Source organism: Sycon ciliatum, chromosome 4 (genome assembly GCF_964019385.1).
Source record: "Sycon ciliatum chromosome 4, ocSycCili1.1, whole genome shotgun sequence".
In the NCBI taxonomy this organism is placed as follows: Eukaryota; Metazoa; Porifera; class Calcarea; order Leucosolenida; family Sycettidae; genus Sycon; species Sycon ciliatum.
Genome location: NC_088646.1, coordinates 19,601,480 through 19,741,802, shown reverse-complemented (window position 1 = coordinate 19,741,802; position 140,323 = coordinate 19,601,480). Strand labels below are relative to the sequence as shown.

Sequence of the window (140,323 nt, the reverse complement as noted above, 5' to 3'; positions counted from 1 at the left end):
GGTGAGAACAGCCAAGCAGCCCAAGGTGTGAATTCTTCTTGAGGCATTGGCGTGCTGGCAGACGTCAACCTTGAACCTTCGTCATTGGTCCTTCATGCACCACCCGTCCGGGCGATGAAATCTTAGTGGATACCCAGCCTACAAAATAGCACAACAGTCTACAACACTAACAGTGAGGCTAGCAGTGGCAGACCTTGAGTGACACAGCACGGACAGCGCTATAACTAACTACTTACAAGTACGAAAAGCGCAATGCAGATGCACATCATGGTGGAGTGTTCCACGTCTAGGCTTGCGCAAATTCTCCGCTACTAAACTAACTACTAGTACTTCTAAAGGTTCTACATCCTACACTCTGATCAACCGTGTTCGGTTAGGATGAGCCAGGGACTGAAGGTTGTCATGACTCCCTCGGATGAACATCATGGAATAGCGACCGATTTACATTGCCTATCTCTGACTCCCTGTGCCTTTTCTATTCGGCACGTTTGAGCGAAGAGTATTTCCACCCGCAGGACTAGCTGGCATCTCGGGATTGCTACCAATATTTTCTGTGTTACGTCGAGAAAGTCACATCACATGAATACAACAAGTCATGTACATGTATGTACGCAAAAGCGATGGAGAAGAGGAAAATGAACTCGTCCTCGCTATGTGGAGCTTTTTGAGGCAAGGTCAAGAGGTCTCGCACACCCTGCCCCTCACAGTGGTCAGATCAATTGATGGTGGAGGAGCCCCCCTCCCCCGGGGGTCACACGTGTAGGCTCCAGTTCCAGACCAAGGACAAAATCCCGGAGATTCAACCTGGCCGCTCTCTTTCGAGTACAACCAGGCCGCAGGAAGTGTTATTTTACGATTCCCTGAGCACAACCAGGGAGTAGTACAATACCGGTATTGTACTACTCCCTGAGCACAACGACGTTACGTAGAGACAACATGCAGTCACTGTTAGTTTGTCATGTACTGTAGTAGCATCTCTTGCATGTCAGACATCCTCAGGTTTCAGCAAGAGTACAATAACGACCATTAGCCCCGGCATACTGTATTCTTGGTTGCAGCCTTTATCTCCGGCATGCATGGTCACAGAACGAAAGGGCTCGATACTCCGACCTCATACTCATAACAACACATGTCCAGGATAGTTGACAATAATCATCAGTGACCAGTAATGTAGACCATCCTACACAGTACTAGTAGCGGTAACATGTACATGTAATTCAATTCACAAACAGCAACAGTGCAACCAAGTCCTTCCTTGCCGTTACTCAGAGTTTCGTGTCTGGTGAAACACTCATGAGACAGGAGGGGAGGGGGGTCGCTACCACTTATTATCTCGATTCATAATCACTATCACCATTTCTCCGGATAATCATGGATTTTTCAAACGTTCTCTCTTGGAAATACTGATGGGTTCGAAGCAGGGATCGGGAGTTGCATACTGTATAGACCCGACAACTCCCTGCTTTGATGATCGACGCATTCCAACTATTTCAAGGGAGGACAGACATGTGGACAGAAGCTGTACTGTAGCCACCTCGATAGGGGTCACGTGGCCGTGGGCCCTGTACTCCCGATGAGTAGACAGAACATTTCTTCTATCTACTCGCCGTATCCGCAGGTCACCAGGGAGTCAGTATCCCTGGTTGGCACCGCTGCAGTATGTCCAGAATGACTGAGCACTTCCCTTGGAAGAATGTTGGTGATTTCGGAGACAATGGTTGAGGAGGCAGGCGGAGACTGGCTGGTGTGACAGTGTAGCGGTACCCACACCACACCCACATACTCTAGTCTCTAGTAGAAATAGCCTTACATGTACTTCGAAGTACACTGTACATGTACATGATTGCATTCGTGATGATAGGGACAGTGCAATCTGATCATATCACAAGGTCACATGTAGGACATTCTGAGATACTGTAGATCTACACGTATTTAAAAAATCATTTGCTCCTGCAGGCTGGCACCACAGACCGGTACGCGGTCGGCACTTGACCGCAAGACCAATGTCACGCCCATCGACCGGTTTCAGGTACCAGTACAGAGTACTTGTTGAATGTATACCCTCTGATTGTAACGATACTAGTAGTCAGGAGAACTGTTATTTTTCTTATTGGCCACTGCAGTACTGGCTATCGTGAGAATAAGAGTCCATAAAATTAATGTTCATGGACTCTTGATTACACTAATTGTGTTGATATCCGCGACCAACAGACATACAGTACCGTATTTTCCGGAGTATAAGCGGCACTTCAAACACCAATAATTCATCCATGGTGATAACATTGGGCAGAGGTCAGTATTCCGTGACAAAAAAATCCGGGTACGGCTTATACTCCGGAAAATACGGTAGTACCTACAGCAATGCTAATCTTGTCAAGTGGTATCATCAAGAGTACAAAACCATTGCCGTGGCATTGGTTTGGTTTGGTTTTTATCGTTTCAGTTCGTGGCCTCAACAGTACAAAGTACAAATATAAAGAGGGACGAACGAAAAGAGATTGTTTACGAATTCTTGGCATGGTGCACTGTACAAATCATGGTGGACATTTGGTCCACTAACTCGATACGTACATGAAATATGGACAATGAGACATGTAGTTCATGAAGCTAACGACTTACATGACTTTGTGTAATTGTAGACACATGCTGTACAGGCAATGGAAAAAAGTATTTAAAAATTCCAATATTTTATGTTTTTACACGATTGCTAATGCGACACGAGCAAAAAAGAGGATGGTTTCAACGTGACACACGAGCTATGTACAGCCGTGCTCACGCCAGGCACAGACTAAACATTGAAAAGAACATTATTACCGGTATAAGCAAAGCACTGTACAGTATTAAGTCCCCGTGGCGTAACAAGCAAGCGACTCGCAGCAGCTCGCTGTTTACGTTGCACTGCACGCAGACAGCTGAGCAAAGCGAGAGAGCACGGAACAACAAGTGCACTCGATGGTACCCACAACAGCACAGTCTAGCTGGCAATAAGCTAATGTCAGAGGCGTCCGTAGCACACGGTCGGTAGCAGCTACCCAGGGAGGCCAGTATAGGGTAATACAGCACAGTGTACAGCGGCTGGCATGGCTTCCAGCACGGACAAGCAGAAAGACCTGCGGTGGAAGTTGCTGGTCGGTCGGCTGGCTATGCCCTACGGTACTACACCGCATCAACATGATCACGGCTTGCAGAGCACGCGCGTGGTTGCACAGGCACGAGCGTGCGGCTACAGCACCGCGTCCAAATATCACCAGAAGATCTCCAATCAGCGCTCATAGTGCAGACTTGAGCACGCTGCCGCTGCTGCTTGACCAGACCATGAATGTAGCGCCTGGCAAGCACGGCGACAGTGGGTAATTCCAAGCCAGCAGACATTGTATGTAACAAGATTGTGTAAACCGCGCAACAGCAGTACACACACCGTACATGTACTGAGCTGGAAGGCTGTAGTTTTCCCAAGCATCACAGTAAACGTGTATCTTCTCAACAGGACACCGAAAAGGCAACATCACTAGTATAGCGGGATGTGATCACCCAAAACTGGACGGCCGGTGAGAAAGTAGAGGTACAGACCAGAGCATCAGCCAAGGGGCGGTCAGAAACCCTAACGTTACTGCACCGCGCTTGGGTATGACATTCCCTGTAGAACAAGACAAACAGAGAGGACGATCATCACGCGTTGCCATGTGTTGCCAGTACACATGCACACACGCATTGACACACACACACACACACACACACACACACACACACACACACACACACACACACACACACACACACACACGCATGCACATTCACACCATCCAATATGAACCATGTAGTGTAATCATCATCTGCCGATGAAAGGTTGACACTAAACCGTTGGTATTGGCTCAGTACACCTACATTCACATAATGTTGTACTCGCACGTGTATAACGCTGTACCACCAACGACCAGTAATGTCCACAGTACCAACCTTGGAATGCTTAGATTTATGACTCTTCCCGTTCTTCGACTCCGTTCTGAACATAGAGAAAAACAGGAGACAGGGTCACTTTCGGATACACCATAGCTTTTTCGTAGCGGTAGAGCATCGCTGGACATAGCAAAGGTCCCTGATTCACGTCCTTATGGGTAAGAAGTTTCTACACATATTCAAATTAGGCTTATATGAGACAGTACAGGATGCACAGTCCACTGTCCATACTAGACACACAGTCCACTGTCCATACTAGACACACAGTCCACTGGCAATACTAGACACACAGTCCACTGTCCACACTAGACACACAGTCCACTGGCAATACTAGACACACAGTCCACTGTCCATACTAGACACACAGTCCACTGGCAATACTAGACACACAGTCCACTGTCCATACTAGACACACAGTCCACTGGCAATACTAGACACACAGTCCACTGGCAATACTGTTGGGATAAAGGTGTTCAGTACATTAAGATACAGAGTTGGTCTACTGTAGCAACAGCACACTGTTGATCTGCCTAGATAGCAAGTCTGCGGTTACGTGTGTGTGTGTGTGTGTGTGTGTGTGTGTGTGTGTGTGTGTGTGTGTGTGTGTGTGTGTTGTGCGTGCGGGTGTTTGGCTGCTTGCGGGAATCTGCCTTCGGAAACCACTCCTTGCCCCTCCGATGCCGACGTCGTGTCTACATGGCTCTCATTCTTACGACCCTGCTGTATGGAGCAGAGACCTGGACGACCAAGGCTCCTGATCTGCGCCGTCTTAATGCATTCCACCATCCGTGCGTGTGGGCTATTGTCGGCATCTTGAGACACCAGCAATGGGACGATCGGGTCACTTCTACTTTGTAGAAGTACAACATTAGCGAACACCCTTGGAATCGACTCGGACATCGACGATATAATCCGCGAGCGTCGGCTACGATGGCTCGGTTATATTGGCCGCATGGACGATGACCGTCTGCCCAAGTGTACCCTGTTTATGGAGCTCTCCGCAACTTGACCTCAGCACGGACCACGCAAGTGTTGGCGGGATGTGGTTGTGGACAATTTCAACCGCATCCATCCAACTGTCCCGGAGAAGGAATGGCTCGACACTGTCCAGAACCGCTCGGAGTGGAGGGAGGTTAGCCACCGTCGCCCTCAGCCTCGTGATGTCTCCGCCAAGCCAGAATATCGTTATGCATGCGGGAAGACGTGTCGCTGCCCCGGCGATCTCAAGCGCCACGAACCTTTCTGCCGGTTGCCGCCGAATTAGTTCTTTTCGCTATCATTGCCTTTGCCAATGGGCAAGTTCAAGGTGGTTGCCAGCTTCTCCGGCCACGAAACCATCCAAATAGGAAGATCGCAGCTGACAGGCTCTGAACTACCACGGTCACAAGCTCTAGTTAACGGCCTTCAACCTGAACGGGATCATACTCCGGCTAACAACAAGCCGGACTACTGAACACATTGACATGTGAACACAATAATAGAAAAGCTGACAGGATCGCTTTTCTAAATACCATGGGAGCGGGAAGATTCGGAGTTTCATATCTGACTGTGAACGCATGCCCCTAGCTAGAAATTCACTCAGCATGGTCAATAACATAGCAAACGTAACGGAAGAAACACCTACTTGTGCTTCTTGCTCTTCTTCTTCTTGTGAGAACCTGGAGCACAATGCAATGAAGCCGGGGGGGGGGGGGACATGTCAAACACAGGATGCAAATTCGCACAGACGGAATGCACACATACAAACACCTGGTCCTGGTAAACACTGCCATTACGGTCACGTGTCCCCTTGCGGGGGGGGGGGGGGGGGACAATATGGAACGACGAGCAACGGCAGTCCACACACACACACACACACACACACACACACACACACACAAATGCACACACAGACAGACATACAGACAGACATACAGACAGACGACAGCCAGACACCCACCCCACCCACACATCAACTCACTGGATGGGTCGTCATCATGAAAGCATCATGAATATCGTTCTGGTTTGGTTTGACGATAGTACAATAGGCTGCCATTGGGATTGGGTGAAGACCGTCTTACTGGTGACATTTCTGATACCGTATTATCCCCAAAAAATGTACAGTACTTTTATTTGTTCAAAGGTAGCCAGCCTTGTACTACTAAAGGAGGCTGTACTAGTATTGGAAACTGTTCTTTTATTGTTTCTGGCAAGGTTGAAGCCGTGTAGAAAGGCACAAAGATAAGTGGGCAAGAAAAACGAAGTTAGGCGAATCCACGTACTGTAAAAGCAGAAATTTTCGGTTGTGTAATATTTTCGGTGTTCTCCAAAATCAGCGGTTCGGTGGAGGGAAATTTTCGGTAAAACCTGTTTTCCAGGTAAGTGTACTTGTACTACATGTATACAGCACCGGTAGAACCGAAATTTTCAGTGCGTTTTATTTTCGGTAAAAATTGTCGGCACCGAAGTTACCGAAAATAAAGCACCATCGGGAATTACTGCTTTTACAGTACATGTACCCCGATAATGCCCAGCACAACATTCTGGCGTGTACTACTATTGGAGGCATACTAGTATTGAAGACGTGTACGTTTATTAGGGGAAATACGGTAACTTAGCAATGTAGGACACAACGTATCAAACACAACATACATGCTACCACAGAGGGAACAGCAGATGCGATCCACTTCGCTTACCTTTGTGCGAATGTGCCATCATTTGTGCCGAAAGCTCACCGGAGGCCGCCGCTAGAGCGTCGCCGGACAGTGACATTGCCCCGGGTGGCAGGCCCTCGCCAGCCGCCGTAGAGGCGGCCAGCAGTGGGTCTGCCCCGGAGGCCATCATGACCAGCGTGTCGTCGCGTAGCTCAGACATCGGCGTGCTGCTCGACGTGGCCGACGTAGCGGTGCCCTCCGAGGTGGCCGCCATGGGCGGTGGCATGTCACTGGTGCTGCTGCCGCTGGCGCTGACGGCGTAACCGTGTCGTTGTGCCGCGCTGGAGTCCTGCTGATTCACCGCCTGCAAACACACATGAATGTGCACGACGTAGACAAGCAACTCTGGACGCACATCCTCACCTCCGGAGATCAGCTGCAGGCTGCAAGCAAATGCTCCTACTGCAGTCGATTTCATCTGCTTTAGCCATGTCCTAGACCGTGACCACTGGGCTTTAAAAAATTCTCTGTATCACAGCATACTATACAGCTGTACACTTGGAGGTCGGTCAGCATAATATGCATGATGAAAGCCCTGAAACCCCATGTCATGCTGCACGCTATTCAGTCACCACTTGTCATGACCAAACTTCCATGTGATCTACCGCATAAGGGCTTCCACACACTGTCACTGGCATACACAGACTTTCACACGGTGTAGATGTGCATGGATCGGTGCTGTATGGTGTGAACATTTCGTAAGCAAATAATTGTGGGCACTGGGCTTGGTGTGGTGTACGAATAGAATTCCGTATGAAAATTAACAACCATCCAGTACCATGAGAAATGGTTGCAGTGCTTCAGTGCCAGCTTGACCTACAGCGGAGTTCTCTTTCCATTTACTAAACTCTTTGAATGTTCAACTTGGTTGTGGTTCGACTTTTACGACCAGTTGAATGCCACCACACTCATCACCTTCATTGGTCAAAAAGTGGCGCACCTGTGCGCAGCTCCTAAAGGGCTAAAACCTGCGCATCTTTGCATTGAGTATGTGTGTCAATTGATAGCATGACCTTTTCGGAATACCTGGTGACTAGATAATAGCTCATGTGCGACTAACTCACAGTCCAAACCTACCAAAAACAATGGGGGGGGGGGGATTGTTTTTGTTGCACGACACGATATACCGGTACTGTATTTTACCTGGTTATGAGTCGATCTTTTATGACCTAAAAACTGAACTACAGAAGGATTAGTCACTTACAACCGGTGTTTAATCGCCACTGAACCGAAAATCGAGGCCCCAAGTACAAGGGGGGTCGACTTATTACTGGTAAAACACGGAACACAATACGCATCCTCCTTACAGCATGAGATGTGATAGAAGATTTGGAGAAGAGCCGCTCCGCATCCTTGAACTTCCGATTGCGCCGCTCGCCTTTCTGATTGCTTCTGCAAGCACGGTTTGTACACAGGACGACACGGGAATGGGCTTCACAACACTCCAACAGCCACTACTGCACTAGCTGGACATGACATACCATGCACATTATTTTAAGTAAGTGATGGGACACACACTCCTGCACTGCTACACCATGCATAATTATCTGAACGTTCTGGATCAAAAATAGACAATGTACATATTAATAATTATAACACAGCATATGAACACGTACTTGGAAGATAAGTAGCCATCCCAACCACGTATGATGTTACCATACGCTAGCGTATCCTCCAGGTAACTACCCTCGAAAGCGTAGATTTGACGTTCTAGATTCGCCAAGCTGTCCTGAGAACCAGCAAAGAAGAAGCCATGCGGTGCTTTAGGCAAGAATGGCATGCATGATGAACAAAGAACGGCCAGTGTGCTTACAGCAATTTCTGTCTTTTGCTTGATCAGCTCGGCAAGCTCAGCTCTTGTATCTGGCTGGCTTGCTCCGCTTGCCGACGATGTCATTTCGGCTGGGTCCAAAAAGTACTCTCAGAGACGTGTGTGAATCCGTGTCTCGATATGAAGGAAGACCAAACTGATTGAAAAGCGATATACCAATAGGTAATAATTGGGAAACTTTGTGTTTGAAACTGAATATTTTCCAACGACCTTTCTACCTTTTTTTTTACCATAATAATTATTTATGTCACTGCATGACGTCGTCGCGTCACCCTTTCTCTTTGATCGACGTCACATCGCGCTTTGACGTCATTCGTATTTCGAATCCCGGCTTGTATCCCGGACTCGTGGCACCGGGGTAGATCAGGGGTCCAAACCTGACTTTCAGGGGAACCAGGGCAGGGGTTAGTAAAATCAAGGGTACATAACCTAAAAAGGGGGGTTATGTACTCTTGGAAAAATGCAGCTGGTAAGTACTAAGGGTGCGTTTGGTTGGCACGATCTAGAACAGGATCGAACAGCTGGTGCACATGGAGCAGCCTCATGCCAACCAAACGGTACTCCAGAAACAGAGCACATTTTCGTGGAAAAATGTAGCAAGAAGGACCCATGAGTGTGTGTGATCCCCGGTAGCCTAATCGGTAGGGCACTGTCCCGGAAAGACAGGGGTGCTGGGTTCGAATCCCGCTCGTGGATCCTTCTTTTGCAACAAAAATGTGTGAAACTTGAAAATGTGTATGGGTCACCATGGTCACTTTGTACGGTACAACGAGTCCAACCCAAAAGCGTATGCACGTGATCATTTGGGACCAAAATCGATGTTCTCGCCAGGTTTCACTGTGAAAAAGTGAAACTGCTCGGTCTGCTCCGGCCTCGAGGGCGGAGCAAGCAGAACATGTTCTGGCCGACCCAGAACAGGTGCAGTCCCAACCAAACGCGCTGTTCTGGTGAATCCTGTTCTAGTTCGTACCAACCAAACGCGCCCTAATTATTAAGTGTGCATGGTGTAGGGTTCTCTGTTGCAAAATTGTTTGTGAAATTGTTTGTAGGCTATACATGTACCAGTCTTATCTCTGGTTTGCACGCCTCGACTTTCAATCCAAGACCGAGAGGATCGTTGCTGTAGCAACTTAGTGCAAAATTGACCCGTCTACGGGTCTCTCGATTCCCGCAAGGATGATATCGTTGTTTTCTATAGCAGCCAATCTACGAACACAACTACAGAAGTTGAGAACACAACTATAGAGATGTGGCCGATGCGAACGAGCACAATGGTCAGTCTCACTGGCACACACGTGACAACCAATATCTGACACAGATGACGCCAAGCATGCATCCCTGAACCAGGAAACCAGAAGACAAGGCAGTATTCAGTGCACTGTTGTAGTCAAGGAGTAGTACAATACGTATTGTACTACTCCCTGGTTGTAGTCGTCAAACACACAGCACAGCGCAATAGAGTACAATCATGATGTACTCTTGCTATCGCCTGTATTGCATGTAAGCTAACCACTGGCCCTCTGCCTTCTAGGCATGTGATGGAAAGAGGCAGCGGTGAGGTATGACTAGGTTACATCAAGAGTACATAACCCCCCCCCCCCCCCCCCGGGTTAATAATAACTTATGTACTCTTGGTTACATTGAATATAAACACTATGTAAGTGAACACATGATCTACAGTAGAATAGCATTGAAACCACCAGCAGCAGCAGCAGCAGTCATTGGGTCTTGCGAACAAAACCAACAAACAAACAAAAAAGAGGAAAACACGACAGTACAATCAGTCGAACTGAAACTCAGAATGGGCGAGAGATTACAACGTATTACATCTAGCACAAAACACAAACAATGAAGAGAACATAAGATTGGCGTGCATGTGTGCTTCTGAGTACTTCTTTCGAAGTACACAATAACAATAATTAGTATCTGAACGCAGATTTTTCCAATGCTGTACAGTGAAGTATTTACAAAGCAAGCAGACAGGGGTAAGAGTAAATACACCCGACATGCAGCAAAAGGGAACCGGGAAACACAAGAGAAAAAGGGAAAAAAACACAAGAACGACAGAGAGTTCTAGATACGAGACACATTTCGTGCGCGTCACAGTGCCACACTAGATCAAAACGCGGTGCAACGGAGGAGAGAACGACGTCAGAAGATAAGCAAGATGCGCACAAAAAAAGTCCCGGCATTGACGTCGACAGCAGTGCGTATGAATAAAATTCTCAAACTCCACGTGAATCTTTGCCACAACTTTCCACCCAGAAGCCAGCCCTGAACGAGCAGTGTGTCTTACTTTGCAGTCGAAAGCTGTTCCCGTAGTAACATAATGCTCTGTCGCTGATCAGCGGATAGCAATGCAATTTGCTCGTCGGTCAAGTTCAAGACTTGCATTATCAACTGTGCCTGTAAATGGAGACAAAAACCAAATGAACAAAGACCAAAAACAATTACAGACTAGAGGACAATATGAGTTGAAGGTAGCTGGAAACTAAATCAGATTTTCAAGTTGGCCCGAAATTGTTTGGATGTGAAGTATGGCAAAGTCTTGCATAAAACCCGCGGCGTATTCGACCTTTTTTGGGAACTTTCACAGGCTTCTATACAAGACAGGCTTATTTGTGAGTTGTAATATTAGTATCCTGGCTTGTCGAATACTGGCATCACCACTATCACCGGCATAACAGCCATTTCAGCACAATCAGGTTTGTTACACATCTATTTCTACACAGTTCCTCTGTTGGTATCTGATCTACAGAGTTCACATGCACGTGCGGCTTATACATGCGGCAGTGGCTGCAGTGTAGCCTATATGATCTACTCATCTAGGTCTAGGACAAGGTGTGTGCGTAGTGTCGCATTTGAATCCGCGGCTACTATACAAGGGCGGTTTATGTTCGATTTGATGTTCCCAAAAGTGCGGTTTCTATTCGAGGGCGGTTTGTATACTATAATACACAGCTGTACGGTATGCATTGTCTTCATTGTACCAGGTAGAGATGAAATGGCCAAAAACGTAGCTGGTCACCATCAATAATATTGCAGAGTAACGACTCATTAAATTGCCCGTTACTTTGCTCAACATGAGCCATTAAAAAGATAAATATAGACGACCATGCTCAAATAGAAGACTGGATAGGCACTGGCTGGATGAATAGTAGACCGGTCTTATTATTTTCGCGGAAATGCAAAAATTGTCGAAGGTTTCGTGGACTTCTCGTGTGCTCTGGACGGCAGTCATGAGTCAGTCAAGTGCCAAGTCAAGTAGGCGGAAAAGCGCGAGTTAAAGTGTGGGGAGCAAGCCCTTTCGAATACAATATTTGCTTTAAAAAAAAACAGTTCCTTATCAAGCAAGCTGCTTAAATCGGAATTTAGGAGGATAGCTTTACCTTCTCTTGGTCATCTCCTACCCCTGCCGTTAAACCTAGCCAGCACAAGAGAGGTAAACAGAAAGAAGCAAACAGCCAGTTCAAGCGTGACACTCCCGAAACTACATTCACAACAAACAACGAATGCCTGTACATCACGAGTGTCAGGCTGCAATAACATAAGCCGAAACTGTCACCCGCCAACAGGTACAAAAGCGACGAACAGTTATGATCCGTAAATGTTTCATTTCATTGGTGGTTGAGAATTGCACGTGCGTGTGAACAGTTTGGCTTTGTGGCGCAGTGGCAGTGCACGGCGATTGCAAATAGAAAGTTTACCATACCCGTAGGCTGAAATTTCGGCTCAACAGTTTGATTTCAAGGAGGCTGGGTTGGAGGATAGTGGCTTGTAAATTGCTCAAAGGCAGCGGAAACACCTCGTGAAACGCTATAGAACTGAACACCTGCAATTGACGGCAGGGACACACACACACACACGTACCTGCCGCCACCGCCGCAGAGGCACCGGACAGGGCCACAGGCGGACGAGAGTTATCGCCACCTCGACGAGGCCCGCGTGGTCCTTCCTGACCACCTGGCGCTGCAGCAGGGGGAGCACTGGACGTAACAGGAGGTGGACCTTGGAGTCCGGGAGGGCCACGTACAGAACCAGGCGCAGAACTAGATGGCGGTGGACCGCGACTTTCGCCCCGAGGGCCAAGCTGAGGTGGTGCCTGATGAAACAAGTCAATTGGAAGGAGAGCCACAAAGGAAACACAGAGAGGAGAGAGGAGAGAGAGAGCGAGAGAGAGAGAGAGAGAGAGAGAGAGAGAGAGAGAGAGAGAGAGAGAGAGAGAGAGAGAGAGAGAGAGAGAGGGAGCAAGCGAGCGAGCGAGAAAGAGAGAGAAGAGAGAGAGAGAGAGAGAGAGAGAGAGAGAGAGAGAGAGAGAGAGAGAGAGAGAGATGGCGGGTAAATGGTTAGGGACGGCCATATGACTAGTATCAGTGTATATCAAAATGCCATGAACGAGTTCCAACTGTGCCAGACGGGTGCACAAGAAAGAGAATGGATGTATTGTCAAAGGCAGCATCCTGGCCTCAGAGAGGGAATATAATCTCAATATATGCACTCAGCATCTCCACAGGGAACATGACTCAAAGGAAAAGTGACAGTCTAAAGTCCAAACCCCAGTCCTATCGGACAGCTGTTTTTAGGTTCCGCATCCCAGACTGATTGAAATTAGCTTACTCCTAGAACCCTTGGCACTGTCTGTTCTACTAGGCTGCCTACATGCACAAAATCATGTGTCCCAAACCGGGTGTTTTCATTGCATTTATCGGATTCAACGGGGAATTCTATTACTCTAGGAAAAGTCACAAAATACTTTGAAGTACCAGAATTGTATCTCAAAAGGAGAAGGAAGAAGAAGAGAAGAAGGAGGAAAAAAGTAGAGAAGAAGGAGGAGAAAAAGGAGGAGGAGAGAGAAGAGAGGGTGAGTAAGAGAGAAAGGGAAATTACTGCAAAGTTGTACCTGCTGTGCGTGGCCGTCGCCCTTTCGGTAGTCAGGTGGAGCGCCGGGCCGCATATTGGAGCGAGGATCTTGATTACGTGGATCACCACCGCCACCAGCACCAGGAGCACCAGGACCCGCACCAGGAGCACCAGGACCAGCACGTGGGGCTCTGTGATCACCACCACGGTCCATACCGGGCGGTGGACCAGTGTTAGCACTACTACTACTACTCACTGGGTTGCTGACGGTGCTAACCGGCAGCGGGGGGCCGTCCTGCAGACGCTGGGGGCCACGCGACGGTCCACGGTACTCGGGCCCTGACGGATACTGACCTGGACGGGGCATGGCTGCTGCTCGATCGGCACTCTCCGCTGCCGCTGCGGGGCCAGCCCGGCCGTCCCGGGACTGGCTGCGAGGTGCCATGGACGACGGGTTGTCCATGGGCGGCGGGCGTTGTTGTTGCTGCTGCCGATTGTCGTACGCCGGACCCCGGCTTTCCATTGGCGGATGCGTGGTGCCATATGACGGAGGACGGCTGTCCATGGGTGGTGGTACTCTCATGTCCATCGCGGGAGGGCCACGCTTGTCATGCGGCACACCAGGGCCGGTGTTTGGACGATTGTCCATGGGTACACTGCTGCGACTGTCTCGGTCTCGTGGACCATGCGAGTCGCTGCCAGGACCTCGCATTTCCATACGGGGTCCATGCATTTCGCTTGATGGGCGACGATTATCCATTGGAGGACCACGGCTATCCATCGGTGGACCGCGATTATCCATCGGAGGACCACGATTATCCATCGGGGGACCACGATTATCCATTGGGGGACCACGGTTATCCATCGGAGGACCACGGTTGTCCATCGGAGGACCACGATTATCCATTGGAGGACCACGGCTATCCATCGGTGGACCGCGATTATCCATTGGAGGACCACGGTTATCCATTGGGGGACCACGGTTGTCCATTGGAGGACCACGGTTGTCCATCGGGGGACCGCGATTATCCATTGGGGGACCACGGTTGTCCATTGGAGGCGGACCACGGCTGTCCATTGGAGGAGGGCCACGGTTGTCCATTGGAGGAGGAGCACGGTTGTCCATTGGTGGAGGGCCACGGTTGTCCATTGGAGGGGGTCCACGGTTGTCCATTGGAGGAGGTCCACGGTTGTCCATGGGAGGGGGTCCACCCATAGGCGGACCACGATTATCCTTCTGGGTCCCACGGTTATCCATGGGATGGGGACCCCGGCTATCCATGGGATGGGGTCCACGGTTATCCATGGAGGGACCTCGGCTGTCCATTGGGGGACCTCGGCTGTCCATTGGAGGACCTCGAGTGTCCATGGGTGTGGGTCCTCTGAAATCCCTAGTGTTACCCGATGGCGGTGGTCCAGATCTGGACTCCGCTGCTCGATGATCAGATGATGGCCCTACACCGGAGCTGGGTAAACCATGGGAGGGTGGTAACTGAGCGGGTGGTGGCCCATGATCCATTGCCATCGGGTCCTGCTTCGCCACGCGACCACCACCAGTGCCGGACGGAAAATTCCCAGCCGCAGATGACGGCGGGGCTCGTTTCGGAGACTGGTGCCAGAGAACGGAGCGCATCACACGGAAACAAACAGAGAAAGAAAACACCATCAGAGAGAGAGTGTGTAGGAACAGTACACCAGCAACATGCCATATCATCTCATTGTACATAGACCGCTGTTGACACACAACACCGCTGCTCTCCATGGGATTGCGATAGGCAACAGCTTAGACAACTAGGGACGACCTGCACAGAGCAACTGCCTGGCAAACAATATGCACTGCCTGGCAAACAATATGCACTGCCTGGCAAACAATATGCACTGCCTGGCAAACAACATGCACTGCCTGGCAAACAATATGCACTGCCTGGCAAACAATATGCACTGCCTGGCAAACAATATACACTGCCTGGCAAACAATATGCACTGCCTGGCAAACAATATGCACTGCCTGGTGATTCAGCAGAAAAGCCTCAAGAACGTGTTGGGCAGTAGAGAGAAACAGTGCATACTCACGGCAAATACAGGTACATGTAGTTATAAGGGGGTTAAAAGGCTTCCCGAACAAACAGTACTTATCACTCTCAACCAATATAACAAGGATAACAGTTACTGAAGGAGGCAAAAGAAAAGAATGCAGCAATACACCAGCACACGGCAAAAGGTGCACACATACCATTGGATCCCCGCGGCCGGTATGCACCTGAGCCATATCGTCAACTAGGATAGACTGCAGACAAGAAACACATGCGACATGGACAAACCCGTCAAGTCATATGGAATAGTGGTAGCGACATTCAAATAAATCTACCCACTCCACTACACTGCGCTCCTTGAAGGTCAGTATCATAAAAAAAGAATCGTCATCTCTATGGTGATAAGGTGGTGGGGGTTGGAGGTCACATTGGTCATCCAACAGAGCAGCACAGCATAGTGCAATGCAACACTCACAGTACACATTCAAAATCAACATGAAATCACACGCCATGTGAGAGACACCAAGAAAGTAAGCTGCCTGTCAAGCACATTCAAGTCACTGTACCCAAACACACAATACACAGTCAGTGCTAACACTATAAGAACCATCCATGCACAACTATGGAGGACATTGTCATTGACAAAGCAAAGCTCCAGATCCTCGTCAAAAGCAATCACTGACAAGCACAATCGCCACCAAGGTTACTACAAGGCGACTACACGTAATATCTGAGTCCGTACCTGGGCAACTTGCGGGTCGACCAAGTGCATGACGACCTGCGCCTGCAGTAGTGCGTACGCCAGCTGTGGGTTCTGAATCAGCATCTGCCTAGCCTGATCGGGACTGTTCTTTATGCACACCTACAAAACGGGCAACGACGAGATGAGGAACAGCGAAGAGTGTAAGGCCAGGCATGCCCCCACTCCCAGTGTCACATAACACAAAGCTAACCGTGCAATGTTCATAGATATGAGAACGGCCCCGAGCAGCTAAACGTGGCTACTACTAGTCTCAGCTCATGAATCCAACGCGTGAACATGCGTACAGGTGGGGAAAGCAGAATTAGTTTTCGAAAGTGCTGGAAAGTACATGTAGGATTCTTGACAGCCCTGCATTGTACAACACCAGTCATGTGTCCTCGGGTACAGTACCATCGCTATACAGCACAGATATCTAAGGCCCTTGGGAGTACGTTATGCTGGAGTTTCAGTGTATAACGTTATATGGATTAGTATGGTGTGTACCATTACTTTATACCATAATGTGAGCCAACCAAACTTCGACCAGCATGGATCGTTGGCAACATGCCTCGACTTACCTTCATCTGCTTCATCAGCTCAAACATCTGCTCCGGAGGGAGACTGGCCACCGCTTTCGTGATTGCACCAGGTGCATCTTCGGGCGAGACAGCATCACCGTGCATGGGTGGTGCCTGTCAGAGCAATACAACATCAAGTAGGCAAAGATAGCATGTAGGAATGCGCAGCAAGCAAGTGGGCAGAGTTTTGCAATAATAGGCAAAACAAGAGTAAAGCACTAATAACATGTATTGTGAAGCTTGGCAAAAGAAGACTACCTACATGTATGTAAGTGGACAATAGACCCGGCTGTGCTGCTTACCTGCGGTACAAACGGAGGCTGCTGAACTGGCTGTGGAGCAGAGGCCACTATCAGACACAAACACAAACACACACACACACACCATACATTCAATAAGCCACATACTGAAAACAAACCTGGAATTCACATCACATAACATCGCGCACACACACACACACACACACACACACACACACGCGCGCACACACATACACACACACGCGCGCGCGCACACACACACATACACACACATACACACTTTCTCTCTCTCTCTCTCTCTCTCTCTCTCACACACACACACAGTCACACAAACACACATACACACAGTATTCTTGTGGTGGCAACCTACCACTAGTACCAGGGGGTGGCTGGTTACGAGTGAATGTATGTTCCTCCCGGTCGCGGTCTCGCTCGCTGGCTGCACTGTCCAGTCTCAGTTGGCGGCCATGTATTTCCCGGCCATTCAGCAGGCGAATCGCAGACAGCGCAATGTCGGGACTCTCAAATTCACAGAATCCAAATCCCTTCGGCTTGCCACTCTCACGATCGTTCACCATCCTAGGAGGGACACATAATACACCAACACAGCTACCCTGTTAGGTAAATGCAATATAGATTTGTAGAAAAGACACAGCTTGTATGTATTTTTCATACACAAGTTTGCAATAGAGGAAGGCTATATAATTCTTGTTACTCCGAGTTCCATGGCAATTCTGCCAACCTTCAGACAACAATGATGATGGTATTGGTCCGTGCCTAGGGTAATAGGGTTGGAGAGGAGCGAGAAAAGCACGTGTGGCAATTTAGCACAGCAGGTGACGGTGAAGGTGAAGGCCTGGCTGCACCGTGTGAAGGTGCATCGCAGGAACAGCAGGAAGTTCGATGGCCTGGCGTATGAAATTATGCCGGAGGCAAGTGCACGGGAATTGCCGCGTACGGTGTTACTGAAAACATGAAAGCAAGGGCAACGGCAATAGTCACACACGTACACAGCATATTATAGGTGCCAGAATTATGCGCCAGAGTGTGTGCAAACACTCAACGAAGTGCATGGATGAAGGTGCGTACCTGGACTATCACAGTTGGTGCATAGCGCTTGCTTACCGTAAGTTAACGACATGGCCTGCTTCGCTGAACAAGGTGATCAGGTCCTCGTCAGTTGCATCATAGGGAACGTTACCAACTGCAGCACAGACGGGAAAAGAAAGGAAAACAGTTCGCATATATGCATGTGTTTTTGGAGCCCTGAACAACTGGCCCGAAAATAAGAGAAAATACGCAACTTGATCTGACCATTCACTTTTTCTCGACAGTTAGTTTGATCCGCGCATTGTTCATTCAAAAATGTGTGAGTGGGTGCATGCATGTGATTGTGTGCTTGCAGATGAGTTTCGTCGGCACCTCTGTCAGTGAGTTGGCCCCACTCAGACATCATGCACGGCCCATGCACTAGACTTGCAATCAAACACTCCCGTTACCCGATGGCATACGTAGCATCAAGCCCAGTACAGAATTACATTACACAGGAACTATTCGTAACTCAGAACTGCAATTGGCCACCCCAGACATTCATGATGTACATTGTGTTATGTTCTGCATCTAGCATGTGCCATTTCCCGCTCGCGTATGTAACGGACTTGGCGGTTTTTAGTTGCTGTGCATCAGTTGAGTCAAGGTTCTTGTTGTTTTGGATTGGAGGAGTGAGAATACTACAATCTTCCACTGCGTTATTCCCTTAGTGTGGTGACACTGTGTGGTGGCGGACTGAGTCGTGAATTGGCTTTCATGTTACGCAGCTCAAATCCCTTGAAACTGAGACAGGTAACATTTAATACGTGCAAATGTACATGTACATGCAAACTCAATGACTAATATGCTTGCATGCATATTCACCTACACTTTGGTCAAGTTTCACGAGCTATCCTGACCCTTCGAATGAATACAAATAATGAGAATACAATTTACTCACCAAAAATCGAGCGCAAAGACCTTTCTCTGTCGTCAAAGCGATCATTCCCACCGCCTCTTCTACGGCCATGACGTTCACCACGATCCCGGGGACCTCCATCTCCCCAACGACCATCCATGGCTAAGTATGCAGTGCGGAGATTCGAATTACATGTACTTTTACATTTACAGCAAACAATTCACTGGAACTGAACCAGAAAATTCACTTGCAAGAAGATCACTCTGCAGAAGTTGAAATCAATCATTCATGTGCCGTTTTTGTTGCAAAAAGAATTTTCGTACCTGCGAACGCGCGAAGGGAAGTGCGCGTGGAATAATCAACTCAAAGCTGCAAAATAATAATTACTACAGTACCCTCGAAAACACATGGAGCTCCGGATCGCGGAGCTAGCTGAGCTGAGCTACAAACAATAGCTGCATAGATTTCTTTCAAATAATCACTTCTTCTATCATTGAAAGTGAATATCCATGTTGATCCAGTGTATCGAATAATCTGCCGAAGTGCTGTTCGGAGCTGATTATCACACTAGTACCCTGAGCAAATCCGCTTGACTTGTGTGCTTTTCACATTGAATATGAGCAAGTCAAAGAGTGGTAGTGATGGTAGCTCAGCACCTCTTGCTAAAAAGAAACGCAGAGCCGGTCGTGCCGTGGAAATGAACGATGCTTTCCTCGAAGAAACGCTGTTATCTTCAATGAAGAAATCAATTAGGTAGGTGAACAGTTAAAAAAAAATTTTGTTGCACTGTAGGCACGATGCATGTTATGAGAACAGTAATAATATTTCCCGAATTTGACACATGGTCCCCACCCCGACTACTCAGTCTTCATACATCAAGCTTATGATTTTAGATACGACATGTACAACGGTTGCAAACACTCTAGTACTCAGGATGGTGAAGTGAGTTCGCCCTGGTGCCCTCAATAACACGCTATAGTCTATAATCATAGTATTACTCAATCTGCGGACAGAACTGTTTCGTCCTTTGTGGACTCATCAGCGCAGCACCGAGAAAATGAGGCTGAACCTGATAGCAATGAAAAATAAAATTTCCAAAGCCAGATTTAAACCAGACCCGACTGTACTACTACTAGGCCAGAGTGCTCAGACGGACAAGTCAGTGAGCTCTGCATACCGCAAACTGCAAAGGCACTACCCCACATGAGAGTGCTCAACTACTACAAGAGCAGGAGCGAAATACTCAATCTGCGGACAGAACTAGTATTACTATAACGTTAGACTCAGAAGATAACTCGGAGAGTACTTGAGTCAAATTGTGTTTGTCATACGACCATAAGATGCACCATTCTTGAACTACATGTGTGGCACTGTCGGACGCCAAAGAACAGTGCACAGAAGAACGAAAATGCTAGGATTTCACCAAGTACAGTGTCCCAGTATACACGGTGACCCAACTACAAATCTGTTGATCCCCGAGCTGCAGAGAGTGCTCAATGTCAGAGACAGAGCTTAGTACATAGCAGACTCAGCGGAGGACGTTCAGGTTGGTTGTAACTCTGAGTTTCATGTTGCTAGGCAATCATCAGACAACTGGCACTGGATGTCCAGGGGATCAGAGCTATGCCCTGGGCCGATCTTGTTTTTCATGGACTACACAGCCAGTTGTCTGATGATTGCCTAGCGGCATGAAACTCAGAGTTACAACCAACCTGAACGTCCTCCGCTGAGTCTGCTATGTGACCCAAATACACAGAGACTGTGTAGTCCATGAAAAACAAGATCGGCCCAGGGCATAGCTCTGATCCCCTGGACATTCAGTGGTGGTATGCTCTTTATCGCATAGTGTTAGTGCACCTGGAGTATAGATATGTGGATGGCCTACTGCTCTCAACGCTTAGGATGGAACAAGGGTGTCTCACTGACACTAGCATACTGGCAGACAGTGGTGCTGGCTGTCCGGTGAATGTCCCAGTATCTGAATTTTGCTGACATTGTCTTCTCATTCTGTCTGTGCACGTGTGTGTATGTGTGTGAGTGCGTGGTCGTACGTGTGTGCATGTGTGTGTGTGTGTGTGTGTGTGTGTGTGTGTGTGTGTGTGTGTGTGTGTGTGTGTGTGTGTGTGTGTACAGGAAACGTAAATCACTGAGCAATGATAGTAAGTACTGTGGACTGTAGTTTAGAACACTGTCAGCGAGTAGGCTATGGTCATGAGTATGGCAATGGTTTGGTGTACACCTGTGATGCGGTGGAAGATTGCCACAACTTTAAATATGCATACCAGATTACATCATGTACAGTGACTGTATTATTATGGTCTTGTGAGCAGCTTGTGACGTAGTGACTGTGATCTGGACACTGCCGTGGCATTACCAACATGGTTGATCAGTCCTACCGGTTTCGTAGCATTCAATTGAATTAGTACTTCATGTCATGTACTAGTATTGCCCTATGTTCCCATGCCATGACTCATATCTCCACTGTTGCTGGGTTAAACTTATAGTGAAGTTGGTTGCATGTTCTGTGCTCACACTGGTACAGAGTACTGTATGAAGTTAGTTGCATGTTCTGTGCTCACACTGGTACAGAGTACTGTATGAAGTTGGTTGCATGTTCTGTTCTCACACTGGTACAGAGTACTGTATGAAGTTAGTTGCATGTTCTGTGCTCACACTGGTACAGAGTACTGTATGAAGTTGGTTGCATGTTCTGTGCTCACACTGGTACAGAGTCCTGTATGAAGTTGGTTGCATGTTCTGTGCTCACACTGGTACAGAGTACTGTATGAAGTTGGTTACATGTTCTGTGCTCACACTGGTACGGAGTACTGTATAATGAAATCAGGAAAGTTGTGTGTACGGTGGTCGTCAAGAGCAGTGTGCCTTCTTTTCTTTGTGTGCAGATGCCAAGGTGTTCTCATCACCTTTCATCTGCTGCTCATTGCGGGATTTTGTCACCGACAAGGGCACGTTCATCAAGGACCTGCGCAAAGAAGTGGAAGACCTGCCGTTCGTTGCCAAGATTAATGATCTCTACAGCTTTCAACAGGTCAGTTTGTATTGTCGTTCGTCTAAGTATTGTAAATCACCCTCATTCTCCTTGAATTTGTGGACTACTGCTGTTGCAAGCGGGTTTTGGATTAAGCACTGGCAGATAAGGCTGTGTGAGTCGTGTGTGAAAACAGGGCCGACCAGTCGCTGGAGCATCGTACTACAAGTAGTACTACACCCACTAGCAGAGTGATGTGTTGTGCCGGTGTTTTCTACACCCAAACTAATACTACCAGTACGTATAGCTACAATGCGATTGCTAGAAGAACTTGCTACACGCTATGGCAGCGATAGCAGTGCCTATTGATCTTAATCTACGGTATTTAACGTACTTCCATCACTGGTCTTGTGTGTGTTATTGTTGTATTTTTGGCGTGCAGACTGATGATATTCGCAACTGCCCAGGACCGTGTCTGGAAGCGTTTAGGTAGGTTGTGCCTAAGTTCCTATGCTGGCGTGCAGACGGGAAGAAAATGACGAACAAACTCCATCCAAAGCACTAGGGAGGGGTGGGGTGAGCAATGTTTTGGAAAACTCTTAGCCGTTCCATGATTTCACACAGGTCTGATATGACATGACACATGGATACATGAGAGTCAATTTCGCCACTGGGAAAGGAACCCGTCACCAAACTTCCATGGGTGTCTCCGGTTTGCACAGTGCTATCTTGTCCTCCTAAAGATGCTCAACTGTTTTCCAGGCTGAGAGGTTTGCTTGTTTTCTATCATTTCTGGATGTACTGTACAGGAAGTTACTTGGTACAAAAGTGCTCAACTTCCTTCGTCAAGTGACCGGTATTGAACTGTCAGATCGGGTTGATGCCACCTGCTCCAAATATGAAGACGGAGGTTAGTATGCGACGTGTTATCTTAACATGTCATCTTTTATCTTTTAATGTTCGAAGTAGTATTAGCATAGGAGAGCGGCTTTTTTCCGATTATTGTACTCAGTAAATCATAAGTCCATGGCGCTTGCCCTCGGGTGCCCAGCTGGCTGTTCCCTTTTCAGAGGCGTGGTCCAGCGTACATAGAGCCTCTGCTGCATACCAGCAGGACACCATTGGCTTTCCTCTCTTTGACTCCAGGTGACATGTACCAGGAGTCGACCGTAAAATTGTAGGCAAGTAACCTTCCTGATGTGCATGAGCGACTACACAAGGATTTTCTCTGTATAAGGAGGCTCCAACCTATAGGGAAAGGGGAATTTTTTCCAAACATAACCTTGATTTGTGGATAAGTGTGCTCGCAAGTGTCCCTGGAAAGTAGAAACTCCTAATATAATTTCTAAGTGGGGTCACCGGCTTCGAATACGATAAATAGGAGTTTGGATGATTGCAGTGTGATTGGGAAAGTGCAGGTCTCCTCTGCACCACTTTATACAACCTAGAAAAGCTGGAGTTATTCAACTTATTGTCGGAGAAGTACATACGAGATTGGCTAAAAAGGGTTAAATAGCAAGTTGGTTTGAGGGAAACATGTACACGTGCAGCAACCAAACTACTAGTACTGGTGATTCCTATAGGGACTCGTTCAGTTGCTCCGATATAGCCCCGGGACCAGGGTGTTCAAAAAGAAAATATTGCCGGTGTTAATAAGTGACATTTATTTTATTTTTCACCTGATCATGTGGACTTAGTACGTAGGGTGGTAATTCTTTGCTCACCCTGCTTTGGTATGCATGTATTGTGTTCTGTGTTCTATTCATGTGTAACTGATGCTGCAGATACTCTGCTGTGTCATGATGACGAACTGGAGGGACGGCGAATTGCGTTCATCTACTATCTGGTGCCAGAGTGGACAGACACAGACGGCGGATGCCTGGACTTATTCTCAGTAGACGGTGTGTGAGAGCTTTTATTCATTTTTTTTACTGACAATCCTTCAGAAATACCATGTCATTATCCTAGCTTCCATTCACTTGAGTGAAAGTGGTTCTACATCTTCTTCTTCTTCTCTCTCTCTCTCTCTCTCTCTCTCTCTCTCTCTCTCTCTCTCTCTCTCTCTCTCTCTCTCTCTCTCTCTCTCTCTCTCTCTCTCTCTCTCTCTCTGTTTCTCTCTCTCTCTCCCTCCCTCTTCCTCACATTCTCTGTGTGTAGAGATTTGACCCAGTGTCATGCTGATGTAACGTCGTGGAAGCAATTTGTTCTGCTGCTTTTTTGTCCTGTGCTTTTGCAGAGCATGGGCAGCCTGATCAGATTGTGGAGTCGATCGTTCCACAGCCCAATATGTTCAACTTCTTCCCTGTGACACTGGACTCATTTCACCAGGTAAGAACATTAGCATTGGTTAGCAGGGCTAGTGCTTCGGACATCTGTGGAGCTACCTACGTTGTACATTGTGGCACACTGAGCCGATCGCTGTACCTTGCTTGCTGTTGGCCGCCGAAGAACAAACAGGGTAGTATTTCACCGAGCACAGCATACAGACGTGCGCCGTAATTGAACTGTGCGTGGAATGTAAGAATGGCCTAGACTATGACACCCCCCCCCCCCCTCGCTTTTCAGCACCTACCAGAACTGTATTTACTGCAGGACAACACACTCTTTGCTATGCATTTGCTTTTAGGCTCGATATCTCTAAAACCCCGAGTGTGCATTATACTCAGGATATGGAAGTATCAGAGTATGACATGTCATGCTGTCATGTATTGCAAATACAGCATGTCATGATGTCATGTCCTACAAATATGTTCTTCTTTCTGTCCAGGTAGCAGAGGTGCGCTCCGCAAGTAGAACACGTTTGTCTATAAGTGGCTGGTTCTACGGTGAACCTTTCCACCGACCCAGTCCGTACATGGAGCCGGAACCGCCATTGTCAGGCCCGCTGACTGTAAGTATGCATTCTAGTTTTAAATGTAGGGTTTGTTTGTGAGTCATTTTTTCCTTCAGACTTTTTCCCTTTTCCAATCCCTCAACTAGTCAATGTTCGTTTTGACCTATCGTATTCTCACTTTGCTTGGTCAGCCAGGACAGGAAGCAGACAGACAGCGCATGGGACAAACTAGTGTGTTCTGCGTTTTATTGCCAGTCCACGTTGCATTTACCCTCATGACGTGGGTGCATTACATCATACATGTGCGTACATGTATATGTCAACTCTGCATCAACTAACAGTCTAACACCTTAGCTGGGTGTGTGTGTACCTGAGTTTGGTTTGAATTCTGATTGACTTTGTTCTTCGTATACATAGATTAGAAAAAAAACTTTTCACTGTGTCTTGAGTTCAAGGCTGCCTGTCTTCTCCGATTGCAGGGTGTCACTATTCAAGATTGGGTAAACAAGGTCTACTTCAAACCAGCTGTCCAGAGAAAGATCAGGAAGAGATTTGAGAAGCACTCTGAAGCCCAGCTGCATGCTTTCCTGAAGGTCAGAGGCATACAATGCATAGTATTTCCCCAACTTTCCAGGGCACTGCTGTGCCTTGCCACATCCGACTTTGGTGTCGCTCCCCGCCGTCCTATTGACTGCTAGGTACCCGACTGTCACTCCCTATTGAATGAATGATTTGTTCTGCTCTCATCTGCAGTGCTATGGTATTATGTATATCTGAATTGAAGTCAACTCCCATACCAGTGTGTGTGGATAGAGCATGTCTGTTGTGGTCCACATTCTCTATGTAGTATGTACCAAGCCTAAGTGGTTCAACTTACTCACAGGAAGAAGTGCCAGTAATCTTGTCTTTTTTGCCCTCTCTCCTTTCACTGTAGCCGGAGAAATATGATGAAGTTAGCCGTGCACTTGAAGCAGCGGGCACTCCCTGGAAATGGCAAGGGCCAGCTAACAAGAGGTATGTTTTTATGGCAATAGTCGTCCGTCCCGGGTGTTGGCTCTGGCCTTGTTCTACAACTATGCTGCTGGTCAATGAAATCCGATCTCATGAACAGGTCAGTGCCCTCCATGAGAGCACAGCCCGGTGTTCACAGGCCTGGGGCCCGCACAGCACCCGGCGCTAGTTGGCTCATGCAATCGGATTTCGTTGAGCAAGTCTGTAGTAGATACTGGTAGGTTTCAGAAATGCTCCCCCCCCCCCCCCCCCCACCCACACACACACACAATGACCATGACCTTCTGGTATGTGAACCCACAATCAGCCAATAGTGTACCACCAGGTTAAAAGTCGTCACCGCCGAACAAGCAAAGCATGCATGGAGCATTGTAACTGTAACTACCGTAAAGTACTGTTGATCCGCCCCCCCCCCCCCCCCCCCGCCCCCACGCCATGTCGCTTCCCAGCTGGGTTTTCGGCAGGGGGGGGGGGGGGGGGAATTAGATCAAGGCTGTCGAGTGCAGTACGATGTACAACAACGTAGAGGATCAGACTCAATGTGCTGGATTGTGCACATTTTGATCCTGGATTGGCAAGTATTGTGTACAGCAGTGCATGCGTCGGTTCAACATCGTATTTCGTTGTATACGCCGAAGTCGCTTCACAAGGAAAAAATCGACAGGGGGCGGGAATTAGAGAGGGGGCGGATCAACGGTACTTTACGGTACCGGTATTTCAACTACAGTCAGACCTCGCTTATCCGGTCCTCTTTTATCCGGATCCCTCGCCATCCGGAGGAAAATCGCTGGTTACCGATTTACAACACATGCCATGCATACATACAGTGTGTTTGTTCGATTATCCGGTTCCCTCGCCTATCCGGATATTTTTGTGGAAAACGGATGTGTGCGGTTATGCGAGGTCTGACTGTATTTGCCCGCCTACCCACGTGTAAGAGAACAAGAAAGCCATTGCCCTGTGCTTCACATGTCTTGTCTCCGTGGCGCAATCGGTTAGCGCGTTCGGCTGTTAACCGAAAGGTTGGTGGTTCAAGCCCACCCGGGGACGGGTTTCTTTTTTTCCTTTTTTCCTTTTTTCTTGATTTTCAGCAATCCTTTCCCCCGTTTTGCTTTGTACAGGCACTTTCAGTCGCTAGCAACATCTTCTATTCCTTTAGTGAAGGAATGTGCAGAGATACTTGCCTCTGAAGAGATGTTTTCTCTTTTGGCCAAGCTGACAGGGATGAATCTTGCTGAGGACAAGAGCATCGAAGACGCACCTCTGCCTGATGCTGCCAATGGTGCAGGGAACGTGGCAGCAAGCTCATCGGCGTGCGCGAATGGTGATGACAGTGAGGACGAGATGTTGATGTGTGCGGACGATGGTGATGAAGAAGACGAGGATGATGACAATTCCGATGAAGAAGACGACGATGACATCAGTGATGACGACGAGGACAACGCTAGCGAGGATGCACCACTGGGCAAGCCGACGAGTCAGGTATCCGTACGTCACTGGTCACCCGGCTGCTACACTCTCATGCATGACCTAGAGAATCAGCCGAGGAGCATGGCTCTGGATGCACAGCTCTTCTTCAAAGCTGAAGGTCAGTGCGAGTATCTTACAGTCAACCTGTGCTCTGATTAACTTCATGCTATTCTCATCTGCATTGGATATGGTGCATTGTGGATACTGGCAGCTGGACGGGATAAGATCTTTCCTGCGCCGAATGGTGTTTTGAACTGGGGGGTTTTCTGTAGGCCAAGCCCCCGATTAATGATCCTCCACTAGTCACATGCCTTGTTCTTGTGCGGATGGGGGGGGGGGGGGGGAATTTACCGCCGGATAGCTGTGTAAACTCATGTGTGAGGCGTGCACTTCAATCCTATTCCATTTTCTACAAGAGCCCTGAAGGCATTTCTCCAACGTTTGAGTGTGATCTCTAGAAGTCACTGTGGAACCCTGTGGGTACATGCACATGCAGGCTTCCAAGGTAAAGAGTTGATCATGTTCATTTACCTTCTGTTCTTTGTTCTGCAGAATGGGAACCTAACTGTGGTGGCTTCACGTGCTATGTGGCAAAGGGAGAAGATGAAGAGGTGAGAGTTTGTCTAGGGCTAGCGTGTATAGTGCAAGTATAATTATGGTCTCTATTGTTCTCTCTCTCTCTCTCTCTCGCTCTCTCTCTCTCTCTCTCTCTCTCTCTCTCTCTCTCTCTTTCTCTCTCTCTCTCTCTTTCTCTCTCTCTCTCTTTCTCAGCCTGCTTCACATGGTTTCTCCTTTGAGCCTTGCGTTACGACTGTGAAGTAGTTGTGAGACATTGGCGAATTATGGTGTGCTCCTGTGTACAGCTTTTGAGCATCCAACCAATGACGAACAGCTTGGCACTGGTGTGCCGAGATAATGAGACAATGCGCTTCATCAAGTACCTCAACCATCTCACACCCACGCCGGAGGACCAACAGGAAGAAGATGATGCAGACGAGGATGCGCCAGACAATACGACTGGTAGCAGTCAGACGCCGAAGAAGGGGTGTAGCTTCTTCGACATTGCCGTGACATACCTGGAGTGAGTTTGCATCATCCAGACTAGAGCAAGACAAGGAATGCAGAATCTGACAACTGTAATCAGTGCTCGGGGTGTAGGCTTGGAAGCAGATGACTGAGGCCACTCGTAGAGGCGACTACAATGGCACACACATGGGAGGTCTATCTTGTGACTGCTATGGTACGTATGGTGCTATATCAGGGCGCTGGTTGTCCGCATAGTGTGCCCCCTGACCTGGAATACACCGGAACGTTAAGCCTGGATGCCACCGTCCTCTGGCACTCCGAGACTGGCCGCAACATGGGACTGAGCTCAGTGCTCCTGATCCTCTTCCTGTTGCCAGCCAATCGTTCAACCATTGGATTGAGCGCATGCTAGCAACCTACAGATACAACGCCCAGCGGTCGGGTTTGCTCTTGATCCCCGATCACCAGCTGATCATGGATTGTAGGCAGTCAAGCCAGTGTGAAGGATGCATTGAGTAAGTAACATCCTCTGCATTAGCAGCTGGTACTACATACCGCACTGTTAAAGGTTATATACAGAGGACTGTGCTGGCCATCACCTGTTTGTGGGTCTGTGAAACAGCTGCAGTTGTTTCAGGCACCGGTGCGTTCACTCTCAGACCAAGCGTGTGACTGTCACCGTGTTTGTCAACAGACCAGCCACTCCACTGGACTGACATTGCTCAGGATTTGCATTCCTTGAGTTTTATTATGACAGTGTTGACTCTATAGCCTGCTTCTGCTAACAATGCCATAGCTGTATGCTCATACCGTGATTTCTGATGTTACTCAGAAGTGAATCCCTCGCTTGACCCGTGAGTGACCCATCCGGGTAGTTTCCTACCTATCCGCCAACTGGCTTGCAGCCACTGCCACTCTTCATAACCATTGCTATTAGCAGCTGGAAAGTGCTGCTTCAAATGAAATAATCAAAAGTTGAGATATTTTCAAAATTCTTTACATCTGGCCTGCCAGACAATAATTATATGCTAATTATTGAATAAATGGCATAAAGTACTCTGAACTTGTTCCGTGCATTTGATGCCATCGTAAATGAGAGAATACAAGGACGAAACATAGCGATGTCAATGCGGCTGTATCTTTGGCAGGGGTGACAGTGGAGCATTGATCCCCAATGATGGGGTTCCCACTTCCCATGCAGAAACTCTCTATCTTTTTGGCAATAACTGAAGAAAAGGTTCCACAGAGTACCACTCCTGTCCTGTGTGGATGCTGTTGCGTAAAGTCCATCATTCTGGAAAGAAAAAAATATATATATATTGTAATGGTAAAGTGCATCGCAATCCATGCGGCACACGTTCTTATCACACTGGCGGTGATGTAGCGGAGGAGATCTCGCACTTCCCCAGCACATGACTCGCTATGCTCCATGTTGCTGGTGGCGTGGTCCGTACAAGTATTTCAAACTGTGCATTGTGACTACTGCAGGGCAGCCATGGCTTCTGGCGCCTTGGCATCCTTCACCAGCAGTTTCTTCCACTCCTTGCTCAGGGTGGGCATGCGTGCTGTGTTGGGCCACACCTCGGGCTGCAGTGAACACAAGAGAGGGAATGTGATACACAAGTCTTAACTTAGAACGAAAACTCCAGAAACCTGAATGAAGTATGAAGAAGCTACAGTCACGGCCATTTCGTGAATGGTTTATGGCCTCACGAATGTGGTGATGTGCAGATAAGGTGCGGTGGAGGTGCTTCAGAAGAAGCTAAAATCAGAAACCTGAAATCACAGTACAATCCGAGTATCCGTGCATTTTGGTGTACCTGCTCACACCTCCACTGTCCACCTACGCACGGTAAACTGGTACGGATTTCCTGGAGATGATTGCGATTGTTTTGAGAGGTAGGTATGTGTCACTAGTGTGTTAGGGGAGTCATAATGTTTGTGATGTCAGTATGTGACTATGTATGTGTGTGTAACTTTATTATGGGTGTTTGAATAGCATTCCAGTATCAATCGTGTGTGTCGCGTATAGTTGCTGGATAGCGGCCCAGCTGCAACTGCGACAAGTACGACAAGGAGATCTATCCCCTAATGGCAAGACGACATAGTTGATACTATTGCAAATTTACTTTACTAGCACAATTGTTTGCTAATCCAATAATTCAATGCCTGACTATGAGAAGAACTTCGCAAGGCTAGAGGTGGTACTACCAACTCACGAGGATGATGTCTGCCTCTTCACCGGCTCTCCACACCGCCACGGGCAGGATCCGCTTCGTGACGTGCCGCAACTGTGCCTGGCTGTCCTCGAGGTGCGTGCTGCAGTCGTCCAGGCGCAGCACGGTGACGTCGGCCTCCGCACCCGGCCTCAGCTGGTGCTTGTCTGCTCGTCCACAGCACTCGGCCGGCGTGGCAGTCACGGCCGTGATGATGTCCAGCAACGGCATGCCAACATGCAACATCTGCCGGGGTGGCAGTACAAGGGGAGGGCAGAAAGACAGTCACAGCAACACAGGAATCTAGTCCAACGTTGTTGTGGCAACAAATATCATGCAGCCTCAAGTCTTCGCCAATTTGCATTTCGACCACACGTGCTAAAGGAAGACCAAAACACCAGTATGGTACGCAAGAGTAAGAGCGGTTACAGAGAAGTTTATTTTCTCAAGCATGATCTCCCTAGTGCATGCGTACGTGGCAGTTGATTGTCTCACCTTCGTCATGACTGTTGGCAAGTCGTATGCAGGACCATCCATGGAACCTGTGTGGAGGTCCGTGCTGATTACATCGGGCCATTGACCTTCTTTTGCACCGAGCTGCACCAACAGAAGTGACATAACAGAATACTATTGTAGCAAAGCTCTACGAATACTGTCTACGTGTCTCCATCATTGCCATTGCTGTACACGTACGAGAACCCGTATGGATACATGTGCATGCACGTTGGCATCGAAAGAAGGATTTTAAAGGTGTCTGCCTGGTATGTTTTGCCCGGAACTCAGCTTCGTCGGCTGGAATGGCCGCTACTCACTGTACACCTAGAAAGCTCTGATACCTTGGGATGGGCCAGCTCTCTAAGAATCCGTGGAATCCGAATTGCTACTGGGGTGTGGGCGCCTTGCATCCCAACTAACTTTAGAGCCAACTGTTGTTGTTCTTCACCCATACACTATTACGATGCCCCCCCCCCCCCCCCCCCCCCGCCTCGAACCAGCTCCACAGTAACACTACAGCTGAAGTAGTCATGTACGAGTCAAGTGACTTGCCCAAGGTCATACAAGTCATGTATTATACCTAGCTACAAGGAGTAGAGGATGAAACGGTTCGTTGTAACCCTGATTTTCAGCTAGTTACACAACCTCAGGCTATCGCATACACATGTTCAGGGCACGCGGGTTATATGACCATCATGAAATCAGCCTACCTCGGCAATGGTCCAGCTGAACGATCCCTGGCCATGGCCAATGTCCATTAGAACACCGTGCTTGCGAGCCTCCAGCACGGCTGGATCAAACTTGCTGTATCCACCCACTGGATGTGGCTCTGATACATCTACTACCGTTGATTCATAGGCATGATAGAAGTGAGTGTAGACATCTCCGGGTCGTAAGCTGTGACATATGAAGAACAGCCAAATAAAATTAATATTATCCAACCTTTTCTTCAAATCCAAACTTGTGCTGGAGTGGAAACAGTCAGAACACCCAAAACCTACCGTTGAATTCCCTCAGGAACAGCAATTAGTCCCTCACTTGCAATAAGTGAGTGGCTTGGGAGTTGCTGAGGAAGGATCTTATGTTAGGCATGTGCCCGCTTCACTCGCTCATACTAATCCACTGTGCTAGTCTTAGCACACAACACAAGTCCTGTAATTACCCAAAGCGGTCAACACAGACACACACACACACACACACACCTGTCCTGTAGAGTCACTGCCGCAAAAGGGTCACGTGGTCCCATCACTGGGAAACTTGAGAAGAGAGAGAGAGAGAGGGCACGACGCCCGATGACGCTCCAGATGCACGGGTAGTCGCATCCACTTGCCGCATATGCACACGTGCTGGAAGGTTGAGCGCTCCTCTGCTGTTGGTCTATGGGCCACCCTTGAACAGCGATGCCTGCCCCGTCCCCGGACACCGCGAAAGCAGCAACCACACGTCACAATGCGCGGCACAACACCCTTCCGCCGGTGCCGACGTTCCGGTAGCTCCAGGTGGCACTGTGGCATCCACCGTCGAGGCACACACATGCCGGACCAAGCCACCGCGGCTTCTCAGCCACCACCCACACCGCCCGCACTGACTGGCGCCCCGCTGCTCAGACACAGGCCGCGCACGCTCCTCCAGACACTTATGCCGAGCCATGTCTCCTTTCCGTGCAAAATCCCGTCCGCATACCGTACATACCACTCGGGGCGGAGGCTCAGGTGCATTGTCAGGCTCTTGGTAGGTGCTGCGCCACTCCGCGTGAGACTCACATGCAACATCATACCATGATGCCTCCACACCACGGGCACGTAGATCCCGGACAGCACAGTCCTTCCACCTGCGGCGTGGGCCATGTGCGGGGCGACGCTGCAAGAAGGAGCCAAACAGCACCTGTTTCGGGATGCGGTTGTCCGGCGTGCGCGCCACACACACACACACACACACACACACACACACACCATGTACCTCTGAAATCAGCGTACCTCGGCACATGTATACGCCCGTCGCAAGAGAAGCACGCAAATCTGCAAATGCACTGGATGTGCACCCTCAGATTTTCTCTTATCTCTTAGCCTGTCAAACCCTATATATAGGGTTTTCAGCCGCGGGTTCTATCTTGAGCTCTCTTGAGAGCCCACTTGGCTGCTATGGCAACTAGACGCCTGGGCCTGCATACGTAGAATGTACGTACGGTTCTCTTGCTGAAGACCGTGATGCTGTTTTCTTCGAGTACGGTTAGTTTTAGTGCAGCGCTGTCGTAACATTTTCTAGACCCTATATCTAGGGTTTGATTTTTCACGATGGAGGAAGAGCAACTTGAGTTAGTGGAGACGAACTCGGGCGATGAGAATGTTCCTGGCGACCTGGTGTCGACTCAGGATGATGATGTCGATGTTCCAGCAGCGTCGGATGCTCCTGAAGAAGAAGGCGAAGCATCAACAGCGGCTGTCGCAGCTGCCGCTCCCGCCATTGCCGTTTCTGCATCAGCTGATCCACACGTGGGTCGGAAGCAGCAAATGCGGCGACACTCACGCACGTCGTAGGAGCGCTCCTGCTAACATCAATGGCAATGCAGTGAAAATATCAAAAAAAAACAAGTGAAACTGTGTGTATTGTGTGCCCAGTTGTGAGGACTGATCAAACCCTTTCTTTAGGGGTCCTAACCCTATATATAGGGTCTTTATGTGTAGCGTTATGTCAAACCCTATATATAGGGTTTCCTGGTGACAGGCTAAGAGATAGCAACGATAGCGGACAAGATCTGAATGAGACAGATCAAGACTAGCGCCAGATAACTGTCCAATCCACACAACCTGTGAAGCCATGTGAATCGACCACCAATGCACACCTGGTCTACACCACACGGAGTACATCGGCATAAAACGGCCAAGACAGTTACCTATGCACACCCTACACTTGCTGGGGTAACCAGTATAGACAGCACGCTGCTTTGATAGAAGCAGACACTAGATACACTGGTATCTTGAAGAGAAATTGGAGTTACTTTACCAACCAGCCTCAGCTACTGAGTACTGGGAACCCGGAGCCAACAGACATACCAACCACCTCAGCCATGAAAGCTATAATAGTAACGACACACTGGATTGCGGAGCCGAAACTAGTCCAACTTCCAATTGCTTTGGCAAGAAGGTAGCCTTCCGACAGGTTGGCAACACACACACACACACACACACACACACACACACACACACACACACACACACACACTCACTCACTCACTCACACACACTCACTCACTCACTCACACACACACACTCACACACGCACACACATGCACACGCGTGCACACACACACACACGCGCACACATACCTTCCAGGACAGGACAAGACCTCCTCCTCGCCGCCGAGTTTCACTGTGGACATGCTGTGGTGCGCCATCACAGGCAGCTGGACCCTCTTAGCACACTCCAGCGCAGTCCTGTGTGAAGGTGTAGTACAGTCACGACAGGTACAGCACATGTGAATGAACACACAGCATTCTCGCTAGCAACTGTTATTGGCTTGGCACGAGTTACTAAACAATAAACAGACACTGGCTGCAGGTCTCTATAATCATGTGCTGTTTATCATGTTCTCAGGGCCGTCAATGATTGTGAAGTCATACCAAAAACCTCTTTTACGGGCAAGCAAAACACAATTTGCAATTCATGGAGGAGTACAACGCAATTCAAGAGCTGAAAACAAATGCATGAAAGGAAGAACGTGGTAAATAAATTGGAACATTGCGAAGCCATCGTATTTTGGTCGAACACTGGTGCCAATGGCATAGGCAGTCACAATGAAAGTGCAAACACTCTAATACTAATAATCATGTCGGAAATAAAGCCACACCATAAAACTAATGTTATCTTGTACCAAAGGCAGTCCTATTTCTGGCATTGATGTTCTGATAATCATTGATGGCAGGTATGTAGACTTGTCTCCAACAAGTACCCATCCATGATGCACTCAGTTCACCAAGCTTTATCTACCAACGCTGAGTTATCCCGCTGCATGGCCTACCTCATTGCTAGCTGCTCGTTTTTCCCGTCGTTCGCACCATCCGCAGAGAGTCGTATCTTTATACCCACGATCATGTCGCGGTTTTCTTCGATGCACTTTGCAGCGCTGTCGGCATTGATTTGCTTGGCCGAGTCCAGCTCACCACCTAGACCATACCTGAACAACATTTCGTGCAGAATAAGGAGTCAGTTGAGTGGAGGAGATTTTTCTGGTGTTGGCTGATCCTAACATAAAGGGAGGCGAGGAGGGGGGGGGGGGGGGGCATGATTCTTCTAAATATTCACGACCAGTGTTCATCTTTTGTACCATTAGTATTGGGACTGCACAAAAGCGAAGGTTTGTGCTTACTGCATTGCAACTTGCAACATACCAGTAGCGTTTAGCAGGTGTTGGGGGGGGGGGGGGGCTTTGGAGTAAACACATTCCTTTGCGGAGAGAGGAGCAAGAATTGGGTTTTGCGAAGAGCTAAAGAACTAGCAAGCTGGTCTGGATCAATATCATAATACTGGGCCTGACACGCAACCACTCCGCATGCCAGGTGGCGGCACTTACCCCGAGCATCCAGCCGAGGCCAGGCCATGCATGGAGATGTTCAGATAGGCCAATAGACGAGTGCGTGATTTCTCGGCAATGAACTTGCGCAGGCCAGGAAAGGTAGTTGCTCCAGCGCTGCGCGAACACATCCAGAAAGAACGATTAGCAAGCTGTCGGTAACAGATTATCAAAAGTAGTTACACGTACTCCACAAGGCACAGCTGCTGCGCAGGACAACGACTACTGTGGTAGCAGGTACGGTACTGCCTCCAAGACATTTAAAAAATGAAGGGAGAGGGGGAAGATTCAATTTGTAGTAGCTACCTGTCTATCACCTCCTCTCTGTACAGATGCAGGTGTTCTTGTATACACCGATGACACCATTCTGGCAATGGATGGCGGTTACAGTGAGTTACGTGGGAGTCGTAAAATACCGGTATTTTACGACTCCCAGAGTGTAACTGGTACACTAGCATTGGCAGTGTGGACTATGGAGGCATGCAGTACATCATGCACATGCAGCATACTAGTACCTGCCAGCATCCACAGCCGTGGTGACTCCGCGATGCAAGCAGTACTTGTCGACGTCGATGCCCAGCGGAGTGGCATGCTCATAGCCGTGGATGTGCAGGTCAATCAGACCCGGTACAACCAGGCAACCTGCATGGAGCAGCACACATGCCAGCGCATCACTCAAGTCAGTACATAGCCGTGCAAGAAGTATACACAAGCCTTGCTTGATAGGTAACACGTGTTGGTTTTCAAAACGGTGCGTGTCCTCCACCTTGCTTCCTGCTGTTATCCTCAAACGTAATAGCCATGCAAGCATTGTATACAGCATACCGTGTACACGGGGGCACACGGCCATGTGCAAACCTCCGGCAATCGCTCTTCATCGTACAATGTATGTATGTTTGCATCAGAGTACCACATCTGGCTTCAGAGCATTCACATCCGAAAGGCATGGCAGCTATCACTTAGCATGCACAACAGCAACTGAATGAAAGCAGCAATGGCTCGGACCTCGGAAGTGGATCATTTTTCCTGTAGTGGCCTGGCACTCCAGCTGAGATAGCTCACGCTCCTACCTGACACATCCCTGACGTCATCATTGCCATCATACTGTCCCCCGCAGTCCACTAGAGCCTCGATGACATCGCCGACAATGATTACGTCGCACACGTGATCTATGTTTAGCGAGCGGTCGATTACACGGCCCCCGCTGCAGAAAATACCCGTGAGCACAAGAAGTCAGCAGAGTGAAACTAAGTTTGCACTACACCCAAATAACGTGGTAACGGGACGAGATAATTGAAAGCTGAGGTGTGCGTCATATTTTCGTGACTGTGACTTCATCATCACCTACGAGAGAAAGTTGCGAGAACTTGCGACAGACTTTGTCATTACGTAAATTTAGGCCACTCCACCCTGTACAACACATGCACACCAAGCTGCACAAGCTGCACTTTGGGCAGACCCATGCAAGTCGCATGGGTTGCGTGGAGTGCATGGAGTGCATGCAAGTGCACACAATGCATGATCAAGGCCTTGTGTATAAAGTACCTAGCCAGCATGTCAGGGTAAGAGTACCGTACCGTACGGAACCGTTGATCCGCCCTCCCTTTAATTACTGCCCCCTGTCGAATGTCTGTCTGTGAAGCGACGTCGGCGTATGCAACGAAATACGATTTTGAACCGACGCATGTATTGCTGTACACAATACGAGCGAGGGCAGGATGAAAATCTGCACAATCCAGCATTCCAGGTCTGATCTTCTGCTTTGCTGTACATCGTACTGCACTTGAACGACGATCTAATTTCCGCCCGCTGCCGAAAAACCAGCTGGGAAGCGACACAGCGTGGGGGGGGGGGGGGGATCAACGGTACTTTACGGTATGTACATGTATATCGCACAATGAAGCTTATAGAGGTTATTCACCGATGTCATGATGGCGAACTAACGGATTTGCTTATGGCGCTAAGTATACAGCGCGAGTCGGCGGACTCACTCAAGTATAGCGCGAGTCGGCGGTTTTGCTTGGGCTAGTGCATCGCTGTGCCGCAACTTAAAGCCTTTGCCAAAGCATCTCAACTGATGATGTAATCGCATAACTTCTGTAGACAACGTTCCTGGTTACAACCATACTTGTCACAATAGGGTGGCATGGTCTTGGTTTCTACCGCCATGTGCGGCGGCGCAAGTGGGTGGCCCACAAATCTGTACCCAATCAGTTCATACAGTCGTGCAAGGTTCATGCTGCAGTAACCGGATATGATCATGCATATACATGTGGTCAGGTAACTCAGTGCCGTCCACCTCAAGTTCCACAGAATTAAAACACATTGAGCCTTGCCGGTGCGTTTTCAGGCCATTTCCTGATGTCTGATTTGCTGCATTGGTCAGCAGAGTACTACAATAGTATATTGTAGTAATCAGCAACTCAATTTACCGGTACAAAATTGAAAATGCAACTTGAAGTCAACTCACAAAACATGACATTGGACTAAAAAATTGACAAAAATAATGCTGAGTACTGGCTGTGGACTCATACACCAGCATGCTACTCACTAGCTATTCAAAACTGAACAGTAATTTAAAATACCATCACAGACTCAGTAGATGCCATTTCGTCCATTTTCTGAAATGCTCAGAGTGATCGGTCTGGTCCACCGGAAAATAGGGCCACATTTTCATGTCCTTTTCCCTGATCATAAACCCATTCACAATCACAGTACAATAATTTTTTTTAAAGCAATCTTACCGCAGAACAATGCGCCCGGCGCTAGCCATGTTCGTCCGCTGCAGGTACTAGCGATGATTCACACTAGGCACTAGTCTACAGTAGATCTACGCCCGCTACGAGCAGAATCACCGATCACCAACTAGGGAATAGTTCGAGTGCGTGCCGTGAACACTACGTACCTGGGAATTTTACCACCGAGTCCCTGGATCATGGAGCTGGCCCTGACCTTTTCTTGAACACCTCAGACTCACTCAGTCCTCCCTAAAACAAACCTAAAATTAACCAAGTGACAAGCTCAAAGTCAAAGACACAGACTCAGCTCAGTCGATAACGAGCAGGGAGTCGTATAGACCCGGGAGGCGACACGCGCATCACTTGTGCACAACCATGATCGACTCAACGATTCAAAATATTACGACCTGCTCGGTGTGGGACAAGTCCGTACATAGGTCATAGCGCCCGGGAAATCCGTACATAGCGTCGTCTTCGTCCTTTCGCTGAACAATTGTGGTCAGACTTTCGATCTCCATTGCCGAAATACAGCCATCTGTGGCCATCGCTGAGGAGTTCACTAATAAAGGGTCTTGTTCACTGGCTTACTCACTGGCTTTGCACTGCCACTCGAACTCTGAGGCACTTTGACCACCTAACATGAGGTAATCCTTTCTTTACAAATTGCCTCAATATTTTCTCACCTTTAGGGCAATGAAGTAATTTTTTTCCTCGTGACTAACTTCGACCGACCAAGTTGCCCTGTCCCAGTGATCTACAATACTTATATTGCACATTTGTGAAATATTGGACCTATCCAGATAAACGAAATGACTTATATTCGAAATTACATTTTCCAAAGTTTTCCTTCACAAATAGTCCCAATTTGTTCTCACCTTTAGGGCAATGAAGTAATTTTTTTCCTCGTGACTAACTTCGACAGACCAAGTTGCCCTGTCCCAGTGATCTACAATACTTATATTGCATATTTGTGAAATATTGGACCTATCCAGATAAACGAAATGACTTTTATTCGAAATTACATTTTCCAAAGTTTTCCTTCACAAATAGTCCCAATTTCTTCTCACCTTTAGGGCAATGGAGTGAATTTTTCTCAGGACTAACATCGGCTAACAAAGTGGCGCTGTCCCAGTGATCTACAATACTTATAATCATTGCACATGTGAAATATTGGGAGTCACAGAGTGAGGAAATGGCCTAAATTGAAACTTGAACTGTTCTGCCAAGTTTTATGCAGTGAACGCAGGGCTGAGAGCCCGCAAGAGCCATCCCGGATGATCTTGTGCGCCACCAACCGAACCTTCGGTGAATGTTCACAAGGTTAGAAGCTCGCACAGATAACACACATTGGATGCTAATAGTAATACAATGCACTCAGGAATGTGTGCAAATACGACAGAATTAATTCCAAATAAAGTCAACAATAGCTGCCTCAACACAGTGCTATCAACCTTCCGTATTTTCCATATTTGTACGGAAAATCACTACTTCGTCCACGCTATGGATTTTGAGAAAAATGTACGGAAAATTGAACGGGATTGATCAGTATGTATAAGCATTGCAAGTGCAAGCTGAGCGATGAAAAGAAGAGAACCGAGTGGAAAGAAAACGCTGCAGTGGAGAGTCCTTAGAAAAGACTTAAAAAATATCAATAATATCGCTGCACGAGATCATCCTTATAAGTTATAACGTCAGCTGATCGTACTGTGGTTGATTCATACGGCGGTAAATACACACCTGCCTACACACGCTCTCTAAACTGAAAAGTTATTCTGGCACAGAGCTCTCCTTCCCGCCACCACCACCATCATCAGTTCGCGTCTGGCGCCTAGTCGATGCAGGGTGAGTGGTGTCCGACATAGCAGGCTGGTACATCAGGTAGCGTATGGCGCATAGCAGATGACACAGCAACAACATAGCTTGATTGCGACGTACCTTTCGTCCCGGCTGGACTCATCAGGCAATCTTCTTCTTAGATGTCTTCACAAGGAGCTTGACTCAGGAGAATGAAGTTGAAGACTCCACTGCAACTGCACTTATGGTTGGTTCATATGGTGGTAAATATACACCTGGCAATATGGGGGTAAATACACGCCTGCCCAGACACGCTCTCTAAACTGCAAAGTTATCCTGGCACAGAGCTCTCCTTCTCACCACCACCACCACCACCATCAGTTCGCGCCTGGCGCCTAGTCGATGCATGGTTAGCGGTATCCGACATAGCAGGCTGGCACATCAGGTAACGCATGGCACATAGAAGATGGCAACGACATAGCTTGATTGCGACGTACATTTCGTTCTCTCGGTTGTGCTGTAGCCTGAAAAAGGAAATAAGACAATGCATCCACATGACACAGACAAGTAATTACTGTTACAAATAATGCATACTGCTTGATATCAGAGAAAGAAAGTCAGTGGTCACACAAGTTTTTGGTCGTCCCTGAAACGAAGATCGTTCCAGGGGGGGGGGAGCGAGCTAAAATCTCAGTCGACTGACGCTATGCATACACATGTACATGCATGCGATTTTCGTCGTCCATTCATTTCGGAGGGTGGAGAGGAGGTCCGAGTACGAAATGAATGTTTTTTTCAGGGATGACTAATCACTTTTGCGATGACCCCTTATTGCATCAATTTATCGTCTGAACTGCGCAATTGAGTCCCACTTTATTATGTTGGGTCCAGATTTCAAGACTCGTGAAGTTCGAGGCGAAAAGCAGGCCGATGAAGGGACGCCAGTAATTCAGTCTAGTCCGGTGTCATGGAGAGGGGCCGATGAACCGGCAACAAGAGAATTCAATACGCATGCTACTCTTCAGTTCATTGCTGGGGAAGACTACTCAAGGCCACGTCACTCCGGCAATTTAATGTACAAATCAGCAGCAACACTTGCAAACGTATTCCTACCAGCTGACCAGCAAGTTACCAGCCATCAGCTCTTCAAATAATTTCAACTTAACAAAGAGAGGAGATGGACAGATCGGAAAGTATCGTGGCAAGCTCAGGGCAACACACGTCCGGCCCTATGTAACAACAGTGGAAAGTGCGTGCCATGGTATATTTTCGAAGGCATAACAAGAACCAGCTAATGTGGACTGGGCGTCCATTTGCATCGTCCGATCAGCTGCTACAAGTGCCGTGAGCCAATGGCAAACACGTTTGACAGAGACTACTACCTCTACTGAATGCAACTTTGGCATGGCAGAGATCTACAAGCACGTTATCTTATCTATCAATAGAGTTGTATCCTCGTATGACTATGTGAAGTGTGAGGTCGTACTGTACTGCAGACGCGTCTACGACCTGGTTGGAAATGTACGCAACAGTTCCCACCCTCTTGACCAGAGATCGCACACACCCTAGGGTTTTGATGGGTTTTTACGACTCCCAGCTCTTGACTTTTGTTGGGTGTACGAGACGCACGCACAGTTTTCTTAGGGTGAGTACTTTTCATGTAGTACTGAATGCGGCAAGCAGGACTCGCCCATCCGCCCCTCCCCAAATGGATCTACTCGAATGGTTCCGGAGGTAGGGATGCTCTGGCGGGATTTTACGACATACACAAGCGCGCACACACGCACACAATATACACATGCACGCACACACATACACACGAACGCACGCTATGTCGCACGTCTTGGGCATGGCTTCGTGAATACAAATAATAATTTAATGTTATAATTTATAGGATCCAAATGTTAGAGCAGTTTTACAAAACCTACCGTTCAATACCGGATCATCTTGTGACAGCTTCCTTGCAACACCCATGACTTGACCCCACTTCGTCTTGACGTCGGGAAATCGTTCACACCGGAGTTGGGACACGACTCATTGAAATCCAGGCCTATCTGCAGCTGGGAGCAGGACAGAGCTGATGGACGTCAGCAGCGGCTGTAGAACAACCATAAACGAGTCTTCTTTCTCCGCAGTCAGGCGGGACAGCAGCTTTGCAACGCAAGCTTCTTGCCTTCTGTGGGTCTTTAGCGGCTGGGATTCGGAACGCTCTGTAGAAACCATTGAACAAGTACTGCACTCTATCAACCCACAAGTATTTCTTCCAATTCATGATTATTCGCAACTTTTTATGCAGTACGTGCACCAGATCAGAAGCCGCTAAGTAGCAAGGTTGAAAGTTTCAAGACAAATTGAAAAATATAATAACATAGAAAATTAGAATTCAAACCATACCTGTGGCCCAAGCCAATCATGACAGACTGAGCGTTCACGCGAAGAGAACGTAGATCTACGTCAGCTGAGGTTTCCTTAGGATCAGGAGGTGATTCTTGACCCGGATCTGGATCGCGATCAGCAGCACTCTCTGCCTCAATCACGATCATCAAATGCAACTAATTACTTGGAAAAGTAGTTCATTCTTCTTCTTCTTTTCGAGCTACGATTTCCCACGATCCTATCGATCCTGCACGAGTCCGTTCCTCAGGCCAAGGAGTGCACTCCCAAAGTCCCATGGCATAAGTACGCGGAGTAGTTGGTTTATAACTCAGGGCACGCACCGGGGATATCTGAGGGAAAAGTGGGAGAAAGTGCCGCGAGTCAATCATAGTCGGCCCGGAAGGCCTCGTGTCGCCTCCCGGGTCTATACGACTCCCTGATAACGAGTGTAGTATGCGCGTCCTCGCTTAGTCGATCGCTCCATCCACGTGCGTGCGTCACGTGATGGGGCAGATGAGTGCGTACGTTCATAATCATTGACTCGTGTGCTGACTCTGCTGAGGCTGTGCTCCCTGGCCTGGCCTATGACCATGATGACCATTGCTACTTGTTGTATGCTCCTGCCGTCCTGGTTCCTGTTGGAGCCACAACTCACTGGCACAAGTAGGCCTGGGCTAGGGAGTGTGTATGTGTGTTGGGGGGCTGATGCAATGTAAGTAAGTAGTACAATCGGTCGACGTTTTTTTTACGAGAAGCCACAAATGTCAAGAACAGACGGAATCGATCACCTCTCAGCTGACCTGCTGCGTGACCTTCCCAAGAAAATGCGCATGCGAACATTCATGGCGGTTCAAACCTCAGGAGTAGTGGCATGACCTGCCAAGAGAATCATGAAAAGGCATAGAACATGCACACACACACACACACACACACACACACACACACACACACACACACACACACACACACACACACACACACACACAAGCATGCACACGACTGGCATTGCCTCTACCGATTAGCTCCACACAGACTAATCAGTCCCGTGACCGACTCCCTGTGCCACATTCACAAAATCACTGCCGAGCAGGAGTTATTGACACAAACAAGATGGATCAAGCTACAAGACCATGATAGTACTAACTAGAAGTCTAGAGCATCTGGAAAGGTGTTTTCTGGGGAGTAGGATAATAATAATCATGTACTGGTAAAGTACATACCAGAGGCAACTAAAAAAGCCTTTTAAAATCAAGGGGAAGAGATTAATGTGAGTAAAAACGGGACATGTCCAAAAGAACACCTGCAAAGCAAACAAGCAGCAGCTTCGGAGAGTTGAGTCTGCGATGTACGCTGTACAAAGGTGGCAACATCTTCAAGATAGCTTAGGTGCTCTGCCAGGTGCTGACAAATCAAGAGCTACACATCCTTCTTTGCTCAATGCTCTTCAAGGAAATTGGACGTGACGAAGACGTAATGATGAATGGCCTCATGTTGTGTCCAAGTAAATAAGGCAGTAACCTACTACAACAGTGTAGTACGGGAATAAATAACAGGGAGCGGGGAGGGGGTGGTAAACAGTGATGTCGGATATCAAGATGCTGATGAGCCACCTGCACATTAAAAAAAATCGATACATGACACGTCTGTGTTGTCAAGTGCACAGGACGTGCACGAGTGATCATGATCTGAAGACAGTCAAGTACAGTACAGCGCAACAGCGAGCTACACTATGGAGCTAAAACGGATGCTGCTAAGAGCGTCTGGAGAGTGCCAACAGCTGCAGTAGTAGAAGGCACAATCGGGTGAGCAGGACTGCAAACGTCGACAACTGCACACCTCACAATCACCCGTCTCCGAACAACACGTCGCCTCAAAAGATTGGGGAACGAAAGGGAAACAGGAAGATGAAGGGTAGCAGCACTTTACTAAAACTGAGCAGCACAATCAGTCGTTTCGCTTGCCAACCGTGAACACATAAATTCCCATGTGCTGAGCAATTTCCCGGCACATAATCGCGGCAGTTCCAAACAAGTTGGCAGCAGCGACCAAGGCAGCTACAATGACAACAGGTCGCTCGGGAAGAGGTGCACCCAGAAGAGTGTTCACAAGGGCACAGAACATGGGGACAAGACAAGTGTCGAATAGCTCCATTGGCGTCTTGCTCATGTGCGCCACGACGAGTCGAGATGCAAGCTGCGCCGAGATGCAGCCGTAGAAGACGCCAACAAGAGCAGGCTCAACCACACCAATGTCAGCGGGTGACGTGAGCAGCATGCAAGTAGTGCTCGTGATGAACACTGCAAACGGAATGGCTGGTGTAAACCAGCTATTGGAACGGCAGTGGCCAGTGTTACGCGATCTGAATGACTGGATGACGTTATTGACTAACACCAATCCGCCACTGACGTTGATCACCGCGACCACAATGAGCGACACACTGACTCCGAATACCGGCATCGTCAGCACGTCTGGGCCGGCGAATGCGGCGACGAGCTGTGCAATGATCATGACCAGCTGTGCCTCGGTGACATCGATGAGGCCAAACTGCAGGGTTCCCGACGTGTATGCACGCCAGTGTGCCGAATAAAACACACTCAGTGCCAGCATCAGGGATGAGTGCATCACTAAAGGCATGTCACCAACGCGCAGCACACTCAACGTGCATAGAGTTAGGAAAGCGCCGGACAACGCATCACAACCATGGTCAAACAGCTCGCCGAGTGGCGATGAATTATTCGTTCTCCTAGCCTGCTTCCCATCGATGGCGTCCAGAGATTGGTAAATAAACAGACTCACTGCTACAGTGACGTAGGCCCACCACGGCGCGGCCTCCGTCAAATGGGGAGTGTGCCAGAGTAACACACCACTTCCAAACAAATTGCACAGCAGCCCAATAAACGTGATGAGGTTTGGTGCCAGCCATCGTGGCATCAGCAACACCAGCCAGTTCCAGTAGATTTGAAATGCCGGCTCAGTAAGGGAGCGGCCACTACAGCTATATTTATGGGCATCCAAGCCCCTCAGCAGCTCGGGGGACAGCATTGCGTAGAGAATTGAGCTGACTATCACTAGGGAGGGCAGTGCAGCAAGATACTACAAAACGTAGTAGTTGGCTGGATAAAAAACACTGGGTCACTTTTACTGCAGGTTGGATCAAGCCTCCACATCTATTCTAAAGCCAACCACTATAGCTTTGGTAACGCAATACACAGAGAACGCGAGCACAGGTGCGACGGAACGATCGATCGGACGTGGTGAAGACAAAGAATGCAAAAAAATCCGTGTCCCCAATGCCAATGGCCAAACAAAGAAGGACGAGTAGAACTTACTACACATGTAGAAGAACAATTTTTTTTAGCTCGAATGACGTAGCGCTTACATGCACGTGCATCCCCCAAACTGGGATTTGGGGGAGATCCCGATCCAGCTGGTTGCATGCAGACTGCGCCGTAATATTACTACCTTCTAGGTTTGAAATGCACTACTAGTAGTCAGGTAGTGTTGCCTGTTGGGGTAGTGTTGCCTGTTTAGTGTTGGTGCACACTCTGCCGCTAGCTCTGCGTAGCTCTCGTACAAGTCAAGGCTGAACCCGGACCCCCGTATCTACCGCGTAGACAGGTGTTCACGACACTCGACTCACCAGAAAAGCGAAAGGAGCAGCGCTGGCTTGTTCACTCTACTGGCTGCGAAAAGGGAAAGTGGGAACAGTGTGGGACTTCGAGTTACTTGTACTTAGTTGTAGCTTGTAGCTTTCCAGCGGCAGGTGGAATTGTATATCCTGTTGCATTTTTACTCCTAGATCCTCTCGCCTTGTAAAATTGTGCTCCCACTTCTGGTTCTCGTTGCGACAAGAGTTTGTTACATGGAAATTGTTTTCAGATCAGCCTCTGATTGTGTAAAACAATTGAGTATTTCGATTGTATACTGCCCGGTCATGAGTTTCCCGTTGTTTCGGTGAGAGTCTGACCGATACCTCTTAGCCCTGAGTGAGTCACCTATTTTTTTCGATTGTCCTTGAAATGGTTGCCGGACGGCCCCTGAGTCTGGAGGAGTGTGCCGACGATAGTCCGTATTTTCGAAGTCAAGTCAGCTTCTACGAGGAGGCTACTGATGACCTGGAGAAGCGGCTGAGGCGGGTGGGTGCCATCTGCAGGGAGAGAAAGGAGTTATGGAAGCGAGACTGTGCCCTATCCCGTGAGCTGCAGACGCTGGCTGAGGGATTCATGAATCGGCACATTGATCCCAGCACAGCTCCCAGTGTTAATATTGCATCTCCCCCACCAGGAACACCTACTTCTGATTGGAAAGGCCTAAATGTGGATAGACGTAGCAGCGATGCTGACCGTAACCAGTGTTTGTTGGAATGTATGGAGCAGACTGTATCGTGTCTCAAACAACTTGATGAGCACAGGGAACGTTTTCACGAGCAAGTTTCCATGGCTGTTGTTGAGCCATTGCGGAAATTTGTCTCGTCACGCGTCCAAGAGGTACGCACTCTTGGCCAGCAGTATCGAGATGCCAACGTGGAAGCATCGACTGCTGTGGATCGGCTCTGTGCGTGCAAGCGGCACGAATTATCGGCAATGGCAGAGGCATCATCGTCACTTCATGAAGCCCGCCTTCAACAGCATATCCGAGCGTGTTCCTATGTGCATGCGTTGAATCGTTTGCATGCGGACAAGCAGCCTCACTTCGTACAAAGCATGCTAGACTTTGTCATGTGTGAGATGACAACATTTCGTCTCGGTAACAGTACATTTGCAGGACTTGACGAAACCATTAGCAGCACGTATGGCACTCTAAAAGAGGTCACCGATCAGAAAGAAGAGGATCATGCTAAGGAGAAGGATCAAATTAGTGCTGAACTGGAGGGCACGTTGACGAAGAGACTGGCCGTGCTGGAGACATTCCACCGTGTTGACCTGCACTTGCCGAGTAACACAGCCACTGCTAACATGGAAAGAATGCTGGCCGATGCGAAGCGACGTCATCAGCCACACTTGCACCTGGGCGAGCAGGTGAAGATGGGCCGGAAGAGCAGCGTGACGGCTATACGTAGTGGTGAGAGCACCCCGGTCCATAGCAAAGCTGGCTACTTGTTTCACGGCGAGCACCGTCCTGTCGTCGGTGTTAGTTGGCGACGGCAGTACTTCGAAATTGAAAGTGGCTGGTTGCGAACCATTTCGGAAGGCGATGCACTGCTAAAGCACTACAGAGTCGATGCCTGCGATGGTGGAAAGCGGGGCAGCAAGCACACTGTCAATGTTGACCTGCGCCTCTGTCTTGTCAAGCCCTCGCTACCCACGGATTCAGAGCGCAACTTCTGCTTCCGTGTCCTACATCCCAGCCAGAGCCTGCTGCTGCAAGCGGAGAGCTCTTTAGAGTTGAAGGACTGGATGTCATCATTGCAAGCTGCTGCTGTGCAAGCGCTGGACAGCTCTACTACGGTCACCACCTCCAGTCCACCTTCGCCTTCACTCTCTGTACGGTCAGTCACAACAGTTAAGTCCGTGGCACCCAGCACCGCTAGTATGATTGTAGCGCCGCCGAGTGAGGTGGTGTCCGTCGAAGGAAATGAGCTTTGCGCTGACTGCTTCTCGCCGCTGCCACGCTGGGCAAGTGTCAATCTGGGCATCACGCTTTGTATCGAATGTTCTGGTGTGCACCGCTCGCTGGGTACTCACATCTCACAAGTACGTTCCATGACGCTGGATGAGATGCGACCTGAGTGGAAAACGGCGTTGACCAGCATTGGCAATAAGAAAAGCAATGCAACCTTCGAAGCCTTTCTGCCACCGGGCTTCAACCGCCAGTTTGCCACAGCCTCAGATAGACGCCTCTTCATTAAGCAAAAGTACGTGGAAATGGTGTTTGCAGAGGATGAACCTCGCGAGAAGATTTGTGCACAGCGAGAACTTGAGCGAAGTGAACTGGCCCTTGAGCGAGAGAAGGCCGAAGAGGAACGCCAGCAATGGGAGTTGGTGGAGGACTCCGCTGGTTTGTCAGCCTCTGCTCGCACTTCGACTACTAGCTCCGCACCCGCACCTAGCAATACCAGTGCCACTCTCAGTCCGCCACGCAGTAGCTCAGGTAATGGCAACAAGTCGACCTCCTCGCCCAGTGTCTTCCACCGTGTCATAACCTCCTTGAGTAAGCACTAGTAAGTACATGACATTGTGCTGTTACTGCTGTCTGGTGCCATTGCCGTAGGTCAAACCTTGTTCCTCGCTGATCATACAAGATGATATAGTTGATATGAAGATTATATGGGTATTTAATATGACTTACCCATCACAGGTAAAGATGAAGTCCCGATGGACCATGAGCCTATTTATTGCCCCACTTTCTAGTTTAGTTATAGTTTTACTTTCCGTGGCCTCGCTTCATCACACTCCGAAAGAGACTGTCAGATATCCGTGTTGTTGTCTAAGAAATCTGCCTACTGCTGTGCCTGCCATTAGTGTTTGTCTGCTAAGAGGTTTGGCCTTGGCTACCTCTGCTCTTGCCCTTGCCCTTGTTCAACTAGTTTGTAACATTCGTTGTTTTCACACTTTTGCGCTGGTCGTCTTGTATTTGATCACAACTGTTCTTGTATCATGAGACGGTCTCATGCACGAGGAATTTTACGCCCTCACAACGTTTCGGATTCGGTATGTTTTAAAAGGCTTTCTAATCTCATTCTACAAGCATGCAACGCATTGGTAGTGATAGCGGTGTCTGCCTATGATGTCTGACCAGGCCATGGATTTAGTTACCCGTCGCATAATACTTTAATTTGAGTTGCCCACACTTTTCCTTTCTTTCGCTTCTTTAAAAATAGGTGTGCTATTATGCCAGTGCTTCAAATTTCTCAATCTAACCGTACGGAACATAGTGGTAACTTTAGTGCCGTCATATTCTAGTGGAGTGAATGCTGTGCACCGTCATTCCTTTCGTGCTTTTAGAAGGGCTTTTCTTTAAGAAATGCTGTGCTGTACAATTTAGCTCTTCATTGTGTGCTGCGTCCTATGCTCACTGCTTCATGGTCTGCGACATGCACCACATTTTGAAAAAGAGAGTTATTTCATAATCTTCATGTGTTTGAGTCTGTTTTGTTGTTATGCTGTGTTCTGAAGTCAATGCTTTTTTATGGTAAAAAAGGGGAAGGACGAAATGTTACGAGTTATACGTTATTTTAGTTATGAAAACGAAAATGTCAATGTCACATTAAATTTTACCTAATTGACACCATGGATCAGGTACATCATATCATCAGGAGTCCGGATGACATAACAAGTCAAGCTAATACTTACTGTAATACCATGTTTATGCACTCTTGGTAATACTAATAGCAAGAGTCCATCCTGGGTTATGGACTTTTAATAGCCTAGCTAGCCGGCAAAGGAAGAAAGACGGTCACATACCGGCGGTACTACAGTATCGGTATCGGCAAGTCGGACTGACTGTTTGTACATCCTGTGCATGTAGACGTGTGGATCTAGCGGTGACCTGGTGACTCAGCGCATTGCAACCGAATGCGCGCATGCGTGACAGTCAACTGTGCCTTCGCTAAAACACGTCGCCAAGACTTGAAAAAGAGAAAGTTGGCAATCATGTTCGTTTCCATCCTCTCCGTGGTGGCTCTGTCCGCCGTTGCATCAGCCAGCAACGTTGTCGATTTGACATCAGAAAACTTCGACAATGTAGGTTCAGATGATAATTCTTCTTGCTCTGATTTACTATCATGGCGTTGGGAAGATTTCTGTGATTGTTGTTGTATTTATTAGTATTGTGTTGTATTTGCTGGTTTTTAGGTCGTCACTGGCGATAAATATGCCTTTGTAGAGTTTTACGCACCATGTGAGTTTTGCTGCTCTCGTACAATCATAGAATGTGGAAAAGAATATTTTTGGAGTGTTGGAGAACTTACTTTTTGGTTTTCTAGCGAATCCACAATTTGTCTGCAACTTTCACTAAATTGGAAATATTATTGTGTATTTTAGTGCTATACATGCCGACGATCACTGGCATCATAAAGTCACTACAGACTACAGTCATATATTTTGACACGCATTTAATGTAACACCGTTCAGTGTGTGTTTATGCGTCGGTGCAATTTTTTATCTCGGCTTGTGTTACGTTTAGGAGAATTAACATTCATTGTAGAAAATTAATATTCATTAGTTACGGGAATGGGAAAGAGTTTGAAGGTTGTAGCTGTATGCTTTATTTTCATTTTTAGACCTGATCATATGGATTTACGATTATAATTGAATTGGAAATGTAAAACGGTGATAACTCATCATCTCGTTCTCTCTTTCAATTGCAGGGTGTGGCCATTGTAAAAACTTGGCCCCTGTCTATGAGCAGGTTGGCGATGCATTTGCTGGTGAGAGCGATGTGATCATTGCGAAGGTTGATGCCGATGCTGACCGCGAGTTAGGCTCGCGCTTCGGTGTGTCTGGCTTCCCCACTCTCAAGTTCTTCGAAAAATCCTCAACCGCCAGCGAGTAAGTTCGGTCAGTGTTGTCCTGCATCTTCTTTGTGCCTCCACCATAATTATAGCCATTTAAATGTTTGGTTACACTTCTGTTGGGATCATGCGTTCGGCTCACAGAGAAGATACCGACACTGTGAGACCTGTGTTTGCCCGACCCTGTACCAAGTGGAAACCTGTATTGACCGGACAAATTTTCATGCACCAAAGCGTATCCCTGGATCTAGCGGAATCCTGCCATATCAGAACGGTTTCCGCTGCTCCACAGCGTCCGGTTAGGGCAGGTTTTACTGTAGTTCTTATTCCGAGCTCAACAGCAAGGAAAAGGGAGAGAGCAAAAGGACCGGCGCGAGGCTGAATATGGGCCCCGGGCAGCTATGGCAAATATGGATGATGAGTAATTCATTTTCAAACCTCTTTGGTATTTTGCTAGCAAAATTGGGCTTTGTTTACTTAGGGTGCGTTCTTAAATCCTCTTGGAAAAGTTCGAGAAGTGTTCTTATATCCTCTCTGAGTTTTTGGAGGCCCTCCACGCCCTCTGAACTTCAGAGGTGGTTGAAACTTGGAGATTCCCGCGTTTTTTGGAGTCGGTGCATGCGAACTACTGCTAAAAGCCACGTGTTGATCATGAGTGTATGACATTCCCTTTTCGCATACCCACAGTGCATACTACATTCGTGTCAATCAAGATCACGGCCCATACTGAATGTCGTGTATAAAAGCTGGGCTTATTCCTGTAGAAGCCGGTGTCAGGGCTAGGCTTCAAACCGGGTATTTCTATTAGTGTCAACACTAAAATCAGGCTTGTATTCAAAACCGGTTTCTACTGTCGTGGACATGGAAATCCAGCCGCACGTCTAGCGGCCCCAGGGCACTGGCCATGCAGCCGTGGGTAAGCTGTACACACATGCTGCAGCGCGCTGGTCGCATCGGATCAAGTGCTGTTCTGCACGCGCTGATGGCGCCGGCCCCGGTCAATTGACTGGATTCCCATGACCACGACAGTACCGTTGATCCGCCCCCTCACTAATTCCCGCCCCCTGTCGATTTTCTACCTGTGAAGCGATTTCGGCGTATACAACTAAATACGATGTTGAACCGACGCTTGCACTGCTGTACACGATGTGTGCCAATCCAGGATCAAAATGTGCACAATTTAGCACATCGAGTCTGATCCTCCAAGTTGTTGTACATCGTACTGCACTTGACAGCCTTGATCTAATTCCCGCCCCCTGCCGAAAAAACGGCTGGGAAGCGACATGGCGTGGGGGCGGATCAACGGTACTTCACGGTATATGAGATAGGCTTAATACAAGACACCACGGTATGCAAATTATCTCCAAATTCTTCGAGACCCATTCCTAAATTATCCCAGCTTCCAACATCTAGGAGAGCTTTCTCCGAGAAGCTAGAGAAAATACGAACGCACCCTAAGCTTATATGGTGCGGGAACAGGTGTGTGAGGTCACTGGGGTGCTTGTGTGGATACTACAGAAGTGAGTGGGGACCTAACATACCCCCCCCCCCCCCCCCCCTACTCAACAAAAGACCCGCCACCACTCACCAGACTTATCGAAATCAACTGGCTTTTGTGTTGACTCGTATGAAGTTTTAATTCCGTTCCTTTTCCTTATTTTTCCCCGATTACAGCTACAGCGGTGGACGTACTGCCGATGATATTGTAAACTACATCAACGGCAAGGCCGGTAAGTCTCTTGTTTGGCGGGTATCAACGTGTTATTACTATGGAACAAATTGTGGCACCTGATCTGTGCGAAATGGTTTGCCATAAGGAGAGCCAGGAAGGGGTCAGATGATGTAGGATAGTGGTTCTTATTCCATCAGTGATGAGATGTTTACCACGCTGCCTTCCTTCTGATGTCTGGATTGAGAATGTATTGCAATCAATGGTGGAATGTATGTCGTTTGGCACATGTACATCAATAATATCAATATCTCAGTGCTTGATGCATTTTCCTCGGCAGTGGCTTCTATTCAATGTCTCTCAGGCGTAGCGTAGTAGTTGAAGCCGTTATCCATTGGCCTTATTGTTTTCTGTACTAATTCATGTTCATATTCACAGGTACCCGTGCACGTGTCAAGAAACCCCAAACCCATGTTGTTGACCTTGACCCAAGCAATTTTGATGGTATTGTAAAGAGCGCAGAGAAGGATGTCTTGGTTGAGTTCTATGCCCCATGTAAGTACAGTACTGATTCTTCTGAGCTTTTGTATTTACGTGTCCATGTTTAGTGCTAATGATACATGTGCATTGATCAAGATTTGCATCTATGATATGTTGAGTGTCTATAGATGTATGCGTTTCTGTGGAGTGTGGACTATTGGCTAACTGATCGCTGTTTGATATCCTTTATAGGGTGCGGACATTGCAAATCTCTTGCCCCTGTCTACGAGAAGGTTGGATCTGCCTTCAAGAGTGAGAGCAACGTAAGTAAAAGTAAAAGTTGTGTCTGCATGAATTATTCTGTCGTGTTTTCAGGGCGTGTGCTGGGAATGACAGATGATGTAGGATAGTGGTTCTTATTGCATATGTGATGAGATGTTTACCACGCTGCCTTCCTTCTGATGTCTCACTCCAATGGGGCTGATAAATATTGTTCTGAACTGTATCAATATACTTATTGGTACCGTAAACCTGTTTGACAATTTGACAAGAACGTTCAAGATAGGCTCTTTGTGTAGCTTCATGTTAAAAAGCGAATCGATCTCTAAATCCTTATTCAACGCTTACGTTAAGACCATCATAGGGAGAGGTACGAGACTATGCCCGCTTAATGCACATGTTATGATACTTTAGCATGAGTGTAGTAGGTATGCTGTGTACCACACAGTGCATACGTGTACAGCTATGCTGTATATCCATACTTTGCTGCAGGCATAAAACCCAGAGTATGATCACAATAATAGTCATGTGTTAGCATGGCTGTGACTCGTTGGAAAATTCAGTAAACAGCATTCTTCACGTATTGGGGAGAAAAACTATGCATTGGAGTGTGGTGGTATTAGTTAGCATGCACCCAGTTATGGGAAATATGCCTGACTATTAGTGTTCGTGTTTTCTTCCTTGCAGTGCGTTGTAGCCCGTGTGGATGCTGACAGCCACCGCTCCCTTGGAGAGCAGTAAGTGTGGTTGAAATCATTCTTCCTCTATCTGTGTCTGTGTGAACGTGGCAAGTGATGTAGAATAGTGGTTCTGTACGTCTGTGATGAGATGCTTACCACGCTGCCTTCCTTCTGATGTCTTTTTAATACACTGTTGTGAGGCCAATGTGTGATTTTGGATGCATTGTTTAAGCGTATTCCTCTTTTCTGATTGTGTTATTGTTTAGGTTTGGAGTGTCTGGCTTCCCTACCATCAAGTTCTTCCCCAAGGACAACAAGGATGGTGAGGATGTAAGTACTCCACTGACATCCACTTCTCATTGCTTTCGTTTGTAGCTTACCTGGGTGACTATTAACGACAACTATGCTGCCTTGGTATATCTTGTATATTGACATGTTGGTATCTTTCTGACCGTGTTGACAGTGCAATGTGGGTCGTTCCGAGTCTGGCTTCTACCGCATTGCTATATCTTGCAATGCAAAATGTTTATTGACATGTTGGCATCTTTCTGTGTTGTGTTGACAGTACAGTGAGGGTCGTTCCGAGTCTGACTTCATCAGCTTCTTGAACAAGAGATGCGGCACCCAGCGCGCTAGCGGTGGTTCCCTCACTGCCGAGGCTGGTCTTGTTGAAGACTTGAATGCTCTTGCTGCTCGCTTCATGAAGGAAGAGGTATGCTCCATAGTGCAGTCTTGTAGCTTACGCTATCACTTCATATACCACGTGCCTGGCTCTGTTGTGTCCTATACTATATGAACCTCCAGATACAACATTATTAACCGCATGCATCTTTGTGACATGTGATAGAAGATAGTGGTTCTGTATGTATGTCTTGTGATGAGTCCTAACCACGCTGCCTTCCTTCTGATGTCACTCCTTATTCTCCACTCTGGCTGCTTTCAGCACACTGCATTATTCCTGATAAGTGTTCCTCTTCTTCTCATTGTCCAGGATGCACGCGAGGATATCATCAGCGAGGCAACCAAGGTTGCTGACGGGCAGGACAATGCGTACGTACTACTGCTGTGTTTGTATTATGATGAGGCTGTTGCGTGGACAGGTGATGTAGGATAGTGGTTCTTATTCCATCGGTGATGAGATGTTTACCACGCTGCCTTCCTTCTGATGTCTTGGCTCTGATATGGCAACTGAGGCCTCATTTACACGACAACGATTGAAAAACGTTTTTCAATCGTTTTCGAAACGTTTTTGCTGTTTACACGAAAACGATTATCGTGTACACTGCAACACGTTTTTCAGCTCGCAATGGTCACGTGCGATAAGTTGGCCTGGCGGCGGCATGTTTTGAGTACAAGGCTCGTACTAGTAAAACGTTTTTGCCGTTTACACGAGAACGAAATGGAACGAAAACGATTGAAAAACACTTTGAAGGCCGTTTTTCGTTTGAAACTTCAAAAACGTTTTTCAGCGTTGTCGTATAAACGCTCTTATCAAAATCTGTGGAAGCGTTTTCTTGCCAAAAACGTTTTTTAATCATTGTCGTGTAAACGAGGCCTGAATCTCCTTCTCTCAATTGTGTCTTACTGCAAATTCAGGTTCCAGCCCATTGAAATGGTACTGTGCATGTCTTTGTGCTCAACTATTCACCTATCTAAAATACTTTTGCTGTCTTTTCCTATGTCGCTCTTTACTAGGATGGCAACATACTACGTCAAAATCATGCAGAAGATTCAGACTAAGGGCAACGAGTTCCCAACCACTGAGTCAAGCCGTCTTGAGCGCATGTGTAAGTCATAATCTTGTGTTTTGCCATGTGCATCTGTGTGATCATGTTCTAATTGCCACCGAAAAGTATATACCTCATCCCTCTCAACAGTTGTACATCACGTACTACGCATCTATTATAAGCGCCACCAGTAGTATCAAAGAGCACATAACCCCCAAGAGTGTGCAATTCCAGCTATGGGGTCTGCGACAGCAAAACTTCGTACCACTTTACAAGTCCGTGCACATTATTTGCGCTTTGTGCATAATGGATACAGGGTTATGCACACCCCTGCTTTGGGTTCAGCTCACTGCTGGTCACTTTCCACTGTTTGCCAGTGTAACCCATTGGAGATGCGAAGTTCTGCCGCCGCAGTACTATGTGGAGGTCGTACAAACAATTGCACACTCTTGGTAGTATGCTGCATACAAGGAAGACGCGCATGTGGCGCAGCATGGGTTTCCCTTGAGTAGCCTGTCTTTCTATCAGGTAGTTCTATTTCATATTTGTTACTATATTGCTCGCTAAAACATGCTGTACATTGGCGAAAACAGTACGCCCGTGAGTTACTGGACTCTGTGGCAGACCCATGCCGAGTTGCATTATCTTGTCTCCTATGCACGTGTATTGTACACTGCTGGTGTACTGTCATGGTTACATGAATGCAGTCGGTGTCTTGCTCTCCTTCTCTCTGACATCTAGTTTTCATTTTTCGTGTTTTGTTGCAGCCGGCAAGGTCAGCGACAAGAAAGCCGATGAGTTCACCATCCGCCGTAATATTCTCTCTCAATTCGCCTGATTCATGCAAACGCATGTATGACTAGGTCTTAGGGGTATGTTAGTTTTCTCTCTGCTAATCCTGTGCCAGAAAACCATGGTTTATATACGGCTTTTTTAACTTTTCTTTCTTACGTTTCTATCCTTGATTTCTCATGAAATACTGCAAAAGTCACACACCACAAAACATGAGTTTAGTTCTTTGATCGTGAGGCTTGTCACATCAATGTCTTATATTCAATTTCCCCGAACGAATAAACCATGAAAAAGATCGAGAACAAGTCGGATGGAGAGCCAAGGATTAATTCATAGCAACAAGAGTACATAGCCCCCAAGAGTGTGTAACTTCAGCTATGGAGTCGACAAAGGCATGTAATGAACCCGTACGCATTATTTAAGATAGATACAGTGTTGTACGCAACCCAGCTTTGGTTTCAACTCTCTTGTGGTCACGTGGCACTGTTTGCCAGGGTGACCTTTTGACCATGTCAAGTGATGTGAAGTTCGCGGTCACGTGGCACTGCACTGCATAGAGGTTGTGCAGGCAGTTACACACTCTTGGCGGTTATGTACTCTTGATAGCAAAGAAAAGAAAAGGACCAAGGAACTTGCATGAGCTGATTGTCAAGCAACTGGTGGTGTTGGTCCTTGGTCCTTTTCTTTGCTATGAACAAAAAGTCCTTCATATCCCCAGTTATCATGTTATATTATTATGGAGTCTTGAATCAGTTGATGAAACTTTTTTTGCTTCGTTTCATTCACTGTCCTGCCACGTTGTACGAGTAATGTACGGAACCTGCTTACTGAAGTAGGATGTGCATACCTGACTATCGAGAACTACCGGTATTTCCCATACTCTGCCACTACCACTTCTGCGCAACCTCCAATTCAACTGATTTTTGTAGCCTTAAATTCGTGGTTGCCTCATCCGTTGAACGCATTGGAGCTGCAACTGCGGCTTGATCCTAGAGGGTGGTGGTGTTTCTGCAGAGAAGGGACCTTTCGCACCACGCGTACGGATACGAAACGAATGCTGATTCGTCACCTGGGTTCGAGGATTCGTCAGAGTCGCCGCGGAGAGCTCGTTTTCACGAATGAAAGCCTCTTCATTCGTGGCACGCTCCGAATCCGTCAGGTACACATTTGTTTGCAAGGTAGATCTACACATGTTTTGCCAGGTACACATTTTTTCCCTTGATTCCATGATCCATGCACGTGTGCGCGAACACACCCGTACGCCAAGGTACTGTAAAAGCAGAAATTTTCGGTGGTGTTTTATTTTCGGTAACTTCGGTGCCGACAATTTTTACCGAAAATAAAACGCACCGAAATTGTCGGTACAACCGATACTGTATACCTGTAGTACTAGTACACTTACCTGGAAAACGGGTTTTACCGAAAATTTCCCGCTACCGAACCGCCGATTTTGGCGAATACCGAAAATATTACACCACCGAAAATTTCTGCTTTTACAGTACCGGCCGTATTCGTAGTTGCCATGCAGATTTGCATTACGACTTGCGAAACCTGAATTCTGTTTTCAACGAAACGATTACGAGACGAATCAAACTTTCGTTTCGCATTCGTTTCATAGCAAATGCGAAAGGTCCCTAGTCTAGAGTCTCTCGCGAACCGTGAATTTTTTACGACTCCCTGGTGAGGTCCGGCGACAAAATTTCTTTGAATTGACGCCATTTTATGATGCAATGTTCCTTGTACAGTACTGTACAAACAAGAGTACATAACCCCCCAGAGTGTGCAACGCCTGATCCAGCTCTGCATAGGGTCTTGGTCGAACGTAATCGGATCTTTGCGTCATAATACCGTACACATCTGAGGGGAACCCGGGGAGTCGCGGGTACACTCGGATCAAAAACAACGGTGCCCTGCCTTGAGACCGGGCTTGCGGTGGTGTGGAGTGTACGCATGACATCAGAAGATCCGATTCCGCTCGACCAAGACCCTATTATGCAGAGCTGGATCGGCGTTGCACACTCCACTCTGGAGGTTTTGCACTCTTGGTACAAGTGACCTACGCGACGTTCGCACCAGGAAGTCGTAGCAGTATTTTACGACTCCCTGGTTCGTACCCACAGAAAAAAGTCACAGTATCCAGCATAAAGACGCCTACCAACCAACCACAATCGTTTTCTTATTTTTCACAACTCTGGTAGATTGCCACCAGAGACCTCTCACTTGTTCAAAGACAGGTAGACCGGCGCAAGGTGTACATGTACATTTAATTTATGCCGACAGATAGTGTATAGGAATAAAGTGTGTGTTTTCAGTAGCTTTAGTGTTAGAATCTGTATACCTCTTGGCAATTATAGTATGGCATATCGTGATTGGAGCACTGTAATGGGTGCCATGGAGAGAAGTCATGTCTACAGAGGGATTTATGTACAGTCATGCATCGCCATAGTCAATGTCGGGCAAATTGGGTTAGATAATTATCATGTTAACCAACAAGGCATGGATTCTCAAGGCGGCCAACTGCAATAACTCTATTTCAAAGGAAATATATTACCTGCTCGCCGTAGAGATAAAGTATTTCGTGTCACTTTGTGTGTACCGGCGTATTTTCTGCTGCACGTGCATGCAGTATCTAGCAGTTACTGCTCGGCACTTATCGTTACTTCAATGTATTTGATCAGATAGGCTTCATTTGGATCATTACGATACAGCTCCAGTGAGAGCCCGCCGCTTGGCTTCAGCAGCCTGGGGTAGACACTTTGTCGACCTTGACCTGCCGATAATGATGGACCCCACACTGTGCCCCACGACGACTGAGCAGTCAGCCTCATTCTCATATGCCAGATTTCCGGTGATGCTGCACTGCTGCTGGGCGGCTCGAGGTCGGGAATAGATCGTGTGATCTTCGTTAGAACCACACCTGGGACGCCAGCAAGAGTGACAAATGGCTGCTGATCCATGAACCAAAAGCCGATGGCGGACTTCTCGTCACTGATCGCCAGCATCAGATCATTGTCAGCTACATGCTGGTTCATTTTGGTGTGACGGATGGTCATGGATATCAAATACGTCTTGTCCGCGCTCAGCTGACCAGCGGAGACAAGGGGCACCTGTGAGAAATCACAATGACACAAAATCGCCTCATTCAACACAGCCTTCTATGTTACAAAGCATGCAGGGTTATAGTGATAGACCGACTCCGGCTCTGACTTGAGATACCATGTTTTCCGAAAAAATTCAAATCTCGGCTTTCAATGTATCGCTGACTAGCACTATAAGTCCCATTTTGATTGAAATTGACCCCCCCCCCCCCCATTTCGCCTTGAAGTTTGATGTGAAAGGTATGCACCATATTGAGGGCAATATCATCGGGAAGCCTACATGTTCTGTTCTCATAATAATGCGCTTAGTATCTAGCCAGAGGAGAGCAGTCTTCACACACACAAACCATGTTTCTAGCAGAACAAATAGAGGATTGTGTCTCCATACCACTGGGCAGCTAAGCAACACCATGGCTTAGTAGACTTAGGTACCAAGAACATGCATCCTGGGAGAAGCATGAACATTATAATAATTATACAGTATAGAGCTAGGCTGAGGCACAACACACCATGCAACATGAACACTGGAAGTACATTACATGACTTTGTATAGACGCAGCCTGAAATAGCCGGAACATGTCAGACGGGCGTTACCGTGACAATGTTTTTATAACTGTGAGACAAATGCATACTTCGGTAGCTGTTTCTCTTGTTCCAGCCATTAGTCTGCCCAGTCTAGGGTGGATGATTCCATTATAACATTACATGCAAAACAAGAATAGGCTGTGCACCTGTATAAACCTTACACTGAGCAATCGATGGTACCGCACTTCGGCCGGTATGAAAGCGACCTGCTCGGCTGTGATCACTGGGGTTTCGTAGAAAGTGGCGTGGCTCCGTAACCACTCCGGCGTCATCATCTGAAAGAACACTGGTGCCTTCATACAGAGTAAAGCACGAATACAACACATGGATGAGCAAAGATGCAGACAGTGGCAAGTGCATTGACTTCATTATTGAAGAGAGACTTCCGGTGGAGGAAGACGATGATCAGCACACATAATTTTAACAAGGAAGCAACTGGAAAGTCGGGCGAAGCCTTTCGCATCATTTCACTTCAATATGGGTACAATGGTTATGCCAGCAAATGAGCCGCGAAACAGTACTGTATTATTAACTCTGCAATTACAGTTAACAAGGTACAGCGATGTGCACGCCTCCTTGGACTTAGAAGCGACAGATCAATTGACGGTTTGCTTCATAGTTTAAAGTATGCACAGTTGCTCTTGCTAGGTTGTGCCTAAAACCCACAACCTGAACCGCAGCCTTACCATCCATGATGATACAATCCCACTTCCAGCACCATCTTCCAGGATCTGAAGACGCTTCTCCAGCTGATGCAACTTACGCTGGAGGTGCTCAAGGATGTCTGTTGTGTTGTCGTTTGCTGCAGCTGGAGCTTGCTCGGGCTTCCTCGGCTGCATCATCATGGAGACAAAAAGCAGGCACATACAGACCTAAGTCAGCATCATACTTTCAACTTCTATAAACAGCTACTGAAGCTCAGGCCTCTGACTCATACTGACCACTTAGGGTATGGAACGTTTTCCTAGACAAAGAAAAATCAGAAATGAAAAAAAGAGGACCAAAGAGCTACAAGTTACGCTATAATATCCACTACCACCACCAGTTACTTTACAATCAGCTCATGCGATAACATCGCACGGCCCTGACCGACAGTACTGACGCTCTACACCTAACTGGCAATCATAGCATAACTTGTAGCTCATTGGTCCTCTTTTCTTCTTATAAATTAATCCTTGGCTATCCACCCAAGTCTAACTATGAAAGAAGAAAAAACAATTTTAGCTAAATCCCGGGAAATGTAAGCTCAGAAAGAGGGCAACAAGACAAGTCAAGAGTTAGCTGTCCTTGAGATTATTGACCCAAACCCGGCAGGAAATGAGACAAACAAATTCAATTTCTCCGTCCATAACCCTGCATTGTCTGCCTTACCTCCTGGTTTCGGAGCTTCTCTGCAAAGTCCTCCCACGATGTCACCTTCTTGTCGAATAGAACAAAGCCTGCTCCAGCCGCTGGCAGAAGAGTGATGTCACCCGGAGAGCTGAGACGTAGGCTGCCGTGCCTGTCGACATCTATTGCAGCTTCCCTTCTGTGAATGGGTAGCAAAATATAATAATACATGTGAGCTAGATATAGTTATGTAGAGGTGCTGCAACCATAGCCTCCTCGGCAACTCAGTAGTAATGGTTAGTGATTGCCGGGGGGGGGGGGGGGACACCTGCAGTCTCAGGGTTCAGGGTTCAGCATCCTTTGCTCAACTCTGCAGGGCCGGCGCCACTGGTACGGCCGGTACGGCCATGGCCGTACCAACTTCCCAAAAAGTCGGTCCACGTGGAACGTCCAAAACCGGGGAGAAAAAGTTTCGATGTATGATTTTGTACAGAGAGTCCCCCAGAGTGCAGGATTTGCCGTCTAAATTCAAATTTTTTTGGGGGGGGATGACCCCCAGACCCCCCCCTTAAAGATGGCCCTTCGGCCGCACCGATCCGCGGAAGCTGCCTCCGGCCCTGCTCTGGCACTTTGTTGCAATCTCATCTGGGAAAAGGATACCATAATAATTATTGTGATCTCATGATTCATTCTCAGGCCTGCCCATAATTATAATAATTAATGTTAAAAGTGTGACTGTGAGTACACAAGTAAGTGTTGGGATAACAGTATTTCTGTTACACACCCGGCAGGCTTTGACAGGCTGTGTTAAACATGTATTCCTAAAATCATCATCCAGCGCTGTAGATTAGCCGGAGAAAGGTTTTAACTTTCTGACATGGACTGAGGGGAAACTATGGAAGGACAAAAGACGGCCTCTATACTCCATAAACATAATTATTATTATGTCAGACTGCTTTAAAAAGGTAAGGACATAGTGGACATCCTCAGAACGTTTGGCGCCCTTCCGCCAAAAGATGATACGGATTAATGTGTCCACCTCTGTTTCCATACAGCCTTTCAGCCACCAGCAATTGCATGCATGTAGACTAAGTCTTTTCAAGTCTTGTAGTCTAGCCGGGCATATGTTCGTCCTTTTTCAACAGTTTTTGTCTGCTGCACTGCGTCATATTCTACACCCTTTGAGGAACAGCCATCTTTCTTCCTTTCTATCATGCTCTGAGCCTGACTCTGTAAACTCAAACCCTTACACAGTAGATACTGGCCACCGGTGCTAAATCATAAATTTAAATGGGGTTTTAGTCCATGCACCTCGCTATCCGGTATCCGCTCTATCGATCGAGTCTGGGCAACGTGCCCGTGTGACGGGTAACTATTAAAATTCTTTGTAGCGCTGTTCTGTTAGAGTAGCAGCTATCCAGTGCTTACAACTGTAGTCCAACCAACACGCAGAGGTTTGTTCGAAATGTTTAGCCGCGAATGGTTGGTGGGTGAGCACGTGTATCAAGCTCAGACTTGTTTGGTCGGAGGACACTGCTTTTCGGCTCACTCACCTCCGATTTGCCCTGGCCTTGCTTGGAATGCTACACACGAGGAGGAGGCTCAGGAATACCACGAACAACAGCCATTTCTCCATTGTAATCTACGCCGTCTTCTTCGCTACCTACTCATCTAGAAACTGAGCGTCACAGCGCAACGAATTCAAACCCTTCTTCGTGGTGATTTCTTTCAACTTTGTTCCTTCCGTCGCAAGCAACGAATTGGCATGTTTGTTCCTAGCAGGCCTCCACTACTGGAAAAGCAAGCAACTGCCTGGCGACGCAAGGCTCATCTGTAGGGATCATTCAGCGTTACAACAGGTCAAGGTGCGTCGGTTCATCTCGCGAGTGAGACGTGCAACTGGATCCGTAGCCGCCCGGAGACAGTCAGATCCTTGTGCTTGCACTCAACTCAAGCACCAGTTTTTTCGTGCATGGCAACACCCAACGACGTAGTCGGAAATCGGACAAGCCGGTCTACCTCACAAGCATTTGCGTTCTTGCCATAGAGGTCTAGGTTTAGCAAAATAGAAAAGAAGCGCGTGCTATATCGCGAGATTTGATTGCCGTTGTGAGTGCAGTCTGAAGCCTGCAAGCCGCAGTTGCTGCTTCTCGTTTCGTTGCATGCCGCACGCCATGTCCTCTTTGTGCGCCGGTATGCCTCCATTCACCATGCGGCCTGCACCCGAACTGTTCGGCATTGGTCCGGTGCTGTTAGCCCCCTTCTAGACGGCAACTGAAGAGCTTATAATATTATCACGCTCGGTCTCCGTCTCTGTTCCATTCGCTGTAGATGGCCGTTTGGCGATCAAGCTCCACCCGAACTTCCCGTGCATCTTGGTCCATTCCTTCGCTTCAAGAAGTTTTGATGAAAGTATGCACCGCAAACCTCAGCTGAGCTGGTGCGCTTGTCAGCTGTTTCTGACACTGATCTGGTGCATGCCGGAAGGGACACACTGTTCAAGGAGGTAACTGGATGTTCATGATGCTTGCGCTCAATTGCTTTAAATTGCAATGCATCATTGCATGTCGGATCACGCAGTGCGTCTGAAATCACATCCGAAGCAGGATTCCGACGATCGAATGATGTAGCACAGCGAGATGGTCGCTACAGGAGAGTACGCCTACACTAGTGCTGGCTGCGTGCTAAGTATTTGTGAAAGTAGTTGTGAGTCACGAGAAGAATTGGAGCTGGTGCCAGTGGTGGCAGTCGTAGACTTTGAGATCTCAGTAGCAGTAAGTGCTTCACATACATAACAGCAGTGGCACAATGGTAACTGACTGGATCGGGCCCAAGATTAGTGCAGATGCTATGATTATGAACACTTCTATTCAAAAGATTTCTCTACAGTGGCCTGGCCTGCACTTGGGTCATAAGTTCATAACTAATAAGTAATAATTATGTGACTTTATCGGCATCATGCCCTGGACATCTTGCACTGTACGTGATGATCAGATCCGGCACAGTGATGAGATTGGAATGCTCTCTGCATTAGTATCTACCGCCGCATTATGGCTGTCACCTATGACTACATGGGCATTGGTCGTATGACTGCATTATGCGGCGGTTGATGTGGAAATCAGTCTGCCACGGTTAGTCATAATTCATGTAAGGCAGTTTTAAAATAAAAAAGAACACAGCAACATGTTTACAACAACTGTGTTGGCTACATCCACACCACGTCTAAAACTGCTCAGCCGGTGCACAGAATGCAGTTGGCCAATTTTGCATCATGGCAGTTTCAGGACTACATGTTTCTGCTACACACACACACACTCTCAGATGTTCCACTGCAGCACACCATAGCCAGGGACTGAACACGCTATTCCAATGGATACCTGTGCTACATGTGTATGGCACGCTGCCACCGTGTGATTGGCGTTGTTCCGTGACAGACTCATGTGTATACTCCGAGTGTTACTGTATACCTCTCAGTCGGGGACTAACTACATGTAGTTGCATGGACTAGCTGCCATTGAAGGTCTGTATCAGAAACCGTGATCTATAAAACACCAGACTACAATAGACCGTCTTTGTTATCCCGTCTCACTGTTCTTTCCAGATCACACCTCTTGGTTTGGGGATGTGCATTGAAGCACCCCATACTAACGGTCTATACTGTCCTCTCTTGGTCACCACTCTCCCTATTACCTATACAGTAAAACCTGTAACTAACGACCACCCCTTGGTGCCCGGAAAAGTGGTCGTTAGTGGCAGGTGGTCTTTAGTTAGAGGTTTGCACCGCGCGACCATATATGGATCCCATTTTTTGATATGTATGTCAAAATGCAGATAATACAATCCCCCACCACTTGCGCACTGACATTCTTCTTTCAGATCATACAACACTTGTGTAGTATCCCTGCTTTACAGTTTACACATGACTAGTAGTACATGTATTTTGCATGACTCTTATTGTTTAGAAGCATACAGTACTTCCTACATTTACGATTGTTCTTCCATGATCCTTGCATGGCGCCACTACACACTGGAGAGTAGCTAGACCAACACTAATTATCAGTAGTCTTCATTGTTTCTAAATACAATACTTGTGCCGCTATGTTTCATTTGCAAGAGGTCCTTGTGCAGTTGTATGGACTTATCTGCACTGTGATATCAGTCTCATGCTCCAATGCTTCCTTTGTAGCACTGATGCGCGCTGCGAGTAAACAATGGCATTTCCAGATTGCTTGCTACACTTTCACATACATTCTTTAGCTGTTTTGCTGCCTGCTGCTGGTTTCCCGCAATAGACCCCAGCTGAAGCTTCCTAGCTGGCCCCCTTGCCAACGGCCTTGTTAGATTCTATATAAGTTCTCTAGTTTTGCATCTCATAAGGGAGAGATCAGAGAGAGAAGAGAGAGTCGTGGTTGAGAGAGAGCAAGTTCACTTTCACTTTGATATAAGATAACCTCCAGGCCGTGCCGGAGTAAGTTCAGATACGTTGGTTGACTGACTGTGGGTAGTAGCCTCCTAGCCTTAGACCACGCACGTTACATTGGTGGCAGCGGTGGTTCAATTTTATAATTGCTAGATTCGAACCCACCTAGTATCTGTATTGCATTGATGGCAGCGGCGCTACAGAATTGATGGCAGCGGTAAATTGTTTATTGGTATAACCGGTACCAGCATGGCCCAACCTGATGCGTCAGTCGCCGCTACTCCTTCGCCCGCCACGTCTCCCCCTAACCCGAAATGATGACGGACAGCGTCTCTACCGATCAAGCTCCATGTCCAACGTAAGCTAATTCCCGATATGGCATTCTCTTTCCTGTCTTCCTTCAGTCTTTCTGTTCTCTTCAGTCTTCCTTTATGCGAGTGAGCGAATCCAGTTTAGTCCGGTAGGCGTCCGATCATGGTGAGCCACGGTCTACCTAGCTAACCTGGGACAATGTGTGTGAGAATGCCCTTGTGTACTCAGTTCGGCTTGGTTCTGCGATTTGGCTGGCCGGTTGTGCCAGGGGTGTGATACATGTATTTGGAGGACAATATTCCCTTTTTGACCCCGTGAGATGGTGAGAACCTGGTGTGCTTCTATTTTTTGATTTGTTATCAGTTCAGTTCTTCTGTCTACTCTAAACACGTTATCATTTCCGATATTATTTTGCCATATCCCGGTTGACGCTCTACAAGTAATACGCTATCTACTATGACGTTCTCACCGCCTCCTATGATCTGCTGCTGAGCTCCAGCTACTAGTGTCAGTTGTCACCCTTTCGGCCCAGCACTCTGTTCAAGATTCAAGAATACATGTACGTGCATGCAAGTTAGTTGTCCAGTCCACCTACTGACGGTGCCTTCTAGTGAGTACTGTTCCTCATACATCATCGAACTCGTTGTCAAATCACGAGGGCGTGATTTAGTGTAGGAAGGGAGGGTGTAGTATCCCTGCTTTACAGTTTACACATGACTAGTAGTACATGTATTTTGCATGACTCTTATTGTTTAGAAGCATACAGTACTTCCTACATTTACGATTGTTCTTCCATGATCCTTGCATGGCGCCACTACACACTGGAGAGTAGCTAGACCAACACTAATTATCAGTAGTCTTCATTGTTTCTAAATACAATACTTGTGCCGCTATGTTTCATTTGCAAGAGGTCCTTGTGCAGTTGTATGGACTTATCTGCACTGTGATATCAGTCTCATGCTCCAATGCTTCCTTTGTAGCACTGATGCGCGCTGCGAGTAAACAATGGCATTTCCAGATTGCTTGCTACACTTTCACATACATTCTTTAGCTGTTTTGCTGCCTGCTGCTGGTTTCCCGCAATAGACCCCAGCTGAAGCTTCCTAGCTGGCCCCCTTGCCAACGGCCTTGTTAGATTCTATATAAGTTCTCTAGTTTTGCATCTCATAAGGGAGAGATCAGAGAGAGAAGAGAGAGTCGTGGTTGAGAGAGAGCAAGTTCACTTTCACTTTGATATAAGATAACCTCCAGGCCGTGCCGGAGTAAGTTCAGATACGTTGGTTGACTGACTGTGGGTAGTAGCCTCCTAGCCTTAGACCACGCACGTTACACTTGGAGAGAGAGGAAATCAAGTTTTTTATACACCGGAAGCGATACTACCTTTGCTTTTGACACGTATGTCGACTCGCCGGGTTTCCAGAGCAGCGCTGGCCTGGCCAGGCAGTGCGTCACTATCGACTCCATCCTCATCTGTGTGCGACTACACTGGCGGTATCAGTGTGTTGATCTACAGTGGAAACTCAGTCGCTCCGACTTGGATGTAGTGTAGCGTAAACTGTACTAGTGAGTAGTGTGTACCAGTACGTGATGCGGCGATGTTGCGAGTTTTCGCACCTTTCAGTTCACTGTAGACTATTATCCGCCATCGTATCCTGGCCTGTGTTCCGTACAGGTACGTACATAATACCGTAGCATGCTAGCTAGCCAGCACAGACTGTCAGTGTGACCTGGTGTAGTGGTGAGTCTGGTGACTGAGCTGTTATGTGTGATTGCACTTCGACAGAGAGCCGCTCAGTCTTAGTTTCTCCTTCGAGTAGTAACATCGATCAAACTTTCAAAGAGCGCTTTGGATGCGCTCTCCAAGACGTTTCCTATCATGTTTGTTCTTGACAGCTGAGCACTTGAAATTATGACAGGTGTAGTGCAATCCACACTGATTCCACAGTAAAAATGAGACTGCGCTCATTTGTCCAGCTGAAGTATCGAAACGACCATGGAAAATCATCAAAATTTCGAGAAGGAGCTTCAAGCAATGCTTGATTTGCTACATCGCGGTCGCTAGTTACGGGTCAAAATTCGACAATAGAGAGGTTAAGTTTCACGTAAAAGTCTTACGTCCGTGAACTTTTACGTCAAAAAGTGAAAAAACTCACGTAAAATTTGACGTGTTTTACGTGAGTTGACTGTCCCGCACGTAAGTTCATGACGTGAGTTTTTGGAAGTTTCGCTTGGTTATCCCGACCGAATTTGTGTGAGTTTCCGGAATTTTATCGAAATTTATCGAGTTTGTTGGAAGATTTGATATTTGTGGGAACTAAACCCGAATCCTGCCAGGCAAAATTTCACGTCACGTCGCACGTGTAACTTAACCTCTAAAAATTACACGTAACGTGAGATTTGCACCGCGTTTTGAAAAAGGGCAAAAAACGTGTAACTTAACCTCTCTAATAGAGAATAGAGAGGTTAAGTTACACGTTTTTTGCCCTTTTTCAAAACGCGGTGCAAATCTCACGTTACGTGTAATTTTTAGAGGTTAAGTTACACGTGCGACGGGACGTGAAATTTTGCCTGGCAGGATTCGGGTTTAGTTCCCACAAATATCAAATCTTCCAACAAACTAGATAAAACTCGATAAAATTCGGGAAACTCACACAAATTCGGTCGGAATAACCAAGCGAAACTTCCAAAAACTCACGTCATGAACTAACGTGCGGGACAGTCAACTCACGTAAAACACGTCAAATTTTACGTGAGTTTTTTTCACTTTTGACGTAAAAGTTCACGGACGTAAGACTTTTACGTGAAACTTAACCTCTCTATATAGAGAGGTTAAGTTTCACGTAAAAGTCTTACGTCCGTGAACTTTTACGTCAAAAAGTGAAAAAAACTCACGTAAAATTTGACGTGTTTTACGTGAGTTGACTGTCCCGCACGTTAGTTCATGACGTGAGTTTTTGGAAGTTTCGCTTGGTTATTCCGACCGAATTTGTGTGAGTTTCCGGAATTTTATCGAAATTTATCGAGTTTGTTGGAAGATTTGATATTTGTGGGAACTAAACCCGAATCCTGCCAGGCAAAATTTCACGTCACGTCGCACGTGTAACTTAACCTCTAAAAATTACACGTAACGTGAGATTTGCACCGCGTTTTGAAAAAGGGCAAAAAACGTGTAACTTAACCTCTCTATTGGGACAAGAAAAGGCGGTCGCTGGTCGCGTTCAGCAGGTAGTCGCTAGTCACAGTGCATTTTGAATGTGAGACCGTCCGTGCCTGACAAAGTGGTCGGTAGTACCAGGCCGGTCGCTAGTCACGGTGGTCGTTAGTTACAGGTTTTACTGTATTGTAATTACCATTCATGTATTGCGCTTCAGATTTTCTTCCGTTTTTGTCTCTTGGTGCGTTACCGGCATGGCAATACTGAGACCTAATGGTCAGTGGAGTGCCTGTAGCCTCACCAGCACTGCTACTATCTGTGACTGTGGCGACCACCATTCAATGTCTCGTCCTCCCCTAACCGTACCCCAACTCTCTCTCTCTCTCTCTCTCTCTCTCTCTCTCTCTCTCTCTCTCTCTCTCTCTCTCTCTCTCTCTCTCTCTCTCTCTCTCTCTCAGCTCTCTTTTTATCTGTCTTTTCTTACTCTTTTTTCTTTGTCAGCTTTCCTGGTGGTTATGTGCTTTTTCAAGTAAATAAAAAAAAAAAAAAAAAATTCCACTGCATGCACTCCACACTGTACTCACATGACATAGTCTTCAGTAGTGCATAATTACTCCACCATAGTCTGTCCCTGCGGGAATTTGCAGAAGAAACCCCCGAAACCTTGCAGAAGAAATTGCGGCAGAAAACAACAAAAAATGCGGCGAAAAGTGCGGAACTTGCCAGGAACTCGCGGAATTATTGGCAGAAAATTGCGGATTTGGGCCAAATCACGAAATTTGTTGTATCCTTAGAATCGCTATTTGCGTACTGTGGAAATAACCTACGAGCAGGATGATGGAAAGCACTGTATACTGCGTGAAAAGTGCAGAAAAATGTCAAAAGAAGTGCAGAAAACAACAAAAAACACGGGAAATCGCGGATTTTCAGAAAATCGCGGGTTTGGGCCAAAATCGCGAAATTTGTTGCGTCCATGGAATCGCGATTTCCTGGAGGGACAGCAGAGTAAAATTTTCGGTCCCCCCTCCCCCTCCCCCGGTCACTTTTTCTGGTAGCAGACGTGAATGGATTTTCGGTACCTACGTCACAGTGGATTTGTGATGGAGTTGGGCAGAATAAAAGTTTTTCCAGGTGGCAGGGTACACCGAAAGTGTTGAAAATCGGAACCTGCTGAGAAAAAAGTGTTATATTTTTAACAGCCGGTGGGTCATGATGACATGCATGATCAGGATTCAAGCAGTGGCTGTACATGTACTTGAAAAGTATTGGATGGAGTGCAACGTAGTGCTGGTTGCATGCCGCTGAAATGCACCGGACGACTCAGCTAATCAAAGAGTCTATACTCTACACTGGCCCTGTGAGCACATAGTCACAGAACTGAAAAATGGCGTTAGGCAAGTGGTCATGAACCAGATGCTGTACCTGGATTCTTCGCAGACAAATAAACTCTTGCATCAGTTACATATAACCTCACCCAGGTGATACCACGGTGCACATCAATGGCTGGTCGGAAGCTGCAAAATTAATATTGCCAGGGAGATGTCAGGATGAGATCAGGGGACAGCTGGAAATAGCAGGCTTAGCAGCACTTGTTTATACTTTATAGGTACGTAGTTAGCTCTGATATGGCTCCTAGGGCAGAACATGTACTTGCCTGTGTCTCACAACAACTGCAGCCCTACAAGTGGAGATTGTTTTCCTTTTGGCTGCCAACCAACCAGCCAACCAGCTACAGTAGCTAGCCATCAAGCATCCACCGGCAGTGGTATTCTAATCTGCTGTCACAGAAACAGCTAGGCAACACACGGGGAAGCCAAAGACCAACTGCAGGACACCTGCAAACAAAACTGGATCAAAGTTCATGTTTAGTTTTGAAGTTATAAATAGAATATCAAGTAGGCTAGAAAATACAGACCAGTATATTGTACAAAGTAGGGGACCAGCTCCTATGAATAAAAACCTGAGGAGGACATGAAAGAATAGACGAACTCAACACAACACAAATGTCATCAAGTTTTCGGACCAGCGAGCATGACTTACAAAGTGGTCAACAGCATAGTACCAGCAAGTAACGCTATACCACCAAGACTGAGCAATACTGCTGCCATGCGCTGGCGAGAGCTAGCATCAACACCAGCACTTGCAGGTAGCTGAACAGCATTGCCTGCCGGTGCAGCAGCCGGCCGCTTCAACAGTCTTGAAGCTCTTTCCAGGGTGCCATTCGACGCAGGTGGCTCTTCCCCGAGAATGTGAAAGACCAGAGGGTATATGTCGAGATTATTCATGAGCGGCATCTTAAAGCCACGGCGGAACGCTGGCCCGGTGGCAATGAAGTAGGGCCGTACACCTGGGAAATCATTGTCGTAACCATGGGCACCGCGATCGTGGTCAGCCGCGGCTCGTTTGGCAAAGATCGACCAGCCCGGGTCGGCCAGCAGCATCAGCGGCTGAATACGCCGGCTCTGCTGGTAGTGCAGCCGCTCTGGCATGTCCTGCTTGAGATAGGCGGTCATGTTCGGGTGAGCGTGGCGCAGGCGCCGGTACAGCTCCATCTCCATGCCTTCGTGTGGCAGCAAAGCAACAAGGGGCGAGTAGTCAACCAGCTCATAACTGCTATTCCGTACGTAGTCGCTGAGGAAGATTTCCCTCGTATCGGACGTCTCGGCCATTCCATGATCACTGGTGAAGATTACGTCTACGTTATTCGACATGCCAATTTCATGCAGGCGCTTCATAAGATACTCTGCAATGTCATCCACTCGTTTGACAGCCTGCATGGTCTCTTCGCCATTGGGTCCATATGTGTGCCCAGTGAAGTCAGGCTCCTCAAAGTACAATGCAATGAAGCTGGGCCGTTCTTTTTCCGTCAGCTGCAACAACGATATGGCTTTGTCCACACGATCCCTGAATGGTATGCTGCTGTTGAACGGGTTGTGATGGTTAGGACGCACACCTCTGATTTCCACGTCTGAACCAGGCCAGTTCACGGTCGCAGTCACATATCCTCGGCGGCGAAGTGTCACCCAGGCAGGCTCGGCCTCATTCCACCACACGGGATCCGTGTTACCGATTGTGAAATGCTTTTTCAACCTGGGATCGTACATGAAGTTTGCCACAATGCCATGGCTTTCTGGATACAATCCAGTCACAAGGCTGTAGTGGTTCGGAAAAGTTTTCGTTGGGAAGCAGTTCTTCAGCTGTTTCACTCGCACACCGCTGGCAGCAATGCGCTCCAGAGCAGGAGAATATCCCCTGAACAGATAGTCCCATCTGAAGCCATCAAATGACACCAAAATCACAGTTCTTTTGTCAATCTGGTCCAAACTCCACGTGGCCTTCCAAGTGAACAAGCAAACAATAAGGCCCAGCAGGTGAAGCCTCATGGTCTTATGATAAGTCGCTGCTACATCTAGACAACTAACTTGAGAAAACAAAGCCGTCGCTGTAGCTGGTCTTCTTCCTAACCTATGCTTCTTGTATTGCCACAAAAATAGGATTTCGACAACTACAAAATCATGATCTGCTTGCTGTTTGTTCCCTTTGTTTTTGAATGGCACATGATATGATGCACGTGTGCGTGTTGACATGACGTAGATCTACAGAAAACAATCATCACGATGATGTAATGGCGCCAGGGATTGATTTTCGCGGGAAATTTCGAGTTGAGGGCACATGGCACGAAGTCCACTTCGCGGAACAAACATTTTCACAGAGACGAAAATCGTACTTGAAAATTTGACTTCGTCGTTTGCAAGCGACCTTCTTTCCTTGATTTTTCCAGTCGTGAGCATGCTTCGTAAGATCCACACTGCATTTAGTGATCACTAGAGAGAATTTCACTGCCTATTCACGTGTTGCAATGAGCAAAGATAACCAAGGTACTGCATTGTTGGTCACTCACCAAACATACCCATTATATCAGTTTATGCAATTTGTTCGTAATGTTTCTATTTTGTGTGGCTTGACTATGATTTAGATGGCGGCAGTATTGCCGATCAAGGGTTTGTGGCTTTCCACGCGAGCATGCCAGAAGTAAGTCTCTGCGGGGCGTACCAAACTTGCGCACTGCCGTCCATCTTCCTATACAATGTTATGCATCTGTAAATGCAGTACAAAATTGTTTCCTAGCATAGCATTTTTTCTTACAAGCAGTGAGATATTTCCAGATTAATTTATTGTGAATTTGTCCTTTATGCATTGGTACTTTGAAGTACCAGTGTCATGCCAGATATACACAGTGCAATACCCGGCCCACGACAACAGCACACATATCCATCATGCCGTGATGACCCAACCAGGCTGTCAAGCAATAAAAGTTGATCCAGCATTGATTCATATATTATCAGCCCCACACGCTCACCTTGACAAGCTTTACTTTAGAAAAGGAAGCAGTCTTGGTGCAGGTCTACCCTCGTTAGCATGACTTTGGTTACAAGACAATACTACCATGCAAGACTGGATACATGCAGTACATAAAACTCGTTATACAGGGCAGAACAACAGAGACCAAAAATCCTTCTCGTGACTCCGAGTTTCGTGTTTCAAAAAACACTCATCAGACGATGAGTGTTTTTTGAAACACGAAACTCGGAGTCACGAGAAGGATTTTTGGTCTCTGTTGTTCTGCCCTGTGTGGTAAGCTCTGCCCCTTTTTGAGGTATTGAGCACTGTTTGCAGCAAAGACTACAGACACTTTGTAAAACTCGTTATATATATAGTGTTTAAACCGAACACGGATTCTTCGAACGAATAATCTATCGAATAATTTCGCCCTCCATCGAACGAATAATCTATATTCTATCATACGCATGATGGCATTTTTCAACACTTTTTCAGCACTTTTTAAGTAGTTTTTTAAATATTTTTTTGCTGATTATCGGATTTTGTTATGTGGGGGTGCAAAACCGGTTAACCTGTACCGCCAAGAGTACATAACCCCCCAGAGTGTGCAACGCTTGATCCAGCTCTGCATAGGGTCTTGGTCGAAAGTGGTCAAAGACCGAAAATCACATTCACTGCATCCATGTTTCCCTCGTATGGAAAGAACAGAAGTACATGTACATGTACATGTATTACTAGATACCGATAGGAGATTAAACCTTGGAGGAGAAGTGATTGAGAAGAAATACATGTACTACGAGCAGATCTACGCAGTGCAAATATCAGTAGGGTCAGCACTGAGCATAGATCGTTTTTTTTTTTTTTTTTTTTTTTTTCGATTTCTGATAATTCCTACGACTATTCGATTATTCGTTCACCCCACGAATATTCTAAATTATTCGATTATTCGATTATTCGTTTCAACACTAATATTATATATATAATTATAATTAAGAAAGGGTTTGCTCCCCACACCGGAGGTCGCACTATTCCGCCGACGTTACTTGACACGTCGGCGGAATAGCGCGAGCTCCGGTGTGGGGAGCAAACCCTTTCTTGCAAATCATCGCCGAAGTCGCAACCACTACTTCATATTATAATTATATTATTTAACCCTTTACCAGCCGCAGGATTTATATGTAAAAAAACGGGGTCCACTAGATTGATAATAGAGACTAAACGGTAAATAATTTGTATTGACACCTTTATAGTTCTGGAAAGCTGGTAGAATTACCTTTCATATGAGACTAAAACCAAGCTGATAACATGCAGAAACGTTGCCATTCATGGCGAACAATAACCCGAGCAATGCGGCCGAATTAGCAAATTCGAGGACCATGACAATATGTACACTGTTCAGCTTCAGCTCATGCACCAGTTCATCTGTCAAGATTCAAACACCAGCAGAACCAGGCTGCTCTAGCGCTCATTTTTGGTGCATGTCACGCATGGGCTGTGCACTGGGGAATTCGCAAACACATACTTCAGCATGAAGTGCGTCACAGCCACACGCTTGAAATTTCAACTCCACCCGTTTGCTGGACTTCGAGCTTCGGCGCTTGAGTATTTTACTTCGCGCTATATCGAATGATACATCGTTGGAAAGCTGCGTTCAATAGCTTTCCAATGAGTCTTCATATGTTGAATTTGAAGTAGGCAGACCGAAGTTATAGCTGTTTGTACAGTGCTCTATGCTCGTTTAGCATAAAATGTGCCACAGTCACACGCTTGAAATTTCAACTTCAACCTGTTTCCTGGACTTCGAGCTTCGGCGCTTGAGTATTTTACTTCGCGCTATATCGAATGAAACATCGTTGGAAAGCTGCGTTCAATAGCTTTCCAATGAGCCGTCATATGTTGAATTTGAAGTAGGCAGACCGACGTTATAGTTGTTTGTACAGTGCTCTATGCTCATTTAGCATGAAATGTGCCAGAGTCACACGCTTGAAATTTCAACTTCACCTGTTTCCTGGACTTCGAGCTTCGGCGCTTGAGTATTTTACTTCGCGCTATATCGAATGAAACATCGTTGGAAAGCTGCGTTCAATAGCTTTCCAATGAGCCGTCATTTGTTGAATTTGAAGTAGCCAGACCGAAGTTATAGCTGTTTGTACAGTGCTCAGCATGAAGTGCGTCACGCTTGAAATTTCAACTTCACACAGGTGCATTCAACCGCGATTTTCTCGAAAAAAATGATGTGCAGCACACGGTTTTCTCGATGGTAGGTGATTCCGTAGGGTTTCAGCAAGAGTTCATAACCCCCAAGAGTGTGCAACTCCTGATCAGTCCCTGTATGGAAGCCCGCTCGGCGGAATTCCTTCATTGCGTCATTTTTGGTGCAGTGTGATGAGTCACGCCGATGAATTCTTCTAAAATTTACAGTCAAACCAGGATGCTTCCCCAGGGTAAACTGCCTAAACTGCGATTCTAGTCTGAGTCTGAGCCTCAACGACAAGAAGCAAGGCAAAAGTAAAACAAAGCATACGATCCTAAAGACAAAACTATTTATTTTTTCGATGCAATGGTGACTCTTCGGCTTCATCGCCTTCTTCTTTCACCAGTGCAGTCAGTCTCTTCAAGAACAATTTCTTCCCCAGGCCATCGGCATATTTCCGGTGCTTTCCTCGAAGATGATTTCAAAATGGTTGAGGAACTTGAGAGACTGATGATACGTCGAAGGAGCATTTTTCGGCTGAGTTGCACAGCTATCAGAATGATTGTCCTCGACGGCAATGCAATATTTTTAACAGCGTCCTCACTTCTTCCTGTCGCGTTGTCCATGGATTCTTGGAGAAAGAGTTTGTTTTTGAGAAAGTACGACTTGGACGTAGATCTACGTCCGAAATGTCTTCAAAAAAAAGCTTCGAAAAGTCGAGGCTACAGCCTTGAGTTAGGAGCGGTTCAGGGTATAGTTTCCAGAAATCGCAAAGAACCCGAATTTACCTCGGATGACAAGCTGCGCATGACGTAATGTAGGAATTTCGCCGAGCGCTGGGTCTATGCCCGTTGCACACTCTTGGGGGTTATGAACTCTTGGTTTCAGCTGTAGTTTGCGATTACACTCATACCTCTCTTATCCGGGCGCTTCGGGACCGGACACTGCCCGTAACTTCGAGGGTGCCCGTAACTCCGAATCATATACATCTTGATGGGGAAAAGGCCATCGATATGGCATATGACGTCAATATTTCTACGAAAAGTGACAAAAGAGTAGTAATATTTCCCCTGAAACTCGCCCAAATAGTGCCCGGTAGACCGAAGTGCCCGTAACTTCGAAGTCCGGATAACCGAGGTATGAGTGTATTCCGACCGCGGTGCGGTAAAAGACCATGGTTTACAGAGCGAAAAACGAATGCGTCGAATTCGACGCATTCGCCATATGTACGGCTGGTAAAGGGTTAAAAGACAAAACAATTAAAACCGGGGGGGTGGTTGTCTACTAACGACGGTAGACCTGTGCTGCTCTTCAATGATAAGTAGTGAGAAAGGCTAACTGTATTGATCATGGATGAGCAGTTTTATAGCAGCTGTACCTACATGTAGTTGAAAGATGCCCCTTGCTGCATAAGGTGGGGAAACTAGCCAATTATTAGCGGCAGCAGTATACATGTAGAGTAGCCAATTGGAATGCGTAGAGATATCAAGACTTGACTAGTGAGCAACAGAGAGAGAGAGAGAGAGAGAGAGAGAGAGAGAGAGAGAGAGAGAGAGAGAGAGAGAGAGAGAGAGAGAGAGAGAGAGAGAGAGAGGGAGAGAGAGAGAGAGAGACGTGAATACGAATATGAATACGATTATACGAGTAAAGGGAGATAGTGTATACTACAATAGTCGGGAATAGTATTAGTGCGACATACAAGTCAAGTAAGAAAGGGTTTGCTCCCCACACCGGAGCTCGCGCTATTCCGCCAACTTTACTTGACACTTGACTGCCTCACGACTGCCATCCAGAGCACACGAGAAGTCCATCGAACCTTCGACTCGGCAAACCTGCAAGAAAGCACCACTCCCTGCTCAATACACAGTGTTTCGGGGAATTCACCCCTCATCAGTTGAGCTTGAGTAAACAACACAACACAACACTGTGTATTGAGCAGGGAGTGGTGCTTTCTTGCAGGTTTGCCGAGTCGAAGGTTCGATGGACTTCTCGTGTGCTCTGGATGGCAGTCGTGAGTCAGTCAAGTGTCAAGTAAAGTCGGCGGAATAGCGCGAGCTCCGGTGTGGGGAGCAAACCCTTTCTTACAAATCATCGCCGAAGTCGCAACCACTACTTCGTACAAGTCAAGTAGTTACATAATCACGTGCAGAGTCACATATCGGAATGCCTTACTATGTACGCGGTACGCTGATGGCAGAACTTTACAGCTTCCTGCGCGTGCACAAGGGGAGCGCGTTCACTGAGCATGCCAGAGTTGTTGCCGTAGTCTAGGAAGCCGTCAGCTGCTACTCCGGATGTGATACTACGGTAAAGTACTGGGAGAGCGCCCCACCTTGATTTTACAGCCAAGGGAAGAAAAATCGTATGGCAGCGCTCTACTAAGTTTGTACGGTGTGAGAACCTTAGTGTACTAAGGTCTTACTTGGCATGGTTTTGTGTGGAGCTCGCATCCGCTTGAAGGTAAACTGAGTACGGATTGACTGCACAACTTGCAATGTGTGTACAAGGTAGGTGTCGTATGACCTACAGCCAGGACACCACCTCCACAAGGCGGCCGCGAAAGGACGAGATGGTGGGCCGCTCTCGCGGTACTTTACGGTAGTACAATTTAATGTTTCGGACCAATTGCTCTTTATCAGAATATTAATTGCAAAGGAAGAATCTGGCTTATTTATTGCAGCAATGCGTATATGGTGTATGGTGTATGGTGTATGGTGTATGGTGTATGGTGTATGGTGTTTGGTGTATGGTGTATGGTGTTTGAGGCGCATGCATACTAATACTACTGTAATAGGAAGAGACTTCGAAATGGTATATTTTTGGTACTTAAATTAATTTACTGGGAAGGCTGTTTTTAAATTCATGTAGTCAATAGAATAATTTTGAATCTGAAGTTTAGCGCCCATTGTGGAACTCACTGTTGTTCAGCCGCGGCCATCTATCAAAATGGCGGCGAATTAACTGGTAAATCGCAAATTTACACGTTACACGTTTGATTTATCAACTTGGTGTGGTTCCAAGTGGATCCTTTCAAATCAAGTAGGTAACCTTCGGTAAATTGAGGTTTGGGAGTACGAGTCCCGACCAAATGCGGAGATCAAGTGGCCGTGGAAGCAAGATAAAATACTGTAACAGAACGAGAACGAAGAAGAACTGACTTGAAAGGAGCTGGAGAGTCACTGATTATTTACATGACTGAAGTGATCTATGAATTAGCTGCGGCAACGCAGTGGCTTGGACCTGGGCAACATTCTTGTTAGGTGCTGCGTGGCGATTGCCTTGAGCCGTTTCACGGGCGCAGGAATCTGCCAGAACCGCCTCTCCAGGGAGTTGTACTCGACGTGTATGCTCTCTGAGCCTTGCTCAGCTAGCAAGCCAAGGCCAACATTGAGTCGCGTGATAGCTGGCACGACGTGTATCTCTAAGAGGTGCAGCTTGGGTGTGATGTGCCCTTTCTTTCTGTTCACGATCTCGTCTCGTACGAGCTTCATAAAGTGCTCGATGTTGCTGCTGAGCTCTGCTAACTCCTCATCATTTACTTAATGGCCAAATGCAGCTGAGCACTTTTAGCCTTGGAACAGGTTGTAGTGCCGTGTTGCCAGAGCCTGTGCATCCGCCAGAAATCTGGACATCTAGTTTCAACAATGCCGACGGGTGCAGACGTGATGTTTTTGGAAATTGGCTCCTTCAGGCTTTGATGGACATGATTGCCAACAAACGCGCCGCCGTGATACGCGTGGTGCATGCATGCTTTCATGGTTGATACAGTGCACGACGGTACTGGCAAAATAAGAGCACACTTACTTACTTATGGCATGCAATTCAGATGCCCTCCTTCGTTCCTTGCAGTCGCTTGCATTTGACGAAGATACTTCTCCCACCGGTATTCTTCTGTATAAATGTGGCCTTCCATGGGAAGTAGTTCGAACTTCAAGCGACCCATGCTGCTCTCTAGCCTTCACCAGGTGCCCAACCAATCTATACGCAACATCCCCTTGTAGCTTGGATGGTGATGCACCAAGGATTTGGGAAACGGTTGCGCCCGGCATGTGATTGCCGGCATGGCAATAAAACTCGTTGACGAAGGTTTCTTAGCGGCGACGCCACTGCATTCAAGGCCAGGCTTTCGTTTGGAAGCCTGCCACTCTTGGATTTTTTTCCATATTTCATGCAAACGGCACACTGGGTGTGCGTGTGGCGTCCAGGTAACACTCTTCCCACTACCTCCAGCACAGAATTTCCCACCACTTGCTACACTTCATGCAGCTGTTATGCATGCTCTACATATATACGCTGGATGTACCTCTGGCAAGTCCTCCGAAATGTCAATACACATGCTCTCGAGGCCACTATTTATGGTCAGATGCAACGTATTTTGCGCTGCGGGACAAATCACCGACTTTCTGGCTACCGACCCGACATACTGATGTCAGGATTTGCTGATGACCAGCCATTTAGACCTGGAAATCACACAGTTCGTGACAAGGTGCATGGACATCTCGACCTACTTCCGAAAAAGTGTGCATACTTCCGCTCACAAAGTTATGTTTTCAGATGGTGGAAGCCTTGGGCCAACCAGGAAAACTCACCGAAAGCAGGAGAAAACTGCAGAGACACTTCTGTGGGAGCAGGAACAACAGCTACACTACCGGTATACGGACTACCGTACAACAATAGTTACGACCATAAAGAAGTTGAACATTTCTCTTCGACGATCGGGACCGAAACGACCCTCGTCTTCGAGTGAGGTGTCCGACGATTGCTATTTCCTTCCTCTTCTAGAAAAACGCGAGTTACCAGTCAACAGTCTCAAAGGAAGCCCAAGATACCATCGTATGCTACAATGATTTTAGGAAAAATGTATATCTCGGCAGAACTTTCGAATGACTCGCGCTCAAAACCGATGCATATTAGATGGCTGCTGACGTGATCATATAAACAGCCGTGAGCTGTGACTTCAAGTGTTGTCATTATCGGTCGTGTAGTGTATGAGTGCAATGCCTTCTTTGTGTTTGTTTGCAGAAACCTGACACAACAGTGCGCTTCTTCGACCGGGCTGTAAGTGTGTGTGTGTCTGTGTGTCTGTGCATGCTTGTACGTGCATATGTGTGCCTTTTGTCGACAAAGTCACACCTGATCATTCCTGAATGGAAGTGATCTACTTTTGTATCATGAGGAGTGGCGCATGGTCTGCTAGGCGAAGCATGCCGTGTATACATTCATCACGTTGTAGTACTAGACGTGTGCGAGATGACTATGACTGTCACCTGTACTGACATGGCATCTGTATCTAAGATTTTTCTCACCTACATGTGCATGTACTACTAGTACTCGTGTGCATGCACTTTGCAGCTTCTGTTGACGGCGTGGGAATTTACAGCTTTCCTTATTGTGAGCGGTGATGAGCAGCCTTGTGACACTGGTGACTTGTGAAAAGTCCCAGCTTCTGTATTGGCACTTGTTTTCCTGCTGCCGCATCTGCTCCCTCGCGCGGTGTGAAAGCTCACAGCTTTTTGACGCTTTGCCGCCCTTTCCCAGTGAGAGAATTCGCAGCTTTTTCGGCGGCAACCCGTGTACATAAATTGCTCCGCTGTAGCTGGCACAGCATCATTATTTCATTTTCCTGTTGATGGCCATGGGCTGGAATCGTGCTATGCTTTTACATGGAAATGGTTGGGATTTGCAATTTCTTTGGAATGGGTGTTTCCCCCTTCTCTCTCTCCCCCCCCCCCCCCCCCCTCCCCCAGTCTTTCCCTCCAAAAATCAATGAAATTGCAAGAAGCCTGAAGCCCTTTTCTCACTACTAACGTTATTATGTGAAAGCAAGACTTTGGCCTCCATATCCCGGGCAGTGCAATCGCCTCGTAGACTGAGGGTTTCTGTTAGTGTGCTTTTGGCTAGAGTTGGTGTGCGCGCGTGTGTGTGTGTGTGTGTGTGTGTGTGTGCGCGTGTGTGCATGCGTGTGTGTGTGTGTGTGTGTGTGTGTGTGTGTGTGTGCGCGTGTGTGCATGCGTGTGTGTGTGTGTGTGTGTGTGTGTGTGTGTGTGCGTGTGTGTGTGTGTGTGTGTGTGTGTGTGCGCGTGTGTGCATGCGTGTGTGTCTGTTTGCTGCACCACACAGGACTACTATACTGTGCACGGGAACGATGCCATCTTTGCAGCTAAGGAGATTTTCCGGTCGATGGGAGTTGTCAAGTACTGGGGTAAGCCGTTTCATTCATTCATTCTTTCATACGCTCTTCGTTTTTTGCCAAAATTAATTTTGCAAAACGGTACAGCAGTTTCGATCCATAAAAATCCCTTTCCTGGGCACATCCGGTTTGCCCAGCATCTATCTCTGTCTTGTGTGTATTGATGCAATTGTCTGTGCAGGTGCTGCCAAGCTTCCTTCCGTCAACTTGAGTAAAATGAACTTTGAGTCGATGGTGCGCGACTTGCTGCTTGTGCGTCACTACCGGGTAGAGATGTACCGCTGCAAGCCAAAGACACAGACATGGTTGCTGATTGGGAAGGTATGGCACTATTCTTGGGTTTGCCTGTCCATGAGCGCGCACGCGCGCGCGTGTGTGTGTGTGTGTGTGTGTGTGTGTGTGTGGTTCGATTCCCGACGATTATGTTTGTTGTAATTCAACGTTCTGCACACGATAAGAACTAAGGGGCCATCCGTAAATATGGATATTTATTTAGAAAGGAAAACTAGTCGTTTAGGGGGGAGGGGGTTTAGCGCCTGTTCGTTTCTCGAAAAATATCGATGCACAGTTTGTATGTGTGGGCACGTCCAGAAAAGAAAAGAAGAAATATCGATGCTATGCATCGTTTGTATGTGTTCGTTTCTGAGGGAGGGGGAGGGGGGTTGAAGAGAAACGACTAGTTTTCGTTTCTAAATAAATATCGGTATTTAGTATTTACGGATGGCCCCTAAGGCACTCACAAAACACAATGGGTAATAGGTTTATCCATTACTTTACCATAGTATAGTAGAACACTGGAGAGTCCTTAGACTCGAGCGCAATGTGGATCACCGCCTCCGAGTCATGGATCTTGCCCAGACCACCTTGAAAAACGCTTGGGAACTCGTCTAATACAGACTCAGAATCAGACGTACGTGGAGCAGAAGAGACAGAACAGATGGTATGCCAATCCAAACGTATGTTAGACAACCAATTGCGGCCGAACAACGGGGTGGTGCCCTCTTTGACCACAAGAATCTTCTCCTGGACATGCTGCGACTGGTACTGTACATCGACACAGGCCTCCCCCACAACAGTTAAAGGTGCCCCCGAGAAAGTACAGAGTGCAGTCTTGGTGGCATTCAGCTTGACATCTCCCCACAACTGTTTCCAAAGTGCTTCGGGAATGATAGATAACTGTGCCCCTGTGTCAAGTTCCATGTTGAGGGGTTTCCCGTTTGTAATGTTCTCCCGACGTCCTTAGTACTTGTCGAGAGCACACCAAAATACCAAGTCAACACGGTCTCGTTGTGAGGCAAAGAACCCTTTTCAATATCAGTGCAAGAACACAAATAGTCGTGAAAGACACATCATACAGCAAGACAGTCGCGGGTACTCCATATCTGGATCTAGTAGAGTACTAGAGGGTACACTACGGTGCATGAGACATCTATAAAGAGAAGAGTACAAATAAGAGAAACGAGCATGCACAATGGGTACACACACACACACACAAGATAACACTACATCTCCCCTTCTTCAAAAAGGAGAAAGAGCATAGCAGTGAAAGTTGGAAAGAGAAAGACAAGACGAGAAGACCAAATAATGCAAAACATTTATGTATAATCCTATCCCTCCCTTCCGCAAAAGAAGAAGAACACACACATACACACATACACGCATACGCATGAGAAAAGCGTAGAGAAGAGTAGAGCAACAGAGCAAGAGATGAAAGAGGTAATGGTGATGCGAGTTCAGTGGTAGATCAGAGCAAGAGTTCAGTCAGAGAAACCATAACGATCAGGAGGCATCACTGTACGACCACTACGAGTAATGGTTGTGCCTGCTGATGTTGTACTGGATGTAGGAACGGCTGAGTGTGTAGAAGAGGTTGTAGACGATGTGGTACTTGTTGTCGTAGGTTGTGGTGGACGCGGTGGTGTTGTATCTGGTGCTGAAGCTGCTTTCGGAACCTGCGCAACCGGAGGTGCGGACGGCAAAGCAACAATGTGTCGACGGTTGCGACGATATTCACCCGAGGGTGTAGACACAACGTATGAGCGAATGGCGGGTTGACGGAGTACTGTACCAGTCTCATGGCGATCCGTGAGATAGACTGGTTGCTCAGCTTGTAGAGGCGGCAGAGAACGAGTACGGTGCCGATCGTTGTAGTTGCTGGTTTGCCGGGCCTTGAGAGCTGCATCGGCGGCGGCAAAGTCAGATGTCGAAATCAACTGAGGTTGCAGTTGCGAGCTGGACACGGGGACACGTGAACGGAGTTGTCTACCCATTAGGAGCTGTGCAGGACTGTAACCGGATTCCAGAGGAGTATTGCGATACGTGAGCAACGCACTGTACCAATCTGGAGAGGCAGTGAATAGATGCTTGACGGTTTTAACGGATCTTTCGGCGAGACCATTAGCCTGCGGATATAGCGGAGAACTGGTTACGTGCTGGAATGAGAACTCCTCGGCAAATCGACGGAACTCCTCAGACGCAAACTGTGGACCGTTGTCCGACATCAATGTCTCGGGAATACCGTGACGGGCAAAGATACTTTGCAGGTGCGTAATTACAGCCTTGGATGATGTTGACGTCAGCTGGACGACTTCGATGTAGCGAGAGTAGTAGTCTACCAGTAGGAGAAAGTCAAGCGAACCAAAGTGGAACAGGTCGGCAGCTAGACGTTGCCATGGTAGATCAGGGAGTGTTGTTGGGATGAGCGGTTCAGCTGGTTGAGTGTGCATGCGGACGCACGTCGTGCAATTTGCAACATACAGCTGAATATCCGAATTGATGGAGGGCCACCAGACAGAGTTGCGGGCAAGACGGCGACACTTGGCGATGCCCTGGTGTCCAGTGTGGAGCCGTGACAGAATGTCGTCGCGATGAGATGCGGGAATGATCAACCTGTCGTTGTAGAGCAGCAGACCGTCATCGGTAAGTGTGATGTGTGCCCGGTGTTCTACGTATGGTCGAACATCAGATGGAGCGTCGGATGAGTGTGGCCAGCCGTCAGCGCAGTAGCGAGCAAGCGACTCACACACTTGATCAGACTCTTGCCACTCGGCGATGTCATCGAGGCGTTTAGTTGTTGCAGGCAGACAATCAACGGCGTAGTCGACAAGCGCTGCTGTCTCAGCTGCGAGGAGATCAACATCTTGGCTGTCGACTTGTTCTGATGAAACAGGTGCTCTGGAGAGAGCGTCAGCAATGGCGAGATCCTTGCCTGGCACGTGAACAATGCGGAAATTGAAACGAAGGAGCCTCAGACGGAAACGGACAATTCTAGGCGGTAGGTCGTCTAGAGCACGGCTGCCTAGAAGCGGGATAAGCGGCTTGTGGTCAGTCTGGATCGTAAACGGCTTGCCAAGTACGAAATGTTCGAAACGATCGCATGCCCAAGTAGAAGCAAGAGCCTCTTTCTCGATTTGAGAATAGCGGGTCTCAGCTGGTGTCAGAGAACGGGACTGATATGCAACTGGACGAATGGAGCCGTCAGACTGCACCTGGAGGAGGACTGCTCCCAGGCCGAATGATGAGGCGTCTGCAGATATGATCGTATCCAGGGTAGTCGAGTACATCGCCAGTACTGGATGCGAACTGAGGGCTGACTTGATCGCGTCAAATGCTGCTTGGTGTTCCTCGGTCCAGGACCATTCCTGGCCTTTGACCAGCAGAGCACGCAGTGGCTGAGACACCGTTGCTAGATCCGGTACGAACTTTCCCAGCTGATTCGCCATGCCAAGGAAACGACGTACTGCAGGGACATCCGTGCAGGGTTTCAGCTCCTGAACGCCGCGCACTTTCTGGGGATCAGGGTGGATGCCGTTGTCGTCGAGGATGTGTCCCAGGAACTTGACTGAACGTTGTTGGAAAGCACACTTGTCTGGGTTGAGTGTGATTCCGGCTGATGAGAGTCGCTGCAGGACTGCATGCAGATTCTTCTCTTCCTCGTGTTCGTCGTCACCAAAGGTTAGAACGTCGTCAATCATGCAGATTGTGCCTGGCAGGTCGCTCAGCAGGTCAGACATCTGCTTCTGGAAGTACTCAGGTGCAGAGGAGATGCCAAACGGGAGTCGTCGAAAGCAGAAACGACCGATGGGCGTAATGAATGTTGTTAGCAGTTGAGATTCCAGCGACAAGGGGATCTGGTGAAAGCCCTTGTTCGCGTCCAGCTTCGAGAAGACCTTGGCTGTGCCGAGGCGAGCAAGCAGGTGATCGGTTGTTGGCATGATGTGACGTTCCCGTCGGATAGCCTGGTTGAGTCGGGTAAAGTCGCCACAGATGCGCACGTTACCGTTGGGTTTAGGTACCACTACCATACCGGCACACCAATCGGTTGGCTCAGTTACCTTGCGAATGACACCACTCTGTTCGAGGGCCTGCAGTTCTTCGATAACTTTGGCTTCCATCGGTAGAGAGATACGGCGTGGTGTAGGCAGAGAGTAAGGCTGTGCATTATCGACCAGCCGAATCGTGTGCTCGCTGCCAAACGAACCAACTCCCGCAAAGAGCTCAGGGTACTGCGATTTGACGGAGGACTGCTCAGAAGTACCGGTAGTTGCGCTGAGCAAATCTGCTGGCGGACTGAAGATATGTAGGGCTTCGATTGCTGGCCGGCCGAGCAGAGGTGTTTTCAGGTGCGGTACCACGTACACTGTTGTGTCTACTGCAAAGTCGGAAAATGCAGAACGGCAGATACTGAGTGTGACGCGGCCTGAAACAGCTAGAGTTGCGTTGTCTGGACCTTTCAGCGTACGGTCGGATTCCTGGAGGTTGAGCTGATGGTGAGCAGATATGTCGTCATATAAGCTGGCTGGGATGGCAGTTACGTCTGCACCAGTGTCGACCTTCATTGTAACTGGCACTGACTGCAGCAGCATGGGCATAGACCACCCAGTATCAGCGGACAATGCACCTAGGTAGGCTGGAGGATAGTGCCACTGGTCAGCAGACTGTAATGGACCAGAGCTAGCAGCAGAGGACTGCAGACTATGCATGTGACTGGTGTTGGAGGCAGACTGAGAGCTACTAGTGTGCTTCTGCATACAAACAACAGCAAAGTGTCCAATCTTGCTGCAAAATGAACACTTGGCCTGACGAGCTGGGCATTGAGTGCGTGCATGGCGTTCCTTACCACACCAGTGACAGGTACTACCGGTAGATTGATCAACGCCAGAGCTGTGCCTGGATGCAGACTGACTTGAGCGAGGATGACCACTGTAACTGTGTGTACTGCGGGGCTGTGAAGCATGACCAGTTGAATCGCGGTTGTACTGGGCCGGATGTTTCACACCTTGGTGAGATTGTGGTCGCATGCTAAGTGCATTCAGCTCCAGTGCACAGGTACACGACTCACATGCAGAGTGATGCTGCTGTTCGAAAGCGTGGACTTGGTGAAGAGTTGCACCAGCTGACGAACCGTGACGGACAGTGGACTGTTGTGTTCGTACAGTCTCTTTCTGGCGAGCTTGTGCCAGAGCTTTGTCCAGTGTAAGAGATGGGTCCAGTTGCAGTTTCTGGGACAGGGCAGTGTCTGCAACTCCTGCAACAAGGCGATCACGGATCATCTCGTCGTGGAGCTGCTTGAAATTGCAACGTTCTGCCAAACGAAACAAATCAGTTATGTAGCCATCAATCGACTCTCCGGGCTGTTGGGACCTCTGGTGGAATTTCGCACGCTCGTACACCAGATTGCGTTTCCTGCCATAATGGTCTGCAAATTTCTGGAATACGATGTCGTAGTTGTCCGCATCCTGGTCTGATAAATGGAAACTCAGTAGGAGGTCGTCAGCCTCGTCGCCCATCGAATATAACAAAGAGTTTACTTGCACGGACTGTGCCTGCATATGAAGACCCGAGGCGAGCCTGTATCTCGTAAATCGCTTGCTCCACTTCTCCCACACATCAGCGGACTTGAAGTCGAATGGGGCTGGAGGAGCTACCTGGGTAAGGTGGATCATCGACGGAACCTGGGGTGCCACGGGACCCAGAGATGATACCGTGGGGAGGGATAGCCCAGCCGCGGAGGAAACGACAGAGGGTGCAGCTTGACCAACACTCGAGACAGTGACTGCTCCTGACGAGCCAGCATTACTAGTAGTCGTAGTATTACTTGGACCTGAGGAAACCGTGATGGAGGTAGTTGTGGGAGTGGAAACAGGGTTGTTTGAAACGCCTGTCGCCATCCTGTCAAAGAGGAAATCCCAGCGCTGCCACCATGTAATGTTCTCCCGACGTCCTTAGTACTTGTCGAGAGCACACCAAAATACCAAGTCAACACGGTCTCGTTGTGAGGCAAAGAACCCTTTTCAATATCAGTGCAAGAACACAAATAGTCGTGAAAGACACATCATACAGCAAGACAGTCGCGGGTACTCCATATCTGGATCTAGTAGAGTACTAGAGGGTACACTACGGTGCATGAGACATCTATAAAGAGAAGAGTACAAATAAGAGAAACGAGCATGCACAATGGGTACACACACACACACACAAGATAACACTACACCGTTTACATGTGCATCAACTCGGAATTTGCCAGTGTGACTGTGCTGCGACCCAATGTTGGCAATCATGAAATCTGAGCTTAGAGCTTCAGCACATTGGTCAGGCAGTGAGCCATGGTGAGTACCAGCATCCCTAGGTTGGGCATGCGACGATCTACTTGCATTACTAGTACTAGTACTACCTTGAGATCTACAGCAAACAGCATAGTGGCCAACCTTACTACACGTGTTGCATCGGCGGCGGCGTGCTGGGCAATCGTCAGCTGACGACGAGTGACCCACCCTGTTGCATCGCGTACACGGTGCGCGCGTTGACGATGTCGTAGAACGTACGGCGTCGACGCTGCTAGGGCTGGCACTGACGCTTGACGCTGTCGTAGCCATCGATCGTACTTGAATGCCTGATGATTCTCGCACGTGAAAATTTTCCAGCAGCACCTGTAGGGTAAGGTTACTCTTAGAAAGAAGAGAACGTTGCAGATCGACGTCAATACAAGTGGCACTCATCTGGTCACGAATATGCTCGTCATCTGCAGCAAATGCACAAAGTTTAGCCTGCGTACGGAGTCTGGTGCAGAATTGAGTGGCATTCTCTCCTACATTGGGTGACATTTGCCTGAAAACGTGCCGCTCGAAAGTTGGATTGGCTGTATATGCGAAATGCCCATCAAGCATCCTTACCGCTTGTTTGAAAGCATTGTCATCACCTGGTCTATCTGCCTGCGCAACCGGGTCTTCAAGATCTTCAAAAATCTCCTGAATCTGTAGGCCAGCCTTGTGCAACAGCATGCTGCGCTGGCGATCTGGGTCGGTAATGGCCTTGGCGTCGATGAAGTATTGGAAAGCCCGCGGCCATTTCTTCCAACGCTGTTGGACTTCACTTGCGTGCCCACTGATAAGGAACTGCTCCATGGAGTCCTTGGACATGGTTCGGAAATTTCATCGCCAATGTTATATTTCAACATTCTGCACACGATAGGAACTAAGGCACTCACAAAACACAACGGGTAATAGGTTTATCCATTACTTTACCATAGTATAGTAGAAGACTGGAGAGTCCTTAGACTCGAGCGGAATGCATGAAGATGACAGCAAGCTCAGGTTATATGCGCTCCAAGCTTTTGGTGCAACGGGATGCAAAGTTAGCGTATATCGCATGCGGACTTTAGATCTCTAGATGTACGCTAAAGAGTGGCGTGCAGTTTTAGAGCAGCAAACACAAATTTATTCTAGTGATGTACACAGAGCGCATGTGTCAAACTTAGTTTGAGAAAGGTTGCGTGCGGGCAACATGCAAATAAATTATGAGCGAAGACTTTGTGAACAACAGCCTTCGCTTGCAGCAGGAAGATAAATAATGTTAGTAAACATGAAGTATTAGTGAGGTTCTGCCACACGGTAAAACGTGCCAAAGTACGTATGGAAACTTCGCCGCGGTACGGGATTTAGTTTGATACGGATTTTTTCATACCGTTTTCCGTGTGAAGCACGCTTCACACGGACTGGACTCCGTGTGAAAAGTGAGCGTACAGAGTACATGTGGCGGGGTGTTCGTGCATGCTTCGAGCATGCTACGTACAGCAGAACCGGTGCAACATACGAAAAATCCGTGTCAAACTTCACTGCAGTTGACACGGAGTTTGGTACGTAGTTCCGTGTAGCAGAACCTCTCTAATATCAGACCTTGCAAGAAAGGTGTCTCGGAGTGACCTAGACCTGGAGTCAGTGATTATGTATGTATAAAATGTTACCATCGTAAATATTTGAAGCATGCTCGAGAATTATTGAATGTGTAACTATAACAATGGTCACACACGTCTTTCTTCTCTTTCTCAGACTCCTCCTGACTTTTCTTTCATTCTCCTGGGTGGTTACCAACAGCCAGTGCATGCCGGAGTATGTGGTGTGATGTGTGTGCGGGAAAAAAATGAAAAGACCAAAAAAATAGAGATTCACTGGCCAGAAAAAGCCACTCCATAGCTGTGTGGTGTAGACCAGGCTGAATAGTGGTGGTCAATTCTTCAGTCTTGCAAGCTGTTGAATGGTGCAATCCCAGCACAAGCTGCTATGGCTTCTGCTGTAGCATCGCTATCATCGCCTCCGGCGATGGGCGTCAAATGGTCAATGGTGTGTGTGTGTTTGTTTGTTTGTTTGTACACTACCACACTACCACACACACTGACTGCTTTGCTTGCGGCAGCTAGAAGGCCAGTTGAAGAGCTCACTGTGTTTGCCCTCACCTCTCAGCCCTTTTTGTTCATGATCTGTCTCTGTTGTCTAGGCCTCTCCTGGTAACCTAGAGCAGTTTGATGAGCTGTTGTTCAGTGGAAATAACGACATGTCTTCCAGCGCTGGTGTTGTTGCTGTCAAGTTCTCTCAGGTCGATAACCAGAGGGTGAGTGTATTTACGCGTATAAAGATCAAAGCTTCATAGACGGTCAAATGCTTTGTTGGTCGTGTGTTGGGGGGCCAATCCCCTTCGGAATTGAATGCAAGTTTAAGAAAGATAATATCTAGTGAGTTTGGATCCGGTGTGTCCTGTGAGTTTAGCCCCTCCCCCCACTGCGGCAAGCGTAAGCCTGAAAGTCCGAGGGAAAGTTTGCACTGCATCATGGATGAGGGTATTGGAGACCCCTGGAGTCAGTCAGGTGCAGCTAAAGTAGCCCGCAAACTGCACGGCGTATTCACAGCTCCATACTGTTTCAAAAGCTAGATACAGAATTCTGCAACACGTGACATTGATAGGTCCAGTGTGCATTGCAAAGTTGATTGAGGACCACATACCGGTGCTGTCCCTTTATGTGCACATTCTCCCCGTATTATCATTACCGGTATTCTCCCCGAATGTTGGCTTTAGCCAATGTGTTTGTATGCTGTTCTGCCTGTGTACTAGCTGGTCGGTGTAGCCTATGCTGATGCTGCCCTGCGTCAGCTCGGCGTCAGTGAATTTGTGGACAATGACCAGCTCTCCAATCTTGAGGTATGTTGTTCCGTCGCATTGCAGCCATTTGCTGTTCTCTTAAAATCTCCGCGCCATTGTTATCCTGTGGTATTTCCTCGCCGTAGCAAAATTGGACCAATGCCGACACCTCTCCCAAAAATTGAGCTTTGGCCCTCCTTCTATCAGGGTTATCGTCGCTCGTGACTATGGCACGAAGCATGGCCGGACCAATGCAAGTGTCGGTTTTCCATTTCTGAGATTACGTTCATTTCTTGAGAGGAGAAATTAGCGACAAACGCATTGTGGAGTTGGTCGGCCAAGAGTCCATTGTGGAGTGGCGATTTCAAAACACTGCTTTCTTATTACAGTAGACTGACTTGTAAAACACCGGTACCGTGTACAGCACTGATGTTTCTCCTCTTTCACAAATTTCATGTTGTTTCTCCAGTCATTACTGGTACAAATTGGTCCCAAGGAATGCATTTTGCCTGCGGGAGATACCTCAGCCGAGGTAGTTGCCACCCGTCGCATCATGGAGAGGTCTAAAGTCCTCATCAGCGATCGGAAGAAAGGTAAGAGTTGTCTTGGTTTTCTGCCCCCCCCCCTCCGCTGCACTTCTAAAACTAAAAGGGAATGTGTGCGTGTGTGCGTGTGTGTGTGTGTGTGTGTGCGCGTGCGTGTGTGTGTGTGTGTGTGTGTGTACAGTGTTTCGTATCCAATTTGTACATTTCTACTGACAATCGTCAGCAGGTCTCCATACAGTATATGCCTGTGTAGTTTCAGTGTGTTTTGCTCTTGTATGCTGTGCAGCTGAATTCAACACTAAGGATATCGTGCAGGATCTCAATCGATTACTAAAACTGGCATCCTCTAGCGGTGCTGCATCTTTGCGTAAGTTCTGCCAGCAGCAGTATTACAATCTTGCCCATCTTTGGAATTGTTTTTTGTGCAAGGACTTGTGACTCTTGCCCTTTCTCCATTTGCTGAATTCTCTGGCTGATATAATTATAGCATCTGTTCATGATTCATATACGCTCATTCTTGTGTGTGTGTGTGTGTGTGTGTGTGTGTGTGTGCGTGCGTGCGTGTGTGCGTGCGTGCGTGTGTGTGTGTGTGTGCGCGCGTGTGTGCATGCGCGTATTCCCTTGTCCACAGCCGAAGTAGAGCTCCACCACGCCATGTCAGCAGCAGCCGCTCTAATAAAGTATCTAGATGTAAGACTCTGCTATAAGGAGTGTTTTCGGTGATTGTATCCCATGCGTTGGCATCGGAGGGCTACTGAATGATAATAGCAACTGGGATGTTATATATTTGAGGATTTCCCAAAGACGTCTAAATTGAAGGGAGTTCCATGGATGTTTCCTATGGTTAGTGCTGAAACGATTATATCGATTACTCGTTACTTACTCGATAAGAAATAGATCGAACGGTTATTTCGATTTTATCGGCTAAACGAGTAGAATGGTACTTACGCTCGGTACGGGATTGCCCCCCTTTTGGGGGTCGCACAAAGCGTGCATGCATCGAAAATGTTGCGAGTACGACACGAATATGTACATGACTGTACGCTTGCAACATCGATGTACGTGTAAAGTACAAGCGCGATCTGAGTAACATCGACGAGATCACCGTTGCCGTCTTTTGAGCTGACTACTATTCTGACATACAGCATTCAGGACGGGCAGGCTCAGTATGTGTCTACACTAGCTGCAGGGGCTGGAGTTCCCTCCACGTGCGAGTAGTCTTCAGGCGCGTCGGAACGACTTTTGAGGTGGGGCGGCCATGGAAGGGGGGTCGGGGGGTCCTCCCCCGGGAAAAATTTCAAAAATTGAAGCCAATTGCAAGCATTTCCGGGCATTTGGTGCCATTTCAGTGTACGGTAACTACAATGAAAGACATTTTGATTCTGCAAAAAACCAAGAAGATGCTACGATCGGGGACAAACATTACCCTCCCCCGGGAAAAAAATTCAACAATTGAAGCCAATTGCAAGCATTCCCAGGCATTTGGTGCCATTTCAGTGTAGATCTACATGTACATGTAAATGGACTTTTGATTCTGCAACAAACCACGATCGGGGACAAGGATTTGCCACGTTTGCGCTGAGATCATCGCGCCTTGTTGCAGTGTGCTAAAAAAAAAAAAAAAAAAAAACGGCCGAAAAAGTGGGGCGGCCATGGCCGCCCCGGCCGGTGCGGTTCCGACGCCCTTGGTCTTGAGCTAAAGACAGTAAAGTGGTCTTCAGTTTCATGTTTTCCGTTCTGTCGACGGTTCCCGAACCAGTTTGCTCGACGACGAGCTAGGCCTGGCGTCTGGGCCTATTTTGAGCATAGACAGGAAAAGCAACTAGTTACTTGTTTGTGCGCCTCAAGTCAGCTCATCCGTCGAAATCCGCCGATCTGCACTCCTGGCCGGCTTCCCTGACTTCATCATCGGAGTCAGCGAAGTCACAAGTGAAGGGCACCATCAGCACTTGGGTTGCAACCAGTGAGATGCCTCTGTCTTGTCTGTATTCGTCTGGTCAATCCGAACAGCTGACAGACTTGTGGCGGGATCATCGGATCTATGCGCCCACTTTTCGTCATTGGCGATGTTGGACTCGTAATTTTGTTGAAATTCACAGAATGTACATGTACTGATGTAGTTACAAAAATAATCGTTTAGCCGATAAGCCGATCGTTATGGTATCAGCTAAGCCACTAAGGAAAAAACGTAATCGTTTCAGCACTACCTATGGTCACCGCTTTCTTCTTGGGTGAATAATATACGCATTGCTAATTTGCTAGTGAAGTGTTTGGGCACTAATCTTTGTTACTCTTGGTTCTGTTTTTTGCCACTGGCTTCTCCACATCGCATGGTGTTTGCTGTGTCTGATTGTACCTCTGCTTTGGCTGCTTTCGGTTTGCAGCTGCTACGTGATGAGAGTAACTTTGGTCAGTATCAGCTCAAGTCGTTTTCTCTTGATCAGTACATGAAACTGGACGTGGCTGCAGTGCGAGCCCTCAACCTTGTGCCAAGTGCAACGGAGCGTAAGTGTATACTGAGTCAGGGTCATGTCGCTTCTCAGTGCTGTGTGCGTGTGGGGGGGGGGGGGGGGGGGGATGTTGTCATCAACATGTTTGTGTGTTATAGATAGGAGTAGTTGCAGTTCAATACTGCTGCCTTTGCTTCTGCCGCTGCTGCTGCTACTCTTGCTCTCCTGCTATCGTCACCATTGTTGCTCTTTGCTATCGTTGTTGTTAATATTGTTAGGTGGTAATGGTTCACTGCTGGGACTGCTCAACAAATGCCGCACACCGCAGGGCCAACGCTTGCTTGCTCAGTGGATCAAACAGCCACTGCTCGACCTGAACAAGATCAGTAAGGCAGTAGTTCTACTGACTGATGTTGTAGGCCTTTTTGTGTGTGTGTGCGTGTGCGTGTGTGTGTGTGTGTGTGTGTGTGTGTGTGTGTGTGTGTGTATGTGGTGTGCGCGCATGTGCAAATTCAAGCGAAGAAGAAGAGAAGGGACTGGCGGCAGGTTCAGCGGATGGTAGTACAGTGTTTAATTGCATCAGGATTCCACTTTCTCCAGAATGTACGCATTCACAGCACACACTCCAGAATGTACGCATTCACAGCACACACTCCAGAAATGTACGCATTCACAGCACACACTCCAGAATGTACGCATTCACAGCACACGCACACATCGAGCACACCCAGAAATAAACATATCCAGTATTTCTTACAAATCCTCGCCGAAGTCGCAACCACTATTTCGTACAGTATTTCTTGTCAATTCTTGCTCTTCCGCATCACTCGATAGGTAGCAATGAGCTGGTCAAGTACATCAATTCCACCCATACTGCCTTTGCACGTGGCAATGCATTCTGGATTTCAACTTGCTCTTGGTGCTACCCGTCAACGTTGATGTTTCTCGTAACGATGACCTGCTCACTGGCCTTGTGCACCGTAGATAGCATGCTGACACAGTGCTTGGCCTTCCTCTGAACATAGAGCACGTCGCCTGCGCGTGTGCAGCGACCCGCTTCTCCATCGGCCTAGCGCTCAAATCATTCATGTCTGCCGTTTTACGGTTTAGAGCAGCAGAAAAACCATGCATCTTTCTGCGGATGGTAGCAGTTTGTGGCATGCTCCTCTCCTGTCGTGACACACTCACTGCTGTGTACATTTTAAAAACATTGTCGATGAACACAACATGGCCGCGACTCTCCAGACCTTCCACAAGCCGCATAACAACAGCATGCGTCATCCCCCCCTTCTCCACCCGGTTATTGTCTCGCGTAGACCGCGAAGTTATTCAGGAAAGATGTCTTGGCGTCAGAGAGAGCAAATATCTTGAAACCCCATTTGACTGGTTTCTTGGATGGGTACTGGATACATGTTGAGCATGCTTTGAATTTCACCCTTCTCTCGTGAATGCTGCTACCACCCACTGGTCGGTAGAGGCTTTAGCAGCGAGCAACTCTTTGCGTGATCAACAAGAAAGCGTACCTTCTTTGGTCAGTTGGTTGTATTCTCATGATGGTGGTCAGCCACTTTCAGGAAGCACACTATACCTGTTGACCTAGACTGACTTCAGTAATGTATTTTTTTTGGCATGCAAGCTATAGACTGGACAATATCAATGCAAAGAAGCGCTTCATCTCCCCGCAGTCCACTGGCAACCGTGTTCCATCAGACGTTGTGTGTGTTACGGCTTGTGCTGCATGTGTTCATCGGCATACAGGGTTGTGCACTCCACTATTCGGTACAGCACAACGTTGGAGAGAAGCAAGCTCAGAAAATCTACTGCAGTACTTCACACGCAGTGGTGCCAATCCTGCTGGCAGCTGCATCCTCGCATCAGCCGCCGTGTATGCGGGGCATGAGTTGGGCCAGGATCAGCGTCAGTGCAGGTTCGCAAAACAGCATAGCGAGGTTCGCTTGTAGCTCCATGTGGCGCTCCGTGACCTCAACCTCGAGCATCTGGATTTGCCAGGACTCCCTATGCGAGCTGCGCCTCTGAGGTCTGGTAGCTGTTTGCTGTTTTGCCCTTTGTGGACTCAGCCGTGAAGCACTAATGAGGCTGAACTATTCAATGGAAACTTATTTCTTTCTCAGAAAGATCACCGGCCCGGCCGAGCGCACCTTCAAACTTTCCTGAGTACTGGAACTGACAAGTCTGTGTATCGGGCCTATCAGCATAGCTTCAGCCCTCACTTGTTATGTGCAGACACCGAGAAGACACCGAAACAGCAGCCACAGCAAGTCACGATCTCAGCGGACACATATACAGCACTGATACAAAGTCATCGGCATCTGCTAGAAGCAAACGCCAAGCTAGAAGCTAAAGCAAAGCCACTCGAAACAGCTGTCGGAGAGCTACAGGCGGAATGCAAGCGGCAGACGGATCAACTGCGTGGAGCACACAGCCAAGCAACACAATTTAAAAAAAAACATTCGAAGACATGAAGGCATCAACAACGCATGGCACAGCTGTCCAGTCTGCTGTAGTAGTAGAAGATGGAGTGCGCAAGCACACGACTGGTTTTATGGCTGGTGTGAGGTTCATCAAACATGCTTGCATTCTGAGCAACCAGAAGGCTTCGCTTGCTCTCGACTTGTTTGGCAATCTGCTCATCAAAACAAACAGCGGGGACATGGGGGTGGAAAGTCTCGCCGACAACGCTGAGCAGATGGAATGTGGTGCTTGGTGAGGTCGACCGGCTGAATTTATTGCACGTCTTGGCCACTGTCAACAGTGATGTATGTCTTTTTGCTGACGACTCCGATAAAGGCCATGACGAACGTCATATCATGGGTGTTCACGTCTGGTCGGCGCAGCAAAACAGGCCAGTCGGCTACATTCTGGCCAATACCGTCATTGCCAGCAGCATAGGTAGCGACCAAGCGTCAGCCGACCACCACATCCTCACCTCAATATTCGGTGTAACGTCAGTGGCAACCAACGCCACAACGCAGTCCGGTGCGAAGAAAGGTCACGCCGTTGAGCTTGGCAAGCTTTTCGGAGGGAAGGTTACTTTCATCGGCTGCTACCCACATATTGTGAATATCGTGCTCAAGACGGCTATTGGCGATGGCTTTGGCGGCAGAGGTGGAATGAGTGACTTTAATTTGTACCAGCTGCATTTTAAAGTTGCGTATGTCCACCACCAGCACCCGTCCTACTACAGAGCCCTGTACACGTCCAAGGGCATCTGTAAGAAGGCACCCAGTTTGCCCCAGGAGTTTGTGGAGAGCAGGTGGTCCTACATGTTTGAGCACCTGAGGTGGTGGTGGCAGCATGGGGACAGCTGCTGAGGTGGTGGTGGCAGCATGGGGACAGCTGCTGAGGTGGTGGTGGCAGCATGGGGACAGCTGCTGAGGTGGTGGTGGCAGCATGGGGACAGCTGCTGAGGTGGTGGTGGCAGCATGGGGACAGCTGCTGAGGTGGTGGTGGCAGCATGGGGACAGCTGCTGAGGAGGTGGTGGTGGCAGCATGGGGACAGCTGCTGAGGTGGTGGTGGCAGCATGGGGACAGCTGCTGAGGTGGTGGTGGTGACAGCATGGGGACAGCTGCTGAGGTGGTGGTGGCAGCATGGGGACAGCTGCTGAGGTGGTGGTGGCAGCATGGGGACAGCTGCTGAGGTGGTGGTGGTGGCAGCATGGGGACAGCTGCTGAGGTGGTGGTGGCAGCATGGGGACAGCTGCTGAGGTGGTGGTGGTGACAGCATGGGGACAGCTGCTGAGGTGGTGGTGGCAGCATGGGGACAGCTGCTGAGGTGGTGGTGGCAGCATGGGGACAGCTGCTGAGGTGGTGGTGGCAGCATGGGGACAGCACCTGAGGTGGTGGGGACAGCATGGGGACAGCTGCTGAGGTGGTGGTGGCAGCATGGGGACAGCTGCATGCAGATGGACAAGGCAGTCCTCAAGTCCATGCTTAAGTCGAGTTCCCACTACGGCATATGGCGGGACATCATCGAAATGGCCGCACGTCCTGTCCTTGCTACGGAGCGTTGCCTCTTATGGGAAGTGCTGCACGACTTGCTCATGCCCGCCTTGTCTTCTTGCCACAGCCAGGATGATGAGCTGAATTTTGCCAGTAGCTACCTCTCTCGGATGTGGCCAACCCGGGTCCTGCAGGATCTTCGCCAAGCGTCCTTCATGACCACTCGTCCTCACTTCGCCCTGACTCAGACCATCCAGTCAGCGGCCAGGCTTGATGAAACATCCCAGCATGTCTTCTGCAACGAGATCCTGCCTGCGTTCACTTCTGCGATAGCTGCAGCCTTGCAGAAGCATGCATCTCGATGGTTATGTGTCCCGCTACTGCTGTGTAGGGGAGCAAGCACAACACACCGCACTATGTTTTGGCGTGCATGATTGCGGGTCATCGGACGCGAGGCACTGATCAATAGTGCCCCGCTGACGATTACAGTGGAACGCTCGGACCTCCTCGTCGAGGCAGCGAACTGCGGTGACATGGACGCTGTCGTGGACACGGCCATTGAACTAGATCTGGTGGAGGCGGTACTTGTCTTATCGTCTGATCCCAGTGCTTCTTGGCTCGACGAGTATGTCATACTGTTGGTCCGTGCGGACCAGCTGCAAGACCTCAACACCTGGCGGAAACGTTGGGACATGGATCGTCCAGAGCTACTGGAGGACATCGTGGAGGTGGCAATGATGTCAGGCCCATCGTGTCCAAGTGCGACTTCACAGCAGCATCTGTGGGGTTGGTGTACCAAGCACATCTTCTGCCTGCCCGTCAGCAACACCATCGCTGAGCGCCAATTCAACATCGCCTCCATTTACCTCTCCCTGAATGAGTCGGAAGAATCCAAGCAAGCGTCTCACCTGTTTGTGGAGAACGTGCTGCACAGTGAGAGAGATGGTGAGGACAGGGTGACCTACCATCACAGGAGCAGATGTGGGAGAGGTTGGCTAGGTACACGTTCACAGTCACTTGGGAGAAGATCAAGCAAGCGCAGGGTAACCTTGCCGCCAGAAAAGCCTTTGAATGGTCTTGGTCCGATGAAGCTGCTACAAATGGTTCCCCAATTAAACGCGCTCCGAACATTGCCCATTTTGCACTCAATATGACTGTGTGGCTACCTGGTTGCATGCACCGATGTCATCACTGAATGAGGTACAGCACAATGTTGATGTTCTCGTTCGATTGGGAATATCAGACTCAACATCTGATGAACAGTGCATCGCTGCCTTCTTGGGCCAAGATCATTCGACTCACGCATGCATGCATGCCCAAACTTTATAGACCCTGCCCCTTTCGCTTTTCACCGGATTCCCCCTTTTTAACATGGTATTTACTATTTAGTTTGTGTTTCCTGTTTTTAAATTTGTCCATACCGGTTTGTTCCGGTACGTGTTCTTATTTTTTTGTGTGGTATCATTCCCTGCTCTGCAGCTGAACGTCACAATGTGGTGGAGGTAATGGTGGACAATACCGAACTCCGGCAATCGCTAGTGGTGAGTGACTTACTGTTACGTGTTGTGATGATATTACAAGCAGCCGGGTTAGCCAGTGTGCTTTGAGCTCTAGTTAGCTCTCTCTCTCTCTCTCTCTCTCTCTCTCTCTCTCTCTCTCTCTCTCTCTCTCTCTCTCTCTCTCTCTCTCTCTCTCTCTCTCTCTCTCTCTCTCTCTTTCCGATATGATGTTAGTGAACTAGCGCAGCTGTGTAACTTTCCACTCTTTGTAACAACTGCTTTTGGTCTGTGGTATTCACCTATTCAGGATGAGCATCTAAAGAAAATTCCAGACTTCTGCCGCCTGGCTAAACGCCTCCAACGGAAGAAGGCCAGCTTGCAGGTTTGTTCTCTTGCAGCATTGTCTGAACTCCTGTGTGTATCAGTACAACAGGTCTTGCTGTGCATCGTGTCATGTGTGCGTACACAAAGTGCTAGTATTGTTTGCTGGTGCTGTTCAGGATCTTGTGCGCGTCTTTCAGGCGTTGCGTCGCTTGCCAGCGTTGATAGAGCTACTGGAGACGACGGCACAGGGAATCACGCACGCAGCTTTGCTTGATGAGCTCTACACGTCCCAGTTGAAGGTAACTACTGGTCATGTTTTGAACCCTGGGTGTTTGAGACTCGTCTGATTGTTGTGGCACTTGCCTCTAAGGAAGTTTTGGATTTTAATCGTGGGGAGTTGGACTTGGATTGAGAAACTATACTAGTTGACTCTGTGGGTAGTGCTGAGCTCATCGTGAAGACGGCCAGACTTTCTTTCCAGTTACCGTTCCGGGTAGTGACTCCTGGGTCAGGTCACTGAGAACAGGGATGCAACATCTACTCGTACAATGGAATTCTAGTTGTGACGGCTGCTATGGTGCGTGATTGGTACCACTGCTGTTACTTAGGCATTGTGTGTGTTTGTGTACACGTGTGCTTGTATGCGTGTGTATGAATGGCTGCCTTATTAATATTAGACTCTCGACAGCGAGTGTTCTAATTTCATCGACTTGGTCGAACACACGATTGACATGGACCAGATTGCTAATCACGAGTTCCTCATACGCCCCTCGTTTGATGAGAACCTGCAAGGTAAGACACCACAAACTCAATGTTAACCCTTTGTGTACGGACTGTACAACTTTCGATCCCCTGGGATCGAAACATTTCTAATTTTCAATCGATCGTAACTCGGTCATTTTGTGTCATTTCTAAAAACTAAAATATGTGGGTCGAAGAGAAAACTCTCAGCTGTCCATTGAAACAATCGCAAAAGCGCTCCAGTACGCGGTTCCAGAGTTACAAAGCTCGAAAGTCGAGCCACGGCAAATGTCGCATGGAAGCTCTAGACTGTTGCACGCATGGGTCATCTGTAGATGTGCTGACGTGAAAAACGGTCAGCAGATTTTCAGTATGCTCTTTTTCACAATAGCTAAGAAGGCTAGCCAATTCCTCCGTAACCATGATCATCCAAACAATGGCAGCAGATTGGCAAAAGGATCAAGATGCTTCTCTTTCTCAGGCCGTGGGAATCTGAAGGAGATTGCGAAAGCTTGTTCTGAATAGGCGAGAAGGCAGCTGCGAGCTCTGGAAAGCGAATAACCCCAAATATTTGGGGGCAAGCCGGCCAGAATCGATCCAAATTAATCTGAGGTGGTAGGTACGGTATGGCAGCCCAAAAATTGAAATTGTCAAAAATAACTGGAAAATTCAAATTTTCATTTTTATGCTTTACCGTACCATTGCCAGCGTCATATTTTTTGACGGCAGGTCGCATGCATCGTATGCATGAAACAGCTGTGCGGTAGTCACTGGACTGGGCCCTCCTTGTCGACCGGTCGGGGACCCACTCTTGATATAGAATAATCACAGCAGCATTGCATGCGACACGGGGGGCCTACCTAGTACCCAGCATATTAATAGTGCACTTGCTATAAAAGTAGTCTGACTGGATCCAATTTGATCCTGAAGGTGCTATTAAAGCTATGAGTGGAACGAAGGCCGCAGACATCACCACGCAACATGCAACCTGTTCGAAATGTAGGTGTGTTATCCAGAATCGAGGTGATGTCTGCCACCTTGTTCTATTCAAATTACTGTCTCCTCGCAGATTGTTTAGAAGTTGTTATTTTCCGACTTCTGATGTCATCACTTTCAAGAAGGGCTCAAACGGTCACGGTTTTCACCTTAACGGTTAACTGCTATGCTAACGGTCGGTTTATCGGTTATAACCTATAAGCCGCGGCAGTCTGGCGAGTAGCTGGTTTGAACAGTATAGTTCAATATACTCGTTTGAAAATGTACCATGCTGAATGCTAGTAATACATGCACATGTTTGCATGCTCATTCACACATATCCACAGACCAGAAGCACTAAGATAGCATGAAATAATTGAAATTGATTCAAATTGTCACGGATGGTACTATTGAAGTACACAGAATAAACGGCAAGAAGAAGTACGGAATGGCGAACGGGCAACACACAACAGCAGATGGTGAAGTGTTTGCGCTTGCAGGGATCATTCTGTAAAGACAAACAGACAGACAGACATGCACGCACACACGCACACACACACACACACACACACACACACACACACACACACACACACACACACACACACACACACACACACACAAGAAACAGCAGATAAGTTACACTGCCATGTATAGTGAACCCAGTATAATAGATGAACACAATTGTAGCTGGATGACGCCCGCATCATTATTCATTTTCACGTACTGTGGTGCAATCAAGAATTGTGGTGAGAAACAAGTTGTAATACGCACCATGCATGTAACTACAATCAGCTCTCACCGTCAGCCACAGTCAAGACAGGCAATGGCGGCTGCTCCAACTGCTCAGCATCAACATCTTGACCCTGGCGCAGAAGTGTGGGAATGCCGTCATGATCTGCACCACCGTGTGAGCGCACTGACTTCAGAATGGAATTCTTTGCCAGAAATACCATTGCGTCGACAGTCTCAGGGCTGGGCGAACAACGGAGTTTGTCGACTAGCAGGCCACAGGCGGAAAACACCCGCTCCGACGGTACGGAAGTGGACACTGTGGACAGGTACTTCTGTGCGAGGACTGCCAAGTGTGGAAACTGCTCCTCATGAACTTTCCACCATGCCAGTGGCACGGTGGAGTTAGCAGCTGGACGCTCAGCAAAGTACATGTTTACCTCCTGTTCAACAGCGCTGTGACGGATGACGCGAGTCCCAGTGAAGTAGTTGCCGTGTTGGGACCACTTTGGTATAGTGCAATATCGTCAGCAAATTGTATACTAGGGGTCGGGTGAGCTACTGCAGCTACCGCTCGGGTGACTTTGGTATAGTGCAATATCGTCAGCAAATTGTATACTAGGGGTCGGGTGAGCTACTGCAGCTACCGCTCGGGTGTAGATATTGAACAAGATGGGCCCCAATACAGACCCTTGGGGTACTCCACTTGTGCATACTGTGATGTTGCTCAGTTCGCTACCGATGCGGACTTGTTGTGTCCGGTTTGTAAGGTAGCTAACGAGCCATTTCATCACCTTACCGCCAACTCCAATTTCCTGGGTCATAATTTCATGCCGCACTTTATCGAAGGCCTTCGACATGTCAAGGAAGCACACTCCAGAGGAGTCCTTCTTGTCTTGAGCCATTTGCATCATGTCCCGACATCTCCTCTGGCTGGAATCTTCGAAGAAGGCGTGCAGGGGCAGCTTCAGTTTGAGCAGATGCTCAAGCATGTAAAATGAAGAGTTCCACCTGGTGGACACATCTTGAATCGGCCTCAATACACTATGGCCCAGCTGCCGCTGTCTCTGACCCAGCTGCTCCATTGCCTGGTTGGAGTGCTTGAAATGCCCAACCAAGCGACGCCCAGCACCAAGAGTTTTTGTACTGGCCTGCTGTTCTGCAGTGCATGACGGATCGCAGTCTGGAGGAGGTGCGCATTGCAGAGAACACTTTCCCAGCCCAATTCAAGCTCCAGGTTGGAACCAGCCAGAACAGCGTTAGCAGCTTCGTCATGAACGATGGCGACGGCTTTTGAAGAAGGCAACGGCAGTGACGACAGGCATTCGCTTACTTTTTCCGCGATGTGTGCACCAGTGTGGCTCCCTGGAAACTGCGAAGTTTCCAACACACAGCTCACCAGGTCCCAGTTACTGTCAACGAAGTGACGGTGGTGTACGCCTAGGTAGCTCTAGAGCTCCAAGCGTCCGTCGTCAGGCTGCAGAACTGCACCGAGTCCAGGATCGCTGCAAGTTCTTTTCGCCCAGCAGAATGGCGCTCGCGGATTTTGCTCGTGATGTGAGTCGCAGACGGCACCGAATAACCAGGGCAGACGTGGCTCATCAGCGAAAGAAACCCATCGTCACGTACAATACTAATAATTGGCCGCAGGTCGGCAGTCACCCAGTCGACGATGCGATCCGTGACACTTGCGGAAGAAGCCAGCGAGAGCGGTTTGTTCGTCGTCAACGAAGTTGTCGGAAAGAACATTTTACATCGTCACTCTCCTTCGGCTTACCTACAGCAGTTCAGTGAGTCCTCATTGAACTTGTGCCGCCACTGTACACCATCTTCTTGTTGCAAAACCGGCACTTGACCTGGCTGGATGACAGGCGATCAAAATAGTCCCAAATTGCGGAGCGCTGGGCACGCTGAAACTGAGGAGTTCCAGTCGACGTCGACGCTGCAGCAGCACTGCCTGCAGCATTGCCAGAGCCCTGAAGAAAATTCGTCAAAGACATCTCTGCAACGAACGGATTCAGTACACGGACCGTGGGAGGAAAGGACTCGGCGAGACTGAAAACAAGAAGCACAGCGCACGGCAGGTAAAGGGCAAAGGACGACTTTCACTTTGACTCTTTCCGACTTTCCGTACATATCTTCAGTTCAACTTCAGGTCGACCGGTCGTGATCGTCTACGGTTTGATTTCCGTACTACATTATAGTAGTTTAAAGTACGGCGCACGCTAGTTTAAAGTACATGCACTTCGAAAACTCTGTAAAAATACTAAAAATGTGTACTGCGAAAAGTAGAAAAAGTACCCGCATAACCGTTACACAAACGGTTAATCGTTATTTTTTCGAAACCGGTCTCAAACGGTTAATCGGACTAACTGTTTGAGTCCTACTTTCTAGCCCTGTTTCGTCACGTTTATCTCCATTTGCAATGCAGTATGTCGAGGCCAGATGGATGAGATCCTGGAGAAGATGCCATCCTACTTGAACAAGGTCAGTCGTTTGAACTGGACACGGTGGAGTTTGAATGAACTGCCTGTGCAGGTTCGATACATGCTGCTTGCTCTGTCTTGCCACGAGAAATGCCTGAATTTTGTATGCAGTGAAATTTCAGTATAGCATACCTCTATTGATTCCGTAAAAAATTGTACTTTATACGAAAGCCGAGGAACATCCTTAAATCAACATAATATTCAGCGCATATTAGCTGAATTTATCTGAGGCCTGGGCCTTTAAGGCGTAACATTTGCTGCGGCTGAAATTTTGGTTAGCAAGGTTCAGTGTGACAGTGTATACAGGTAGCAGCAGTACAGGCTGAAATGTGTTTGCCGCCAAAATGTGTTTTAGCCTCCAGCGGAGGCTGACATTTTTAACGCGCTGAAAATGTGTGACTTTCTACACAGTGCGTATGCCATAGTATGTTCTATCCGCAGTAGTTTATTAACTGTTTCACTGTGTCTGTGCTCTTGAGATATGTCTGTGGAGTTGGTTTACTCCGGTCAACACGCACAGGTAATTAGTAGCGTTCTCTCTTTGTGGGTTCATCGTGATTTTTGCGGATCCTTATGTTGATCATTGTAGAATTTTGGTGGGCATGTGTCCATGCTTGTGTGTCTGTGTGTCACTTTCTGGTGTGTGCAGGCGGCCCGCTCCCTGGGTCTGGAGTCAGGCAAGACGATAAAGTTGGAGTCAACCAGTCAGCTTGGCCATTTCTTCAGGGTGACGAGAAAGGTTAGTTTACACACCCTAGATTAGCCAGTACCCGACTCTAAACGTTTATGCAGCTTGAGCTGGCTGATGTTGTATACATGTATTAGCAGCTGTGTGCGAGACTCATGACAACAATTGAAAATATGGTATCATCCGTGTCCGGAGCTCTGTGCATGTGTGTACACAGGATTCACATTGATGTGGTGCTCACCGTTTTGTATTGCCCTCTATTTTCAAGGATGAGAAATCGCTGCGCAATGCACGCGGATTCATCACCATTGATACGAACAAGAATGGAGTTCGTTTCACAAGCCCTGACTTGAAGTCCGCCAACACAGAGCTGCAGCAGCTTCAGGACACCTACAACTCACTGCAGAGCACACTGGCTGCTGAGGTGCTCAAAGTTGCTGGTGAGTGTACACAAACAAATGGTTGGCCTGTGTGTGTGTGTGTGTGTGTGTGTGTGTGTGTGTGTGTGTGTGTGTGTGTGTGTGTGTGTGTGTGTGTGTGAGAGAGAGAGAGAGAGACAGACAGACAGACAGACACAGATAAAGACACAGATAAAGACACAGATAAAGAGACAGACAAAGAGACAGACAAAGAGACAGACAGACAGAGAGAGAGACAGACAGACAGACAGACAGACAGAGAGACAGAGAAACAGAGACAGACAGACTGTGGAGTTTCTTCGGTATGTAATCTGTACGCTGATATTGTCATGTTGATGCTCCTCCACATGGCTGCATTGAAGTATGTGTTTTCTCTTCTGGGCGTTTGTATGTTTCTTGTGTGTGTGTGTGTGTGTGTGTGTGTGTGTGTGTGTGTGTTTGCTGGGTGTGCGGTGTTTGTTTGTGTTCTTAGCTGGCTACGCCGAGCCACTGCAGAAGCTCAATGATGTCATTGCACATCTAGACGTTCTGACCAGGTAGGTGACATTATGTCTACGGCTTCTCTCTCCCCCTTTCCTTTTGTACTCCAAGCTACCAGTACTTGATACCATGTGAGGGCAGTTATTGTTAGGTTCGGTAGACAAGAGACAAGTAGTTTATTGGTTAGAATATACGAAGTAGAAAAACTGACAAGATTCAATCTGTAAACGACAGAGAAGACCTTCAAAGATATGCGTGCGTGCATACACAGTAGAGCTAAAGTTGTACGGCATTACGTCATAACATAACACGCCCCTTCGAAGATCAAATTCCATGGGTGTCAACCGGACACAAAATAACAAACACAGTAACATAATTATTATACTCTCGCGCCCCTTCTGAGATAAAACCTGGTTTTGTCTCAACAAAAATAAATAAATAAAGTCATAACAGACGAGATGAAATGACATAGGCATGATGTCAAGATGAGACCAAATGCTACAGACAAACATTGTCACACATATGACTGTCCAGACGTAGATGTAATGGTGAGACGATCAGGTGTCTTGCGAATACGAGTGCTACGACGAACAGGCTGGGTAGCGGCGTCAGTAGGTACACGTACTGATGAAGTTGGGGAAGGGGTATGACTAGCGGAGTCAACACACGGGGGAACATAGGGACGGAGAAAGCGGCGATTACGCCAGAGGACACGGCCACTGGGCATCTTGACGAAGTAGTCGCGCCGACTGCCAATTGCTACAATGACGCCACGCATGGACCACAGCTTGGTCTGGTGGTGCTGAACATCAACATGGGTGCCAATCCGTAGAGAATGGAGAGAGCGTGCCGATTTGTCATAATGTGTTTTCGGATCTACAGAGTCCACAGCTTCAGCAGACGCAATCCAGTGTCGATCAAAGCTGGCACGGTGGGCGAACACAAACGACTGGAGGGACTGACCGAACAACACTTGGGCGGGGCTGCTGCCATTAGGGCGGGGAGTATTGCGCCACTCCAACAGTCCGCGTTGGAAGGAGTCTACATCCAGATCTCCATTCCGGGTCGTCTTCTCAATGAGCAGTTTCACTGCTTTCACTGCTGATTCCGCGTGGCCATTGGATTGAGGGTAGTGTGGGGTGGAAAAGCACTGTTCCACACCCCAACGCTCACAGAACTCACGTACACGGGAAGCGGCAAACTGCGGGCCTCCATCAGTGAATATCTTGCGCGGTACGCCAACATCTGCGAACCAACGGCGGAAGTGACAAATGATGTCATGGGAGGTAGCGGTACGGCCAATTCGAGCTACACACGGCCAGCCGGACAGACGGTCAGAATATACCAGGAACTGCCAGCCTTGACAGGAGAAGAGATCTGCGCTGGCATACTCGAATGGAAATGTCGGCTGTGGCTCGCGCATCAATGGCTCCTTCTGCTGCGAACGTTGGAGCTCACGACAGACAGGGCAGGCACGGATCAGGGCTGTGATGTCATCACTCATCCTCGGCCAGTAAACCACTTGACGCGCACGACGCTTGGTACGTTCCAGGCCCTGGTGAGACGAATGCAGGTCAGTCAGTACACGGCGTTGTAGAGACTGGGGCACAACAAGACGAGAGCCACGGAGGACAATGCCGTTATCCAGGGTGAGGTGCTCACGGCCATTCCAATACGGAGCGAGAGCAGGTGGCATGTGACGTCTGGCAGAAGGGAAGCCGTCACGAATATATGAGACTAACTGCACGTAATCAGCGGCATCGCGGAGCTCGTGGAACGGAAGACCAAATAGTGCTGATCCGGAGTCATCCTGCTGAAGGCATGCACGGATGGCTTGTCCAGATAGCGAGTCGGCTTCTCCCAGGAGATCATCGGCAACCGGGTTCTGCACTGGAGCACGCGACAAGGCGTCAGCAAAGGCATGCTCAGAACCCTTGCGCCACGAGACGTCGAATTGATAGAGTTGTACCTTGGTCATCAGACGTTGGAGCCGAGGATTCTCAACCTGGTCCAGTGTGTATGTGTTCAATATTGGAACAAGGGGCTGATGGTCAACAACTACATGAAACGACATGCCAGCAAGATAGGTGTGGCATTTTCGGATGGCCCAGGCGACACCCAACATCTCCAGTTCGATCATTGCGTACCGGGATTCAGTGTCGGTGATGAATCTGCTGCCGCACTGAATGAGGCGCCACGAATTATTCTGGTACTGCCAGAGGCCAAATCCGAGACCCTTGGTCCTAGCTGCGTCACACTCGAGACGTGTCTGTGCTGACGGGTCGAAGAAGGCCAATAACGGTGGGTCAACAAGTGCTTGCTTCACAGCGTCCATAGCGACTGTGTGCTCGGGTAGCCAGAGAAACTCATTCTTGGCTTTCAGCAGACCGCGGAGAGGCGCTGCGTGTTCGGCGATGGTTGAGCTGAAATCACTGCACTGGTTGACGAGACCCATGAATGATCGCAAGTCAGTGCGATTGGCAGGGATCTCGAAGTCGGTGATAGCGCGGGTCTTTTCCTGGTCTGTCTTCCAGCCGGACTTGTTTATCACGTAGCCGCAGAAATTGATCTCGGTCTCGGCGAAAGCAAACTTCTTGGCTGACAGGGTGATACCATACCGACGAGCGCGTTGAAGAACTTCACGAGTTCGTTCCAGGTGCTGCTCAAAGGAATCAGTGAAGACCAGGCAGTCATCCACGACCTTGGAGAATTGCTCAATACCAGCGAATGCTGCATCGGTCCGCTGGTTGAATTCGTCGCCAGCAGAAATCAGACCTTGTGGGTTCCGCAGGTACTGATATCTGCCCCACTGTGTGATAAATGTGGTCAAGCTTCTGGACTCCTCGTCCAAGGGGACCTGCCAGTAGCCGTGGCGAGCATCCAGCTTGGTAAAATACTGGGCATTACCAAGGTTAGAAACAACATCGCGAGGTGCGCGCATGGGATGCGCGGGCCGGGCGACTTGCTTGTTAAGCTTAGTGAAATCCACCGTCATCCGGACTTCTGCAGTGCCTTTCTTTTCGGCTATGACGATGGGGTGACACCACTCCGTTGGCTCTGAGACCGGTGCGATGATGCCATCTGCGACCATCTTGTCCAGCTGGAGTTTCACCTGGTCACGATAGGCGTAAGGTAACCAACGGGCATTGTTCAACTTGAACGGCTGGGCGTCAGGCGCGAGTTGGATGTGCATCGGCTGACCGTCCATGGGTCGGAGCGTGTCCTCTGCAAATACGTCAGCGAACTCGTCGAGGAGGTCCTGGCGGATACGTACACGCTGGTCTGGTGTAGGGTTGCTGTGCTCTGCAGAACGGGATGTCCCTTGTGTCACTGAAGCGATCTGTGGCCAGTTAGGCGGCAAGAAACCTAACGCCTTGAGCGAGGAGCGCGACAGCAATGCGCTACTGAGTTCGTCATACACATGTAGACGAGTGGTGTGCGTGACATCACGAGCGACAACCCTGGCGGGAACAGTTCCCAAGCTGGTCAATGGCTGACCGTTCACGGCGACAACCTGGTCGGGGTCAGGTTCCAGATCAGCTACACTGCCACCAAGTCTGCGGAGATGACTAGCACCAATAGCATCAACATCCGAGCCAGTATCTGGCAACCACTCTAACGTGCACGACCGGTCGTTGTCGTCAAGACGTGTTGACAGCATCACTTTGTCACCAGCCTGCACTGCGTGAATGGTGAGGCATGCGATGGTCTTGCGGCACATTGCCGCGAAGTGATCCCTGCCCTTACACTTACGGCACTCTTTGCCCTTGGCAGGACACATTGACTTTGTGTGCTGGGATCGTCCGCACTGCGAGCACTTCGCCGGCTTGTCAGCTGCAGCAGATTTCGGCTTACTAACCAAAGCGGATTTGCTGCGTTGATACGATGACCTTGTTGCGGCATTCACGGATGCCGGTACCATGCCGTCACCGGTCTGCTGTGCGGCTTCTTCAGCCCTGCAGATCTTGGCCGCGGTTTCCAAGGTGAGGGACGGAGCTGCCAGGAGCTTATGGCGCGTGTCGTCGTTGGCTATGCCAACTACGATGCGGTCTCGCATCATGTCGTCCGTCACCTTGCGGAGGCTCTGGGGACAAGTACTGCATAGCTGAGGTGTACACGTACTGCACAGCTCCATATCAGGGAAATCGCACTGTGCAAACAGCTCCCTCATTGCAGTAAAGAAGGAGTCAAATGACTCATTGCGCTGCTGCTTTCTATCGTAAAACGCAATTCGATCTAGGAGGGGGTTCCGTTGGCGTCGGATGTACGCTTTTACTGCTATGATGATCTCCGGAGCATCGGCACTGTGGGAGATGACAATCACATCTTCGCGCATGAAACGACGAATGTCGGCATCGAACGCCTGGCGAAGAGCGGACACCCGAGTCTCACGACTTTGGCTGGCGAGGTGCTGGCACACAGCATAATCTCTCCAAGCCTCCTCCCATGCCGTGAAATCGGCCATGGTTGCAGTGCTGAGCAACACCGGTCGCTCGACAGAAATCGGCTTCTGACTGCAGGATGTCGAAGTGCTGGGTGGTGCCTGGTTGTCGCGCGTTGCGTTTTCGACCAGTGTGGTGAGGCGAGTCTCGCGTGCCTCAGCCGCTTTCATCTGCTGCTGCATCAAGGCGAGCAGGGATACGATTTCAGCACTGATTGGGGAAATTCCAGGTTCCGCCATCACGACAATTCTACAAATTCTACAACTACAAGACACTTCTGCTACACGATCGATCGTTTGAAGATAAAAGGCTACAGAATTCACGGACAACTACAGGCTGTCAAGTATTCCGTACTCAGGTTACTAGTAGTTCACTGCGCCATGTTAGGTTCGGTAGACAAGAGACAAGTAGTTTATTGGTTAGAATATACGAAGTAGAAAAACTGACAAGATTCAATCTGTAAACGACAGAGAAGACCTTCAAAGATATGCGTGCGTGCATACACAGTAGAGCTAAAGTTGTACGGCATTACGTCATAACATAACAGTTATGATCTCTATAAGCTAACGATCATGTTCTAAAGCATTGGTTGGAAGTGGGTGCCCATGGGATACTCTTCCTCCTGCAGTGCCTTCTTAGTATGCCTTCTTCTTTCTGGTTGAGAAAAAAAAGTGTGCCAGCGCCATGCCAGTAGTTTGGCAACGGCGTCTCCTGTTTCTGTACGATGATGACATTGACTGGCTTCTGCTCCCGTTGTGCAGCTTTGCCTACGTGTCAGCGAATGCACCCGTGCCGTACGTACGGCCTAACATGCTCTCTAAAGGTAAGCAATTATGTGATGGCCTCTTGTGCTGTTTTGTTTATTACGATTGTGGGATGGCCTCGTGCTTTGTTTATTACGGTGCCATTCCGTAGTAGAGCCGGGTTCATATGCAATCCTGTGGATTCTGGAAAGTCCGGGAAGTGTGGGGGAAATAACGTTAGCAGTAAAACCCAGCAGCTCAGAGAAATCCATTCATTTTCCACAGAATTCTACGGTCGAATTTCTGTATTAATTATCAAGAGTACTGTAGCTATCTTGTCCTATCTTTCTGTAGTGCTGGGTTGTCCAATGCAGACGATATCATGTAGATGCACGTGGTCAAATCTGAGAGTGTGTCTTGCTCTGTTATGTTTTCTAGGTGAAGGTGGAATTTCCCTGGAGGCGTCTCGCCATCCGTGCGTAGAGGTTCAAGATAACGTTGCATTCATAGCTAATGATGTTGAGTTCAACCGAGGTATGTGACGGTTACACATTGTGTTATATTGTCCACGTCCTGCAATAAGGTTTTAGGTGGAAGTAGGGTGGATTTTATTTTCTTGGGTCTTCCGAGTACGGATAGTCTCAGTCAACTACAGTGCTCATGCAGCTGTCATAGCAGCATGGGTGTCAGGACAGCATGGGTGTCAGCACTGTCAGGACAGCATGAGTGTAGCCAATGGGTTTGGAAACTTACTTGGCAGTCTCCTGTTGGTCACACGCTCATTGTTCTGTGATATTGCAGGAGGTATAATCACCACCAGTATGGCCATGTTTGAGCAAAAAACGACCTGCCGTTGGTGATGGCCTTGCACACGCAGTATAGACCAAGCTGATTATGTTTCTGTTCGGCAGACATGTCAACTACCATGCTCTGCAATAGCCCCGCTTTCCTCATGATGCCGTTGTCCCACGTATTAATCATCACCACAATCTCAAGCATGCAGCTAGCCAATGCTCTACCTCATTGCCTAGTTGTGTTGTACCTGGTATGCATGTTGGTCTTGCATTGTCCTTGTCAGATAACAAGATGTTTCACATCATCACCGGCCCCAACATGGGAGGAAAGTCTACCTATATTCGTCAGGTCAGTGCCTTTTTCTTTCTTCCTGCTTCCTACTCCTGACCAACTGGCAGTGGGAGTGATCGCTTCATCATGAAAATCCACAAGCATGGCAGGCGCCAACAATACGGGCTGATTTGCGGTTATACCTTTGTATGCCGTCTGAGTAGCCGGAACTGACACCTGACTAGATCCACTTGAGCTCTATACCAATAGACTGGACCAGAGCTTGGAGTTCAGCATGTCATTGGGCCACGACCTGTATCTGCTAGCATGCTGCTCAGATTGTGTTCTCATAGGACTTCATCTTTGGGCGTTCTTGAAATTTGAAATTGCATCCTGCACAAACCTCATAATACTTCATCTCCACACTTATCAAGGTATTTGTATGTAATACAGCTAACTGAACGGGGATTACCGTACTCGCGCGATTAGAGCCCTCTCTTGAATAGTGCCCTAGTCTCCAAGAGCCAGTGAAAAATAAAGCTCTCTCTTGAATAGTGCCCCCCCCCCCCCCCCCCCCGGTCTTGTAACCAAGCCCATGTGCAAGTTTGGTGTTCTTTTGCTAATGTTCTTGGCCATTGCTTTGCACTGGTGTTTTCAGGAACAAAGTAGCAGGTCTTGTTCCCGTTTCTGTGGAGTCGTGAGTGTTTACAGTACACTTAAGGCTCTGTTTTTCTTTGTTTTATGCTGGATGACACAAATGTACCAGCAATGAAAAAATAGTGCCCTCTCTTGAATACTGCCCCATCTGTGATGGACAGTGAAAAAATAGTGCCCCAGGGGCACTAATCGCGCGAGTTTGGTATGTATACAATACTAAATATTTTTTGTATGGTGCATTGGTGCGTGTGTGTGTGTGTGTGTGTGTGTGTGTGTGTGTGTGTGTGTGTGTGTGTGTGTGTGTGTGTGCGTATATGTATGTGTGCGGTGCATTATTGTGTGTGTGCGTTCTGATGATGATGTGCAGACGGGAGTCATAGTGCTCATGGCACAACTTGGCTGCTTCGTACCGTGCGCATCTGCCGACATCAGCATCGTCGACAGCATTCTGGTACGTGTGGGTGCCAGCGATAGCCAGCTGAAGGGTGTCTCAACGTTCATGGCAGAAATGCTGGAGACGGCAGCCATCCTGCGGGTTAGTGCACTTGATGTATTCACTTCTCTCTCTCACACCTCACATTTGCAACAGCAAAACCACAGTGCAGGGTCGGCTGCGGACAGCCACATTGCAAGACAAAAAGAGCTTTCATTGTGGCTGCAACTTTCAATGCACCTTGGTATGACTCATGCCCCCCCAGTGCCATCGTCCATGTACAACTGACAACGGATACCCTGCCGTCTCCAATGCGCAAGCAAGGGCTTCGTCAACTTTGTGAAAATAAAGGGCGCCGTGGAAAGGCCGAATGGCAACACGCAAAACTCAAATGTAGAGACTCTACCGTCCACTTTACATCGGAAGCCAAGATACTTCCAGTGCTCTTCCGCAATTTCAATGTGGTGATAACCGCTTTTCAAGTCAAAGGTCACCACATAGTCTCCCTTCCTGTACACATCAAGCACTGTTCGGATATCTTCTAGTTTAAACTTAAAAGATGCAAGGTGCTTGTTAACATACCTAAGGTCAACGATCAATCTTAGTTTTTTCCCGTTGTCCACTACGCCCAAGGGGCTACATACTACTGGCTCCTTTGGTTCCCTTACGCAACCTAGACGTAGCATATTTACCACTTCTGTTTCTACAAAGCCTGGCCCTAAAGGGCTGCTGCTGGGGCTTCTTTGGCTTCGAGCCATCCTTTCCCTGCTTCGTGGTCTCGATGGCTAGGCGGAGACGTTTCCGTTTGTCTGCGCTGGCCAAGAGGCCAGCCATGCCGTCCCCTTCCGTGAACGCTGTGGCGGTGTCATGGCCATGGCGGTCCGCCACTGCTAGCCAGTCCAACCTATTCTGCAGGACTTCGCTCGCGTTCTTGAGCTCCTTCAGCGCCTTGGTCTTTTTAGATTTTTTAACAATTTTTTTGGCTGTTACCAGGTGCCCAGATATTTCGGAGAGGCATTCGAATTGGTGTTGGTAACTGAGTCGCTTCATACCTGGCATCGTGTGCGGCACTGACTGGCTCCTCTTCTTATTTTTACGCTTTTTCTTCTTGGATCTCCTCTCCGGGGACTCTGAGGACGAACTGGACGAAGATGAGGAAGAGGAGGCCGACCGGCGGCGCTTCCTCTCCTCCAGCCGAATCACTTGGTGTTCCAGGAGACGCATCCTCAACTCTACCTCGTCCTGCGAGGAGGTTTCAGCTGTCTCCCGGGCAGCTTCCACACGACGACCTCTCGGCATGATTGCAAAAATACGTTACCACAAATTGCAAAAAAAGAAAACCTCTCAGCTGTGCACAAAACGGACTGCACCCTTGATGAGCAAGACAAAAAGAAGGACAATCTTTTTGCGCAAGCGCTGTTTCACAGCGCTCGCTCAACAACGATTGCGTCACTACAGTGACGTCAACCTGCACTGCGTGCCACAACAAAAATAATACAGATAGCAAAAACAAGCTTCGCAAATATTCGAAGTTCGAGAGAACATTGCTTCTCGTTTCTTTCGAATTCTCAGCCAACGAGAAGCGTACACTGTCTTGTACTTTGTGTGTTGTGTGGGCATAGGGTGGGTGGGTGTGTGTGTGGGGGGGGGGGGGGGGGGGGATGCGTGCGTGTGTGTGTGGGGGGGGGGGGGGGGTACATGCATGTGTGATGAAGTACTGAGACAGGCAGTTAGTGAACTTCTGCTTGCCCTCATACCTCATACGTGTGATCACACAGCTGGCTGTGCACCATCTTTGTGGCCTTTCTGCCTGGTTGTCGTTAGAATACAGTCGACCTACCCTTATAACGATAACCTCTATAACGATGAAGTTGATTGTTCCAACTAGGAACACACGCTTCTTGCCGAACTTGACACTTGACTGACTCACGACTGCCATCCGGAGCACACGAGGAGCACGTCGCACCTTCCACTCAGCAAACCTGCAAGAAAGCGTGTGTTCCTAGTTGGAACAATCAACTTCATGACTATTACCGCCGAAGTCGCAACTTCTAAGTTCGTATTGTTGTCCCTCACGCGGACGTGCGACTAGTTGTTGGAAGTGACAGCGTTGCGAATAGCTATCTGGCTCTCAACGTCTGTTTATCACAACTCCATGAGCGACTCTGACTCACGCTGCTACCTGGAGCTTCACGAGGTGTTTGTCGCGCTGGAAACAAAGCGTCTCTGTAAGTTTGCATCCCTGGTGATGGTTTGGCCTGGAGAGCAGTATATAAGTGGTGCTTTTCAGGCACAATCTTCCTCAGCCTACTCAAGCTCAACTGATGAGGGGTGAATTCCCCGAAACACCGTGTATTGAGCAGGGAGTGGTGCTTTCTTGCAGGTTTGCTGAGTGGAAGGTGCGACGTGCTCCTCGTGTGCTCCGGATGGCAGTCGTGAGTCAGTCAAGTGTCAAGTTCGGCAAGAAGCGTGTGTTCCTAGTTGGAACAATCAACTTCATGACTATTACCGCCGAAGTCGCAACTTCTAAGTTCTCTATAACGATATTACCCTTATAACGATATTTTTCTGCCAAACCAAAATCACTCCATTGACTTGTGTATACAATGCCTTACCTCTATAACAATATTGCTATAACGATATTACCCCTATAACGATATAAAATGGGCTGACCAATTGACATTTTCCATTTTATAACAATATCTAGCAGGGAATATGTAGAGCCTACTATCCAGGTAGGGCAAGCTTCACTTGATAAGTCGTTGGGACATGGCGAAATGCAATGGGACACCAGTTGGCACCTTGCTGTGCACATAATGTGCATGTATGTCAGTTTTTTATGCTATGAAGAGTGTAAAAAATAAACAAAATCCATGCATTATGACGTATGTGTATGAAATGAACCAGTTACCCTTATAACAATATTACCCTTATAACAATATTTCTTGGTGTGACGCAAATATCGTTATAAGGGTAGGTCGACTCTACCTATGTCGGACATAAACACACACAACAGAGGCGAAAGGCTGTGTGGCTATAACTTTAAGTTTCGCGCATTTCAGCGATCATCAGACAGCAGCATTTGCCCTCTGATGATCGCTGAAATGTGAAACTGTTATAGCTACACAGCCTTTCGCCTCTGTTCTGTGTGTATACTGATCTGTGCATTGAGCACACTATGTCGGACATGTGTACCTCCAGTCCGCCGTATTGGCATGTTTCTAACTGGATGTCGCACTGATGGGGTTTCCCCTATGTCTATCCCTGGCCGATTCTGTGCTTTTGCGTGTTATGCATGTAGCTGGCAACGAGTAACTCTCTCATCATCATCGATGAGCTGGGACGCGGTACATCTACTTACGATGGCTTTGGCCTTGCCTGGGCTATATCGGAGTAAGTGGCGGTAACCGTCACAAGGCAATGCTGCTACACACCCGTACTTGCTGCTACACACCCGTACTTGCCTTGCCTTCAGTCAGTCAGTCGTAGCGTCTAGGGAGACAACGCGGGCGACTGGAATATGCAATAATGTCGGTTTCGCTCCCGAGCTGCCCGTTCCAGTCGCCTATGCGGGGTCCACGGCGCCTACACGAAGGCAATGTGCGTCGAGAGGTGTGTGTGTGTGTGTGTGTGCGTGTGTGCGTTGGAGGAAAAATTCAGTGTAAATAGTTACTAAATACCAATGACTAGGCTTTGGACTGCGGAGGTGTTTCCGTTACGGGTTATTTCACAGCATGTGAACTGATCATTGCATACTGGCGATTTTAGCTATCAGAGCATGTGTCTTATGTACTCAATGCTGCAGACAACTGCTTCTAACAAGTAACAATGTCTTGTTAACTGTACATGATGTGTGTTCACTACAACTCCCTGGTGTTCACTATTACATTGTGTTGTATGTTGACAGGCATATTGCAACCAAGACCAAAGCATTCTGCATGTTTGCTACTCACTTCCATGAACTGACCGAGCTCGGTGAGAGTGTTCCCGCCGTCTACAATCAACACGTCACAGCGCTAACCACCAATGACACACTGACGCTGCTCTACAAAGTCAAACCCGGTATGTCTGTGCGCGTGGCTGCCCATATGTGTATGTTGTGTCTGTCTGCACGCACACACCTTTCGCATGTGTGAAAGCGACTACTGATACTGTTGTGGTTTGTGCCTCTCACTCTCAAGGCGTCTGCTAGTTGCTCTGTTTCTATTCTGGTTCTTTTAGAATTATTTTTTTGGATGCCACTGCTTTCTCATTCCTCAGGTGTTTGTGATCAAAGTTTTGGAATTCACGTTGCCGAGCTGGCTCACTTCCCAGCCTCAGTTGTGGAGGTAAGCAAGCTATGAGACCGTTTCTCCACATGACACGACATGTAGCTGTTCCTTTCGTTCGGCAGCTGGGAACATTGTGACCAAAGTGTTACGATGTTGACACATACAAGTTGTCCACTGCAGGTATCTGCGAGTACCGCCGCCCCTAAGACTTAGAATGTACGTATGGGCGCTGCGAGTTTCCCTAGCTGTAAGACGTGTGCAGTGTGCTGCTTTGCATTCAGTTGCTGCTGCTGCTGCTTCTACGTGATGCTGCTACCTGTTGCTACCGCCGCTGATGGTTATGTTCTTCTGTTCTCTGATGTTCAGTTTGCACGGCACAAAGCCGTCGAGCTGGAGGGTCATCGGTCCGGAAAGTTTGTCTGCTCTGCAGGTACGTATATCCACGGCACATTGTTGGTCAAACCCAGTAGTTACTCTTGTTTGTGCTTTTGCTGTTACTGCATGCCTTGTAGGCTTTTGAGTTTCGAAACAGACATCGGCTAGAAAGCTGCTAATTATTTGCTAAAGAAGATGAAAAGGAGCGTTACAAGTGCTTGCCCAGCAGGACTGTTTGAGTGTTTGGACCAGTCTTGTTCCTGGGAGACCTGTTCTTGTGATACAAACGGGGTCTCTTTTTTAATTCACGGTCCGCGTCAGACTCGGGTAGAGGCCGAGTTTTCCACATCCGTAGGAACGCCGCCACCCTTCAAGGCGCAGATGCAGCTCCTAAAGCGGTGGGGTGTGAGGGGTCTTGCATGGCTTTTAATTACTACTTCGTCTTCCTGCACAGGTGGTGATGGCGACGAACCAACTGCAAAACGCCGCAAAGTGGTGGAAGAGGTAAGAATCGAATGCCATAATTACACCGTGGCGCTATACTTTCATTTTATTAAAAAGAGCTTTGAGACTTGTGTCTTTTGGAGTAGACACTCGAGTTCAATCACCATCATGTGTGCAAAGGGTTTTTCTCATTTTGATGAGGTCGATATGTTACTTGAGAATCCTGGCTGCACATTGCCCGGTGATGTTGGGCTACTCCACGGCAACATATACCTCCATCTCCAACAAAAAAAACATATGGGTATTTTTGTGTGGGTGTGATCCTTGTAGGAGGGCGAGAAAATCATGTCCGACTTCCTTGCTGCCGTGGAAGCTCTGTCCAGAAAGGAATTACCGACTGCCGACTTCAGTTCGAAGCTTGAAGAGCTAAGAAGCGGTGTTCTCTCACAAAACAACGAATATGTCGCTGCTGTTTTATCTTGATCCTGATGCTGCTGCTCTGCATATCTTCAAATCCCACTCCGTCGAACCAGTGTTTTTTGTCTTTCATAAAACTTTACTTTCTTTACTCGCAGACTAAGTGATACACTAGCTATAGCTAGCCTTGAAAAAAAAACATTTAAGCCAGTAGTAAACCCTGCTGGCCATGAAACAGTTCAAATTCTGCCATGCAATCATCCAACATTTTTCATACGTGTAGTAGCGCTCCCAGGGAATTGTTTTACTTTAGCTGATTCCTTTTGTCTAAAACGCAGTTGTTGTTTTTTGCATTAAGGGCAATGGGAGATCCTTGCTAATGCCGTTCAGGCTTTGAGGGCCTGAGATTGAATGTATGCAATGCTGTCATGGTAAGCATTAAACAAGTATGCCAAACCAAACCAGCCGGTCGAAAAGTTTATCTTTTGCCAGTTGCCCAATTGTTTTCCTTGTCGAGGAGTAGCAAGCAGCTAGAGGAGTAGAAGTTGGAGTAGTAAGTAGGTAGTAAGGCTAAAAAAAACCCTCCAATAAAAGTACCAAGGAACTAACGCTATATCCACTAACACCATCAGTTACTCCGAGACGTTAGTTGTAGAGTAGAACGTCATTTAACGTCAGTACCGCCGGTCAGCGTCGTGCAATGTTATCGCATGAGCTGATTGTCAAGTAACTGGTGGTGTATATATAATAGTGGACTTTATAGCTTGGTCCTTTTATTTGAGTAAAGCATGAGGATGTTTTACTACAGTCAGACCTCGCTTAAAGGGGAAGTTAAGCCTAATATCAAAATTTCATCAGTTGTAGTCTTCGGGGGTGCCGGGTCGAATGGTCTTGGTCCGAGGAAACTGAGATGCTCCCTTCCTCCTATATTCCCAATCGAAATCGTTCCACCGAAACTGGGTGACTGCGCCCTACTAGATGGGGATTTGTATGCAAATCAGTGCGTTTCAAAAATATAGACGCGTGATTTCAAAAACCGTTAGGCCAGCATCTATGCCACATAAAATCTGTGATCACTTTGTGCATAATGTTTTCGAAATTGGGCATTTGCTATCCGATCGCTTAAAAATCAATATGACAGTAATTGCATGAAGAACCTGAGCAGTATTCCGAAACAAATTCTCAAAAAGCTCCAGCCAAATTTGAAATATTTCAAAAAAACCATGCGTCTATATTTTTCAAATGGACTGTAAAAGCACCATTTCGTTCTTATAAAAGCACGGATGACCGCGATTGGCCCATATGTTGTAGTCTTTTGGACGCTGAGTCGACTGGTTTTGGTCCGAAAAGGCTGCGATGCAGCGTTCCTCCTTTATTCCCAATCGAACATTGTTGAACAGGTCACGTGTTCCTGCATGCCAAAGTCACCTGGTCACCGTGCCTGCAGGGTACAACTTACAGCCTGTTTGACCTTTTTTGGGTGCAGTCCTGTCACTCGAGTTGAACCTTGGTGTGAAAGTTGTCACCTGCTGGCGCGGTGACCAGGTAACTTGGGCACGCAGGAGCACGTGACCGCTTGTTCAACCATGTTCGATTGGGAATAAAGGAGGAACGCTAAAACCAGTCGACTCAGCGTCCAAAAGACTACAACATATGGGCCAATCGCGGTCCCCCGGGCTTTTATAAGAACGAAATGGCGCTTTTAGTGACATTTTGCATACAAATCCCCATCTAGTAGGGCGCAGTCACCCAGTTTCGGTGGAAGTGCGCGAGTTCGATTGGGAATAAAGGAAGAAGGGAGCGTCTCAGCTTCCTCGGACCAAGACCATTCGACTCAGCACCCCGAAGACTACAACTGGTGAAAATTTGATTTTAGGCTTAACTTCCCCTTTAACCGCACACATCCGTTTTCCACAAAATATCCGGATAGGCGAGGGAACCGGATAATCAAACACAGACACGGAAAGTTGGGTGTGGTCCTCGAAAGAGTGCTCAATGCACCGGGGTGCAGAGCTTTTTTTGTTAATCGAACACAGATATGCATGCCGTATGCTGTAAATCGGTAACCAACGATTTTCTTCCGGATGGCGAGGGATCTGGAAAAAAGAGGTCTGACTATAGCTACTTACTATTCTACTACAGTAGCGGTGTGCACACTGTTCACAGACTACAGTAGCGGTGTGCACACCGTACAGTAGCGGTGTGCACACTGTACAGTAGCGGTGTGCACACTGTACAGTAGCGGTGTGCACACTGTACAGTAGCGGTGTGCACACTGTACAGTAGCGGTCTGCACACTGTACAGTAGCGGTGTGCACACTGTACAGTAGCGGTGTGCACACTGTACAGTAGCGGTGTGCACACTGTACAGTAGCGGTGTGCACACTGTACAGTAGCGGTCTGCACACTGTACAGTAGCGGTGTGCACACTGTACAGTAGCGGTGTGCACACTGTACAGTAGCGGTGTGCACACTGTTCACAGACTACATGTACATGTATATCAATCAATGCTGTGTAATTGAGTGGATGTCTAGGTGCGAACTGCTTTTCAAGAATATATTGCACAACATGCCAAGTGTGTAGGTTTTGTGAGCTTCACCCATCCCAGCGCGATCGACAGGCCAGACTGGAAGATTTCCTCGTGCAGCTAGAGGAAATTTGTCCGATATCAGGTCAATAAGCCCCGCGATGCTGAACTCTTTCCCATGCAGCTGCCCCAGGCCCAGGCACTCCAGTATGTACTGTCGTGGGCATGGAAATCCGGTCGGAGACCCAGCGGCCCCAGGGCGCTGGCCATGCAGCCGAGAGTACGCATACGGCACACACATGCAGCATTCTGTACGCACTGAGGGCGCCGGCCCCGGTCACTTGACCGGATTTCCATGTCCACGACAGTACATACGTACATGTACAATGTACGTGTATAGTGTACATACCGTATTTCCGCGCATATTAAGCCATGGTGTTATAGGTGAAACATCGCTGTTTTGGACCAAATATTTGGAGAGAATAGCCTCGGTTTTAACGCCATGGCGCTAAAAGTGAGAGACGCGTGCATGCAAAAAAATCGGCAGAGTATGAACTTCGAGTACTCGTACGGTGACGTTGCACGTTCATGTCGAGCACCCATGTACTTTCAATTTTCCCTGAAAATTTCGAATTTTGAACCTATTGTGTACAAGGTGGCATACAAACTTGTGTGAAGGTGCGGTGGCGGTATGGCATGTGACAGTGGGGATGGGTACATGCAGAGAGAATCACCGCTACTGTAGGTTCACTGAAAGAATTGAACTTGTAGTGTTTCGTACTTTAGTCTAACCAGACCAACCAGAGAGCCAAGACCTTAGTTCTAACTGTTGTACTACGATAAGACAAAGAACCTAGAACACATGCAATCTACTAGATATATACATACGGGCTAAAGTGGGAAGGAGGAATGGAATGCTAGATCATGTAAGTGGATCATGATGATGGGAATGATATCGGAATGCATGTATGCATGGGCTTCATGCATCTAGTCACATGACACTACACCTCCCTTTCTTTGAGGTTGTAAGAGCAAATATGGCAGTAGATTAAGAAGATGGAGAAGATACCTAACTGGACGACTTTGAAAATGAAAACAATAAGACCGTTGCAGAAGGGATCCATTACAGAGTTCTGTAAGCACTGGTCTGTCCGAGGGAGTATTCTAGTATAGTGCATTGTACATGTACATGTATATCCTCTCCTCTTACAAAGAAAAGACCTAAGGCTAGGGGTGTACAGAGGACACACAGGCACATGCAAGCCATTAGAAAAGAGAACGAGCAAGAGAGGGAGAGACAGAAGAGTGGAGTATATTGTTTGGAGAGACCAAAGTTAGAAGCGATCGGGAGCGTGAACGACACGGCCGCGAGCCGTGACATACTTATCAGGCTGGTCTTGAGCTGGAGGGGTCGATGGCAAGTTGGGAACTGCAGGACACGGCGGAGTAGAAGGTTGACTGGCTGGGGGATCAGGATCGGTAGTAGCGGCAGAGTGACCAGCAGGCGGCAACTGTTGCGGCGTTGGCATTGGGACAATATGCCGCCGGTTGCGTCTGAACTGGCCCGATGGGGTTGCTACGATGTAGGAGCGCAAGGCTGGTTGGCTCATCACGTGGCCAGACTCTTCACGATCAGGTAGATACACAGGCTGTTGGGGACACAGAGACGGCAGTGTCCGGGCTGCATGGCGACTGGCATGGTTGGTGCTTTGGCGATCCTTTAAGCGCTGATCCGCGGCACGCAGGTCGCTCTGATCGACTGGATGCGACTGTCGCTGTGTTGGAGAGAGAGGTAAGAGTGACTGCAGCTGGCGGTTCATCAGAAGCTGGGCTGGACTCTTACCATTCTCCAAGGGAGTGTTGCGGTACGCGAGTAGTGCGAGGTGCCAATCAGTGCCCTGACGGAACAGACTTTTGACCGTGCGAACAGCACGCTCGGCCATGCCATTGGCTTGCGGATAGAGAGGGCTACTGGTGACGTGGCGGAAGCCATAGGTGGATGCAAACTGGGCAAATTCAGCACTGGTGAATTGCGGTCCGTTGTCGGTCGTTAGAGAGTCAGGGATGCCATGGCGAGCGAACAGTGACTTGAAATGGCTGACTGTACGAGCTGTGGAGAGCGAGGGCATGTCGAGGACCTCGATGAACCGAGAGTAGTAGTCGATGACGAGGAGGTGGTTGCGACCGTCGATGGTGAAGAAGTCTGCGGCCAGATGTTGCCAAGGAAACTCTGGGAGTGGAGTTGAGAGAAGAGGCTCGGGTGGCTGAGAGCGGTGTCGACTGCATTCTTCACATGTTTGGACAAGAGTAGCTATGTCCGACGAGAGCGATGGCCACCATACAGAAGTGCGGGCCAGGCGTCGGCACTTGGTGATGCCTTGATGACCCTGGTGAAGGCGAGCCAGGATTTCTTGCTGGTGAGCGGGAGGTATGTAGAGACGCTGATCGTACAGAATCAAGCCGTCGTCCGTGAGGCTGAAATGTGCGCTGTGCTCTATAAGAAACTGCACTACGGGAGGAGCATCGCTAGGAGCAGGCCAGCCGTGCTGCAGATACTCGATGATGCGAGCACAGCTATCGTCGTCGCTTTGCCATGCTGAAACCTCATCCAGGCGTTGCGCAGTGGCAGGCAGAGTCTCAGTGACGTACGACACCATAGCAGCGGTCTCAGCCTCCAGTGTGGCAGTAGCGTCGGCATCTGTGCTGCGCAGAGGAGCTCGAGACAGAGCGTCGGCAATTGCGAGTTGTTTGCCAGGAGTGTGGATAATACTGTAATCGAATCGAAGTAGCCGTAGACGAAACCGGAGGACCCGCGGAGGGAGGTCGTCAAGAGCACGGGTACCGAGCAGAGGGATGAGTGGCTTGTGATCCGTGCGGGCTCGGGCGCCGAAGAAGACGTAGAAGGCGCTCCACCGGAGGAGCTACCTGAACCACCATTGCTGCCTCCGCCACCAGCGGGGGAAGATCCGCGGGAAGCGGGTTGAACTGAGCTGGGGTCCGAAGAAGACATGGCTTCTGGACCGCTGCCACCATGTAGTGTTTCGTACTTTAGTCTAACCAGACCAACCAGAGAGCCAAGACCTTAGTTCTAACTGTTGTACTACGATAAGACAAAGAACCTAGAACACATGCAATCTACTAGATATATACATACGGGCTAAAGTGGGAAGGAGGAATGGAATGCTAGATCATGTAAGTGGATCATGATGATGGGAATGATATCGGAATGCATGTATGCATGGGCTTCATGCATCTAGTCACATGACACTACAGAACTCACCTTTAACGCCAGATGCAACTTCCTCCACATTGAATTTTGTTCACTTATAACGCCATGGCTTTATAAGTGAGGGTGGCCTTATATTCGGATATAACGCCATGGCTTTATATGCGGGGAAATACGGTATATGGCTGGAACTAGAGTGTGACTAAGCCAGTTTTGCTGCTGTACTTCCGGATGTTGGTACGAAAAAGATTATGACAACCTCGTCAAAAATGCACTGAGCAATGAAACCCGGCTGGTCATTTAAAAATGACCTGCCAGGTTTCAAGTTGGTTGTTCCAACGAGGAACACACGCTTCCTGCCACTTGACTGACTCACGACTGCCATCCGGAGCACTTCGCACCTTCCACTCGGCAAACCTGCAAGAAAGGGCGACTCCTGCTCAATACACTGTGTCTTGGGGAATTCACCCCTCATCAGCTGAGCTCGAGTAGTCCTCCGTGCGTACTAGAGAGGTTCCGGGGTACGATTTTCCGTGCCAAAATCCGTATGGGCGCTACGGATTTTTTCCAGGCATGCTCCATACGATTTTTCGGCACGGAGAATCCGTGTGGACTGCCTTTCATGCGAACCATGTTTCGTATGGAGATTTTGCGTCATCGAGTGCAGAAAGATTTTTCGCGTACAAATTTGGTACGAGAAACATCGATTTTCCGCGGCAAGTTTTGATTTCGGTACCAATTTTCAAAATAAAAAGGCATAGCGCGGGAATGTGACGTGTTTGCGATCGTAACCTAGGCAATGACGGCAAACACATAAGTTCCGTACCCCGGAACTTTTCACTGCTCGAAAACGACGTATGAAAAATCCGTAGCGCCTCCACGGATTTTGGCACGAAAAATCGTACTCCGGAACCTCCCTATTAAGTCGAAACTTCTAAGTTTGTATTGTTGTCCCTCACGTGGACATGCGACTACTTGTTGGCGGTGACAGCGTTGTGAATAGCTACTGGCTCTCAACGTCTGTTTAGCACAACTCCATGAGCGACTCTGACTCACACTGCTACCTGGGGCCTCATGAGGTGTTGTCGTGCTGGAAACGAAGTGTCTCTGTAAATGTGTATCCCTGGTGATAGTTTGGCCTTGAGAGCACTATATAAGTGGTGCTTTTCAGGCACAATCTTCCTCAGCCTACTCAAGCTTATCTGATGAGGGGTGAATTCCCCGAAACACTGTGTATTGAGCAGGTTTGCTGAGTGGAAGGTGTGACGTGCTCCTGGTGTGCTCCGGATGGCAGGTGTGAGTCAGTCAAGTGTCAAGTTTGGCAGGAAGCGTGTGTTCCTCGTTGGATCAACCAACTTCATCACTAATACCGCCGAAGTCGCAACTTCTCAGTTCAGCCAGGTTTCAGTTATCCAAATTACAGTGAAACCTGCCTAAGCCGACCGCTCAAGGGAACTTCCAAATGTAGCCTTCATGTACAGGCATGCACAGGCATGTACAGGCATGTACAGGCATGCACAGGCATGCACAGGCATGTACAGGCATGTACAGGCATGCACAGGCATGTACAGGCATGTACAGGCATGCACAGGCATGTACAGGCATGCACAGGCATGTACAGGCATGTACAGGCATGCACAGGCATGTACAGGCATGCACAGGCATGTACAGGCATGTACAGGCATGCACAGGCATGCACAGGCATGTACAGGCATGTACAGGCATGCACAGGCATGTACAGGCATGTACAGGCATGTACAGGCATGTACAGGCATGTACAGGTTAGTGTTAACCTTATCAGGTTTTACTGTATTAACTTCTCCAAACAAGGACGACGACGGATGCTATTTCTACTACAAGTAGTCAAATTACCCGGGATAAGGCATACACAATAACGTTACGCATGGTAACCAAGAGTATTATAGGCTCCTGGGCTTGTACTTGTGATGTACAGTCGACCTACCCTTATTATAACGATAACCTCTATATTAAACGATAAATATTATTAACCCTATAACGATATTTTTCTGCCAAACCAAATCACTCCATTGACTTTTGTATACAATGTCTTACCTCTATAACAATATTGCTATAACGATATTACCCCTATAACGATATAAAATGGGCTGACCAATCGACATTTTCCATTTTATAACAATATCTAGCAGGGAATTTTATAGAGCCCACTATCCAGGTAGGGCAAGCTTCACTTGATAAGTCGCTGGGACATGTTGAAATACAATGGGGGCACCAATGGGCACCTTGCTGTGTACATACTGCGCAAGTACGTCAGTTTTTTTATGCTATGAAGAGTGTAAAAAATGAACAAAATCCATGCATTATGACGTTCATGTATGTGTATGAAATGAACCAGTTACCCCTATAACAATATTACCCTTATAAGTTATAATATTAATTTCTTGGTCTGATGCAAATATCGTTATAAGGGTAGGTCAACTGTACATGTACATGTACAACGTAACTGGCACCCATCTGTAACATGTTTCGACAAACTCAGTTCCGCATACACGTAACCTAAAGCCTTGTAGGTGCACACAGCTGTCCACTTTGCGACATTGCTGCTTTCCTCTTGCTCTCCCCCTAGCCCTCCCATTGCCACCAAGACTGTGAGACTACGACTCGCATCTCTCTCGCATTTCTCTACATTTTTCCAAATCCAATACTACAATCAAGTACATGATACTTCGAAGTACAGTGTAGGTCTACCGGTATCCGCCGCAAACTAAAAATACACACGCACACAGCACCTTCCCCCACCCCCTCCCTCCTTACACCACACAACTCCACACCGAACATACTGTACTGTGTGACTGTACTCTGTACTGTAGTCTACCGACCGCCGGGCGTAGTCGCTGAAACCCATTTTCTTCGCTAACTATTTTCATCCACACAGACTCAGTGCACTTACCGGGCTGACATTGCATACTCGTCGCGCTCTCATTCTCTCTGTACTGTGCCGGGAGACGCGTAACGTCGTTGCTAACAGCCGCGAGGGTATGCGAACTAACTAATAACTTGAACAGTTGATGAAAGCTCTGAACCTCTTCGTTTTCCAACTACATGATAAAGGTACTTCTCCAACAATGAAAAAACTCAAGCCAACTGTTCAGTGGTGATACAATGACTGTAATCTGAAAGCGACCATGGAACGTTTGGCTTTACACCACCAAACTATTATTTTCACCCAAACAACTAACTTTGCAGCGCCGAAAGGCACCCAGAATGGTGACCACACACAGACCAGTGCAGTGTGTGTGATGTGTACCGGACCACCGCTGTCAGTCACTGTGACACCATGACTGTACCAGTTCGTCCGGTTAGCACTAGCGAGTAGCCATGGTAATAAAAAAAGACTGAAGCTTTCCATCTGACAGTGACACACTGTTCCGCGCCACTGAATAGCACTGCGGTTTGACAGGATGTGCTACAGCCACTGGCCTACACTGCTACAGGCTACAGTACACTAAGGTTGCATCATTCCGCACTTTTCGTCGCATTTTTTGTTACTTTCTGCCGCAATTTCTTGCGCAAGTTTTCGAGTGTTCTTTCCGCAAATTCCCGCAGGGACAGCTTGTTGCCCACCGCGTACCGGCGCGGGTGCACCAACACATAAAACACTACTCACTAGCTGTCGAAGTGTGCGTACGTGTGTGCGCGTGTATGTGCGTCTGTGTGTGTGTGTGTGTGTGTGTTTGTGTGCACAGGCATGTGTACGTAGCTACATATATGTGACACTACCACACAGCAGTCGACACACACCACGATTTCAGTCTCCAGGATAGTTTTCCCAATTAATCAAAAATAAAAATAAAAATAACATCAAGTGAGTTGTACTGGTGTTCAACGGAATTAACCAATTGGGGAGGTAAAGTGAACAAGTGGTGGAAAACAACAAAATTAGCATTAGGCTCTCTAAACAAGATTAAGGTAAAACGAAAAAGAGGTCGACAGTAAGAATGATAAAATTCGCTGTAGAGTGAACAAGCAGTTCAAAAGCTCTACAAACTCTCGCGAAAATCAACTCTTATAGGAGTAAAAAATTACACGTCGGAAAAGCTCTCGTTGTTATAGGCACTGGTCAACACGGAGGTATGTCAACTCTAATATGACTGCTGCACTATAGCAGCAGACTGAATGTGCACTGATACGAACTAGAAACAGTAAAGCTACTCAATAGGAGTATAGATATGAGCTAGACACAGTACACCATGTGCCAGTTGGTATAGAACACTGTATGGGGGTTCTGGATAAAACACAACTCAGAGAGGCCTGATTCTCCAGGACATCTTGTCTCCGCGCTCAACCAAATAAAATTACATGCATGGATCTCAGCTCTTGCTCCAAATATAATCATGATGAAGAGTATCACAAATCAAGAAAACTGAAACAAAAAAGCCGGCGTTATTCGAACAGACGCAAGCGATAAAATATTTCTTCTTTTCGAAAGGAATATATTGACGGGGCTAAAGAATAGAATGGCACCTAGTGTACGGTGCATGCGAATATATTTCGTAATTGGAATATGACGATAGGGGAGAGTTCACACTCGTGCTACGTACCCGCAGCACAGAGTTCCGGGGTCATCTGTTGCAGAGACCATGCGGTTGTCTGCTGCTCACGCCGTGTCCTACTTGACCGAGTCTACACACTGGATACACATTGATGGTGTATCTACGCACAGACACGCAAGAAGAATAAGAATGCACAACAATACTTCCATCAGAAAGCCGGAACCAAAACACCAAAACAAAACATTCGCATTCGAATATCCGCCGCGAGACAAAGTATGGCAGCACTGAGCTACGGGCCAGTAGAAGACTATGCATTATGGCCAGCGATAAGCCAAATCGATACACAGTGCCAAAGCATGCACGCTCCCAGTACCCAGATGCGCAGTCCGGGGTGCATTTGAAGTGGTTCCCGGCTCTCTAGATTTCATATAAACGGTGCCAGTCCATAGCGACAAGGCCCGATTTTGTGGCGGAATTGTCGAGAGTTACAGTACTAGTAGCCGATTGCGGACATGCCATGAACAAGTCGACCTACACCACTGAGGCGGGTAGCAGGAAAACTTTACCGTATATATAGTGTTCGAACCGCTCTTACATTTTTCGGAGAGCCTTGACTTGTCGTCGAAACGGAAGTGACCATGTTCACTGGCTGGACGACTTTCACAGTCGCATGTGCTACTGGCTGATGGCTGCCTGAAGGCTCCACGAACTTGCTCGGTGGTTTCTTGACAGGCTCTCCTTCCTCACAGTCAATCAAGATCTTCGCGCCCTTCGCTGGGCTCTTTCCAGTGGTTTGATTGGTGCCATTTTGCCGCCTAGAGAGATAAACACAAGTTGGCACACGCACACACATACAACATTCTAAATCTACTTGATGTGCACCGACTGTTGCCCATGCGTTGCTAGCAATAGTACGGCTGAACCGGCCAACATTGAACAACTGAGATCGTCGAGCCAACCAGAATGCAGCCAAAATGGAAACGTTTGGCAAACGGACTATGTTTGTTTGTTTTTGAACCCAAAAATTGCCTTCAGTACACATGCGATTGTTTGGGTTAGTGACGTGAGAACTCATGATAAATGCACTAGACTACAGCGTAATGCAGGGTGAATCTATCTACACTCACAGTTACATGTTTATTCCATACACAATGAGAACTTACTGTTTCCCGCGAGCAATGTAAAGGAGAAGAAGGAGAAGGGCGACAAAGACGACACCCAAGGCCCCGCACGCTACCGCAATCAGCAGCGAGTTGTCAGCTAAAGGACACACACACACACACAAAATGCGAGACAAGTATTATTATGGTAAGATGCGCAACTATGGTAAACACCATAAGTATTATGCAAAGGTACCACTTCTGTTCACGAATGCAGCTCAGTTCCTGCACACAGCCTGCATTTATAACCACACTGACAGTGCGTTGATGCCCCCCCCCCCCCCCCCCCCACACACACACATACAAACATTCATGGCCTTAACTACCCACTGCCATTCCTTTCGGCTAGACTGCACTCATTCACACGCATACTTACAGGCTTGCCGGTTCTTCTTCACAGACGCCGTGGGTGGATGGTACAGACCAGTGGGTCCTGTGCACAAACACGTCAAACAACAACACACGGCCACACAATTCTCAGCACTGAGCAGTGTTCTACGGGGGGTCTGTGCCCTTACAGCAGCTCCACCCTCACAGCATCGGGGGCAGTGGCAGTACCAAGCAAGCACTCGCAACACCCTCCAATCCGACCAGAAAGCAGCATCCAAAAGCGGGAATCTCAATAGAGCGTGGCTCTAGGTCCATGGGTCACATAACATTGTACTGAACGGGTAAGCAGCGGCTTTCGGCCTGTTTATCAACGAAGTAGTTTTATTGGTCAGTATCTACAACTTGGAGGGAGTCCTATTACTGGTGTGATGACGTCGGCCGGAGAGCGCATGTGGTGGAGGTGAAATTTACTTCATGGGAAACACAACACTTTCAAAACATTTCAAGACACGTACGAGTAGTCGCGACGGTTGTCACCGGTCCCGTGCTGGTTACCGGTCTTCTTGTCGTCGTGGTCTGGATTTCACGTCTGGACGTTGCTGAAACAAACCACAAAAACAAGGAGAGCAAGGCAAGGCCAATAAGATACACGTTCGAAATCCCAGAGACATGATGCAACCCACACGAAATACGAGCGACAGAGGCTGCAGACCACCAAAAGAATCTCATGCCACCACCTACCTGGTTGAGGCGTGCACAACGCATCAGTTTCATCGACGGCAATGTTTGTCAGCGGGTTGACGCAATCCGGGTACGTGTCGCAGAGCCACGCCTCTGGCTGGCACTTCTTCTCAGTGAACTCACAGTAGAAGAGTGCATTTCCACAGCGGTTGTCAACACCCTCCTCAGTCGCGCTTGCCTGCGTGCTGCGGACACTAGCGGGGACGGTGACGGCGGCTGTGGGCTCAAGGCCAGTGGTATCCATGACGGCGGCAGTCTCTGCGTCTATAACCACTTCGACGGGCTGTGCATTGTCGGTGTTCACCTGCTGCGCCGTCGACGACGCGGCAACAACATCAGACACGGCGGCGGCAGTGGACGGAGCAGTAGTCGGAATGGTCGTGGGGCTTGCGGTGGTTACTGGGTCTGGAGATAAGCAATACAAGCAGTATGGCCACGATCGTATCATCCGGGGTGCCAATCACTCAGGGTTGGGAAGTGTAAATTGCAATACCGAACTCATTGTTCTTCCTGCACAGAAGTCCAAATTAGGAAGTCTGTGTATGTGGTGAAAGGTTCTACATGCATGTGTTTTGTGACTTTTGTCTCTATTGTGACAAGCTGCCCAAAGTCATACGGTGTGCTTGGCTGGTACACTAACATCCATGGATACAGAACAGACTGGCGTGTGAGAGATGTGGCAAAGCGGGAGGGCCAATTGGGGGGAGGGGGTGCGCAAGCAGAACTGGTCTGGAGTGAGAAAGTCAGGACTAAGGACTACATGTAGAGCTTTTGACTTTCACAGTTTCAGTAGAGCACATGCACAGTACAGGATGGCTTCCACGATTAGATACACTCATGTACATTGTGCAGTCATGTAGCAGAACAACACATTGCAGCACAGTACTCCAGTACGTGCCAAGAACATCATTGGCATGCAGTTCACTTTGCAAACTACTTATCGGCCCACTCAAAACAGCACCACCCCGTTCCAAGCCCTGCATACATCACCTGTCGTACTAACTACAAAACCCATACATTTCCAAGGAAAGACTTGGGTAATAGCGGTACAAGTAGTGGGTGCAAAGCTTGTCACTTCTCCAGGAAGCATTACAAAGCAGTTTTTGTGGAGTGTTGGGGCTTGAAAAACATTTTGAACTCTGTTTGCAACTGTGCACTGTAGTGCAAGCATGGTAGCTGCCTCTCAAGCAAAACCAATAGCCACAGATCACTGTTCTCCTGTCCATCACTATTTATTTCACGATATATTTCTTTTTGCCCGTACAAGAGGCTTTAGCAGTACTGTACTGTCATACGAAGTAGTACTGTAGCAGAAACACGTTCCAGTAGCAGGCAACAGTACAATGTAATGTCATTATGATTGTGCTTGCATTGTCACAGCTACGATCTGTTACTGCAATCAGTTCAAGCAAGTACATGTATATTTTCATCTTGCTGCGAAATTGTGAAAGCACGGACAACACCTCCACGTTGGCAGACCCAAAAGTTACGCAACAGTGGCGCGAAACATTCTCGCGGAACACATAGGTGCTAACTTCTATCTACTGACACGGTTCGTGTTTATACCTATGCCGGAAATAAAAGACAGCACAAGGTAATGTACGTTCGCTACATGTCAATAGAAAATTGTGAGAGTACTCTCTGGTCTAGTCTAGAAGGATCCGGAGGCAACGCGAGGAAGAAAATATTCTGCCGGTCGTCTTCATCACCTCCACTTCGAAAAATTTCTTTCTAAAAATAAGAAGACGTGACACGCTGTGGTATAGTTACACTGAAAACTACTCGTGTTCACCGTCATGAGCAAGGCGGAAAAAGCCTTCCATGCAATACTGTGAGAACGCTGGAGGTGGTTGGCACAATACTCAAGAGTACACGGACGTCGTGCGCACTCAGCCATGACCAGCAACATCCATCGCATCTTCACTGCTGCTGCAAGCCTTGAAGGTAGCAGCGGCGGCCAAACAGATTAGTTCCAGCAATGACCACTAGCATTTGCGACGACATGCAAGCCGGCGAGCGCGACGTCCGTCACTGTGTGCACTGAGTATGGTCGCCAGACATTCTAAGATGGTGGGTTCGACGCGCAGAGCAACGAAGCAGCCAGGCCAAAGCGGTCTTGGCATCGTGCCTATGAAGACCGGTCGGTCAAGAGATCCTCTCCAATGTAAAGCAAAGGCAGCAGCTCCGCCAGTGTACATTCCTAGCGCAGTTAGCAACAGCAGTGAACGGCATCCAGCCGCGGAGTCACAGAACGAAGAACGCAAGAAGCACGCAAACCCACGGCGAGAGAGAGAGGGGGGGGGGGGGGGAGAGAGCCGCCAATGCTAAATACGCTGTCAACTCGGACACTGTTGCTATTCTCGCTTTCGGCGTAGATCTACACTACAGTTGTAGTACGACACCAGTGCATGGCTTTGGTGTTGGAAGGAGGCCAAGCAGCAAAGCTAAATGCATCCCAGAAGCCTCGGCGAAAACAAAAGCGTCATTTGCCACACGGAGCAGGAAGACCAAATTTTTTTCAGACTGTTCACCTCACACGCACTACACGACGAGAGCAAACAGTACACGCACCGAGTAAAACTGTTACAATTGGGTCCACGATTCTCATACCCACTGCTATTAGAGACTTAATCCTAACTTCAAACAGTTCTCACCTCGCCCAGGACAGCCCTGTTCATCAGAGCCGTCCTTGCAGTCGATGGCTCTGTTGCAACGCCACATCTTGGGTATGCATGCGCCGTCATTCACACACGTAAACTCAAAGAAGTCGAAGCATTCTGCACCAATAACAGTAACAAGCAAGCAAACACGATATTCTGGTTTTATGAGCTATAAAAATAGTACCATTTTTACGCTACATGACGAGGTCGAAGACCCTATGCGGAAGCGTGGGACACTTCGCAACCACTCGCTCACACACTCATTTGCAGGAGGGTTGGACAGGCACAACTCAAAGCGCTAAACGCTAACAACGTCAACAAAAATCTTGTGTGTAGTTTTGATAATACGTATTCGGCCAGCTAGTTATGCGATGGGTGTCGGACAGTCCTTACCCGCACTTGCGCTACCACTCCAGGAGCATAATAAAACTACGGACAAGAGCGCAACCCAAACTTGTCCAAACTGCGGACCACAGCCTCCAACTCGTCTACTACTAGTATATCCTCTCATCTTGGACAGTCTCTCCAGCAAACAGCACACGTATCCACTAGGACTAAACTGCGTACTAACGACGTCAACATCCGGTAGCTCCTACGAATGTCACCAAATTCCTGCTCTCGACTCTCCACACACCACATCCACTAAGCAGACGCTGCAAGTACACTAAAAAAATTATCGGCCCAGCGCAACCTCTCCACTGCCAGCTCGAATCGCAACTGAGCATTTTCGCGGGCTGCCGCCGAATAAGAAGTTGCCACACCACCACACACCCCTATGGCCCTGACGACCAGAGGAATGCAGCGACGTGTACAGAGAGTACCTAGCGCCTAACACCACAGAAGGCTAGGGATCGGTGCCAGTAAAAGCTGACTACAAGACTAGTGTAGGGCGGGAAACGTGCAGATGAGAAAATGGCCCTGTGCCAAACGATAACCAAGTGCACCATCCCGATATCGACGCGGCTTTCCCCTATGTGCGTACTTGGTGTCGCCGTACGCGCGATCGATTACTTGGCCAGAAAATTTTTTTTGGAAGGCGGCTGTGTACTCGCTGGGATACGTAGGTCTACGTACAAGCAGATGCTATGTTTCCGAATGGCAGTGCTAGCGGTCGGATAGTGTCAAAATGTCACTTGATCGCCAAGACTCTTTGGAATGCACCAAATAGCTAGCTGGCATGAGTACCAGCCTGTTCAGGCTGTTGTGAGCATTGGGACTTGGGTTAGTACTAGTAATGCATTATGCATGGTGTGAACCCGCACAGAGACTAGCCAAACATTCATGCCCACCATCTACAAAAACATGTTCGCTAACACAACGAACCTCTCCACACGTAACGCTAATATGGGCATGCTGGTGTCGCAACGTTTACGTTCTCCGTCGCGCAGTGAGAGTGAGAGAGAGCGCAGCCCGGATACGGATGGAGTGGGGAATGCGGAGTAGGGCGTTGCGAAACAGAATGAATGGGGAATACGCTCAGCGCTGAACATAGTGTAGGTGAATCTACAGACAATATACATACGTATCTACAATGTCATAGACATGCACACAACGTTACGTCACAACTCAAGATGAAGAGGCAGCACAGCTACGGGCACCCGTGACCGTGTCTGGTTTTGGGGGTTGTTGTTTGGTGATTGCTTTGTTACGAACCAGGAACTGCAATCATGGCCATGGGTGCATGCTCCACTCACAGTGCAAGAGTTGCAGTCAGTTGTTGGATCGAGTCCGAGAGGATGTCGATGAGACAACTGCGGCCCCTGGCTGGTATGTCCGCTGTGATTTTTCAAGCCTTTGCAATGATTTATATGTAACTTGTTTGCCGTAAAGTCGCGACCACAGCTAGAGCCAGTTGAGCTTGAATTGAGGACAACGGCAAAAAATGATGATGAGGATCTCAGAGGAGGAGGAGGCGTGAATGATTATGATGATGATGCAGCATCCACCGCGCTGACCACTGACCACCAGTGGCAGTACTGTATGCTTTAGTTCAGACCTCAGTGTTGGACCCGTGACACAGTACAGTGGCCTAGCCCTGGCGCTCACCAGACGAACACACAGGTCCGGACTGGCGGACATTCCGTACTCCTCGTTCACCAGGACCGCCAGGCGCTAGGCACCCACTGTGACCCAGGCCGGTGTCCAACAAGAGATCTGGCGCCGACACTGCGACATTGCAGCCCCACACTGGGAACGCGCTGCGTTGAGTACTCATGATCGTTGTCCTAATGGTAATGTATCAGCTATCAGTAGTATCAGTCACGCTAGCTCAGCTGATACATCACGCGCACGGGGTACTTACTTACACGCTGCCGCTGGCTCACGACTTGTGGCTGTTGTCGAGTGTTGACATTGTTGTGCGGTGTGGCACTGTGGGTGTTGTGGAGGTGTGTCACCGCTGTAGTGTCGCAAGGACAGTTCCTACTTTACTGGTTTTTGTCGTCCGTGTTACTACCCCTACTACCTGGTCGCAGCAAATCTCACTGAAAAGCGCAGTTGCTCTAAGAATACACTGCGTCATGTAATGACCAGGTCATTGTCTTCATTTTTCAGACGCACAAATTGCTCTCTTGAAAGCAAAACACAGCTAAACGCTCTCCATCTTTCCCCGGATCTTCCGGTCTCTGAACGCGGGTTCTTTTGTGTGATGATCGCCGGTGCACCGGCGTAAACGTGGAATCCATCCTTTTTGCAGTGAGTCTACCAGTAACTGAATAATGAAAAGTTTTGTAAAACGGTAGATCTATACTAGCAATATTACCCCCCCCCCCCCAATGTTATGTCATGTCGTGTCTTTAAGGAGTTTGGCAGCGTTGTGTTGTGAATACGATCAATCGCGTCTCTACAATGTAGGCATGCACTCTGATGCAGTCCACCATGTTAGGAATCACAAGCACGATATAGCCAGGAAGTCCTCAAGATGTCTCAATAGCCACGCTAAGAAGACAGTTCTGTTTGTTGCTCGTGCTGCTGGCAGCGATGCCAAGGCCCAGGCATGCCCGTGGTCTTGCATAACCTCAGACGCGGACAGACTGAAAATGCTGAGAATGCTAGCTGACAGCCTGTTTTGTTTTTCTCTCCTACATGTAGCTGGCCACGAACGCTGCCGGCGAGGCGCAACATTCAGTGAAACTCAGAACATTGTATTCGGGCAATCAGATTTGCACACACAGACCGGCGACTGGATTTGGGTGACATACGGGTTACATCAGTCCGGAACTTCGGAAGGAATGGATTTGCTTCCTCAGTTTTATCCTTTGCGAGCTCTTTGCCAAGACCAACATGCCCCCAAATTATGTAATTTTAAATAAAGCGTGTACAGTGTAGAGTTTCCGGACAGGTGGCTATTTTTATATCTTCGTGACACTCTGTGGCTGCCGCTCGCCCCAGAAAGGCCTCCGAAGGAAGACATGCGTCGGAAGATGGCGCTTTCATCTGTTCAACAAGCGTGAACAGGAGGAAACTCAAGGCACAATCGCCATACCAAATAGGACACGATATGGCTAAGAATCTAGAGATGTGGTAGAAGTTACCCGTAGAACCCATTAGCCGTCAGGACTCCGAAGACTACAGCTGTGGATTTGCTCACTTTGCGTGCAGGAATGATGAATAAAAACAGTTGGTAATGAGTAATTTAATGTGAAATAATAATGAAAACCGTAACATGACTTGCTGTCCAGACTCCAGAGTCTAGTCCAGACCCAAACTGGTCCGGATCACACTACATGTACACAGCTCTCTGACTGTAAGCTGCGTTCAGGTACTCTTGACCAGGCCACAAAAGAACTACGGTACACTGTACATGAACATAATAATAATTACCGGTATTATGAATAATTATATGATGGTAGTCACAAAGCGGCGATGTTGTAGTCTTGTTTCATTCGCTTTTACTTTTAGTAGTCTTACTAACTCTGCCGTCAAATCCTAGACTGGTGCATGCTGGCAGCTGCTGCTCGGCGGTAGAGAATTATCCTGATATGATAGTGATAATCGCTGCATCTGTGCCTTGATCCTACATAGAGGGTGGTGGCGTTCCCACGGCGGAAAACTCGGCTTCCAGCCGAGTCTCACGCGAACCGTGAAATTTATTTATTATTTTAATCGCTGCATCACAAATCATACAATGTACGCAAATCCACGACGACGATTACAGATTCTGTGTAAAGTGTTATCATGGTTATACTTATAGGCTGCCGTCTAATGACTAGTGTCAGCAACAGTGTACTAAAGTCAGTCTCACAAAGTTTGTATTTCTCCTGGCGATCTGTAAACAATGCCCAAGCACAAGTACCGGTGCGTGACATAATAATTTACACCCACAGTCAGATAAAGAAATGTATACACGGTTGGGGATTTCAATGTCTACGGTCCCTTCTCATCTACAGTGTACGTTTCGCCTTTTTATGTTGGTATTTTCGGACCAAGCCTGAAGCCGTGAAGGGCAGTCAGATAGTCCTTGAAGTACTAGTATACATGACTATACTGTGATTATCTTGCAATGCATGGAACAATACAGTATGACAAGTCTCATACTATACTGGCCTCTCATCAATATTTTTATGGCATTTTGCACTTTGCCTTAGCAGAATCGGACAGGTTGCTTTGTGATCGCAGAGTGAGAGAGAGAGAGAGAGAGAGAGAGACAGACAGACAGACAGAGAGAGACACACCCCGAGAGACACAGAGAGAAAGAAAGAAAGAAAGAAAGAGAGAGAGAGAGAGAGAGAGAGAGAGAGAGAGGGGGGGGGGGGAGGGAGGGAGAAGACAAGGAGGATAAGTTGGCGGTAGAGCATCACTGCCCCGAAGCGAGCATGCTTGGTTGGAGTCCTGATGGTTTCTTCGGACCTTGTCCTTTTCAACTCCCCAAAGCTTAATCCCAGAGCGTAAAGTTCAGGGGAAGAGAAACAAGTACGTGTTCTAACTTAAGTACATGACTACATGTGCACCTGTACGTTGAGCAATGGGCATTCGCGTTCATTTATCCTCCCTTTATGCTTTATTATACGCAGGAATGCATTTACATTGTACATGACTGTAGTCCACTTTGTGGAGCCACATGACCATTGACAATAGTAACGTGCAGACTATTCACAAAATACGCACCCACACATTGCCGGGGCGATGGGCTACGGCCTAGGACTACGGAGTGCTTAGACGTCGTTGGCAACACGTCATGCACCAGCCAAAATAATATTAAAATAAGAAAATGCATTGATCCTGACCAGCAACCTTTCCATTATCGATCATGTACTAGTACTTGAAGTACATGAAGCTGAGTGCGTGGGCGAGACCACCGCCTTGTGGTTGCATACATGTTGTGTTTTTCACTCTCGGAGCTCCGGAGTCGAAACAGGTGATTCTGAATGAGCCCCCTTGGCTGTGGATCGACCATCTTGGCACGAGCCAAGAGTGTGTACTACATAAACCGCCCAGGGGTTCGTCTTAGCAAAATGCTCGCAATCCG

The 140,323-nt window shown here is 48.1% G+C and overlaps 13 protein-coding genes, 1 long non-coding RNA gene and 1 other non-coding gene across 17 annotated transcripts; 5 read left to right on the top strand and 10 right to left on the bottom strand.

Moving 5' to 3' along the window:
* Positions 1–2,386: 2,386 nt before the first annotated feature.
* LOC135814900 (chromatin modification-related protein MEAF6-like) lies at positions 2,387–8,690 on the bottom strand. The gene is made up of 7 exons (XM_065328098.1): positions 8,464–8,690; positions 8,267–8,379; positions 7,958–8,042; positions 6,633–6,954; positions 5,582–5,615; positions 3,958–4,003; positions 2,387–3,637 (listed from the first exon to the last, which is right to left on the bottom strand). The coding sequence occupies exons 1-7, from the start codon at positions 8,545–8,547 to the stop codon at positions 3,608–3,610; spliced, it is 714 nt and encodes a 237-aa protein (XP_065184170.1). The 5' UTR covers positions 8,548–8,690; the 3' UTR covers positions 2,387–3,607.
* Positions 8,691–10,095: 1,405 nt separating this feature from the next.
* Positions 10,096–19,159, bottom strand: LOC135814889 (cleavage stimulation factor subunit 2-like). Its single transcript, XM_065328085.1, has 11 exons — positions 18,945–19,159; positions 18,080–18,158; positions 17,325–17,533; positions 16,997–17,043; positions 16,695–16,808; positions 16,117–16,236; positions 15,575–15,628; positions 13,382–14,950; positions 12,352–12,583; positions 11,871–11,905; positions 10,096–10,887 (listed from the first exon to the last, which is right to left on the bottom strand). Exons 1-11 carry the CDS (start codon positions 19,060–19,062, stop codon positions 10,774–10,776), a joined length of 2,691 nt encoding a protein of 896 aa, XP_065184157.1. The 5' UTR covers positions 19,063–19,159; the 3' UTR covers positions 10,096–10,773.
* Positions 19,160–19,338: 179 nt separating this feature from the next.
* Positions 19,339–29,294, top strand: LOC135814887 (prolyl 3-hydroxylase OGFOD1-like). Its single transcript, XM_065328083.1, has 13 exons — positions 19,339–19,655; positions 21,036–21,061; positions 21,806–21,951; positions 22,334–22,380; positions 22,701–22,801; positions 23,676–23,792; positions 24,128–24,219; positions 24,659–24,781; positions 25,204–25,317; positions 25,659–25,738; positions 26,857–27,323; positions 27,758–27,816; positions 28,069–29,294. The coding sequence occupies exons 1-13, from the start codon at positions 19,519–19,521 to the stop codon at positions 28,288–28,290; spliced, it is 1,731 nt and encodes a 576-aa protein (XP_065184155.1). The 5' UTR covers positions 19,339–19,518; the 3' UTR covers positions 28,291–29,294.
* Trnan-guu (transfer RNA asparagine (anticodon GUU)) lies at positions 26,712–26,785 on the top strand. Its single transcript has one exon. It is a non-coding gene; the product is annotated as a tRNA-Asn (tRNA).
* On the bottom strand, positions 29,192–38,553 carry LOC135814888 (deacetylase Atu3266-like). The gene is made up of 10 exons (XM_065328084.1): positions 38,257–38,553; positions 36,583–36,716; positions 36,028–36,154; positions 35,513–35,629; positions 34,961–35,116; positions 34,269–34,376; positions 31,653–31,839; positions 30,943–31,044; positions 30,451–30,693; positions 29,192–29,818 (listed from the first exon to the last, which is right to left on the bottom strand). Exons 1-10 carry the CDS (start codon positions 38,283–38,285, stop codon positions 29,711–29,713), a joined length of 1,311 nt encoding a protein of 436 aa, XP_065184156.1. The 5' UTR covers positions 38,286–38,553; the 3' UTR covers positions 29,192–29,710.
* A 1,044-nt stretch (positions 38,554–39,597) lies between these two features.
* On the bottom strand, positions 39,598–42,856 carry LOC135814886 (uncharacterized). Of its 2 annotated transcripts, XR_010553230.1 has the most exons (3): positions 42,439–42,856; positions 41,973–42,254; positions 39,598–40,568 (listed from the first exon to the last, which is right to left on the bottom strand). It is a non-coding gene; the product is annotated as an uncharacterized LOC135814886 (long non-coding RNA). The 2 variants fall into 2 exon arrangements; XR_010553229.1 differs by lacking the exon at positions 42,439–42,856 and having other exon boundaries at positions 41,973–42,430.
* A 626-nt stretch (positions 42,857–43,482) lies between these two features.
* LOC135814885 (cholinephosphotransferase 1-like) lies at positions 43,483–45,741 on the bottom strand. The gene has a single exon (XM_065328082.1). The coding sequence runs from the start codon at positions 45,460–45,462 to the stop codon at positions 44,365–44,367; it is 1,098 nt and encodes a 365-aa protein (XP_065184154.1). The 5' UTR covers positions 45,463–45,741; the 3' UTR covers positions 43,483–44,364.
* A 259-nt stretch (positions 45,742–46,000) lies between these two features.
* On the top strand, positions 46,001–49,495 carry LOC135814884 (arf-GAP with coiled-coil, ANK repeat and PH domain-containing protein 3-like). The gene has a single exon (XM_065328081.1). The coding sequence runs from the start codon at positions 46,440–46,442 to the stop codon at positions 48,579–48,581; it is 2,142 nt and encodes a 713-aa protein (XP_065184153.1). The 5' UTR covers positions 46,001–46,439; the 3' UTR covers positions 48,582–49,495.
* A 454-nt stretch (positions 49,496–49,949) lies between these two features.
* Positions 49,950–56,795, top strand: LOC135814898 (uncharacterized). Its single transcript, XM_065328096.1, has 12 exons — positions 49,950–50,102; positions 50,214–50,259; positions 50,729–50,909; positions 52,547–52,602; positions 52,980–53,096; positions 53,274–53,344; positions 53,988–54,037; positions 54,247–54,310; positions 54,546–54,692; positions 54,972–55,030; positions 55,676–55,767; positions 56,475–56,795. Exons 1-12 carry the CDS (start codon positions 50,013–50,015, stop codon positions 56,543–56,545), a joined length of 1,044 nt encoding a protein of 347 aa, XP_065184168.1. The 5' UTR covers positions 49,950–50,012; the 3' UTR covers positions 56,546–56,795.
* A 1,939-nt stretch (positions 56,796–58,734) lies between these two features.
* On the bottom strand, positions 58,735–63,417 carry LOC135814883 (uncharacterized). Its single transcript, XM_065328080.1, has 5 exons — positions 63,065–63,417; positions 61,554–61,710; positions 60,869–61,015; positions 60,344–60,475; positions 58,735–59,606 (listed from the first exon to the last, which is right to left on the bottom strand). Exons 1-5 carry the CDS (start codon positions 63,145–63,147, stop codon positions 59,136–59,138), a joined length of 990 nt encoding a protein of 329 aa, XP_065184152.1. The 5' UTR covers positions 63,148–63,417; the 3' UTR covers positions 58,735–59,135.
* A 1,988-nt stretch (positions 63,418–65,405) lies between these two features.
* Positions 65,406–120,174, top strand: LOC135814880 (DNA mismatch repair protein Msh2-like). Of its 2 annotated transcripts, XM_065328075.1 has the most exons (31): positions 65,406–66,443; positions 66,512–67,915; positions 73,374–73,429; positions 80,955–80,990; positions 82,053–82,134; positions 82,304–82,443; positions 90,895–91,008; positions 91,507–91,593; positions 92,003–92,126; positions 92,365–92,445; positions 92,710–92,768; positions 94,463–94,583; positions 94,807–94,914; positions 99,968–100,029; positions 100,295–100,369; positions 100,488–100,610; positions 100,989–101,103; positions 105,191–105,246; positions 105,895–105,984; positions 106,202–106,373; positions 106,825–106,888; positions 112,036–112,097; positions 112,456–112,551; positions 113,096–113,160; positions 114,107–114,274; positions 117,474–117,565; positions 118,080–118,234; positions 118,433–118,500; positions 118,810–118,873; positions 119,273–119,322; positions 119,593–120,174. In XM_065328075.1, the coding sequence occupies exons 2-31, from the start codon at positions 67,831–67,833 to the stop codon at positions 119,743–119,745; spliced, it is 2,823 nt and encodes a 940-aa protein (XP_065184147.1). In that variant the 5' UTR covers positions 65,406–66,443; positions 66,512–67,830; the 3' UTR covers positions 119,746–120,174. The 2 variants fall into 2 exon arrangements, with proteins under 2 accessions (XP_065184147.1, XP_065184148.1); XM_065328076.1 differs by lacking the exons at positions 65,406–66,443; positions 66,512–67,915 and adding an exon at positions 73,084–73,275.
* Positions 70,905–72,893, bottom strand: LOC135814881 (bis(5'-adenosyl)-triphosphatase enpp4-like). Its single transcript, XM_065328077.1, has one exon. It carries the CDS (start codon positions 72,778–72,780, stop codon positions 71,434–71,436), a length of 1,347 nt encoding a protein of 448 aa, XP_065184149.1. The 5' UTR covers positions 72,781–72,893; the 3' UTR covers positions 70,905–71,433.
* On the bottom strand, positions 102,405–103,227 carry LOC135814882 (uncharacterized). The gene is made up of 2 exons (XM_065328078.1): positions 102,830–103,227; positions 102,405–102,535 (listed from the first exon to the last, which is right to left on the bottom strand). Exons 1-2 carry the CDS (start codon positions 103,191–103,193, stop codon positions 102,531–102,533), a joined length of 369 nt encoding a protein of 122 aa, XP_065184150.1. The 5' UTR covers positions 103,194–103,227; the 3' UTR covers positions 102,405–102,530.
* Positions 120,175–123,541: 3,367 nt separating the features above from the next.
* LOC135813445 (uncharacterized protein K02A2.6-like) lies at positions 123,542–124,864 on the bottom strand. The gene has a single exon (XM_065326540.1). It carries the CDS (start codon positions 124,862–124,864, stop codon positions 123,542–123,544), a length of 1,323 nt encoding a protein of 440 aa, XP_065182612.1.
* A 4,369-nt stretch (positions 124,865–129,233) lies between these two features.
* LOC135814879 (uncharacterized) lies at positions 129,234–135,591 on the bottom strand. The gene is made up of 8 exons (XM_065328074.1): positions 135,250–135,591; positions 134,851–134,973; positions 132,197–132,601; positions 131,971–132,054; positions 131,502–131,558; positions 131,129–131,225; positions 130,561–130,780; positions 129,234–130,125 (listed from the first exon to the last, which is right to left on the bottom strand). Exons 1-8 carry the CDS (start codon positions 135,365–135,367, stop codon positions 130,096–130,098), a joined length of 1,134 nt encoding a protein of 377 aa, XP_065184146.1. The 5' UTR covers positions 135,368–135,591; the 3' UTR covers positions 129,234–130,095.
* Between the last annotated feature and the right edge of the window lie 4,732 nt (positions 135,592–140,323).

Bases quoted from the DNA above. Each gene is read 5' to 3' on its own strand.
- LOC135814900 (XM_065328098.1), bottom strand. From the start codon at position 8,547: ATGACATCGTCGGCAAGCGGAGCAAGCCAGCCAGATACAAGAGCTGAG. The intron at 8,043-8,266 runs GTACGTGTTCAT...CCGTGCTTGCAG, and splicing joins GATGGCTACTTATCTTCCAA to AAGCAATCAGAAAGGCGAGC. The intron at 3,638-3,957 runs GTTGGTACTGTG...CTTGTTCTACAG, and splicing joins ATAAATCTAAGCATTCCAAG to GGAATGTCATACCCAAGCGC.
- LOC135814889 (XM_065328085.1), bottom strand. From the start codon at position 19,062: ATGGATGGTCGTTGGGGAGATGGAGGTCCCCGGGATCGTGGTGAACGT. The intron at 16,237-16,694 runs GTAAGTCGAGGC...CCCGTTTTGTAG, and splicing joins AGCTGATGAAGCAGATGAAG to GTGTGCATAAAGAACAGTCC. The intron at 15,629-16,116 runs GTACGGACTCAG...TCTTGTCTGCAG, and splicing joins TCGACCCGCAAGTTGCCCAG to TCTATCCTAGTTGACGATAT.
- LOC135814887 (XM_065328083.1), top strand. From the start codon at position 19,519: ATGAGCAAGTCAAAGAGTGGTAGTGATGGTAGCTCAGCACCTCTTGCT. The intron at 19,656-21,035 runs GTAGGTGAACAG...GTGTGTGTACAG, and splicing joins TCAATGAAGAAATCAATTAG to GAAACGTAAATCACTGAGCA. The intron at 21,952-22,333 runs GTCAGTTTGTAT...TTTGGCGTGCAG, and splicing joins ATCTCTACAGCTTTCAACAG to ACTGATGATATTCGCAACTG.
- LOC135814888 (XM_065328084.1), bottom strand. From the start codon at position 38,285: ATGGCTAGCGCCGGGCGCATTGTTCTGCG. The intron at 36,717-38,256 runs GTAAGATTGCTT...TATTTTCTGCAG, and splicing joins GCCGGGCGCATTGTTCTGCG to CGGGGGCCGTGTAATCGACC. The intron at 35,117-35,512 runs GTAAGTGCCGCC...AATGTTGTTCAG, and splicing joins GCCTCGGCTGGATGCTCGGG to GTATGGTCTAGGTGGTGAGC.
- LOC135814885 (XM_065328082.1), bottom strand. From the start codon at position 45,462: ATGCTGTCCCCCGAGCTGCTGAGGGGCTTGGATGCCCATAAATATAGC.
- LOC135814884 (XM_065328081.1), top strand. From the start codon at position 46,440: ATGGTTGCCGGACGGCCCCTGAGTCTGGAGGAGTGTGCCGACGATAGT.
- LOC135814898 (XM_065328096.1), top strand. From the start codon at position 50,013: ATGTTCGTTTCCATCCTCTCCGTGGTGGCTCTGTCCGCCGTTGCATCA. The intron at 50,103-50,213 runs GTAGGTTCAGAT...GCTGGTTTTTAG, and splicing joins CATCAGAAAACTTCGACAAT to GTCGTCACTGGCGATAAATA. The intron at 54,311-54,545 runs GTAAGTACTCCA...TTGTGTTGACAG, and splicing joins ACAACAAGGATGGTGAGGAT to TACAGTGAGGGTCGTTCCGA.
- LOC135814883 (XM_065328080.1), bottom strand. From the start codon at position 63,147: ATGGAGAAATGGCTGTTGTTCGTGGTATTCCTGAGCCTCCTCCTCGTG. The intron at 61,711-63,064 runs GTGAGTGAGCCG...ACCCATTCACAG, and splicing joins AAGGCCAGGGCAAATCGGAG to AAGGGAAGCTGCAATAGATG. The intron at 59,607-60,343 runs GTAAGGTTTATA...GATTTCTCACAG, and splicing joins GGTACCATCGATTGCTCAGT to GTGCCCCTTGTCTCCGCTGG.
- LOC135814880 (XM_065328075.1), top strand. From the start codon at position 67,831: ATGCGGCGATGTTGCGAGTTTTCGCACCTTTCAGTTCACTGTAGACTA. The intron at 80,991-82,052 runs GTAAGTGTGTGT...TGCACCACACAG, and splicing joins TGCGCTTCTTCGACCGGGCT to GACTACTATACTGTGCACGG. The intron at 114,275-117,473 runs GTTAGTGCACTT...TTATGCATGTAG, and splicing joins AGACGGCAGCCATCCTGCGG to CTGGCAACGAGTAACTCTCT.
- LOC135814881 (XM_065328077.1), bottom strand. From the start codon at position 72,780: ATGAGGCTTCACCTGCTGGGCCTTATTGTTTGCTTGTTCACTTGGAAG.
- LOC135814882 (XM_065328078.1), bottom strand. From the start codon at position 103,193: ATGTACTTTGCTGAGCGTCCAGCTGCTAACTCCACCGTGCCACTGGCA.
- LOC135813445 (XM_065326540.1), bottom strand. From the start codon at position 124,864: ATGGTGTCGTACGTCACTGAGACTCTGCCTGCCACTGCGCAACGCCTG.
- LOC135814879 (XM_065328074.1), bottom strand. From the start codon at position 135,367: ATGAGAGGATATACTAGTAGTAGACGAGTTGGAGGCTGTGGTCCGCAG. The intron at 132,602-134,850 runs GTGAGAACTGTT...GCTTATCTCCAG, and splicing joins ACAGGGCTGTCCTGGGCGAG to ACCCAGTAACCACCGCAAGC. The intron at 131,559-131,970 runs GTACGTGTCTTG...GTTTGTGCACAG, and splicing joins GACAACCGTCGCGACTACTC to GACCCACTGGTCTGTACCAT.